The sequence below is a fragment of the Sinohyriopsis cumingii genome, chromosome 6, assembly GCF_028554795.1.
Source record: "Sinohyriopsis cumingii isolate HCF-2022 chromosome 6, ASM2855479v2, whole genome shotgun sequence".
Lineage (NCBI taxonomy): Eukaryota > Metazoa > Mollusca > Bivalvia > Unionida > Unionidae > Sinohyriopsis > Sinohyriopsis cumingii.
Genome location: NC_142966.1, coordinates 149532028 through 149676206, shown reverse-complemented (window position 1 = coordinate 149676206; position 144179 = coordinate 149532028). Strand labels below are relative to the sequence as shown.

Below are 144179 nucleotides of genomic sequence, written 5' to 3'. Positions count from 1 at the left end.
AAACGTTCCACGATGCTGGCTTTGGTTTCGGGATTCTCGGTGGTAAAAAAATGAATGTCACGTTTCTTTAATTCTTTTTGGAAAGCTTGGTTCAGAAATTCGGTGCCTTTGTCCGTTTGCCATCGAAGAGGGTGACGACCGCTTTGTTTCAACACCCGTTGCAGGGCTCGCACTAACTCGCTGCTCGATTTGGAAGTCAAGGGCACGACCCAGGCAAATTTGGAAAAGACGTCGATGACACAAAACAAATATTTGTAGCCACGATTGTAGCTGGCCAAATGAGAGACATCGGCTAAATCGGCTTGCCATTGATGATCGATGCCTTCCACTCGGGTGCGACTTCTGGAAAACTTGCGTCGAATGGGTTTGTGTAAAGTGTAGGTAGCTTGTTCTTGTAACCATCGTTGCACTTGAGGTAAACGGAGACTTTTCAGTCGCGTTTTGGCAGCACGATACAATTTTTGAACTCCTGCGTAACCTGCAGGATGCGAGGGATTGTAGTAAATGCTGGCTAAGACTTTTTCCATTTTTTTTGTGTTGGTTGGTGTGTTAATAAGGCACCCACTCTTGGAAGATGCTACTCTTTTTCTCTTGGGGTATTTTCTTGGATTGCAATGCTTTGCGTGTGCGACCGGCAATAGGTGTTGAAGAGGAGGATGTCTGAGCGGGGGATATCGGTTCTTGTTTCACTTCTGTCTTCACTTCTGTCTTCACTTTCTTTTTCTCTTGTGATGAAGAAGGGGTGGCCATCATCTTTTTAATCCATCCAATTCTGGAGGTAGGTGGTGTTGTTAACTTGCGTATTTTTTCTGGTGGAGTTTGAAACCCTTCTTCTTCTTCTTCTTCTCCTTTTTCTGTCTTGGTCACTGGTAGTGGTGGTACTGGTACTGGTACTGGTACTGGTGATGGTGCTGGACTTTTCATCAAGGTCTTAAAATCTTTCAGAGTGGGTAGAGCTGTTTCGTCTAAAGCTTTCTGGTGAAAGAATTGCAGTCGTTGCAAGAGTTGACCGTACTTTTGCGATTTTTCTGTTTCGGACAAATCTTGGCGATCCATCAAGGACTGCAATTCGTGTTGTAACTGGGACATCTCGCTCAAATTGGGATTGGGAGGTAAATGCGGGGTGCGTTGTTCTTGCCAACGATGGTATTCCATCCATCGTTTGTAAGGCACTAAAGCTAGTTTTCGTCCTTCCATGGGGTTGTCAAGGGTCAATTCTGAGATCTTGGGACTTCCGAGGGCCTTTTTATCTTGCTCCCACTAGTCCTCCCAACATGGTTCCCAAGACTCCTTTCAGTAAGGGACCTAACAAGAGGGGTAAAATGCCTCCACGTTGGACCAACATCTTCTTTTGACGAATGGGAATTTTCTTTTGAACCATTTGTCGAAGAACGTGACGATGTTTGCCTAAGCATTGTTTCTGGTGTTTGGACAAAGGGATCGTGCCTTTCAAGACGTTCAAACAACATTCGCACACGGTATCGACGACCTCTTTGGAGGCTGATTGAATGAGTTTTTTTCGTAGAGGTGGAGAAGCTTTGGACAGGACAGATAACATGTCCCCATGTTTGACTAAACGAGGAGGCAGTCCTTTCCTTTTCTTTCCTTGGGGATGTTTAGAAGAGGGATGTTTTCTAGAGGGTGACATCTTTGAGTCTTCAGGAGCACCAAAAAACACTGATACCCTACTTGGTCACACACACCTTTTTTATACTGGAACGCGTCGCCACTGATTGTCTTTACGTCGTATCAATTTGAGGACAGGCATGACACGTCGTGCAGGGGTACGCAACGGACTAAATCGAGCCAGTTCTTGCTTCTTCTGCACTCCCTCCAGGTTTCAAAATGATTTGTATTTTGGTTTGAGTGTCGATGCGGGGATCGGCCAGTTGGACCAAAGCGACTTTGTTTCGATCGAACAAGCGTTTGGTTTGATGAGGAATCTGAATGATTCCTTGGAGTAATTGACGTGCCGTCACCGTGAACCATCGTAAGACTTCTTTGAGACTAGCTTCTAAGACACGAGCTCGTATTTGTGGATTTTTTTCTCGACTGATGCCATACAAGGCACGAATCAATTTAACGGGAAGATGCGACTGAAGGGACGTCATGTTCACACTGTGTGAGACAGACGAAAAGGGTCTGAGGTTTTTATAGATTTTTTTTTATGTGGAGTGAAATGAAGTCGAGGACGGAGACGTGTACAGGACAGGCCCTCCGTCTTGGCACCAGTGGTGAAACAAGTGGGTACGAAATCGCAAATCCTCGGGGGTCGTAGGTTTCAAATCGACGAGTAAATAGGCATGTGGCGTTTGAGTGGCATCGTCGTACGCCTGAGTCAGCCAAGGCGTTCCTAACTGTTTGGCTAAGACTTGCACTTGCGATTTATCTCGAGGGCTTTTAAACAAGACCACGTAATGCGCATTGAGACTGATGGTGCGATGGGCTTTACTTTGTTGAAACAAGTTTTGGGTGATGTAAACGACACTGGCATTACGGTGATGCCCTTTGCGCGTGAACCACAGTTTAATTTCTTCTTCGTCTTCTCCTAACATGTCGTCAAAAATGACCAAATGGGTTTGACGGGAGTCAGAGACGATTCCGTCGTCTTCTTTATGAATGCCTTCCACAAACACGATGGAATCGCCTTGACTTTCTCACAAGAGGCTGTACGCCGATTGCCACTCTTTGTAACACCACACGATCCGCTGAGGTGGCCGATCGATCAAATGATGTTTATGTTCGATCAAACGTTTGACGAATTCGGTTTGGCTGAACCGCTAGGTCCAGCAATGAGCATGTTAAAGGGATGGCGAAGATACAAAGCCTCCCAACTGGCACGATCTAAATGTTCGTCGATGACTTTGACAGTAGAGGAAGAGGGAGCAGAGACAGCAGAGGTAGGCATTGTGTGAGAAATGTCACTTGTGACACGAAAACAAACAAGACAAGAGTTTATATACTTTTTTCAGAACACGTTTATTGAATGTTTCAAACATGAATACGAAAGACAAAAATACATAAAAGCCAAAGGCTTAAGTACAAGGATAAAAGGCACATGATAACCATGAACGTGGAATAAACACAAGTGTCTGTACAAGAACATGTTTTGGGTAATGTTCTAACCAGTTCTATAGTAGGGGGTAAGGTCACACAAGTGTCCTCCCGAAAGGGTCTTTCAGGTCTGTCCACGACAGTCCCGTCCTGGGTGACGGGTTCTTCTGGCACCGTCACTAACACGGGTTGAAAAGTAACTTTTTTCCTTGAACAACTCTCGTGCATACTTGGCCACTTCTTGGGTCCAAGCCTCAGAATCCCATTCTTTCCAGGCACGGACATCTGTCCAATGGGGATGTAAGTCACAAGCTACACACACATCGTCATACACGTCTTGGGTAGCTAAAAGTTGACGAATCTTTTTTTCCCGTAGAGGTCGAGAAGTATCCAGCTGAAAACGCAAGGCTTTGAGCAAAAGGAGTTTTTCGTGACCATTTAAGGCCATGGGGTGTGGTAAGTACTGATCGTAAAGAGTCCACAAGGAATCGGCTGGTAAACGAAATCCCAGAAAACAAGTCACTAAGACACACACTATGCGTCGTCCCAAATTGAATGGATATAGTTCTTGTAATAGTTGATGGTAATGATCCACGGTTTGAATATGGTCATTGAGTTCCTTCCACGGAATCTGTTCAATCACTTGTGACATAAGCCGTGGCATGGATTCCTGTTTTTGTACTCTCTTTTTCTCGGAAGCAATACACATACATTCTACCCAGACATCTTCGTTCTCCAGAAGGAAATCTAGAATACTGTAACCTACAGTTCAAACTTCGATTAGAAGTTTTCTCTTCCACTAAGTAGATTCTATGTAACATATGTTGGTAATCCTTTAACTTGTCTTCCTCAATGCGTTGCTCTAGGTGAATCTCGAAGTAACCAAAATGATGAACATTTCGTTCATTCACTAACTCACTAACAAGGTCTTACCACTGAAACAATTTCTGACGAATCAGTCCTCTTATACCATTCAGGTACCAGTGGTTAAAGATCTGGTGACGTAACGGATGCAATTGTTCTTTACGTTTGACTTGTATTTTGACCAGCTCTCGGTAAATCCTTTCTCTCAACTCCTCAGGCAAGCCCAAAATGTTCTCTTGTAAAGTATCCATAAGAATATACACTGTTTTTGGAATCCTTGGGTGGTGGCCAATAGCCTCGTTTACCTTCGTACCTAATGTAATATCCACCCATAATCAGTCTTCTTATACTTTGGAACAGAGCATAATTTAAAAACGGTTCAATAACTTTGCGTTTGCGTTTCACTTGTATTTTGATCAGTTCTCGGTAAATGCGTTCTCTCAACTCCACAGGCAAAGCACGAATGTTCTCTAGCAAAGTATCCATGAATAGGTCATACTAAATCCTCTTTGGTCTGACACAAGAAATGTACTCTTTGCACAAACATGGTTTTACTTCAGTGTCGGATTGAAATCGTTTAGTCACTAATTTACACATTACAATTCGTTCAGAAGTTTCCTCTTTCACTAAGTTGACATTTTGTTCAAGATGTTGGTAATTCGTTAACTCTTCCTCTGGAATTCGATGCAGTAAGTTTACAATGATGTAGTAGATAGAATCGTCCATAACAAACCAATCCTTTTTAAAACTAGGGGATCGTTGATCAATGTCTGTCCAATGGAACACTTTCAATTGAATCAGTCCTTGTATAGCCTTCAGGTACCAGTGGTTCAAACACCGGTAACGTAACGGATGCAATTGTTCTTTACGTTTCACTTGCATTTTGACCAGCTCTCGGTAAATGCGTTCTCTCAACTTCACAGGCAAAGCACGAATGTTCTCTTGTAAAGTATCCATAAACAGATTATGGTAAGTTACTTCAATGTCTCGGTCCTACTAAGGGTAAGTAATGACAATTCGGTGACCATCGAGCATGTTCTACGTAGGCCGAATCTTACGGTTCCCAGTAATGAAGTGACACACCGCAACTGAAGCACTTTTTATCTCCTTCGCCCAAGTAGAAAAATCCGGCTCTGGCTAATTCTTCGGGGGTCGGTCCTCCCAGATACTTAGGCCACTTTCCTTTGAACGATTGAAGACGATTTTCAAAGTCGCAGTATTCCGACAAACGCACAGGAAACGAATATTCGTCTTTCACAGGTTCGTTTCGATGAGGGTTGGGTGACATGAACAGGAGTTTGCTCAGGGCTGGATGACATCCGTAGGGGGGTAGACGTGAAGGTGAACATTCCCCTTTAAAACGAAACGCAGTAAAATGTCCAAGAGGACGAGCGGCATCACTTTCGCATCCCTCAGGTTTGACACGCACAGCATCACTTTCCATGATAGGGGTAGTGACACTAAAGTTCCCATGATGCTTTACGGAATCGCTAAGGTCACAGCGTACAGCATCGTACCCATCGCAAGGCTCACAATCGCATTCCACTTCAGAAGCCTCACACTTCAATTGTGCCTTTCTAAACAACTTGTTTTGTGTTTCTCTGAAAGTATTCATCTTGTTCGCTCGGTCTTGGTAGTCCCAATGAACTATCGATCTTGCCTAGGGTTCCTTTTTTATATACAGACCAATACCGACGTGTCCATACGGTAAGGTGAAATGATTGGGAAGTCGCACTCGCTTCTGGTACACGATTTGATAGACTTTTTCCAAGGGCCGACTGACGATGTGGTGAGTGGGTAAACGTACAATCTTGTTCGGTTGATAGGTGGTCACTTTAAAGTTTCCATCCTCTCCCGATTGCAAGGCTTCTTTCAATACCCCAAAGTTGACCACACGACTGGTACGATAATTCAGAGTCAGTCCTTTCACTTTGCACGTCGTGTGCACTTCTCCTTGTGGGTCACGGTATTCGTAGCCGTAATTTTTGGGACCGCCACTGACGAAACTTAGAATCTTGTCGTCGGGATGTTCGTCTGTCCAGGCTCCTAAACGGTCTCCTTCGATGTCAGGGTGCTGTTGACTCGGGTGATGGATGTAAATGCAACTGTCCGTGTCAAAGTACAGGACGCGTTCCCCTAACAGTTCTAAAGCTTCCTACAATTTTAAGCGAGCATGAGCTGTCACGTAAGCCGCAATGATGACATTTCCAAAAGGGTCGTCTTGTACAAAGTCCAGATCTTCTTCGTAATTGACCAAGATCAAATCCTCTCGAACGACGTCCACGTGTTTCATGTATTTGGTTTTGTCGTGAATCATCTGGAAGTAGCGGGAAGGTTCTATCAAATATTCCGTCTTGGGTAAACACGGTCGTTGTGCCATTTTACCCCACAAGCAATTTAACATCACTTTGGCAAACGATCGCCTGCCTTCGTTTTTCTCGATGTGGTCTAAAGTGATGCCTTCTTGTTCATAGTATTTCTCTTTGAATTGTATTTGGTCTTCGGGAGTGTGACACCAGGAAGGATAGCCGCTGGCTTCTTGTTTCAGTTTCAAAAAGGCATCCACGTAGTAGGCGAAAATGCCTTTCTGAGTGGGGTCACCCTTGTGGTATTGTTGTGTCTTGGGAAAGTGGCAAATTTCGTACACTTCTAACAGTTGGTATCCCATGTCCAGAGCTTTGAACAATTCCACGCTGACCCAGGTTCCCGTCAAGGCCCGTTCTTCCTGGGTGTGCTGACAAGGTTGGTCCCGGTTGCACGTTTCGGCACAAGTACGGCACAATGGAAACATCAGTTTGCCTTGACAATGGTGAGGTAACACAGGATGGTACAAGTCCGTGGGCGGCAGAACTTTACACTTGATCAAGCCTTCGTATTGTCGAATGTTTTTCAGGTCGATGTGTTCCGTTAACAATTGCGGGTGCCCTACAGGAAAGCGACAATATTTGCACACGTAGGGATACAGCGAACACACGTCCAAGTATTTGATTTCTTCTCCTTTCTCTTCGTCGGCTTGGTACAGCAAACAGGTGGCATTGGTCCTTCCTCCGTACAAACTATCCCTCGGGTTCAGCGGGTCCATGAACTGGTAACTTTCCACGAGGCGTTTAAACTCGGGATCGGTTTTCATACGGTGATCTTACTCGTGTTCCCACATTTCCAACACTTGGTATCCTTGCTGTTCTAACTTTAGGCGTCGCTGACAAGTGTCCTGGTACAAGTCTTCCATGGTTCGTTGCAAAAACTGATTTTTAGTGCCACGGTCAGGGTAACAGACGGGACATCCGTGAAATAAGCAACCGTTAAACTCGTACACGATCTTTGGGTTTTCTAAGTCCCAGCCATCGACCGAATACGTTCCGATGGTCTTTTCACCCCCTCCGTTGCGGGCATGCTAAATCCACTTGTTTTCCTTGTCGCACAAGTAATGTAACCAACGTAGGGCTTTGACCGAGTATTGACGTTTGACAAAGTTGGTCGTTTGAGGGCTGATGAGAGCCACGGTGTTCTCAGGCATGAATCGTTGTCGATACACTAAGGAACACGCTTTGGCAATGGTGCAAGCTTCTTTCAAAGGATCGACCCCTCCGTGTTCCATGAACAGTTCTCGAAATTTTCCACAGCAACGCCGTAAAATGTCCACGTCGGAACGACAATACTTTAGCATTTCTTCCTGAAAGTCGAAAGGGTCGGAGGCGTGAGTCTGGTACCAAGCGTAGAAATCTTCTCGTTGTTCGGTACGCATGTTGTCGGGGTCGTAATAGTGAGCCTCGGGCAAATGGGGTAGAACGGCGTGTTGATTGGCTTCCGTATTGAAAAAGTGTGGAAAGTACCCTTTAGCCATTTCTATCATTCCAAACGTTTTAGGCATTCCGCTCAAAGGCATGGCCAAATAGCTCATCGAATCTTTAAACTGCACTTGTCCCACTTGCATGAAAATGATTTTGGCTCCGTTCAAAGTCACTTTAGGACGTTCGGTGCCATGTTCCGTATAGTACCTCAAAAGAAACTGTCCATCGTATCCGGAGAAATTGTGAGCCATCACCGTGGCATGACGATGACAATCTCCGTAACGTTCGATGTCCTCTTGGCTCCACGTCTTGTCGATGGGGTCTAAGACCCACTGGGCAAAATCGGCTAACGTGTTCGGTCCCCGAAAGATTTTTTCACGCCCTCCAGGAATCTTGCTGCAGTGAGAGCAATGACTGAAGATAGGTTCTTGAATGCACTTCTCGCACGCTCGATGAGCCACTCAGAAATTAGGAATGTGAATGCCAGTCTCTTGCATGCATTCGAAATCGAAAAAGATGAAATTGCTTTTCTTCTTGTGACCGTCCTCTTTCTCTGGTGGAGGTTGGTATTTTTGCACGTAGCATTGGTGTTCTAAGTCCACGATGTGGTGACAAATGTGACATTTTTTCTTTCCTGGACATACGTGTGCCTTGGCAGCATTGGTACATATACCTTGTCCACACGTAGGGCACAATCTCAGGAGTTGACAAGCACATTTCTGCTGTGAACCTTGCGTCTTCAGATGTTGTTGGTAACAGATAGGACTGACAAACGTGCGCAGACAAGTTGAACAAGGCACTGGTCCTTCGCTCAGACAGGGTGAAGAGGCCAAACATCCTGAGCATTTCAATCCACAATGCCTGTGTTGCTCTCGATTATTATAACCATGGTCACATTTCTCACAGTAATAACTGTATCCCTTGAATCCGGTGATACTGGTAATGGTATCGAAATGTTCATCGTGATAATAGATATGAATGTATTTTCCGTCCTTCAAATCTTGGCCTCGAAACAACAGAGGTCCGCGCACTTCTTGAGGGTGCACTTTCAAGGTGTATCGTGGAGCTAGGGCATCTCAGGAATACCACAGGATGTGTCTTTGGATAGGCCAGCTTGTTGCAACAGGAGTTCTGCTTCGTTTCGCTGTTTGGCTCGGTCCGATTGTTGAATAGTTTTCCAGGCTCTTTTCTATTCTGCCGTGTCGTTCTTGTTGGCATAGGTTCGTCCCACCACGATGGCTCGAGCTAAACACATCTGGTCTTGAGGGTTGTTAATTTGGACAAGGCTACGCTTAATGCTGCGAAGCTCGTTCACCAATAACATCTTTTTGCGTCCAGTCCCTTGAGGAGGAGAGACGTGGGTCATGTCCAGTGTGGCTTTACCATCGGTGATGTCAAACTGATCATTAGATTGTTGTACGTGTTGAATCTTGTCCATGACTTTGGAAGCGGTCAATTCTGCAGGGGTGCTAAACTTGATCGAAACAGGGGATTTCAAACCGTCGTGTTGTATGGAAAGTCTCAAGCGATCGTCTTCTTTGGGTTGACATTGTCGCTTGAGTGCGGTGAGCAAAGAATCCCACACCCCAGTGATAAACACTTCTGCTTTCTCTAACGGCACTTCAGCCTTGAAATCTTTAAACTTCACTGTGTATTTGTAAGCCGTGGTTCTAAATTTTCTAGAGGAGTGCTTTTCCGTCTCTCGAATGAAATAGTATTTTTCAGGGTTGACTAAGGGTGGTGAACTTGGTTTAGAGGGTTCGGATTCTGGTTCACTCATGTCCTCTTCAAAATCACTGGCATGAATTTGTGCCAAGATTTCAGCCCTGGTACGAAGCGATAGATCACGTTTCTGCCTCTTACTTTCTTCTTCTTTCTTCTCAAATGAATAGGATCGTTTCATCTTGAGTGCAAAACGTCAAATGACTCAAGTTTAAACACCATAGACTAATTTATAGTCATGGCAGACCAGCGTATATAAAAGGGTGTGTGTCTCTTGTCCTTTCACTATTCATTTCACTCTCAAGCTGAGCACAACGATGGAAGAGACTACCCAGATGGGACGTTTCATCAGAGCTTTGCGAGGGGTCATTAGAAAATTCTCTTCAGACCAGCCGAGGGGCTACTCTCCTTCCTTTCGAGATAAAAGTCAAGATACTTGCTATATCTGTCAGAAGAAAGGGCATTGGTCTTCAGAATGTCCAGACCGTCAAAAAAGGAAAAAAAAACAGGGGCTAAAAAAGACAAAAGTCAAGATACCTGTTATTGTTGTCAAGAAAAAGGACATTGGTCTCCAGATTGCCCAAAAAAGAAACAAGAAGAGTCAGAAGAAAAGAGGAATTCTTCAGAAGAAGAGAGGGATTCTTCAGAGGAAGAAAGGGATTCTTCAGAGAAAGATAGAAGACAATTCTATTTACAAGAGGCAAAGAAACAGGAGAAGAAAAGAAGAAGGGAGGAAAATGAGGAAAAGACGGTGAAGAAATTAAAAAAACAGAGAGACTAAACAAGGAGAAAGAAGAAGTCAATGAACTTTTAATTAAAGTGTTCTGTTGTGAATTGTGAATTGGATTGTAACAATGGATAAAAGAATAAATTAATTATATAAGGTAAGTGTCTTTGAGTTTTGATTTTAAAATAAGAACGTACACTCACGCACTCATACAAAGACACGTACTATAGGGGGTAAAATGGGTTGGGTTTTTTTTTGTTGAGTTTTTGGCAAATTGAAAGGCTATCTCTTTTCGAGAGACGTGGGTGGCCCTTAAAAGGGCCTTTTTATTTTGGTGCAGGGGTGAGTTCAAGCAATCAACTTTAACTGCCTTAAGCCTTTGCCACGGCCAAGGCTAACTTCTGGACTGCGTAATGTTGATGATGATGATGATTGGGTTGAAATCACTAAGGGTGGTACGGTAGGCTTAGTCACAGGGTTGACGTGTTTAGCTCGGGAAGGTCGTATTCTCTTCGGTCGTAATAAAGAAGTCTGATACATTTGTTTCAGACTTCTTAACTCCACTAAAATGTCCAACAGTACTGTGACCGTTTGATTTTCACCCTCTTGTTTCTTTGCTGCTACTTCTTCTTGCTGTTGTTGCTGTTGTTTTTTTCTTACCTCTTCTTCTTGCTGCTGTTGCTGTAGGAGAAAAGCTTGTTCCGCTTTCTTTTGTCGTTGTATAAATTTCTCCAATTCTTCTTTCTGTCTCTGTCTAAAATTCTCCACTTGCGGTAATGAAGAAGGTAACGAAGGTTCCGGAACAAATTCTTGCGAGGTAAGAAAATCCACAAAATCCCAATTCACCTCTTCTGAAAGTAAGTCCGGGTTTCCTTGGGCGGTCTCCCCTGCTGGTGCATCCCAATGGATCGTTTTCTGAGTTTCCGTCATGTTGAATCACTGTCGCATAGATTGACTGCACACCACAAGCGCTAGCGAATCTATATAGACCACGTGACGTCACAGACTGCTCTCTTCGGATTGGATGCGGGCTGACTGAATTTTGTAACGCGTGTTTGGATTGGTGAATGAACTCAATCCGTTTCAATCCTTCCTCTACCTATAAATAAGCGCAGTTCAGTGCATTGATTCACCTGTTCTCGTCGCTTCAAGATGTGGACCACAGTCGAATCATCCACCCTTGTGTCTTCCATGATGTTTAGGACGGACATGCTCATGTATGTCCGGTCCAAGCGGACCGTTGTCGACAAGTCAGACACCAGTCTGTGGATACGAAGAGTGTACGTAGAAAGACAAGGTTGCCTCAAGAGGACACTGATTTATGGCCCTCGAGTAAGACGCAGCTTGAGGACAAGAAGATGCCGCAGATGCCCTTTATGTTAAGGGTATATTAACATAAACCCAAAGGCCCTTTTCAGGGCCACCCATATTTCTCGAAAAGAGAATGACTTTCAATTGCCTACCCCTTTTTTAAAAAAAAATATTTTAAAAAAAATTAAAAAAATCCCATGTTCAATTCCCCTTGTCCCTAGATAGACCCACACTTTATTCCCTCATGTTCAATTCCCCTTGACGCTAGAGTTGCCCACGATTTTTCTCCATGTTCAATTCCCCTTGACGCTAGAGTTGCCCACGATTCCTCTCCATGTTCAATTCCCTTGACGCTATATTTGCCCACGATTTTTCTCCATGTTAAATTTCCCTTGACGCTATATTTGCCCAGGGGGTGTTTTTAATGCTAAGTCCCATTGACGCTCTAGTGCCCCTATTCACTACTTATGTTCAATCAGGTAATTTTTATGTACAACCAGGTAATTTCTATGTACAATCAGGTAATTTCTATGTTCAATCAGGTAATTTCTATGTTCAGTCAGGTAATTTTTATGTACAACCAGGTAATTTCTATGCTCAGTCAGTTAATTTCTATATACAACCAGGTAATTTATATGTTCAATCAAGTGATTTCTATATTCAATCAGGTGATTTCTATATTCAATTAGGTAATTTCTATATTCAATCAGGTAATTTCTATGTTCAATCAGGTAATTTTTGTATTCAATCAGGTAATTTCTATGTTCAATAAGGTGATTTCTTTATTCAATCAGGTAATTTCTTTGTTCAATGAGGTATTTCCTATATTCATTCAGGTGATTTCTACATTCAATCAGGTAATTTGGGCTCTTCAAAATAACTTTTTGGTCTAGTTCGGGAGACACAGTTCTCTTCTTCACTTCAAACTCGCGAAGATCCATGTGATCATATTGGAAATCTCTCTCTAACTTCGCTAATGTTCTCTTCTTTACATCAAACTCTCAGTGGAGATATATGAAATCATCTTGGAAATCTCTCTCTAAAAGAGTGTCTCGAAGCACTGAAGGAACAATAAACCTGTTATATTGCTCGCAATACGTTTGAAGATATAAACACTTGCAAAGATTAGTTCAGGAAAACGTTTCTGCATTATGCGTGTGCATGTCTGTCTGTCTGTCTTTGTGTGTTTTCTTGACTGTAAGCGGCGTGACGTTGATATCACTTTTCTGAGGGTAATGGCGGTAGCTGTATCAGTAATATTATTTTGTGTCAAAGATTTTGAAAGTTATATATCTCCTACTTCGGTTGACATATTGAAATGAAACTGTACTTTTGTTACAACCTAAAGTGTGAATCCCTATATAACAAGGAGTCAGGTCACTGGTATAAAGGCATCATCGGTGGCATCAACGTTTAGATTCTGTGCTAAAATTTTGCAAATAATAGAATTTTGCTATGACATTATCAAATGCCTAAGGTTTATACTCTGCTTATACAAAGGTTTCCTGTCTCGCATGCTAAAGTAAATACAGTGGTCGGCGAAATGTTTTACTGTTTATCTTGTTATTTGTGTGAAAGATTTCAGGCCACACATAATTGAAGATGTACCAACTAAAGCAATGAGAATGCGGTATTATTGGCCAAACTATTTATCTACTTACTGTAGAAAATAATTAAAACACTTTAGTTTTGTTTTGCTAATTCTTCATATAAGGAGTATATGAATTTCACCTTTACAAGAGAAAGAACGAAACTGGCAATATGATGAGTGTCGGAAGTTTGCTCTTTTATATTAGTCTAGAGCTATGCATCATGCAATTATCAAGGTCTGAAAAGGTTTGCAACGTGACTCAGTACAGAAGAAATCTTCTTTATGTATTCCTCTCAAATGTATTATGAAGACAACCTTTTGCGATGTTCTTATGGATTTTGTTGGGTGGGGTTTGGATGGGTGGGATAGGGTCAGTATCTGGCTCTACCTGTAATGCATCATTAACAAAATAAAATTTGTTCCATTTTATTATTTTTGAATAGATGTGTCACCTGCCAAAAAGTTATTGATTCTACATATTCAACGGTTTTATACTGAACTTAAATCTCACGATACTGGCACATACGTATACAAACGATATTTAACGCTTTTATACTGACACTTAAATCTCACGATACTGGTACATACGTAAATAGTTAGAATGTGTAATATTTTCCCAACAGAAGGTGCAATTTTGAACACGTGCTCTAAAATTACATAAACATAAAAATCAAGCATGGAACTTTTTCTCAGGGTTCATCTTTCTACGTTTACTACAAAAATAAATTAAAACAACATTACCACCATCACCACCAACTATATCAATAATCCATTTCTTTAAGATGAGTATGTATGTATATTCCATCTACATGTAAAGCCCAAGAGCTTTTGGGATTTTAGGAGAAGTATATACTTTGAAAGCCTTCGAGGTTTTGGGGCATATCTAAATTCCGAGAGCTTTTAGAGCTTGCTTATGGTCTGATTCTTCTGGGCTTTGGGGCATATACAAGGTCAGAGACTTTCAAGGCATTTGGGGTATATGCAGGTCCGAGAGCTATTGAGATTTTAGGACGTGTATAGTCCGAGAGCTCTCTGGACCTTGGGACATCTGTAAGTCCGAGAGCTTTAGGTGCTTTGGGACACGTGTAAGCAAGAGAGCTTTTGTGCTTATAAGACATGTATATTCTGCGAGCTTTCGAGGCTTTGGAACATATATGAAGTCGTTGAATCGGAGCTTTGGGACATATGCAAGTCAGAGAGTTTGTTGGGCTTTGCAGTATATATGTCAGGTTTGATTTTATGGCTTCTTTTATTTTTTCTCGGGAGGTTCGAAGGAGACCCTCCTAACGGAAGGTTGTATTTTTTTAATCTTCAAAGAAAGAACAAGTTTAATGTGTTTGTTATTACGTCATCAAAATATATTTACTGGCGGTATGTGACCCGAATCTGTCGATTGCGTGTCTAAAGTCACAAATAAGACATGTTCAAATTTATCTTGATGCCAGATATAATTTTTACGTGAAAAAAATTGTTATGTTTGTAGTTTTATCTGAATATAAATTTATTGATAATAAATGTAGGCCTTTAGATCCTACATTAAATTAAGAGATTCGAACATGAAACTTTTTCTTAGGGCGCATCTCTTTGCTTACCATAAATAACAAACAAAACACTACCAAAACCAACACCACCACCATCAACCAGTTTTCAAAACAATGTATTCTTTTCCACCGAAATGTAAAACCTAAAAGCATTCTTGGCTACATGTTGAGTGTGGGTTTATTACGCCCCATATTTTCACCCGAGAGGTTGACAGAAGACCCTAGTCAGTGAAAGGTTTGTTAACACTTCAGGAAAGAACGATTTTCGTGTGTTTACGACATCAAACATTAACTAGCTGCACTTGACCTCAATCTTTATATTTTATGATTACCGAAAGTGACACGTAACATTGGTTCCAATTTAAAGTCACATACATTTTCATTCGGGTGTTCTCCTGTTCTTGCTATGTTCAAAGCTCTATCCGAATATAACTTTATTCGGAATAAATGTTGACCTTTTAATCTGTTTTCAATATAATATCACGCAATGTATATATAAAGGTTTCAGAGAAACACCAGGGGTGAATATGATGATATTAATAACCAGCATGGAAAAGTACATGAATATTTAAAGAGTGAATGTCTATTGGTGATATACTACAGGGTAAATGTCAAAGTGTTCATATTTACAACCCCCATCCCACCCCCCAACAACCCCCCCCCATGTTCTTGCTTAAGAAAATGGTACGATAAGAATAAGTTACAGTAGTTCGATATATTAAGTCACTGATTTGCAAAGAATTTTAAAATCATATATCTTCGATACGAAAATGTTTGAACTGCTAATACTCTTTATCCAGTGGATGTTCGACTATGAAATGAAATTCATGTCCGACCTCATGAATACGACCTTTTAATCTGTTTTCAATATAATATCACGCAATGTATATAAAAAGGTTTCAGAGAAATACCAGGGGTGAATATAATGATATTAGTAACCAGTATGGAAAAGTATATGAATATATAACGAGTGAATGTCTATTGGTGATATAAACAGCATAGAAAAGTATATGAATATTTAAAGAGTGAATGTCTATTGGTGATATAACCAGCATGGAAAAGTACATGAATATTTAAAGAGTGAATGTCCATTGGTGATATACTAATGGGTAAATGTCAAAGTGTTCATATTTACAAACCCCACCCACCCCCAACAAACAACCCCCACCCCCATGTTCTTGCTTAAGAAAATTGTACGATAAGAATAAGTTACAGTAGTTCGATATATTAAGTCACTGATTTGCAAATAATTTTAAAATCATATATCTTCGATACCAAAAAGTTTGAATTGTTAATACTCTTTATCCAGTGGATGTTTGACTATGAAATGAAATTCACGTTCGACCTCGTGAATACGATTATGAAGACAACATACACAATACCATTCAATGAAATGAAATTCACCTTCGACCTCGTGAATACGATTATGAAGACAACATACACAATACCATTCAATGAAATTAAATTCACGTTCGACCTCGTGAATACGATCATGAAGACAACATACACAATACCATTCAATGAAATTAAATTCACGTTTGACCTCGTAAATAGGATTATGAAGACAACGTACACAATACCATTCTTCTCTCTCAATATTATTTAATATTACTTCTTCTAACAGATAATGCCAAAGTGTATTTTCTAGATAAAGCAACTCTAAATTTAAATGGCATATTTGATACCAAGTAGTTTACTAAGTTCAAGTTTGTTCTCATGATTTATTAAACCTTTAACTTACTAGCATCATTTACCACATGATGATTTATTTTTGAAATTATTACACATTCCTAGCTTTCACAGCTTGAAGGAACATCATCTTAATTTCCACTCCCGCTGTTAGGATTTCATCTCTCACCTCTCTCTGCTGGAAGCATTTCAAGTCCCACCACTTGCTATACGCATTTTATCTCCCCCTCTGCTGTAATCATTTTATCTAACATCCCTTGCTGTAAGCATTTAATCTCCAACACAATGCTGTAAATATTTCATCTCCCACCCACTGTTTAAGCATTTGTATCTCCCACCAGTGCTATAAGCATGTAATCTCCCACCCCTTGCTGTAAACATTTCATTTAACACCCCGTGCTATAAGCATTTCATCTAACACCCGTGCTATAAGCAGTTAATATCTCACCCCTTGCTGTAAGCATTTAATCTCCCACCCCATGCTATAAGCATTTAATCTCCCACCCCTTGCTGTCAGTATAACATCTAACACCCCGTGCTGTAAGCATTTCATCTAACACACAGTGCTATAGGCATTTTATCTAACACCCAGTTTTATAAACATTTCACCTAATTCTGATCTAAATAAAAAATTGTGTGACTTTAAGTTGTCCATTTAGTGCGCCCTAGTTCATCCTATGAGTTCAACATATTATAGCGTAAGTTTGGAATTTGAAATTCATGGATAAAAAAATTGTATTATGTTAGAGATTGGTGGGTTACATTTAATGAAAAAAATTGCATTATGTTAGAGATTGGTGGGTTACATTTAATGAGAAGGTAGTTCCTAGTAACGTAATAACGGGGTTGGTAGGCGAGAGGACGGGACGGTTGCCCCGGGATCCAGTGACCTTGGGAAGCCAAAACAGCTGACAAGTTTTTGTTCGAAAATGACCAGAGTTGTGTGTATGTAAATTTGTTACTCTTGAGTCCCGACTTTTCAGTAAATTACATAATATGCACGCATATAATACATTCATTTCTGCTGCCAGCCTGTAATTCATGAACAAACTGCTCCTCTATCCATTGCCCACCATCCGCTAATCCACTTCGCATCACAGCCAGTGAGAAGGATCCAGACATAGACCTTTGCACAAACTGGTCACAACAGACGTCTATCTTTGAATCCGTCAGACAACCACGATTGATTAGATTGATGGGAAGGAGTATGGGGTCATTATATTTTTGTAAATAAACAGTCCATACATAATTCGATTTTGTTAAAATTTAGGTTTCAGTACATGCTTAATATGTCTGAGGTGAAATGAATGGGCCTACTGTGGATATGACAAGCATGCAAAAATGGTGCTTGATTGACTTGAAGGATAGAATTTAGATGCCAGGAAAAGCAATCAAATGACATTAAATCTCAAGAAAATCGTTTGCGGCCAAGACTCCGTCCAGGGCTCCGCTGAGGGAGCTCACAGCGCTCCTTCAAACCCCTAGGTTTTGGAAGGGGCAGTAGTCCGCTCCCAAGAACCTTCCCCCGGCTTCGGCCCTTTGGGAGTAGTAAATAGGGGCACTAGAGCGACAATGGGAATTAGCATTACAGACCCCCCCTGGGCAAATATAGCGACAATGGAAATTTAACATGGAGAAAAATAGTGGGCAAATATAGCGACAAGGGAAATTGAACATGGAGAAAAAATCGTGGGCAACTCTAGCGACAAGGGGAATTGAACATGGAGAAAAATCGTGGGTCACTTTAGCGACAAGGGGAATTAAATATGGGGGAATAAAGTGTGGGTCTGTCTAGGGACAAGGGGAATTGAACATGGGATTTTTTTTTTTTTTAAAAAAAAAAAAATAAAAAAAAAAAATTAAAAAAAAAGGGGTAGGCAATGGAAAGTCATTCTCTTTTCGAGAAATGTGGGTGGCCCTGAAAAGGGCCTTTGGGTTTATGTTAATATGCCCTTAACATAAAGGGCATCTGCGGCATCTTCTTGTCCTCAAGCTGCGTCTTACTCGAGGGCCATAAATCAGTGTCCTCTTGAGGCAACCTTGTCTTTCTACATACACTCTTCGTATCCACAGACTGGTGTCTGACTTGTCGACAACGGTCCACTTGGACCGGACATACATGAGCATGTCCGTCCTAAACATCATTGAAGACACAAGGGTGGATGATTCGACTGTGGTCCACATCTTGAAGCGATGAGAACAGGTGAATCAATGCAGTGAACTGCGCTTATTTATAGGTAGAGGTAGGATTGAAACGGATTGAGTTCATTCACCAATCCGAACACGCGTTACAAAATTCAGTCAGCCCGCATCCAATCCGAAGAGAGCAGTCTGTGACGTCACGTGGTCTATATAGATTCGCTAGCGCCTGTGTGCAGTCAATCTATGTGACAGTGATTCAACATGACGGAAACTCAGAAAACGATTCATTGGGGTGCACCAGCAGTGGAGACCACCCAAGGGAACCCGGACTTACTTTCAGAAGAGGTAAATTGGGATTTTGTGGATTTTCTTACCTCGCAAGAACTTGTTCCGGAACCTTCGTTACCTTCTTCATTACCGCAAGTGGAGAATTTTAGACAGAGACAGAAAGAAGAATTGGAGAAATTTATACAACGACAAAAGGAAGCGGAACAAGCTTTTCTCCTACAGCAACAGCAGCAAGAAGAAGAGGTAAGAAAAAAACATCAACAAGAAGAAGTAGCAGCAAAGAAACAAGAGGGTGAAAATCAAACGGTCACGGTACTGTTGGACATTTTAGCGGAGTTAAGAAGTCTGAAACAAATGTATCAGACTTCTTTATTACGACCGAAGAGAATACGACCTTCCTGAGCTAAACACGTTAACCCTGTGACTAAGCCTACCGTACCACCCTTAGTGATTTCAACCCAATCATCATCATCAACATTACGCAGTCCAGAAGTAGGCCTTGGCCGTGGCAAAGGCTTAAGGCAGTTAAAGTTGATTGCTTAAACTCACCCCTACACCAAAAAAGGCCCTTTTCAGGGCCACCCACATTTCTCGAAAAGAGATAGCCTTTCAATTTGCCAATAACTCAAAAAAAACCAAAAAAAACCCAACCCATTTTACCCCTATAGTACGTGTCTTTGTATGAGTGCGTGAGTGTACGTTCTTATTTTAAAATCGTAACTCAAAGACACTTACCTTATATAATTAATTTATTCTTTTATCAATTTTTACAATCCAATTCACAATTCACAACAGAATACTTTAATTAAAAGTTCATTTACTTCTTTCTCCTTGTTTAGTCTCTCTGTTTTTTGAATTTCTTCACCCTCTTTTCCTCTTCTTTCTCCTCATTTTCTTCCCTTCTTTTCTTCTCCTGTTTCTTTGCCTCTTGTAAATAAAATTGTCTTCTTTCTTCCTCTTCTTCCTCTGAAGAATCCCTCTCTTCCTCTGAAGAATCCCTCTCTTCTTCTGAAGAATTCCTCTTTTCTTCTGACTCCTCTTGTTTCTTTTTGGGCAATCTGGAGACCAATGTCCTTTTTCTTGACAATAATAATAGGTATCTTGACTTCTGTCTTTTCTAGCCCTTTTTTTTCTTTTTTGACGGTCTGGACACTCTGAAGACCAAATCCCTTTCTTCTGACAGATATAGCAAGTATCTTGACTTTTATCTCGAAAGGAAGGAGAGTAGTCCGTAGGCTGGTCTGAAGAGAATTTTCTAATGACCCCTCGCAAAGCTCTGACGAAACGTTCGATTTTGCCAGTCTCTTACATCGTTGTGCTCGGCTTGAGAGTGAAATGAATAGTGAAAGGACAAGACACACACCCTTTTATATACGCTGGTCTGCCATGACTATAAATTAGTCCATGGTGTTTAAACTTGAGTCATTTGACGTTTTTCACTCAAGATGAAACGATCCTATTCATTCGAGAAGAAAGAAGAAGAAGAAAGTAAGAGGCAGAAACGTGATCTATCGCCTCGTACCAGGGCTGAAATCTTGGCACAAATTCATGCCAGTGATTTTGAAGGGGACATAAGTGAACCAGAATCCGAACCCTCTAAACCAACTTCGTCACCCTTAGTCAACCCTGAAAAATACTATTCCATTCGAGAGACGGAAAAGCGCTCCTCTAGAACATTTACAACCACGGCTTACAAATACACAGTGAAGTTTAAAGATTTCAAGGCTGAAGTACCGTTAGAGAAAGCAGAAGTGTTCATCACTGGGGTGTGGGATTCTTTGCTCACCGCACTCAAGCAACAATGTCAACCCAAAGAAGACGATCGCTTGAGACTTTCCATACAACACGACGGTTTGAAATCCCCTGTTTGGATCGAGTTTAGCAGCCCTGCAGAATTGACCGCTTCCAAAGTCATGGACACGATTCAACACGTGCAACAATCTAATGACCAGTTTGACATCACCGATGGAAAAGCCACATTGGACATGACCCACGTCTCTCCTCCTCAAGGGACCGGACGCAAAAAGATGTTATTGGTGAACGAGCTTCGCAGCATTAAGCGTAGCCTTGTCCAAATTCACAATCCTCAAGACCAGATGTGTTTAGCTCGAGCCATCGTGGTGGGACGAACCTATGTCAACAAGAACGACACGGTAGAATGGAAAAGAGCCTGGAAAACTATTCAACGATCCGATCGAGCCGAACAGCGAAACGAAGCAGAACTCCTGTTACAACAAGCCGGACTGTCCAAAGACACACCCTGTGGCATTCCTGAGATGCAAAAATTGCAAGATGCCCTAGCTCCACGCTACACCTTGAAAGTGCACCCTCAAGAAGTGCGCGGACCTCTGTTGTTTCGAGGCCAAAACTTTAAGGACGGAAAATACATTCATGTCTATTATCACGATGAACATTTCGATACCATTACCAGTATCACCGGATTCCTGGGATACAGTTATTACTGTGAGAAATGTGACCATGGTTATAATAATCGAGAGCAACACAAGCATTGCGGATTGAAATGCTCAGGATGTTTGGCCTCTTCACCCTGTCTGAGCGAAGGACCAGTGCCTTGTTCAACTTGTCTGCGCACGTTTATCAGCCCTACCTGTTACCAACAACATCTGAAGACGCAAGGTTCACAGCAGAAATGTGCTTGTCAACTCCTGAGATTGTGCCCTACGTGTGGACAAGGCATATGTACCAGTGCTGCCAAGGCACACGTATGTCCAGGAAAGAAAAAATGTCACATTTGTCACCACATCGTGGACTTGGAACACCAATGCTATGTGCAAAAATACCAACCCCCACCAGAGAAAGAGGACGGTCACAAGAAGAAAGGCAATTTCATCTTTTTTGATTTCGAATGCATGCAAGAGACCGGTATTCACATTCCTAATTTCTGCGTCGCTCATCGAGCGTGCGAGAAGTGCATTCAAGAACCTATCTTCAGTCATTGCCCTCACCGCAGCAAGATTCCCGGAGGGCGTGAAAAAATCTTTCGGGGACCGAACACGTTAGTCGATTTTGCCCAATGGGTTTTAGACCCCATCGACAAGACGTGGAGCCAAGAGGACATCGAACGTTACGGAGATTGTCATCGTCATGCCACGGTGATGGCTCACAATTTCTCCGGATACGATTGACAGTTTCTTTTGAGATACTATACGGAACAAGGCACCGAACGTCCTAAAGTCACTTAAAGCCAAAATCATTTTCATGCAACAGGGACAAGTACAGTTTAAAGATTCGATGAGTTACTTGGCCATGCCTTTGAGCCGAATGCCTAAAACGTTTGGAATGACAGAAATGGCTAAAGGGTACTTTCCACACTTTTTCAATACGGAAGCCAATCAACACGCCGTTCTACCCCATTTACCTGAGGCTCACTATTACGACCCCGACAACATGCGTACCGAACAACGAGAAGCTTTCTACGCTTGGTACCAGGCTCACGCCTCGGACCCTTTCGACTTTCAGGAAGAAATGCTAAAGTATTGTCGTTCCGACGTGGACATTTTACGGCGTTGCTGTGGAAAATTTCGAGAACTGTTCATGGAACACGGAGGGGTCGATCCTTTGAAAGAAGCTTGCACCATTGCCAAAGCGTGTTCCTTAGTGTATCGACAACGATTCATGCCTGAAAACACCGTGGCTGTCATCAGCCCTCAAACGACCAACTTTGTCAAACGTCAGTACTCGGTCAAAGCCCTACGTTGGTTACATTACTTGTGCGACAAGGAAGACAAGTGGATTTAGCATACCCGCAACGGAGGGGGCGAAAAGACCATCGGAACGTATTCGGTCGATGGCTGGGACTTAGAAAACCCAAAGATCGTGTACGAGTTTAACGGTTGCTTATTTCACGGATGTCCCGACTGTTACCCTGACCGTGGCACTAAAAATCAGTTTTTGCAACGAACCATGGAAGACTTGTACCAGGACACTTGTCAGTGTTGCCTAAAGTTAGAACAGCAAGGATACCAAGTGGTGGAAATGTGGGAACACGAGTAAGATCACCGTATGAAAACCGATACCGAGTTTAAACACCTCGTGGAAAGTTACCAGTTCATGGACCCGCTGAACCCGAGGGATAGTTTGTACGGAGGAAGGACCAATGCCACCTGTTTGCTGTACCAAGCCGACGAAGAGAAAGGAGAAGAAATCAAATACTTGGACGTGTGTTCGCTGTATCCCTACGTGTGCAAATATTGTCGCTTTCCTGTAGGGCACCCGCAATTGTTAACGGAACACATCGACCTGAAAAACATTCGACAATACGAAGGCTTGATCAAGTGTAAAGTTTTGCCTCCCACGAACCTATACCATCCCGTCTTACCTCACCATTGTCAAGGCAAACTGATGTTTCCATTGTGCCGTACTTGTGCCGAAACGTGCAACCAAGATCAGCCTTGTCAGCACACCCAGGAAGAACGTGCCTTGACGGGAACCTGGGTCAGCGTAGAATTGTTCAAAGCTCTGGACATGGGATACCAACTGTTAGAAGTGTACGAAATTTGCCACTTTCCCAAGACACAACAATACCACAAGGGTGATCCCAGTCAGAAAGGCATTTTCGCTGACTACGTGGATGCCTTTTTGAAACTGAACCAAGAAGCCAGCGGCTATCCTTCCTGGTGTCACACTCCCGAAGACCAAATATAATTCAAAGAGAAATACTATGAACAAGAAGGCATCTCTTTAGACCACATCGAGAAAAGCGAAGGCAGGCGATCGTTTGCCAAAGTGATGTTAAATTGCTTGTAGGGTAAAATGGCACAACGACCGTGTTTACCCAAGACGGAGTATTTGACAGAACCTTCCCGTTACTTTCAGATGATTCACGACAAAACCAAATACATGAAACACGTGGACGTCGTTCGCGAGGATTTGATCTTGGTCAATTACGAAGAAGATCTGGACTTTGTACAAGACGACCCTTTTGGAAATGTCATCATTGCGGCTTACGTGACAGCCCATGCTCGCTTAAAATTGTACGAAGCTTTAGAACTGTTAGGGGAACGCGTCCTGTACTTTGACACGGACAGTTGCGTTTACATTCATCACCCGAGCCAACAGCACCCTGACATGGAAGGAGACCGTTTAGGAGCCTGGACAGACGAGCATCCCGACGACAAGATTCTAAGTTTCGCGAGTGGCGGTCCTAAAAATTACGGCTACCAATACCGGGACAAACAAGGAGAAGTGCACACGGAGTGCAAAGTGAAAGGACTGACTCTGAATTATCGTACCAGTCGAGGGGTCAACTTTGGGGTATTGAAAGAAGCCTTGCAATCGGGAGAGGATGGAAACTTTAAAGTGACCACTCACCAACCGAACAAGATTGTACGTTTACCCACTCACCACATCGTCAGTCGGCCCTTGGAAAAAGTCTATCAAATCGTGTACCAGAAGCGAGTGAGACTTCCCAATCATTTCACCTTACCGTATGGACACGTCGGTATTGGTCTGTATATAAAAAGGAACCCTAGGCAAGACCGATAGTTCATTGTGACTACCAAGACCGAGCGAACAAGATGAATACTTTCAGAGAAACACAAAACAAGTTGTTTAGAAAGGCACAATTCAAGTGTGAGGCTTCTGAAGTGGAATGCGATTGTGAGCTTTGCGATGGGTACGATGCTGTACGCTGTGACCTTAGCGATGCCGTAAAGCATCATGGGAACTTTGTTCTCACTACCCCTATCATGGAAAGTGATGCTGTGCGTGTCAAACTTGAGGGATGCGAAAGTGATGAGGCTCGTCCTCTTTTACATTTTACTGGGTTTCGTTTTAAAGGGGAATGTTCACCTTCACGTCTACCTCCCTACGGATGTCATCCAGCCCTGAGCAAACTCCTGTTCCTGTCACCCAACCCTCATCGAAACGAACCTGTGAAAGACGAATATTCGTTTCCTGTGCGTTTGTCGGAATACTGGCCTAAGTATCTGGGAGGACCGACCCCCGAAGAATTAGCCAGAGCCGGATTTTTCTACTTGGGCGAAGGAGATAAAGTCAAGTACTTCAGTTGCGGTGTGTCACTTCACCACTGGGAACCGCAAGATTCGGCCTACGTAGAACATGCTCGATGGTCACCGAATTGTCATTACTTACCCTTAGTGGGACCGAGACATTGAAGTAACTTACCATAATCTGTTCATGGATACTTTACAAGAGAACATTTGTGCTTTGCCTGTGGAGTTGAGAGAACGCATTTACCGAGAACTGATCAAAATACAAGTGAAACGCAAACGCAAAGTTATTCAAACGTTTTTTAATTATGCTCTGTTCCAAAGTACAAGAAGACTAATTATGAGTGGATATTACATTAGGCACAAAGGTAAACGAGGCTATTGGCTACCACCCAAGGATTCTAAAAACAGTGTATATACTTATGGATACTTTACAAGAGAACATTGTGGGCTTGCCTGAGGAGTTGAGAGAAAGGATTTACCGAGAGCTGGTGAAAATACAAGTGAAACGTAAAGAACAATTGCATCCGTTACGTCACCAGATCTTTAACCACTGGTACCTGAATGGTATAAGAGGACTGATTCGTCAGAAATTGTTTCAGTGGTCAGACCTTTTTAGTGAGTTAGTGAATGAACGAAATGTTCATCATTTTGGTTACTTCGAGATTCACCTAGAGCAACGCATTGAGGAAGACGAGTTAAAGGATTACCAACATATGTTACGTGGAATCTACTTAGTGGAAGAGAAAACTTCTAATCGAAGTTTGAACTGTAGGTTACAGTATTCTAGATTTCCTACTGGAGAACGAAGATGTCTGGGTAGAATGTACGTGTATTGCTTCCGAAACAAAGAGAGTACAAAAACAGGAATCCATGCCACGGCTTATGTCACAAGTGATTGAACAGATTCCGTGGAAGGAACTCAATGACCATATTCAAACCGTGGATCATTACCATCGATTATTACAAGAACTGTATCCATTCAATTTGGGTCGACAAGTGGTGTGTGTCTTAGTGACTTGTTTTCTGGGTTTTCGTTTACCAGCCGATTCCTTGTGGACTCTTTCCGAACAGTACTTACCATACCCCCATGGCCTTAAATGGTCACAAAAAACTCCTTTTGCTCAAAGCCTTGCGTTTTCATCTGGATACTTCTCGACCTCAACAGGAAAAAAAGATTCGTCAACTTTTAGCTACCCAAGACGTGTATGACGATGTGTGTGTAGCTTGTGACTTACATCCCCATTGGACAGATGTTGGTGCATGGAAAGAATGGGATTTTGAGGTTTGGACCCAAGAAGTGGCCCAGTATGCACGAGAGTTGTTCAAGGAAAAAAGTTACTTTTCAACCCGTGTTAGTGACGGTACCAGAAGAAGAACCCGTCACCCAGGACGGGACTGTCGTGGACAGGCCTGAAAGACGCTTTCGGGAGGACACTTGTGTGACCTTACCCCCTACTATAGAACTGGTTAGAACATTACCCAAAACATGTTGTACAGACACTTGTGTTTATTCCACGTTAATGGTTATCATGTGCCTTTTATCCTTGTACTTAAGCCTTTGGCTTTTATGTATTTTTGTCTTTCGTATTCATGTTTGAAACATTCAATAAACGTGTTCTGAAAAAAGTATAGAAACTCTTGTCTTGTTTGTTTTCGTGTCACAAGTGACATTTCTCACACAATGGCTACCTCTGCTGTCTCTGCTCCCTCTTCCTCTACTGTCAAAGTCATCGACGAACACTTAGATCGTGCCAGTTGGGAGGCTTTGTATCTTCGCCATCCCTTTAACATGCTCATTGCTGGACCTAGTGGTTCAGGCAAAACCGAATTCGTCAAACGTTTGATCGAACATAAAAATCATTTGATCGATCGGTCACCTCAGCGGATCGTGTGGTGTTACAAAGAGTGGCAATCGGCGTACAGCCTCTTGCGAGAAAGTCAAGGCGATTCCATCGTGTTTGTGGAAGGCATTCCTAAAGAAGACGACGGCATCGTCTCTGACTCCCGTCAAACCCATTTGGTCATTTTCGACGACATGTTAGGAGAAGACGAAGAAGAAATTAAACTGTGGTTCACGCGCAAAGGGCATCACCGTAATGCCAGTGTCGTTTACATCACCCAAAATTTGTTTCAACAAAGTAAAGCCCATCGCACCATCAGTCTCAATGCGCATTACGTGGTCTTGTTTAAAAGCCCTCGAGATAAATCGCAAGTGCAAGTCTTAGCCAAACAGTTAGGAACGCCTTGGCTGACTCAGGCGTACGACGATGCCACTCAAACGCCACACGCCTATTTACTCGTCGATTTGAAACCTACAACCCCCGAGGATTTGCGATTTCGTACCCACTTGTTTCACCACTGGTGCCAAGACGGAGGGCCTGTCCTGTACACGTCTACGTCCTCGACTTAATTTCACTCCACATAAAAAATCTATAAAAACCTCAGACCCTTTTTCGTCTGTCTCACACAACGTCAACATGACGTCCCTTCAGTCGCATCTTCCCGTCAAATTGATTCGTGCCTTGTATGGCATCAGTCGAGAAAAAAATCCACAAATACGAGCTCGTGTCTTAGAAGCTAGTCTCAAAGAAGTCTTACGATGGTTCACGGTGACGGCACATCAAATACTCCAAGGAATCATTCAGATTCCTCATCAAACCAAACGCTTTTTCGATCGAAACAAAGTCGCTTTGGTCCAACTGGCCGATCCCCGCATCGACACTCAAACCAAAAAACAAATCATTTTGAAACCTGGAGGGAGTGGTACTCTAGGAGGGGTCATCATTCGCTCACTCTTAAGATGGGATCCTAATGCCCCCAAAGTTATACCCAAGACAAAAGTCCAACGAAGCCCCAAGAAGAAAAAGACCAGGTCCCCAAGGAGAACTTCTCCAGTGGCAGGACCCTCCTCTTACCAGACACCACCCCGGAAAAAGAAAAGAAGCCCTCAGAAAAAGAAACAGAGAAAAAGTTCCCAGAAAAAGAAAAGCCCACAGAAGAAAACTAGTCGCAAGAGAGGCACTTCGGCCAGGACGCAACCTTACACTCGCAAACCAGTGACTGCGTCTCCGGCATCCTCACGCTCATCCACTTCTCCGTTGATGACACCAAGAACTGAAGAGTACTTGGAGACGTTGATTACACCAAGAACTTCTCCGTTGATGACCCCAAAAAGAACTTCCCCAGTGGCAGGACCCTCCAATTTATCGGCAGTGGCTGCTGTTCACAAAGTACCTTCTCCCAAAATCAAAGTCCAAGAAAGATCGGGCATGTTACAAAGTTTACTGGATTTTCCAAGCAAGAACTGGCTCGATTTAGTCCGTTACGTACCCCTGCACGACGTGTCATGCCTGTCCTCAAACTAATACGACGTAAAGACAATCAGTGGCGACGCGTTCCAGTATAAAAAAGGCCTGTGACCAAGTCGGGGTATCAGTGTTTTTGGTGCTCCTGAAGACTCAAAGATGTCACCCTCCAGAAAACCCCAAGGAAAGAAAAGGAAAGGACTACCACCACGTTTAGTTAAACATGGGGACATGTTATCTGTCCTGTCCAAAGCTTCTCCACCTCTACGAAAAAAACTCATTCAATCGGCCTCCAAAGAGGTCATCGATACCGTGTGCGAATGTTGTTTGAACGTCTTGAAAGGCACGATCCCTTTGTCCAAACACCAGAAACAATGCTTAGGCAAACATCGTCACGTTCTTCGCCAAATGGTTCAAAAGAAAATTCCCATTCGTCAAAAAAAAGAAGATGTTGGTCCAACGTGGAGGTATTTTACCCCTCTTGTTAGGTCCCATACTGAAAGGAGTCTTGGGAACCATGTTGGGAGGACTGGTGGGAGCAAGATAAAAAGGCCCTCGGAAGTCCCAAGATCTCAGAATCGACCCCTGACAACCCCATGGGAGTACGAAAACTGGCTTTAGTGCCTTACAAACGATGGATGGAATACCATCGGTGGCAAGAACAACGCACCCCGCATTTACCTCCCAATCCCAATTTGAGCGAGATGTCCCAGTTACAACACGAATTGCAGTCCTTGATGGATCGCCAAGATTTGTCCGAAACAGAAAAATCGCAAAAGTACGGTCAACTCTTGCAACGACTGCAACTCTTTCACCAGAAAGCTTTAGACGAAACATCTCTACCTACTCTGAAAGATTTTAAGACCTTGATGAAAAGTCCAGCACCATCACCAGTACCACCAGTACCAGTGACCAAGACAGAAAAAGGAGAAGAAGAAGAGGAAGGGTTTCAAACTCCACCAGAAAAAGTACGCAAGTTAACAACACCACCTACCTCCAGAATTGGATGGATTAAAAAGATGATGGCCACCTCTTCTTCATCACAAGAGAAAAAGAAAGTGAAGACAGAAGTGAAACAAGAACCGATATCCACCGCTCAGACATCCTCCTCTTCAACACCTATTGCCGGTCGCACACGCAAAGCATTGCAATCCAAGAAAATACCCCAAGAGAAAAAGAGTAGCATCCTCCAAGAGTGGGTGTCTTATTAACACACCAACCAACACAAAAAATGGAAAAAGTCTTAGCCAGCATTTACTACGATCCCTCGCATCCTGCAGGTTACGCAGGAGTTCAAAAATTGTATCGTGCTGCCAAAACTCGACTGAAAAGTCTCCGTTTACCTCAAGTGCAACGATGGTTACAAGAACAAGCTACCTACACTTTACACAAACCCATTCGACGCAAGTTTTCCAGAAGTCGCACCCGAGTGGAAGGCATCGATCATCAATGGCAAGCCGATTTAGCCGATGTCTCTCATTTGGCCAGTTACAATCGTGGCTACAAATATTTGTTTTGTGTCATCGACGTCTTTTCCAAATTTGCCTGGGTCGTGCCCTTGACTTCCAAATCGAGCAGCGAGTTAGTGCGAGCCCTGCAACGGGTGTTGAAACAAAGCGGTCGTCACCCTCTTCGATGGCAAACGGACAAAGGCACCGAATTTCTGAACCAAGCTTTCCAAAAAGAATTAAAGAAACGTGACATTCATTTTTTTACCACCGAGAATCCAGAAACCAAAGCCAGCATCGTGGAACGTTTTCAACGCACTTTGAAAGAACGCATGTGGAAATATTTTACGCATCACCACACTCTGAAGTACATCGACATCTTACCGCACCTGGTGCAAGCGTACAACCAATCTTACCATCGAAGCATCGGACGTGCCCCGCAAGACGTGACTCCCGAGAACGAAGTGCTGGTGTTTGAGCGCCTATTTGGGACGTCCCCGACGAGGGCTGTCCCCAAGAAAAGTGGAATGTTGGCCGTAGGAGATTGGGTGCGCATTGGCAAAACCAAACGCACTTTCGACAAAGGTTACTTACCTAACTGGACGACCGAATTATTTCGCGTCACTGGACGAGTGCATGGCCGTCATCCTACCGTCTATAAATTGGAAGACATGAACGGAGAAGTGCTCAAAGGAACGCTTTATTTGCCCGAGTTACAACGTGTCACCAAAAAAGAAGACGACGTGTACGACATCGAAAGCATTCTCGAACGCAGAACCCGTAAAGTGGGCAAACGACGTGTCAAAGAAGTCAAAGTACGTTGGAAAGGATATCCACCCAGTTTTGATTCTTGGATCGACGCTTCGCAAGTCATCGACTATAAAAAGAAGTGACCATCATGCCCTTTCACACAGACGCAGCTACGTGGACCACTCCTTCACCTAGTTCTTCTGTGGAAGATTTACAAAAACAACCCTTGTGGGTGTGGTGTGGAGAAAGTGTGCCTAAAACGCAAATCGTCTTTTTCTGCCAAATCCTCGTGGTGTATTGTGTCATCGGGGCAGCCATTGCCAATTTGAGTTTGCAACAAGGAGACAAACAATTGTGGACCATTTTATTGAGCAGTTGCATCGGTTACCTGCTTCCTAATCCCTCCCTGAAATTCTCCTCGAACGGGAACCACGGGAACCTTGTGTCCAGTGCCAGTGCCAGTCACCACTCCAATAACAACCACAACCAGAACCCCATTTTGGGCGGAGACACGCCTCTGACGTCCAGTAACCCCTCGGACAGCCACAGAACTCTGGAATTATGAGTCACCAAAACCAATTTTACTTAACCTTACCCAGTGACAGTTCCATGGAGGTGTTTCCCCACAACACGTTGTGCTGTTACACAGCCAAATTACCTCAGGCCATCCCCTTAGATCACGAAGCCCATTGGGAAGTGACTTTAGTGGAAATCATTCACCCGACCCAAGTCCTCAATGTCCTTCCCAATCAAAATAAATTTGATGTAGAAGTTCATGACGAACAAATGCAACAGTGGTTCGATGGCAATGTCAAATATGACAAGAAAACCCGTTCACAAAATCAAAAGTACACCACCTATCACTTGTTCACTCCCCCAGGCTATTATTTTAGCGGTCAACATTTGGTCAACACCATAGCCACCAGGTTTAATGGCGTGTTTCTGAAAGCTTTGGAGATTGCCCAAAAAAGTGTCACCCTGGAATACCACAAAACAGCTCGTCGCTTCCTGATAAAATTTCCTGATGGGGGTAAAATCATGTCTTTCTTATTTTATCCAGAATTGTTAGACATGTTGGGCGGAGACATGAACATGAGAATGATCATGATCAAGAAAAACGAATTACCCATCGTTTATGACAACGAGTCTTTTAGGAAGTCATTTCGTACCCCAGTAGAACTGAATCAAGGACTGAATTTGATGTTCGTGTATTCCGATGTGGTGGAGTACAACGTGGTGGGACACACCTCCGTGCCGTTACTGCGTGTCATTCCTTTCAAAGTGGATTCTGCCACGAACGCTGACGAGGAAGGTGGAAACACTTACCACGTCCACCGCGAATTTGTACATCCTCACTATTTGCCTGTCAGCAAGTCGTATTTGGACACTGTCAACATTACTATAAAAGGAGATTTGGGACAAAATATTTCATTCACCAAAGGAAAAGTCACGGTGAAACTCCATTTTCGAAAACGGTTCTCTCACGATTCGTAAGTCATGTATCCAGTGTACCGAGGGGTTGCTCGACAGCGAGGACACGGTTTAGGAGATATGCTGAAATCGGCCTTTCATTCGGTGGCCCCGGTGTTGAAACCGATGGTGACACGCGGATTGCACGCCTTGAAAGATGCGGCACTGACACAAGGCAAAGAATTTCTCCAAAATGTCATCATCGACAAGCAAAACCCTAAAGAAGCTTTCATGAGGGCAGGCAAAAATGTCTTGCTGCAAACAGGCAAAGACATTTTAGGCCGACGAGACACACCTATAAATGCCCTGCACGCTACCGAGTCAGGCATTCAGCAAGGACAAGGCAGAAAGAGACGACGAAGAAAACACCCTTTCACCAGATTTCAAGCTTTAAAGGCCAAGAAAAGAAGAACCGTTCGAGACTTAGACGTTTTCGATTATTGAGAAAGAGAAAAAAATGATGCACCGAGAATCTTGCGCCTGTTCCAAGTCGGAACTGGATCTGTTTGCCATGCCACCCACCATGATGACCATGCAAGAATCCCAATGGGTGGAATTTCATCCCGTCCCCTCATTGACCGATTCCGCTCCCATCGAGTTTGAAATTAAAGGACAGCCCGAAGATTACATCGATCTGAATAGCAGTTGCTTGTACCTGAAAGTCAAAGTTCAAGATAAGGATGGAAATGCTATAGACGATGAAGCAGTAGCTCCCGTGAACAATTTCATGCATTCCTTGTTCAGTGGAGTGGACTTGTACTTGAATAACAAACTAGTCAGTAGCAGCATGGATACTTACCCTTATCGTGCCTACCTGGAAAATCTCTTGACGTACGGAATAGACGCCAAGAACACTCATGTCAATGCCTGTGTGGTATGGGAAGCTGACGATGCAAACCAGTTTGAAGAATTCGAAATTAATATAACCAAAGACCACAATGCGGGATTTGTAGAACGAAGAGACAGAATCAAAGACGGACAGAGTTTAGAACTGATGGATCGTTTGCATTTGGACATGTGGTTGCAAGAAAAGTATTTGCTGAACGGGGTGGATGTCCGCCTGAGACTGAATCGGAGCAGTACCGCTTTCCATTTATTGGCTAATGCTGACAACTACAAAACCAAAATCCAAGAAGCCAGACTCTACGTACGCAGTGTGGAAGTGTTACCTAAAGTGGGAAACGACATCAGTCAGACGTTGAGCAGAACGACCGCCAAGTGTCCGATCCGACGCGTGGAAGTGAAAACCTTCACCATTCCCAAGGGACAGCGATCCATGATCCAAGATCATCTGTTCCAAGGACAGCTACCCAAACGTTTAATCCTTGGTATGGTCGCGAATGAAGCCTTCAACGGAGCTATCGCTAAAAATCCTTTCAACTTTCGAAACTTCAACGTGTCCAAGATTGAAGTCAGTCGCGATGGCAAGACCTTGTGTACCCGACCTTTTGAGCCTGACTTTGAGAAGAAGAATTACTTGAGATCTTACTTGTCCCTGTACGAAGCCACTGGACAGTTAGGAACCAACACCAGTCACGGCATTACGTACGAAGATTACGCAGGAGGCTATGCTTTTTTGGCTTTCGATTTCACTCCAGACCAAGGCAGCGACGAGGGACATTTCCACCCTATAAAATCCGGCCAGATTCGTGTGGAAATTCAGTTTGGAAACCGAATCGGTGATGATGATGTAACGTTGAACGTCATCCTTTATGCCGAATTCGATAATACCATAGAAATCAACAGTTTGAGAGAAGTTATTCTAGATTACTAGAAACCATGGAAGACTTATCCCTCTTTACCTAGTGGAGAAACTTTGGACATGGAATGTGAGGAGACCGTGGAAAAAGAAGAATCCCAAGACAAAGACGAAGAAGTTATCATGATGAAGTCAAGATGGCCAGAACAAGAAGCCCATTTAGTCTCCTGTTTTGCCAAACACTTGGCCGAAAAAATGACGGAATTGATCAAAAAAGAGTGTTATGGATGTCAAAACGATCATCCCAGTCAAATTCAACACGATAAATGCCTAATGCTGAGTCAAGAAGAAAAATTGGACGAGTATCTGGACGAAGCTTGGAGTCTCATCTCGGACGAAGTCGTGTTGCATCAGTGGTATAAAGACGTGCGTGAACATTCTTGTCCACGATTAACCACTCAAGAGATCCATCGTATCGAAGCTCTCCTAAATCAAAGTGAGGAGACGAAACGAAGAAACGGTTATTTGTCAGACATTTTCAAGCAAAAAGTCAGGATCGAATTGACGACTTATTATTACCTGTGAAGAAAAAAAAAACAACACACAAAACATGGATACCTGGGAAATTTATTACCTTTTGAACCACAGTTCGTATACGGCTTCTTGGAATCCTGTCGTCTGTGCTAAAGATGAACTCCCTCATCGCAAACCTCAAGACCATCTAGCTTACGTGATCAACACGGACGACAGTCATCTCCCAGGAACCCACTGGGTAGCCGTCTACTTTCCTCAAGAAGGATGTGTGGAATATTTCGATTCGTATGGATTGTCCCCTTTGGAAGACGATATCATCGACTTTATGAGAAGAAATGCTCAGGCCACCCGATTCAATAATGTGAAATTACAAGGCACAGATTCCTTGGTGTGTGGACAATATTGTGTGTATTTTCTGCATCATCGCAGCCTGGGCTATTCCTTAGAACATTTAGTGACTCATTTTGATCCTCGTTCTTCTTCAAGAAACGATGTGAAAGTAGATCGATGGTTTTGTGACCATTATGCTTATCTTTTGTCTCAAGCTAGGAAACGTAGTGTCCATCAATGGCCTAATGACTTCCAACAGTGGAAATCACAATTTCATTCACAACGTTGTCAGCCCTGTTTAAAGTAGACTGTAAATTGAAAAAAATGTTGTGTTTTGAAAAATAATGTTTGATGTTATAGGGTTGGATTATTGTTAAAAAATGTTAGAGTTGTTGTTGGTTAGTGTTAAGTGATTTTTGAATAAAAATGTTGTGTTTTGAAAAAATGTTTGATGTTATAGGGTTGGATTATTGTTAAAAAATGTTAGAGTTGTTGTTGGTTAGTGTTAAGTGATTTTTGAATAAAAAAATGTTGTGTTTTGAAAAAAATGCCTTTGTCCTTTGTTGAACTATAAGAATGTTTGATTCATGCTCTTTAATTTCTTACTATCCCTCTCATGACACTCATTGAACGTTCCGGCTCGAAAACCGTGGATGGATGTTTTCCTTCACGTCCGCGCTTTGACTTTAAGAACCGGGTTGTTTCCAGTCTAACCATCCATTGTCGACTCATCCTCCTACGAAGATGTGCTCCAAACTAGCTAAGCTAAACGAAGCCTACGTGAATTTGCATAGGGTCAGACACAGTCTGATACCGAAGCCAGAAGAGATAGAGAATGTGAGAATGTTAAAAGTCACTGAAGACCTGATAGAAGAGCTGTTCAGAGAAGAAGTAAACAGGGAGAAAGAAGAATGGACAGAGAAGTACAGACTTCAGAGACAGCAGCAACAGCAACAGCAACAACAACAACAGCAGCAACAACCTGAACCTGACAGAGGCTTTGTCGATTGTCGTATCGACACCAAAGAGTTCTTCTTCTCTTTCCGAAGAAGCAGACCTATCGCCAGAAAGTCTATCCTCAGAGGACATCGCATTCTTAGAAAGTAAAAGATTGCCATAGCAAACAAAAAAAACAGCCCTTTTCAGGGCTACCCCCAATACTCTAGAAAAGAAATAACCATCAATTTGCCAATGTGTGTAGATAGAGTAGTGTGAATATAAACACTAACTCTTTTTTATAGTGTGAGGGTATGTGTTTGTGTATAGGATTGTGTGTTTGTAAGTGCTCACGTACGTTGGTGTGGATAGTAGATTAAGATCATGTCTTTTTTTTTTTTGGTGTTTGAGGTGTGGGGAGAGTAGATTTAAGATTAGATTACTTTGCGTATGTGGATAGTATATTGAAGTGATTAATGAAAATTTTTTACAATAGTGATATGTAGCATAAAAAGTGAGAAGTTTTTCTTTTAGGTCCGCGCGTTGTTTTTTTTTTGGTCATGATCTAGGTAAGATCAATTTCATGTTTTTAGGGGCATGTTTTCCTTCACGTCCGCACATTTACTATAAATTGAAACTCGTTCGGCAGTCCAGCTACCCTTGTTGATTGATCAACACCAATAATGAACACTAGACTAGCGAAACTGTTGGAACTTCATGTGCATCTGGAATATGCCAGGCGCCTGTTGAACGAACTGGCCGCGGAAGCCATTGTGGAAGAGGGGAGGATAAGAGAGGAGGAGGAAAGAAGAAACAAAGAAGAGGAGGAGAGAAGATACAAAGAAGAGGCGGAGAGAAGATACAAAGAAGAGGTGGAGGAGAGAAGAAACAAAGAAGAGGAGGAAAAGGAGAGAAGAAATTTCAGAATCCCAGAGACCGAAAATTGGGATTCTGAAGCTATTTATCCTGCCTCTGCTCTCTCCCCCAAAAAAGTGAAAAGCAACTGGGGAACAAGATGTGTATGTGGCGCCAGGCCTGGAAGGTGCCACCATTAACCAGGTGTCCATGAAGTTAAAAAAAAAAAAACAACCCTTTTCAGGGCTACCCAATACTCTAGAAAAGAAATAACCATCACTTTGCCAGTGTGTGTAGGTAGAGTAGTGTGAATATAAACACTGACTCTTTTTTCATAGTGTGAGTGTATGTGTGTTTGTGTTTGTAACTGCTCACGTAAGTTTGTGTGAATAGTAGATTATGGATTTGTTTATTGTTTCTTAGCGTATGTGGAGAGTATAGTTTGGGTTTTGTAACCGCTCACGTACGATTGTGTGGATAGTAGATTATGGAGTTGGTTTTAATGATTTGCGTGTGTAAATAGTAGATTTGGGGTTTGTTAAATGATGCTTCACTTATGTGGATAGTAGATTATATGAAATGAGAAAAGTAGGGGTGGATGTTTTCCTTCACGTCCGCGCGATGTTTGGTCATGATCTAGGTAAGATCAATTTTATGTTTTGGGGGATGTTTTCCATCACGTCCGCGCTTTCACTATAAGAACTCACAAGGTTTGATGTTGGAACCATTCTACGGAATAAAGACAAGGAAGATGGTAGCTGTAACAGAATTGTTTAACCAGTTGAATTACATTTGGTATTGGATGGTGGATGGAGCTTATGCAGTGGAAAGGATTGAACGAGAATGGAAGCATGAAGTTACCCGAGATTTTGTCATAAGACAAGTGACCAACCTGAAATTAGCTATGGATCTGGTGAAAGAGATGATAGAAGAAGTAAAAAGACTAAGAGGCTTTATAGATCCAGAGTATGTAAAGATTGGTCACTTAAAGGAAGCCATGGATAATGTGATAGAAGTAAGGTGCTTTTTGGAAGACGTAATGGAATGGACAGAGTGGTCCTTTGTCAAAAAAGGCCTAGACCAGCTTAAGAAATCGGAAGAACTTATGAGAAAAGTAATGGAGGAAGAAGTAAAGAAGATCAAAGACAAGTGGAATAAAGAACGAAAGGATAAGGAAAACTTAAAGAAAAAAGAGGCCTTTGACAAACTCAGCAACAATTGGATCATAATACAGGAGAAATTCCGAGCAATAGGTCATCCAGACTGGATGCCAGAGAAGGAGAAGAAGAAGAAAGGAATACTGGTAAAAGTGAGGACTTGGTGGAAGAAGTGGAGGAGTTAGAAGAAGAAGAAGAAACCCAAAGGCCCTTTTCAGGGCCACCCACATTTCTCGAAAAGAGATAGCCTTTCGATTGCCTACCCCTTTTTTAATTTTTTTTAATAAAAAAAATCCCATGTTCAATTCCCCTTGTCCCTAAAGTAGTTTTTTTTTCTAACATGTTCAATTCCCCTTTGTCCCTAGACAGACCCAAACTCTATTCCCCATGTTCAATTGCCTTTGTCCTTAGAATCGATATTTTTTTCCATTGTTCGAATGCCTTTGTCGCTAAAATCAATATTTCCTTTCTTTTCCTTTCTCCAATGTTAAATTCCATTGTCGCTAATCTTACCCAGGGTTTTTTGCCCATGTTAAATTTCCATTGTCGCTAATCTTACCCAGGGTGGTTAATGTTAAATTTCCATTGTCGCTAATCTTACCCAGTGGGTGTTTTTAATGCTAATTCCCATTGTCGCTAATCTCACCCCATTCACTACTTGTGTTTGTGTTTGTAAGCGCTCACGTACGTTTGTGTGGATAGTAGATTATTGGGTTTAGTAAGAGCTTAAGTTGGTTTGTGTGGATAGTAGATTTGGGTTTCATTTTAATTCTTTGCGTGTGGGAATAGTATATTATGGGCTTGTTTATTGCTGCTTCCCGTATGTGAATAGTAGATAATATGAGATGAGAAAAGTAGGGGATATTTTCCTTCACGTTCGCGCGTTGTTTGGTCATGATCTAGGTAATATGACTTTTGTCAACCGGAATATGGGACTGGGAAAGGCAATTGATGGTATCAAAAAAGCGGGCCACTTCGTCAATGCCACAAGACCGGGTGTCCTAATGTGACGTCATCGCTGCCGACCAATCGTGGCGGGAGTCACATACTGCTTGGTTTGACACCTGGGGCATTTCAATCCAACTAAGAAACACGAGTGTGTGGTGTGACTATTCCCACTCATGTCTATTATCCTTTCAGTCAGGCTGTTAAGGACTAGTTAGTCCTACACCTGAGTGGCTAAATTAAAAAGTACTCTTTGAGTACATAAAAGCCTGGGGGATGAGGCTCCTTTTCCTTCCCCCAGGAGTAATTAAAAATCACGCAGTGCGTGAATAAAAAAGTGGTACATGTTCAAAAGAACGAAAACCACTATAATCCAACTAACTAACTAACTAATGACTTTTGTCTTAGGGGATGTTTTCCTTCACGTCCGCGCTTTTCGTAAAAGAACCCACAGTGTTCGTCGTTCGCACCATTCTAAGGAATAAACAAATAAGATGGAGGTGACAAAATTATTTAATGATTTGAGACATAGCTATTTTTGGATCATGGATGGGACTTATGTAGTAGAAACATTGAATAAAGAAGGAAGATTTGAAGGTAGCCTGAACAATGTGAAGAGTCTTGGAGTAACAAAAGATCTAATAGGGGGAATGATTGAGGAAGAAGTAGAAAGAATCAGAGGATTCATTGACCCACCTTACGTGAGAGTAGGTACTTTAAAGGAAGCCTTGGATCATGTCATAGAAGTCAGGAGCTTCCTAGAAAATAGCTTTTATTGGACTGACTGGTGGTACGTAAAGTGGGGTTTTAACCAGTTGATAAAAGCAGAAGAACTAATTAGAGAGGTAATGAAAGTAGAAGTGATGAAGATAAAAGAAAAATGGAGCAAAGAGAGAAAGAAAGAAGGGAATAAGAAGAAGAAATTAGAGTTTGAAAGATTGAATAACAACTGGATGAAGATCCAACAGAAATTCAGAGATATGGGTCATCCTGACTGGATAAAAGAAGCTGAAAAGAGGAAGAAGAAAGGAATGATGGAAAAAGTGAGGACTTGGTGGAAGAAGTGGAGGAGTTAGAAGAAGAAGAAGAAGAAGAAGAAGAAGAAACCCAAAGGCCCTTTTCAGGGCCACTCCAATCTCTCGAAAAGAGATAGACTTTCAATTGCCTACCCCATTTTTTATTATTTAAAAAAAAAAATTGAGACCCCTCCCTGTTTCAATTTCCCATGTTAATTTCCCTTGTCCCTAGATAGGCCCAAACCCTATTCCCCTGTTCAATTCCCCTTGTCCCTCGACAGCCCCACAATTTATTCCCTATGTTAAATTCCCTTTGAGGCTAAACAGGCCCAAACTTTTTTCCCATGTTAAATTCCCTTGAGGCTAAACAGGCCCAGGTGTTTCTCCCATGTTAAATTTCCATTGAGGCTAAACAGGCCCAGGTGTTTCTCCCATGTTAAATTTCCATTGAGGCTAAGCAGACCCAGGGGTGTTTTTAATGCTAATTCCCATTGAGGCTAAACAGCCCCACTTCACTACTCTTGCAGCCTCTTGATGCCATCACAGAAAAATGCAGATATGTATTTACTTAGGCAGCTGGAACTGAACTGAACTGGTGGGCTAAAGGCCTCTGTATTTATACTGCTATAAATATTACTGGAAAGTTCTAGAAGTTTCTCCACGTTTACTCAGCACTGAATCTATCTGAAATGTTCTGGAAAATAGGTAAATGGTCACAAAATCAAAGTTTGTGGGGAATACTAGCTATTTTCTATACTTTTGAGGCAGAAGCAATTAGTAAATAAAACTTACTACTTAGGAACAAAAATAAATTGTTACACGGTGTTATCCATTCAGCGCGAATTAGCTTGATTAATAAGGTTGCAAGGTTGGTTTATACATTACACTGATTGTCACCATTAAGATCTTCAATTTACGTGATAACATCTTCAATTTACGTGATGGCCTGATTGACATATTTAGCATGCATATGTAACAGGATAATATTTCACCAAGAACATGCGCAGAAAGAATCAAGTTATGGTCACACATGGCTGGATGCTATTCACAAACAACCTTTCCCAAGTAGTATTTGCTGTCCAACAGAGATGGAAATATTTGCATCAATAATATTGACAATAACTAATGCATTGTGACTTAGACGTTGCTATAAAATATATTTTACCTTCGCCTTGATTAAAATAAGGGAACTTAATATATGAATTTTGTTAAACCCCCAAACATTTAAATTAAAACTCAAGTAAAATGCATACGATTTTAATGTGGAATGAAAACTAGAACGATACTACGTATTGCTTTAATAAGGTCAATTTTTATCATTATAAACTAGAACAATACTATGTATTGCTTTAATAAGGTCAATTTTTATCATTATAAACTAGAACAATTCTATGTATTGCTTTAATAAGGTCAATTTTTATCATTATAAACTAGAACAATTCTATGTATTGCTTTAATAAGGTCAATTTTTATCATTATAAACTAGAACAATTCTATGTATTGCTTTAATAAGGTCAATTTTTATCATTATAAACTAGAACAATTCTATGTATTGCTTTAATAAGGTCAATTTTTATCACTATAAACTAGAACAATACTATGTATTGCTTTAATAAGGTCAATTTTTATCATTATAAACTAGAACAATACTATGTATTGCTTTAATAAGGTAAATTTTTATCATTATAAACTAGAACAATTCTATGTATTGCTTTAATAAGGTCAATTTTTATCATTATAAACTAGAACAATTCTATGTATTGCTTTAATAAGGTCAATTTTTATCATTATAAACTAGAACAATTCTATGTATTGCTTTAATAAGGTCAATTTTTATCACTATAAACTAGAACAATACTATGTATTGCTTTAATAAGGTCAATTTTTATCATTATAAACTAGAACAATACTATGTATTGCTTTAATAAGGTAAATTTTTATCATTATAAACTAGAACAATTCTATGTATTGCTTTAATAAGGTCAATTTTTATCATTATAAACTAGAACAATACTATGTATTGCTTTAATAAGGTCAATTTTTATCATTATAAACTAGAACAATACTATGTATTGCTTTAATAAGGTCAATTTTTATCATTATAAACTAGAACAATACTATGTATTGCTTTAATAAGGTCAATTTTTATCATTATAAACTAGAACAATACTATGTATTGCTTTAATAAGGTCAATTTTTATCATTATAAACTAGAACAATACTATGTATTGCTTTAATAAGGTCAATTTTTATCATTATAAACTAGAACAATTCTATGTATTGCTTTAATAAGGTCAATTTTTATCACTGAAAACTAAAACTAGAACAATTCTATGTATTGCTTTAATAAGGTAAATTTTTATCACCGAAAACTAAAACTAGAACAATACTATGTATTGCTTTAATAAGGTCAATTTTTATCATTATAAACTAGAACAATTCTATGTATTGCTTTAATAAGGTCAATTTTTATCATTATAAACTAGAACAATACTATGTATTGCTTTAATAAGGTCAATTTTTATCATTATAAACTAGAACAATACTATGTATTGCTTTAATAAGGTCAATTTTTATCATTATAAACTAGAACAATTCTATGTATTGCTTTAATAAGGTCAATTTTTATCATTATAAACTAGAACAATACTATGTATTGCTTTAATAAGGTCAATTTTTATCACTGAAAACTAAAACTAGAACAATTCTATGTATTGCTTTAATAAGGTCAATTTTTATCACTGAAAACTAGAACAATACTATGTATTGCTTTAATAAGGTAAATTTTTATCATTATAAACTAGAACAATTCTATGTATTGCTTTAATAATTTTTTGTTATACCACAGACAAGGTCACTCTTTATCACTGAAAACTAGAACAATACTATGTCTTGCTTTATTATTTTTTATTATTCCTGTTCTTTGTAATATGCTTGACTTGTAAAACTCATTAAAACTAACTCCAAATAGAACAGATTAAAACTAAGTTTTTAAGCAACTTTGAGCCATGATCAAGTATCAGATAGTATAAACTTGAAGGTATATGAATGCTAATGGTAAAATAGAGTGAAACAATTATAACTCAAACGTGCTATTAGTGACTTTTTTTTTTCGAGAAACATCCATCTTATCAGAGGCAGATATTTGTGAAAATTAGTGATCATCACCATTTTATCATAAGGTGGAGTAAATTTAAGTTTGTTACAAGATATATGATTGGCATAGATTCAAGAACTTTCTTTTACAACACCATACATCACTGGATCTTATTACCCAGCTTTATAATAATAATAATAATAATAAAACAATTTAGTTTTAGGTTATATAAATTCAGCCTCGTTACATCAAAACAAATCAATAACATAATTCAATAATATTTTGCATGTTTGAATTTAATTTTTAGTGGTATGTTTATTTTTTAAATAGGACTTTAAATTGTAATGTTTGAAAAAAAACTTGATAATTTTATTTAATCAATTATAGTTTTATATTTGAAGAATGTACTCTGCTCCAAATATTTACTCCTCTGAATATAATATTTATAAACCTGTATGGATCACTCTTGGTTTACCATCATATTTTGTAATCGGTATGTATTCTAATCATTTTACAAATAATGGTTTTGGTTTGTTTGTTAGAAAGATTGATTATTTTAGACCAAAAAGTTGGTAAAATGTGGACTCCAGTCTAGATAAATTTAAACATATTGTGTTATTTTGTTCTATTATGGCGTCGGTGTTATATTGTGATTGTGATGTGCAGCTTTTGTGTTACGTATTTTTGTCAGTTTGTATTATAGTCATTTTATGTACATGATGTGTCACACGTTATGTTAGTTATTTAAATTTGCAATCTCCCAGCTTTATCTATTATCTCAATTTACGACCCGTGTAATCCCCATGCAAAGTGGGTGACTTGCATGTTTCCTGTGTTATGGTGGTCTCTGCTCCCGAATGGATCGTTTTTGTTTTGAGGGTTAAATAATTTTCATTCAGAACTGAATAGGTTGGTAAAACCTAGTCAGCTACCAGTTTTTTCAGATGTAGAATTTACTATAAAACTTAAACTAAGTAGTTTACCACATACTCTAGTAAAGTCATTTTGTAAACAACTTTATGCATGTTATATCAAATGAATATAAAACTATTTCAATACAATTGTCAATTTTGTGGCCTGCATCAACAAATCTTATTCCAGCGTCATTCGTCATGCCTAAATTTTTACTTTCCTCCTTGCTGTCCCCAACCTAATTACAAAATTTTAATTTAATAATCTTCTTGCTTACATGCATGGTACCTAGAGTTCCTGCTATCCTCTCATGCACACTTCGTCATAAAACGATTAGCGCTAGAGCAAGAATATTTATGATGAGGGGTGAAAAGGTCTTGTTGGGCGCTGTAAACAAGGCAATACAGACCCTCTGGGGGCCAACCAGACCCATGAATGGGGCCACGTGACTATTTCAGCTAATGGGATATAGCTTTATGGTGTACGAATATATGGGTCGTTGTTTTTGCAAAAGATTTGTTGGAAATACGGGTTTTATATTTAGTACTCATATTTTTACATTTTCCTCTACTGCTCCACCAACCGCCTTTGTGTATAGTTTCCTATCATAAATAATGTGTATGGAGCTCAAGTCGCTCTTTGCTAGATGTAATGGTTAGGTTAGGTTCTATGGGAAACAACAATGCATATTAATTTATCAAAAGTAACATTGCATGATAAAGGTATTCACCTCCGTACTACAAAACGTATTCAAGTGTAAAATTTCTCTGTATCCCATGTTGTTGCATACAATTTATTAAATGTCATGATATCTTATGTTACTTGTGTATTATGGCTATTTCAGGTTCCAAATGGATTGCTTCCGGTTTGATGGGTTAAGTAAAAGTTACATTCAGAATTAGAATTTACTATGAAATTTCAACTAAATAGTTTACCACATACTCTAGTAAAGTCATTTTGTAAACAACTTTATGCGTTTTATATCATATGAACATAATATTATTTACAATACAATTGTCACCTCAAAGGCCTACGTCTACAAATCGTTTTCCAGAGTTATTCTACATGCTAAGATTCTTACTTACCTACTTGCTGTCCTCAGCTTAAATTTAAAAAAAAAAAATATTAATTTTGTAATCTAATTTCTCACATACATTGTACCTAGATTTTTTTTTATCCTCTCATACACACTTCATCATAAATAGGACATTAATTGTATTGCCTTTTATCTCTCGTGGACAGTCTTAATCACTGTAGGCATGGTGTGCACAACCACTCGAAGGCCGCAGACACTAATTTCTTTAATATAATAACTGTTCACGGGCCAGATTTCCGGGTTGTTTTCATTGGCCCTGAGGGCCGGACAGAACATGTTCGCGGGCCTGGGGTCGTGTATCAGACAACTTTCTCTTTACATTCGGTCGTGAGAAAAAAATATTCAACTCAGTCGCGATTTCCTGTTATTTCAAGTGCATCGTTCTAGTCTGCGTTTTAGTAAAACCGAATGACATTATGGAAGGCTTTATCAAATCTTCAAATGCAGTAAGAGAGTCGACTGCAAGCACAACACTTTTTACCAGATGCAGCTTTACTTTAATCTGAAACTCTTAATTCCTAATTGTGGCGATACAGTTGCAAAATACCTAATTCCTGAACTTTTCTCCAGAAACATTGACCAAGGTGGTGAAAGAGATAGCCGATAAAACGTGTATCCGTATAAACGTGCTGTATGTCACGCTGCGTACCTTTTCAAAATCAGACATAACTCTTGCTGGCTGCAACCTTGGTTTAAGCTCTAAGTTTTCGTCTGTGTGTTGTTCTGCTTTGTCTAGTATGAGAGAGTAAATCAAGGCAAGTCATTGTTATTAATCAAAGCATGAATTGTAAACTCCGGATAAAAACGAATTGGACACAATTTGAATGTCCCATCCACAAATCAGCATATGGCGATCCAATAGATCTAAATTCTCATGGGTTCTGAGCAATAAACTACTGTTGTCATCAACTGGTCCTGAATAAAAGAGGAGGAAGGTATCCCCACCCCCACCACCCGCCGTGGTCGTCGTTTGAAGACGAAGAGGTACCTGGATATCTCCGTCTGTGTGTGGATTATGACACAGTAGCTGCTTCCGTTTCCTTTGGCGTTCGACTGAGTTGTGATGCCCGGTATGCGGATAAATGACCGACAGTTTCCAACGATGTGTATCTTGTGTTATCTGCCTCGGGTTTTCGACTTCTCTGCTGCTCGACCCCGTATTGCCCATATGGCTTTCGACGCTATACCTTTTCCGTTGGATCAGGAAGGTGATTGTGTTCGGATGTTGACAGGACATCACCATTCAGTATCTTCGAGCTTCAACTGTTGTATTAATATTAGTAACTCTACTTTGTGGACTGGGTACTAACATGAGACTATGTGTATCAACGGAGGGGCGCTTTTTCAGGATATTATTTAAAAATTCGAAGATGTTCCTTACATACACTGAAAGAAATTAAATAGTCCTTTTATTTAATACCATAATTCCTGCATATAATTGTAGAAATACGTGCAAAAAACCATCTACCTTTTCTATCATTCATATCCGTTTAGATGTCCGTCATTTTAGTTCAACTCCGTTTTCAGCCGCGATTTTTTCACGTGCCATATTAGAACATTGCAGCCTTATTTGGAAGGGTAAACAGATAGCAGTATATAGTTAATATGGTATAACGTCTCGTAGAAAATCCAAATAGGGCAAACATTTTTTGGAAAACAAATTACTGCTAGAATCTCGTGTTATCTGTCACGGTTTGCAAAGTACGGTTAGCCTAAACATACCAATAATTTTCCTAATATAAACTTCATAATGTTATCATCAACCAAACATCCTGAAAACATGATTCTACTTAGGTAGTAACTACAGTCATCATTTTGTCTTTGACAACACTATTATTTACTCCTTTGTAAGGTATAGGATAAAATCGTTGCCTCAACCACGTTGAGGCTGCGACATCGTAGCTAGCTTCCACGGCATCTCTCTTTTAGCTTCTCCAGGACTTACTCCCAACAACATTTGTTATGTCCTTTCGATATCTGTAACCGTCGCCCAACAAGAACGCCTTGCCTTTCTGTGAATCGATCTTTCTCCATGTTTAATTTGTTTTCAGGTAACGGAGGTTTTATAGCTAAAAAATCTATAGATTTCACGATCGCTAATTACTAATAATTAATAGGTGTCATATAAGATGCAACCTCGTTTGTTCATATTTCATATGACATGTTAACATTATCTAAATAGTCTAATAGTTTAGGTTCCACATGCGCTGTGCTCTTTTGTCGGGGTGAAATTGACTCCTCTCCTTTGTTTACGCTCTTTTGTCTGTACACCCATATTAATGTGCGTATCTCATAATGCACACTTAACGACAAAAAGTTCATTTCATCAATGTCACTTTTGCCTGCCCGCGATTACGTAAGTCAGGATCAAAGGAATGGGTTAGCGCCATGAGTATGTCGACCCTGCACTGTCGTGGTGATTCGCGTTTGTACAAGAACCGCTCCATTAGGTATTAAAACTCACATGTAGACGTTGGAAGCTTTGTGCTAGAACAAAGGACCCTTGTTGCTGTTGTAAATCTCCCCGCTTTGACGGATGGCCTGAGGCTCGTCTGTTAACAGAACCGACTGGGGTAGAATTGATATCCAATCGGAACTGAGGAAGGGTGTGGCCATCAATTCGAACCAGAATTTAACAGTCATTTGGGCTGGGAACGAATTAGTCATTGAGAAGCATCGTGCTGACAAGTTGTAGCAATAACTCCGGGAGCCACTCGTGATTTGGCGGGAAAACCCTTGGTACATTCAAGGACAGCAAGCTTCGTAAAGGAAGTTTTTGGGGACAGAACTACCGGGTAGTCAAGTCCCGAGTCTCAGAGAGACAGGACAGAAGTAGGCGGAGGACAAGCCTCGTTGCTGGAGAAAGAGAGAGAGAGAGAAGGAGGAGGAGAAAAGGAGACAAAAGGGGAAGAGGATAGGAAGAATCGGAGTACGGAGAACGCCGGAAGGAGGAAAGGAATTGGCGGAGTAATCACAGAAAGCCAACTCACACTATAATCACGTGATGAAATAGGTTGTTATTCTTTTGAATTTCACCTGTGTGTTCTTAATAATTTAATTGTCGGTATTGCTGACTGGGGGCTCGGAGCTTTACATCTCTCTATCACTAATTTCACTTCCTACAAAACGAGCCAGGGTGGGAATTCCATAGTAATTCAAATAAATATTGGGAGCACCCAACCCCAACGCATCACAGTGGGTCACATAGAACTTCACAATCAATAAATCGCATAAGGAATTTTTACCTGCCGATGTCAGGATAAAAACATGTCTTACTGCAAAACATAAGTAAAAGAGTTATATTGAGTGTTAAGTATAATATGGTTTTCATTTAGTGAAAATTAAATAACATTAAATTTATATAAAATGTACAAACCATACTATAATGAATTCTAGAATAATTTAAATGCAGTATAATTATAATTACTGATACGCAATAAATTATTGTACGAACTCTTCTGCTGCGCAAAGTATACAAATTGAATTTGGTTGCATACTGGGTTTAACTTTTTCCTATTTCCTTCTTAATTCCCGTAAATTGGACAACAAGGAAAATATATATTCATTTTTGACAGTTTTTATATTACACCTATAATACAGCCTCCCGTTCGTTAATACTTCCTCATAACGACTCTTTTCTATATACAATTGATGAGATATTTCCTTGGTACTCCCTCATTAGGACCCATTTCTGTATTCAATTTATGAGATTCTTTCCTTGGTACTTCCTTATAACGACCATTTTCAATGGTCAAGTTATGCGATACGTTTATTGGTACTCCTTAATAAAGATCATTTTCTATAGTCAAGTTCTGCGATTCATTCCTTGGTACTCACTCATAATGACCAATTTCTATATTTAATTTATGAAATTTATTCCTTGGTACTTCCTCATAACGACCATATTCTATATTCAATTTATTGTCTATAGTCAAGTTATGCGATTCGTTCTTTGGTATTCCCTCATAACGACCTATTTCTATATTCAATTTATGCGATAATGCTTTAAATATAGCAAGTGCATTACTTCATTCATCATACTCGGAAAATGTGTGTCTTTGCCTAACTGTTTATCATATTTATCAACACACACACACACACACACACACACACACACACACACACACACACACACACTGATGGGAGTGGGTTCCGGGTGACCAGGATGGTCTAAGCGCTCGCCTTTACCGATCACTCTACCAGCTCGCCTGCGTCAGCATAGGTTCGAGTCTCGGCTCGGCCAGTGTCTGTATGTGAGAAAGCTTGCCAGTGGGTCAGTGGTTCTTACCATGGATTTCCCGGGTTCTTCCTGCAACAGTTATACTGGCCGCCATCTAAAGCCTATTGTGCGCTGAAAAACGGCGTTAAACACATAACAACGACAACAACAATCCAACTGTATTAAAAAATATATGTAGGACTAACCTTTTGTCGCACTCTTTGGGACCCCTCTGGAGGAAGAGAATGATAATAACGCTCCTGAACATGGCTAGCAGATACACAAATACCAATGTCTTGTTTGGTGCAAAAAAAAAAAAAAAAGGACTGACAGTTAAACGGTTTCGCGTTGTCTTAAGCATAGGAATAATAAGTAAAGAGGGATTTCACCAGCAATGGTATCAATAGAAAACATTTAAGAGTTTTTCTGTTCTCTAAATCATTCTGTAATTGATTTTTCTTTGAAAACAGGTTTTTGGTTAAACACTGAAACGCGTATATGTCACCAAGTGCATATAATGTCTTTTTGAAAAGATTCACAGGGCCCAATACCGTCTATACTCTCTAATAAGCCGTGTTTAACTGCACACTGAATATACCCAAATCTCTCGTCATTTAATGCGCTCGCAGATCTAGGCCTCTGCAGTTTTTTAAATTAAAAAAAAAAACAGTCAGTAAAACAAACAAGAGAGATTCTGATAAGTCGGTGAATTATGCCACGGAATATCAGGGTAAGTTTTGTTAGCAGCTGGAGGAGACTTACGAGATAGTAACTACGGTAAAGGTCCGTACTCGAATCAAGTGTATGACAGGGCCAGAATTTTTGTATGACCAGTTACTTCCTGATCTATATTATTCGCACAGAGCTGGATTCTGTATAATAGATGTGGCATATCAAGAGAACAGTACACAATGAAAATACGTGTGATAATTTTCTTGGTTTACACAGCTATCCTTCAGACAGGAATTACAGGTATGTATTGTGATGCAATCCTACTTTTACACTAAACAAACTGGAAACTGTCAAGAAGAAACTGCATTACTACTTTAATAGTTATAATCTAGTGATCCTATAATCATATTGCATACTGTAAAGGCAAAATATATATATATATATATATATATATATATATATATATATATATATATATATATATATATATATATATATATATATATATATATATATATATATATATATATGAGACGATCTATATGGCTGGGTGGTGGTGGTCCCATTATTTTATTTTATTTATTATAGAAGTCACACCCAGACTATATTTTGTTGGAAGTCAATTTTAGTGAAAGATAGTTGTAAAGCTCCAAGCCCCAGTCAGTAAAGCTGACGGTTAGATGGTTAAATATACAAAAAAAGTTGAAATTCAATGAATAACAATTTAATAACAATTCTATAATCAAATGACTAAATTTCCAATTACACTTTTTCCGCTCGACCCTTTAATAAACATATTGCATCACTTGATTAGCAGTGTGAGATTTATTTCCACCTGTCCTTGTATTTCTGTATTTCTATTCATCTTTTGTATCCTTTCTCTCTTTTATTTCTCCCAATTCCTTCTCCTCTTCCTCCCGACCTTTCTCCAAATTACTTCTCCTCCTCCTCCTCCTGGAATTTCTCTTGACTCCTTCTCCTCATCCTCCACTTTCTCCCCCACCACTACACTTCTGTCGACTTAAACTGCCTCGACTACAGTTTCAAACCATATTATAATGAATTCAGTTCTAATTGGAATGCAGTATAATCATAATTACTGATACACAATAAATTGTTGTACGACCTTTTCTGCTGCACAAGGTATAAGATCTATAAAATGAATTTAGAATTCTTTATGAATTTTGGTTGCATATTGGGTTTAACATTCTCTTATATCATGGTAAATATTTCCTTTTTAATTCCTGTAAAATAGACAAACAAGGAAAACTATATTCATCTTTGACGGTTGTTATATTACACCTAATATACAGCCGCCCGTAACTTAGTACTTCCTCATAACGACATCTATTCTATATTCAAATTGTGCAATTATGTCCTTGGCACTCCCTCATTAAGACCATTTTCTATATTCAAGTTATGCGATTTTTTCCTTGGTACACCCTCATTAGGACCATTTTCTATAGATAAGTAAGCGATTCTTTTCTTGGTACTCCCGCATAAGGACCATTTTATATAGTCAAGTTATGCTATTCGTTCCTTGGTACTCCCTCGTAACGACCTATTTATAAATTCAATTTATGCGATAATGTCCTAAATCTAGTAAGTGCAATACTTCCCTCATCACACTTGGAAAATGCGGTCTTTGCCTAACTGTTCATCGTCTGTCTGTTCTATATGTCTGTCTCTCTGTCCCTGTCTATGTCTATCTTGGACTCTTTTTCAAGGTTTGCCCTTGTATTTACGTCTTTAGCCTAACCACACAAACATATACACAAGTAGAGGAATCATAAGGTTGACAACGCATACGTATCACATTAAGGAAACATGCAGTTTTCTTTTGCTTTATAATGCTTCTAAATTCGCATAAGATATCTTATAATTTTATTATTTATACGTGCTAAACAATTACAGATATATTATTGTAGAATCTATTTCGCAAATAAAAAAGTTCTCTCTATCTCTCTCTCTCTCTCACACACACACACACACACACACACACACACACACACACACACACAATGAGGGGAGTGGGTCCCGGGTGACCAGAATGGTTTAAAGCGCTTGCCTTTCCCGATCACTGCCAGCTCACTTCCGTCAAAGTGGATTCGAGTCTCAGGCTCGGCCACTGTCAGTTTGTGGGAAAGCTTGCCAGTAGCTTCCCGTGGGTCGATGGTTCTTACCGGGAATTTCCCGGGTTCTTCCTCCACCAGTTTTACTAGTCACCATGTATAGCAGCATATTGTGTGCTGAAAAATGGCGTTAAGCACACAACAACGACAACAACAATGCAACTGTATTAAAATATGTATGTAGGTCTAAAATTTTGTCTCACACACGCAGAGAGCCCTCTGGAGAAAGCTAAAGATCATATTTCTACTCAACATGGCTAGCAGGTACACAAGTACCAATGCCATGTTTGAAGATCATATTACTACTTAACATGGGTAGCAGGTACACAAGTACCAAACTACTCAACATGGCTAGCAGGTAAGGTACACAAGTACCAATGCCATGTTTGAAGATCATATTACTACTCAACATGGCTAGCAGGTACACAAGTACCAAACTACTCAACATGGCTAGCAGGTACACAAGTACCAATGCCATGGTTGGTGCGAAGGAGGGACTGAGAAGATAAACCGCGTCCCGTTGTCTTGAGCATGGGAATAACACGTAAAGAGTGATTTCACCAGCATTGGAAAAAAACATAAAAAGAAGGTTTTTTTTGTGTTATAAATCTTTGAAAAACGGTTTTTGGTAAGGGTGAGTTTTGTTTGCAACTGGATGAGACTTATAAGCGAGTACGAATGGTAAAGATCCCTACTCGAATCAAGTGTAAGACAGGACCTGAATTTTATATGAGCATACTTCCTGGTCTGGAGCCTGTAGAATAGACGTGGCATATCAAGAGAACAGTACACAATGAAAATACGTGTGATGATTCTCTTGTCTTATACAGCTATCCTTCAGACAGGAATTACAGGTATGTTTTGTTAAGCATGCTTACATTTTCATTTAACTCAATTACATCAAACCAATTGGAACCTGTTAATAAGAAGCTGAATTACTAATTGAATAGTGGAAGTCGTAAGAAAAATCACAATCATCCATAATTACAAAATAGAAAACTGTATTTTGTATGTGCTTCAATTCCTCAATCAAATATTTTTTAGTTGCAAACGTCCAGGTGTTTGTTAAAGAAAATCAGAAATTTTTGGCACAAATTTCTTTCAGACACCAATTCACTTGCAATTGACTTTAACGATTTCTGGAGTTTATAGAATCATGGTAAATAATAACATAAGCGTAGGTTGTTTAGGGAGTCACAAATGACACAATTACAACTACATAGGTTGTTTAGGAAGTCACAAATGACAAAATTACACTCAAGCAGGTTATTTTAGAGGCCACATGTGAATGACCCGATTGCAATTAAACATGTTATTTAGGAAGCAAATGCCATAATTACAATTAAACACGTTATTTAGGAAGAAAATTATACAATTACAATCAAACAGGTTATTTAGGATCTCACAAATAACACAATTACAGTCAAAGATATTATTTAATGGGTAACACATGACACAATTAGTACCAAAACGGTAATTTAGAAAGTCACAAATGACACAATTACATTTAAATCGGTTTTTAAGGGGATCACACATGACACAATTACAACTAAACAGGTTATTTAGGAAGTCATAAATGACCAACTATGTTGTTTAGGAAGTCGCATTCAATACAAGAACAATTAAACAGGTTATTTAAGTGGTCACAAATGAAACAATTATAACCAAACGGGTTATTTAGGAAGTCAGAAATGACATTGGCAAAACAGAGATAGTCAGTCGCGTAGCACACACACACACACATATATATATATATATATATATATATATATATATATATATATATATATATATATATATATATATATATATATATATATATATATATATATATATATAAAATCTCTATTTTATGCTGACACTTAATCCATATCAAGTAGTGTCTTATTGTTTTAGTGCAAAAATGAAAAAAGATGGTTATAAAATGTTTCAATTAAGACGATTTGAATTTGCATATGATATATTATGACAGTTGAGTAGATGATGGACATAAGGTCAGAATGGCCGATATTTAACAGTGAGCATGTAAATAACACGGAAGTGAACACCTCTGCAAGTGGTAGTAGTGGTCGGCGATCCAGAGGTATCGGAATGTTAAGGTTTGAGTGATATATGATGATTCATTCATTATACGTAGAAACTTAATCTGCGCCTCAAGTAAGGACGCTTCTTCTGCCCCAGCGCTCCCATCTACTCGAATGTGTGCTTATAACCAAAGTATGAATGTAACAACGTCAAAGAAACATACTTGAGTGCACAAAAAAAGCAACTTGCTAGTCAGGCAGAAAGTAACAATCAGTTAAATTTACAAATCAGCTAGCTCTCTTTTAGAAATGGAAACTATACACGATATACTATGATTACAATGTAACACCTCCATACCAACAGAGAGAAAAGTAATATATATATATATATATATATATATATATATATATATATATATATATATATATATATATATATATATATATATATATATATACATATACATATATATATATATATATATATATATATATATATATATATATATATATATATATATATATATATATATATATATAGATAGATAGATAGATAGATAGATAGAGAGAGAGATAGAGAGAGAGAGTTGTTGTTGTAGTTGTTGTAGTGTTTAACGCCATTTTTCAGCACACGATAGGCTATACATGGCGGCCAGTATTAATGGTGGAGGAAGAACCCTGAAAAACCCAGGGAAGAACCACCGACCCACGAGAAGCTACTGGCAGGCTTTCCCACGTACCCACGCTAGCCGAGCCTTGGACTCGAACCCACGCAGACAGATAGATAGATAGATAGATAGAGAGAGAGATAGAGAGAGAGAGAGAGGCATGATTATACAAAATAATTTTATATGGAATGACACAGCATGAGATCAAGCAGGTTAGAGAATACAATATGTTCTAAGCAGGAGTAGAAACTCAACGAAGAGAAATGGCACCGATCGATTAGCTCTTATGTACTTGGGCTACAATCCTCTCGTCAAGACGTTAACCTCCCACTGCCCCTTCCCTCCAAAAATAAAACAAAGAAAACAATGAAACCCTTCCCTTCAACAAACAAACTGTCGAACAAAATAAAGAATGGAACATTGTTCATAAGAAAATGGATGTTGGTGGTAATCGATTCTCAGTGTAAATGCCATTCACCTAAATGCACAAACACACTTTATTTTTTTTAGATATACATATTATGAACATGAAATTATAATTATAACTGAACACCTATACTGGTTTGTGTCTTCTTGAAATACGTGTTAATTTTTGCTTGCTTGATGTTTTCATTAAAAAATTTGGGTTTATTCAACAGTTGTAGCAGGAAGAATTGCAATGTTCGAACTTTTCCTCATCTTTAGTAGCCTCTTGTGCAAAATACGGCCCAAACATCGGCCTCTTTTTGAGTGTTAAATTATGACAGTGGCTCCTTCTAGTGAAATACCCACCTCCTCCATTTCACACGAAAACAGAGTTTCCATAATGGGGTCGATAATTTGATGCACTGGAATATCCACGCTGTGATAAAATACAAGTGTTTCAACGATGATTATTTACCAAGAAATATAATTGTCAGCTTGCATGCTTATATGGCCTTATATGTCCGGGACTAGTTGTTCCAATTTTATCAGTTCATTCAAAGTAGCTTCTGTTTACCTTCATCGACAATGCATACTATTTTAGTCTTTGCGAATTTCCATAGCCTTGTGATTCGAAAGAAGAGACGAACTTTTGCAGAAGATTAGTGGCATTTATTCGAACAAAGGCGTTTTATTACGATTGTAAGAGTTTGGGTTGTTTGTGGATGTTCTTAATGAAGTTTTTACAACGCTTAGAAAATCAATACATGACCAATGCCGAGCTTTTTCAAAAAATCATTAAAGAAATTGAAAATGCTTTCTTACACAAAATAGTGTTTCAGAGTTATAGGTAAGCAAATGGCTTATCCCCAGAAAGAGTAGCAGTAAGTATATTCATGGCAGCAAAGGATTATCTTTAGATTACGACATAAAATAGTATATACATTTTGAACGCATTCTTATTCAACATTATCAAGTATATTATCTAGAAAGTTTCAGAAATTCGCAAAAATGTCTCGCAATCTAGCAATGTCATAATTATAAGTATATACAGTAATCTTTATTATTATAATCAGATTTGAAATTAATAAAGATAAATAACTCCTCACATCTTATGTTCTCCTTTCTTAAATGGATATAAAAAAACATAAACTGAAAACTTATATGCCAGATCTAAATATATTGCTTTCCGCAATGGGGTCTCATATCTGGATAATCAAACATCTGCTTGAGCATTGCTTTATGTTCTTTAATTTCCTTTATTTCTAAGGACTTCAAGACAACGGTTTTTGTCAACTGAAAGGTTCTTGAACTTGCAAATACTGAAGTAATTGTTCTTTGATTACCTAATGACCACACATTACGAACCTTTAATTTCAAATTGGCATAGTTTTCCCTTCTTTCACATTGGTATGACTTATTAGAAAGATTTTCAAAGCCGAATGCTAGTACTTCACACCATGCAATACAAAATGCGAGAAAAAACACCAAAAAACAAAGAATTGTTCCTATCTCAAACTAGTAAACACGTATACGAAAGTATCCAGAGAATTCCCTATCGTAAGATATTAAGGAAGGCGATTTTATGAAACGAATCCTTGCTGTGACACGGTCTCTTAAATACTATGCATTATGATGTCTGCTGCTAGAAATTGGCTAATTACTCTGGTTGAGAAATATCTTCCACAAACAGGATCCCCATTATCTAAGAAATAATCACTAAATGTAACAAAATTATATACGGATACGTAAATAGAAATAGCACATACCCTTGATTTATTAAAAAATGCACATATGTGTATTATGCATCCGAGAAAGTCTACAATGTGATGCATCAATTTAAAATCTTGATATTTTATTTTGTAACAAGAATAACAAGAATAACAGATACATACAAAACACGCGCGATGTTTGATAATACTTGTGCAGAATCGGGTACTCGTGGTTGACAGAATGAAAGTATGTGAGCAAAAGTAATACATCTCTCACCATCGTACAAAATTTGCACCAGTAACAATGACAGTCAATCATCTGATAGGTGAGTAGAATAAACCAGCCATATATGAGTAAAAAATCGGTACAGCAATTCTTCTGAGAAGTATGATTTGATTGCACAAATAAATCGTAATCAACGACCAGTAGCTAAATTCTTGTAATTCTTTTGCATTTTCACAAGTTCGCAAGGGAAATTAAATACTTAAAACGTTAATTATTTTAAGTTTCTATTCTAAGTATTGACAGAGATTATTTTCTTTCTACAGTAAACGTACTTTGGAAAAGTGTCAGTAGAACAATTGTTCCTGTGGAGATCTTATTTGTGTGATCTTACACGCTGTCTGATACATACTGTCTACAGCCACCACGCGTTTTAGAAAACCTGTATCGTGCTATTATTAAGTACACTGGTATTACAAAATTCGAAAAATCTTTCACCTATTTTGTTTAATAAATCCGAGATGAAGCAGTTTTGCTGACAGTCTAAGATCAGTATCGGATTACTACTTAGAGAGTGATAGTTTCCATGGTGATCATTAAGAAACTCAGTTCAGATTTCGAATCCCTATATGTCACACACAACATGAAATGCTAGAAACATTTAATTGTTACACAAGCCATGTTTGAGAAATTAACCTATACTTCAAAAGCCAAATACCGCCGGTGCTGCCAATTTTAAACAAACACTTTTCCTCTTTATATTTTCTTTTCCTTTTACTTGAGGCGCAGTTCTCTAATTTCATGGGTTATATTTTTGACCCATTATTCCAAAATTTTTTGTTGTTGGTACAGATATACCTGATTTTAGTTTGATAAGTTCATTAACTTGAAAGCAGCAAGAGCACTGCATCCACGACGCAATACAAAACTTTTAATCTGCTCTGTTGTATAAAACTATTAAAACATTTGACCTTGAACTGTTGCAGCTTGAGATGCGTATCTTTCTTGAACTGCACATTCTTATTACTCTATATTCTGTGCAAATGTTTCGCACATCTCGAGCGATTTTCCGCCGTTAGTATTGTAACGGGGTTTATTATAAGTGACATAACAATACACAATATGTTTTGCTTGCTAATTCATTTGTGTATTTCGGACGATTCATGTATGCATCAGTTCATCCCTCAGTTCAACTAATTATACATTTTAATATCCATCCATTCAATTTAATCGATGATCTAATGAATTAATATTTATAGATTCTACATGTCCTCTTGGCGGCTACAAAAATGAACAACCTCAATTCGGACCCCGATGTATGTACAAATGTAACTGTAAGGACAGTTCCGAACAATGTGAAGAGGTGAGCGGACAATGTACAAGTGGTTGTGCAGACGGCTGGATGGGACCTGGATGCCAATACGGTGTGTGAATACATGATAAGTTAGCTTCCGAGTATTAACTGGAAAAAATTAACAAGTATATTTTCATTGTTTATTTGCTATCTCCGTGTCTAATCACTTGAAAGTTAAAAAAAAATAAATGAGAATCTGTTCATTATCATATGATGCAAATTTCATATATATATATATATATATATATATATATATATATATATATATATATATATATATATATATATATATATATATATATATATATATATATATATATATATATATATATATATATATATATATATATTTATATATGTGAAATTTGTATCATATGGTAATAAACATATTCGCTATCTAAAATCATCTCTGAAGATTTCGTTTACAAAACTGGTATCGAATTTTTCAAATGGTAGGAGATTTTCTTGCTCAGTATTGCTGTAAGTTTAGGATCATTTCATTTTCATAACTTCTCGTTTTAGTCTAATGTTGAACATTGCATTTGTAAAGGGTATAGTGTATGATACAATGCAGAATCTTATTTCAGGTAGACATTGTTGAAATTTATGTATAACCTCATCTATTTTAATTGGGTGGGGATCAGATCACTCCTTGCTATCAACATAATTAAATATGTGTATTATATACTGTGCATATAATATATACAACATTTTCGAGAAGTATTTTGGTTACAATGGTATTTTCCATGATTCATTAACTATGCAAGCCTAAATTTAGACATGTTTCTTTTTTCTATTCATCCATAACTGGACCGTTGGTGTTTTTTTTTTTTGTGCCCCATGAGAATTTGTAAATATTATAGAACGTGCTAAATAACTATTTTGAGCAACTAGAATCGAACAATACATTCTTACTGAGAAATATCAATGCTCTCACCATCTTAAACTCTATTTTACTTTTATCTATCCTTAACTTTCTGATATTATGTTGTTATGTTAATCGATGTTATTTCCTTGGATCTGATAATAAGAACAGTTTCAGTTGCACGTGGTACCATTACAGACAGGTCAAAGGATTCCACTGCTACGATGATGGAAGGCAAACATTAAATGCAAATTATTATTATGTAGCCTAGAATAAATTTGGGTTATACAACATCCTCATTGATATGTATATGTTTTCTGATACTGATTCATCTGCGAATGTAATCATTTGTGGGGTTGGGGGTTGGGGTTTGATCTTCTCTGAAAAAGCAAAAAGGAAATGAGGTTCTTACTATAGTTGTAGTTGGCGGTGAAGTCGAAACAGGTTATGTTTAGCGTTGACATTACGAAAATTCTATAGAATTTTAGGGGCAAGGATTCTTGATTTGACAAGATGTTTCGCGGAAGCCGTTCGATTGGTACAAAATGGATCAAAAATACAATAGTTTCTACAACATGGTTGCCAATTTCTTTACTGATACAACCTGGCGTCTGAGTGATAAAATATATTTCAAATCTCAAGGTATTTTTGCCCTGGATCGTGTTACCCAACCATTCCATTATATAGGTTGATGATATAGGCACAACAGTTAAACTCAAGTATCACTCAGACCATATATAGGAATATTCTTCTCATCTGCAGGGGGCGTTGCATTCAGGAAACCAGCGACCCAGTCATCTTCTGGAGATCCTCAAATGAGCAACAATTCTTCTTTAGTAGTTGACGGAAACTACAACACGTGTAGTAATGTTACCAATGGAACCAAGGGCATGTGGTGGGAAGTAAACCTTGGAAAGACTTATACAATTACCGGATTAGTCATAACAATGCACGAAATATGTAAGCGGTTTTAAACTTATTGTTACTGTAGACTGTAGAAGAAATGAAAAAAAGAGACAAATTAAGAGAAATATGACTTGCAAGAATAAATATTAATAATTATGCTGGATCCTTTAAAAGCTAATATTTTGATCATATTGATTTTGCCTATAGAATATTAAAAAAGTGCACAGTTCCGGTGGCCTAAGTATTTAGCGCACCCGCCTCGGATGCGGGAGGTCGCAGGTTCGAACCCCGGCCGAGTCATACTAAAGACTTGGCGCTCAGTATTAAGAGATTAGTGTCAGAACTATCTACAATCTATCTTCGCAGCCTGAGAAGAAAGCAATAAAAGATTCAACCGTCTGCGGTTTGGTTAGATTAAGTGGATACGATCTTGTGTCATCCTTTGATATCACGGAGATTATAACATCATAGCAAAGATGCTAGGCTTGTAAAAACTAAAATGATCGTACGGCAATCTTCATGACTGATATAAATTCTATTTTTTTTTAACCCATAAGCGCTGGTTTGACTGTCCGTTGTGTAGCGATGAAAGCCGATAAGTATCGGGTAACCCAAGCTACACTGTATCTGCTTTGTTATTTTTTTTTTGTTTATGTGCCGCCTTGCTACCTTTGATCTGTGTAGATCGAAGCCATTTTGACTTGAATTCAGGGCTAATATAGAGAAGAAAATATTGTAAACTCTGCTTTTGAATCATATGCATTGTCTACAAATTACTCACACGATTAACAATTGCAATAACAAACAAAGAAATGTAAAATCAGACATATTTTTAATAAGCAAAATATATTCAAAATTTAATTTTCATTTCATTTAAAACAAGAGAAATGCGCAATGTGGTGCTAGAATGAGAAAAGAAAAGGTTGAAGAACAAGGCGCTTGTGGCAAAAACTGCGTCAAGATATGTAATAATCTTAGTCGATAATAGGTAAAATATTTAAAATGTGTGAAATGCATTATAGGTAATATATGTAAAATAAGTAGTCTAACTTTCAACAGATTTATCAAAGATCTTCGAAAGTTCTATGTTTCACATAAGCTTTTCAAGAACAAGCTAAATCAAGAATATTTTGAGAAGAATTGCAAATGAATTTTATCTATTGACAGATTACAACCAATTATTTCAAGTCAAAGTAACGAACAGTTCAGTCAGCAGTGGTCGATACTGTGTTAGAGATGGTGGATTCACTTCCACCAACCGTCAAATCTCATGTACAGAGGGCATATATGGGTCCATTGTCATGATATCATCAATAGGTAGTCTGACATGGATGATGATATGTGACCTGCGAATATTCGGAGGTGAATACTATTTTTATACATTTCGTAACTAAATTTTTAAGCAAGTAAATGACTACTTCTGATCCGAATCTTGCATAAGAAAGCAAAATTCAAAGTGTTAGATGGTACTTCATTGTCTACTCATCGTCATGAAAAATAACCCGGTAGCTACCTTTTTCTCGGAAGCAAACGTTTATTATATGGTCTTTTATTGTCATTAATTAATTCGTCTACACTATATGTAATGGAGATCAATAATAACACAAAGAATGGGTACAGGTATGAGAATATATATATATAAATCACCAACACATACACAGAGAAACGAGAATACACATTTTTACATTTAATTGGCATAACGCTGTGGGTTGTATTATTCCAGCTGTACACGACGAGGGATAGTTACAGCTACGGTCGGTATAGTCTCCGTTTTGTGGCATATGAATTTCTAAACATTAACCAGATCTACAAAGTATTCAAATGTAATCATGCATAATAATTATGTTATATCACCTGTCGATGAGTAATTTCAACAAATAATCTGTATCACTTCACTTGTTGAACTGATATTGCACCTTACTCTAGTCACTGAGGAAAGATCATTAATCAGTTTTCACTGAATTTATTGGAGATTTGATAACGAGTGAATAATTTACTTGCATTCAACACAATCCAACATTGAAGCCTCAAGCAGAAATTACAACCTAACGTGTTCAGCCACGTGGCTTTAGAACAGACGATCAGATTAGGCTTTGCCCTTTCCGTCGACATTTGGAAAAACACCTTAGAAATACTACATTATCATACCTCGTATACATATTTTGGAATACCACTGAATAAGCTAAATTATGCGGAGACCATATAAATTCGGTATACTGCCTTGGTCAGTTCGTATTCAGCCATATTAGATTTTGCCAAGCTGAAAATGGTCTCTTTTTCAATCTTTATAACTGAACACGTCCTTGTGTCAACCCGATTCTTATAGATATTGAAAATGCCCAAAAGCCTAGTATTTTGACGCTTTATCAATGTGCATAATTATTTAGTGTTTCTTATTAATGTGGACCATGCTTTTCAAAACCATAGCTACTTAATAGTATCTTGCTGAACGTGCATTATCGAGTTCGTTTGTTGCGAATTTTATCAAAAAATACTTCTTTAATCATTCTAATTACCAAAAGGTCGTAACTTGGCGTATCGACGTAACAGCACCCAATCTTCAACAAGATATTCAAAAGGAGACAAAACAGATGGCTGGGCTGAATTGGGAGTGGATGGTGGAACCGATACGGACTTTTTCAAGGGATCATGTATTCACAGTAACAAAACTATTGATCATTCACCTTGGTGGAGAGTAGATCTAGGTCATGAGTTTTCCATAAATCAAATTCATATTGTGAACAGATTTACGGCACAAGGTAATTTAATCACAACGCTGTATACTCTTAGGAAGAATTAAATATTTATAGGAGGCCGGGAATTGGGGATGGGGGGTAATTGCAAAGCCTATTATATAGTAATTCTTCCATTCTCGTAACGTTATTTCACCGAATATTATGCTTTATAATGAACCGTTTAATTGTATTCTATCTTGACTTTACGTAAAACTCATAGTCTACCAACAAACTGCCCCACCCTACCCCAGCCTTTCCCCCGGATAAGTATTTACCACTATAAAAGTGCTTATGACAAAATATAATACACTTAGAGGAGTTGTTTAGAACAAAATAATCATTTATCGGTGATTGTTCATACTTTCATTTTATATACTCCTCCACCGTAAAAATAAAAATACAAACTTTATATAGTACAAAACAGCAAACAATTTTTCCACTTCTCACAATATTCCTTCATTCCAGATATAACCTTCGTGAGTCATCCATGTATACATTGTTTACAAATATTCTCTAAACAGAGCAGATTAATCTAAAATTCACTTAGTCCATATTTGAACATCGTATTTATTTTCCCCGCCACATTTTATTATTTAAATGATACATGCCAAGATATAAAAGATTCTGCACATTATTTTGAGAGAAATAATATATATATATATATATATATATATATATATATATATATATATATATATATATATATATATATATATATATATATATATATATGTGTGTGTGTGTGTGTGTGTGTGTGTAGAGAGAGAGAAAGATAAACTTGAACTATAAATTTAAAGAAACAAAATGAACAACGATAAATTAACTTGCATTTATTTGCATCAGAATTTGTTCAAAAGTTGAAACTCACGATGGACATGTAATGGAAATATATACAAATCATGCACGTAGGATTCAATGACATCTCGGTATTATTGTATGCAATCATAGTTGCAGTATACTCTCAAGGCACTTAACTATTGATCTCGTCACTAGTTTTTGAATTATATTGTTTATCTCTTGTTAAAGAGGATTATAATCGATTTATTTGCTTAAATATCCAGTATAACGTATGTATTCCCCAATTGTCAAAATGACAGTGAAGTTGAATAGCTTTTGTTATTGTTTAATAAAAAATATCATGTCTTTATATTGTTACCCTGTTCTCAGTATTGCCTTATGTACGCATGTTTAAATTATACTAAGTTGTTGACTAGTGAATACTGTCTATTATTAATTATTACTATATCATTACATACACTAAACTGTCACATCTAACTCTAAAGACCGACCATGACTTTTCATGGTTACAAATGACAGTAAATTTGTATCGTCTGTCCACTGTATCAAGCTAAGTGTCCTACGTTTCTTAAATATATTTGTCTCAAATTAGTAAAATCCAAAGCAACTAAAATGGAGAAAGAAAATGTTGCTTAATAACACCTAAGATTGCGATGATATAACTTCGAAGACAGAGTAAATGAATTGGAAAAAGAGAAAAAAGAGAAACTGAGGGGTCTTGATTCCAGTAATAATACATAAATGTACCACTTCCCTACGATCATTCCAAGAGTTACGCCTTATTCTACTAAGATGGTCGATACTACTGTAACGTTGATACAAATTGACAGTGACTGTCCATCCATCTTTGAACGTACGACATCTCAGCAAATTAAATTTTATTTTGACGATTTTTAAGCAATATAAAATTAAACTGAAATATGATAAATCGGTAGAAATACATTCACTGAACCTGTACTTTAAAGTTACGTTGATTAGAGGCACGCAACATGTGAGATGTACAAATGCATACATATATTTTGTGTCATCTAAATCGCTTTGCTGGATTTTAATTTGATGAAAAAATATCGATTTTACTGCAGGAGAATTGTCAAACTTTAAAGTCAAGTTTTGGGCCAGATCTACAGGGACGATTGTATATAATGCTCCAAATGGTAACCCAGGATTATACATAAACGTTACAGACTTTTCATCATCACTGGGGGAATCGATTTCTATAGAACTGAATGGTACTAAAAGAGAACCAAGAATCTTGCATCTATGTGAAGTATTTGTATTTGGAGGTATGAGTTCATATTTTACAGAAGAACCTTTTAATTGACTTCTGTATTTTATTGTTTCTGATCTGTTTCAAATTTAACCTGATCCTTAATACCGCTTTTTGCTCATCAGAAGCAACGTTATTTTCACTCCTTGTTTGTATCAAGTTGTAATATTTGGATCGCATATATAATTACGATTAGATAATCAAATGTTATTTGTTTTCCTTTTTTTCCTATGAACCAACTGATTCATCCTTCTTATGTTAATTTATCTCAATGGCTGTTTAATATGAACCATAGTACACTGTAAATACTTGAGTCACCAATCATTCCATGTTTGTTTTATCAGACTGCCTGGCATATCAATGTGGATGGGAATGTGAGAAGTCATGTTACTGTAAATCAGCCATCGTGGGATCGGACAAAATCGAGGGAATATGTCCTGATGAAGATTGTGTGGGCAGTTGGACCGGAACAAATAATCGATGTGATTGTACGTAGTCTTTTCTATGTTATAATGAGGAGGAATTCATCAGGTAGAACATAAATGTGGCCATTGACTCCTTGAAAGCTTAACTAACATGTAAGTCTATTAAAAAATTATATCGATTTGAGCGAAGCATTAATGTTAGGCTTCTTACAGAGCATCAAATATACAAGCGATAATGATAACGATTCCTGATACATAACTGAACCTGAAAAAATAAGGTCTTTAATAGAGAAAATTGCAAAGGCCTAATTGTCAAACACTGCAACATGCAAAGCTTTTGTCAGAAAAATTTGAGAATTAAAAAAATCTGAGTGATTTCGAGAATATTGATTGAACAAGCCTGATTCTGAGGCCATAATTTCACTTATTTCTTATTACTGTACCTTTATGTTTCTGCCTATATATAGCACTCATCTTACTTTGTTTTTAAGACTGCCTACTTGATGGTCAGGGGAAATGCCCACAGAAATGTAATAAGTGTGAGAATGGATCGTACTGTTTCCCCGAAACTGCCACTTGCTTACAGATTTGTGATGAGAACCACTGGGGACTCAACTGTTCTAGATCGTGTGGGAACTGCATTAGCGGAGACAAATGCAATCAGATAACAGGAAGATGTCCCGGACAATGTCAGGTTGGATGGTGGGACAAAAACTGTTCTTCACTGTGCTCTTTTTGCAAGAATGGCACAAACTGTGACAAAGACTCTGGCAAATGTGAGATTTGTGAAAATGGCAAATGGGGCGTTAAATGCGACAAAACTTGTGGAAACTGCGTTAGTAGAACATGTAACATAACAGCTGGTATCTGTGAAAATGGGTGTATGAACGGTTGGTGGGATGGATTCTGTAATCAGTCGTGTGATTACTGTGAGAGTGATACGAAATGTGACAAAGATTCTGGGAAATGTGAGATTTGCGAAGATGGCAAATGGGGTGCTACATGCAACAAAACTTGTGGAAACTGCATTAAAAGGAAATGTAACATAACAGATGGCGTCTGTGAAGATGGGTGTATGAACGGTTGGTTTGATGGATTTTGTAATCAGTCGTGTGATTACTGTGAGAGTGATACGAAATGTGACAAAGATTCTGGGAAATGTGAGATTTGCGAAGATGGCAAATGGGGTGCTAAATGCAACAAAACTTGTGGAAACTGCGTTAAAAGGAAATGTAACATAACAGATGGCGTCTGTGAAGATGGGTGTATGAACGGTTGGTGGGATGGGTTTTGTAATCAGTCGTGTGATTACTGTGAGAGTGATACGAAATGTGACAAAGATTCTGGAAAATGTGAGATTTGCGAAGATGGCAAATGGGGTGTTAAATGCAACAAAACGTGTGGAAACTGCATTAATAGGAAATGTAATATAACAGATGGCGTCTGTGAAGATGTTTGTATGAACGGTTGGTGGGATGGATTTTGTAATCAGTTGTGTGATTACTGTGAGAATGGTACAAAATGTGACCAAGAAAGTGGAAATTGTATGCAATGCCCGGCTGGAAAATGGGACAGGAAATGTAGCCAGAAGTGTACCTATTGTGCACAAGATACCGAATGCAATATTGAGAGTGGAGAATGTAAGCGGTGTCCCAACGGAAGATGGGGTAGCACATGTAGCCATAGCTGTGAATATTGTGCACAAGGCACAGAGTGCGATATAAGAAATGGACATTGTCTGAAATGCGAAGCGGGTAGCTGGTCATCGAATTGTTCACTGAAGTGTGGACAATGTTTTGGTGATGGTGTCTGTGATATTAAGACTGCAAAGTGTATTCATGGATGCACTGACAGCTGGCAAGGCGCTCACTGCACTATAGGTATTAATGTTTCTATTTTATACTTTATTTGGTAATTTTTTTATCTTATGAATCAAAATATACATATATTATACAGAAGTACAAATCTTAATGAGATAATATGAAAAGACTCCATTGTACTAACCTTGAAAAGAAGGGACAGTAGTTGAATCAACTCCTTTATTGCATTAAGGGAGTTGATACGTGTGATAATATATTACAGTAGCAGGTTCACACACACCCATATATATATATATATATATATATATATATATATATATATATATATATATATATATATATATATATATATATATATATATATATATATATATATATATATATATATATATATATATATATATATATATATATATATATATATATATATATATATATATATATTACGTCACTAACGAAATATAATACGCTTTAATTTTAATAAATATTTAAGTGTGCTCTAAGGAAATTAAAAACTGCTAGACTAAAACCCTGTCTGTTAATTACACACAATGTTTAGATGCTTGGGAAGGATCTGGACGTGTCTGCAGACGTCTCGACACTGTCGTGCAACTGGCCTGGACGAGTGAGTCAGACAGGCTTGGACGAGTGAGTTAGGGCGACTGCGCAATTTTCCCTTACTTAAATCCAATTCACGCTCAAGTCCTGACACTACTCCCCTCCCCACTAGACACTTTCAAGTCCTGTCGGGATGGGCGAGTGGCAAAGCAGCAGGTGTGGATACACTGGGAGCTGTAGCGGCATATCTGCCCACAGGAGGCTCAGAATAGAATTGTGTTATTTTAAACTGCAAGGCCCAAAACCATAAAATAGTTTGTTTTTTTAAAATATTAAAATACCGAAATTGTAGAATAATGTTATTTGAAATTAAAATACCAAAATAGAATAATACGATTTTAAATTAAATTGTTTCGATAATTGTCAGACTTAGATCCATGATATGGGTTTATACAGACGTTCTCAGGGTTTTAACTAACACACATTAGTTAGAAAGTAGTAGATTTCACATCAGACTAAAACTGGTAAAAGTCTATTGGGACTAAGGGGAATTTTATTTTAAATTTACGTTCAAAGGAAAGAGTGGGGTCGGGTAGGGGCTGCTGCCTTTTAAATCTGCAAAGATAGTGATTGTTTACAACTGATATTAGTTACAGTTTATTTAAACTACATACCTTGAAAATGCTTTGAGAGCTAAACTGTGTATATGTCTAAGCATGATTTAACAAATGTTATTGCTTAAACAGAATTAGATCAAATTGGTTTGGTGCAAAAGAAGATAACATATATTTTACAACAAACATTTAGATAAAACCAATTTCTATGAGATATTTATCGTTTGTTTTGTTGTTTATATTAATCATTTTTGTAAGGATATTTGGAAATAGGTTTAATAATAAAAATGCTAATTTTTGTTTATCAACAACATATGTACATATGCCATGATACTATTCAGACTTTCTAACACCAATCTCCACTTACAAGTCAATATAAATAATATTCACCGAGCAGTGACATCCTCGTTTTGATTTTTAGCGATCGATATTAGGGACGGAATTCATCCGAAACGCGTAATGTGAAATGGAAAATGGTTCGAACCGTTCACAATACAGTTGATGATATGTAATAATTATCGGCCGACAAAACCATCTCCAAATTACATTGATTTTGCAATAATAATAATAATAATAATAATAATTATTATTATTATTATTATTGTTATTGTTGTTATTATTATTATTATTATTATTATTATACAGTAGATGAGAAAATGACACAGGCAGAGACCGAAAAAGGAGTGGTGATAGGTGTATCCATAGGGACCGTCCTTACCTTGTGCTTGGTGGTAGTGATAGTTCTGTTTCTGGTGATTCGAAAAAGGTTAGATTTAAATACTAAACACACGAGTCTGCTCGCAATAAAGACTAAATACACAATCACTATGTTACACTTCGAATTTTCCCACAAAATTTGTAGCATTCGTATCAAATTTTCAGTTCAGAAGAGACAGGATCTGATATGGTCCACATAAAAACTAACAATGAAAAAATAAACGTTAAGAAGAGCGTCATCCATTCAGGAGCATTAATTTTCACTAATTTATTGGGCAAATATTTATATTACTTGTTCAGTTCGTAAACAGAGTTTTTGACGTAGTACCTATTGAGTTATGTCACTGTTTCTATCATTTATTGCATGTTACAGACGTGAAAATATATTGAAGTGCAAAATGAAGGAAAGGTCGATACAACAGTCGGAAGAGAGCAACAGCGTTGTCTATGCCAATATTGTTGGGAGCCATGAAAAACGTAAGGAACCTTATCTTTTTCCGACAAAGAATATAGTTACGTTTATCAGTCTAACGTTGATTTTTAGCATTTTTCATCGGACATAATGTGTAATCGGTACGAAAGAAACGGATGGAATTGGCAAGTAAATGTTATGTTTTGACAGGATACAGAAGTATCGTTCTTATGGTTTTGATAAGAAACTAGTACAAACTCCATAAGTTGTAAAACGAAGCCACGTTTGATTTGTAAAATAGAAACAAATACTATGGATTTATATTTCTTGTATGAATGGTTGGATTTAAATAGAATTACATCAAGATTATGTTACTATATGCCAAACGTAGTTAAAAAAGAAACCAACGTTTTAATTTGTACATGCTCATTCAAATGCAATTGTTGATCTGATATGCGATTCTGAGAATAGTTTGTATGGTTTGGATTTATATACAAATTGAAGCGATACATGATAACTGCTTTTATCTAGGAATCAGTTAAAACTATGAAGATGTCTTTTTAATCTTTTTCGAAGTGTGGCTTATGATAGTCACATAATATATTCTCACACAAACATATCACACACACACGCACGCACGCACACACACACACACACACACACACACACCTAAAGCCAATCAGTTAATCAGAGGGATATATCGGTTGTTACATTCCGAAAGAAAATTTGTTCGACCCCACCAGAAAGGTCAAATACAAATCCTGAAGTCTTCATTAACTCAGTTGAAAAGGACATTTCAAAATACACCAGTCATGCTAGCATATATCAAACTTGAACATAGAAGAGAAAGATGCCATACCATCATTGAAAGACAACATTCATCATAATCAAATATGTGAACCATCCTGCGCTGTGATCGATATAAATAGGTAAGAGTAGATAAAAGAAGGAAATAGACAATTAAACGAAGCCTGGTTCTGCCAATGACTACATCGCGATCCAAACTGGCCTATGAAAAAACACATTACAAGTATTATTAATGAAGCCTTCCGAATTGGACACATATACCAGCAAACGAAAGACTAGTTAAGCCCAGAAAACTCTAGAGCTGGATGATTTTATTTTAGACCTAACATCCACAACAAGGAAACACACGAAGTCCTATTGATACAACTCTATGGTCTTAAACTATATAACAGTAAAGAGCGAAAACCAACGAGTTTTGTAAAATTTAACAAATCATTTATTTCCCTAGAATACAAAGCTAAAATTAAAAAACTTTCAGTATTGTTCATTAAATCCCAAATAGCCATACAAGTGCAAATATATAGAGTTCTGAATGAATTCCAGTGGTGTTCCTAATAATTCCAATATTGAACGTGCTGATGTGTCAATAGCCTCGAAGTGTTAATGTGCTAACAGTATTGCTGTATTACGATGATATAATCCAAAGAGTCCTTGAATGAATTCACAATAATCCTAAAAGAGTGATTTAGTCCAAGAAGTATTAATAAACACTTTGTAGTTACAGTGAATAGTTTAAATAAATAAATCCTCTTCAAGAACTGAACGCAACAAAAGGAGTTATTTCACTTCTGATGTTAAGGTAGGAATGCGCAATCCTGTTGTTGTTTTGCGATTAACATCATTCCTTAGCGCAATATAGGTTGCACATGGCGGCCAGTATAACCGGTGGAGGAAGAAACCAGAAAAATCCCGGTAAGAACCACCAATCCACGGGAAGCTACTGGCAAGCTTTCTTGCATACCCGAGATTCGAACCCAGTTGGACAGAAGTGAGATGGCAGTGATCGGTAAAGGTTAGCGTTTTAGACCTCCCGGCTACTCGTAGCCGAAGGAATGAGAATCCCGAAGTTATTAACTGTATGTAACCCTACCCTTAACCTAGGTCGCAATTACTGTTTTCTGAAAATACTCCGATATCTTAATGGATAAATTATTTCTGGAACTTTCTAAGGCTAGAATCAACACTGTATCTGTAACACAAACAGAAGAAAAAACATGTTTACAATTAGTAAGTATCTTGTTACATAACTTACAATGATGGACAAATATTAGCTATGCATTATGTTTTTTACAAAATAACTGCTACTAGTCAGGTAGGCCTATAAAATCCATTATCATGAAGAAAAATATTAAACACGCAATACAAATTAAATACTAATAACACTATTATCTCCAGTAACGTGCATTTACATACATGATATAAGAAAATCTGGATCATTTCCTGAGACCGCATGTTCAGAAATTACCATCCTGTCTTCTGGACACGACATATTACCTCATAAAAAGCAAAGCAAGCGAACCATTACTGTCAGATACGATTCTTGCTTCGTTAGACATTATATTCCGGTATAGTATTTTACGGCACAGAGAAGGATAAAAGCCGGTAGGAAAACACGGGAAACAAGAACCCACTTATTTCCTTTTTCCTTTTCTAGAGCTAGTCTTAAAACTCAATATGTTTTGTAGTCAATGAAGAAAACTCGGGCAAATCAATGTAACTGCACTGTGTACATAAATGGCCCCCTAGAATGCTAATAAATTCATTGGGAAGGCTGTATGATCAACTTTTAAGCATGAGTGAAATTTACACCATATCAGTATAAACGATGATAAAGAATTGAAGTGGTAACACGGAATAGAAAAAAGATGACTTCATATAAAAAAGTAAACATCTTCAATCAATTAATAAAATTCAAGACAAAAGCTTCCAGCTCAAACCAAGTTCATCGGCATTCAGCAATCCGACTGGTAAGAAACAAACTCCACACAGACATCTATTAAAACCAACTGATAAACGTCAGTATCTTATCCCATCCATCTACCATCCAAATCATTGCACCCGGAACATCCCGTATAGCCGGGCACTGAGGATACGAAATTTTTCTTCCACGATGAAACATTCCAAAATGCGTCTGAATAGTTCGCTGAATATTTAATAAACTGAGGCTACGAGAAAGACTTGATAGTCGAGGCAACACCAAGGACAAAACAAACTACGCTGACCTACCTAATATAGAGAAAACAAAAATGTTAATCGGATACCATTTATCTTAACATCCATATAAACCTAAACCATGTAAAATCATCTAGCAACATCATGTACTCTTATGCCATACTAAGTTAATCTTTCCGAACAAACCAGTAGGTGCCTAGGACAGAGGAAAATAAACTCAGAGATATCATATTCAGAGTGAACATAGCACCAATCACAAGGCATGGCCATCCTGGTAAATCTGGTCCCGTATTGATAAAAGGTTCAAGACCTGTGAGCGTATGACAAACACCAGAGCATCCTCTAGCACAGTGATATATGACAAATTAAAGATACATGGTGCAAACCGAACGTACAAAAACAGAAATTGTAATTTATCTCATCTCGGCATATATTCTTAATCTAATAGCGTACACGTTGTTACCCAAACATGTATGTGTTATTTTCAAATTAATGGTTATGAATTCATAACTGAATTTGGGGAGAGGTGACATTGCAAGAACAAGGTATGGTTTGGATCTATTTTAACAAAAAGTTACCATAAGTTACCATATCGCTGCACGTCGAATTGGTCTGAAAATATAATATCACAAAATAATACAAAATTGTGAAAAAATGAATGAAATGATTATTTACATTAAAATTTTGAAATGCTGACAGTAGCAGCACCTTTCCCGCGTCTGTACACCAATGTACGCATATGAAAAATAATGTGAGAATACCTAATGATATTGCTGTTCAAGCCTTACTACTAAATTAATTACAGTGTGAATAACTCTTTTTAACAGCTCACTAGTACACTAGTACGCTCATTTCAATCAAAATAACATCGACACAAAAATACACTTTTTTACAAAAGTAGCATCGACTCTAGAAACACTCATTTTTTCGATTCCCGAGGATACTCATTTTATAAACAAGATAAATAACAGAATTTCCATGATACTATATACTAGTAAAGCCTTACTACTGTAATATATGCTATAACTGTGGTACAGCAAAATATTTTGATTTTTCTGTCTAATTTCCACATCGATATATGTGTCTGTGTGCCAGATCAGGACGATCAACCAATACCTGACTAATTATGTGAAGAAATTACATAAAGCTCAAAGACTATTATTCTAAGCTATTATGTGTGCTTCTCGTCAGTGATATATTTGTGCCAGGTCAGGTAATATACAGAAACACTAAACATAACAGATACTACAACACATAATGCATTGCATATTACACTGAGAGGTTAACAATAGAACTGTTTAATACAGACAGGCAACGATAACACAACCTATCGTCACATGGACTACGATTAGTGGTAGTAAATTAGTGTTATAGCTCAGTTGATATAAGAGTTGAATTTCTGAACTAAAGGTTGGAGATTTGAGTCTTTCGTCCCCTTAAATCATTTAGCTCACATGTGCTCTAGTTGATTCCAAAAAATAATGTATGACCTGGATTGGCCTCATTGGTCCTGAGCTGAGGTGCCAAGGATATGAACTGACAATATTTGAGATTGCAAGGTTTCTCAGCAACACCTCTGCCTATTTGAAGTAAAAAGCCAAGACAACTACCATTCCCACCACCATAAGAAAATATTGATAGCTGTTCCAAATATGTCAGTGGATTAAGTTGCTCGTCCTGAACCTAACTTGCATAATATCAAATCGGCAAAACGGATGTGAGCTGACATTATTCTTGTATTATACAGCAGCAGCGGAGTTGACCTAAGAACTCCAAACATGCGGAAACAAAGTAACCAACGCAAAAGAAGTTCCATATAAAAATTCGATACGTCATAACAGTTTTGACTGTAAATTGGGTTAATTGGTTATGAACTGAGCTGAGGTATTTATGATGATAATTCGGTGCCACTGTTACGAGTTGACATGGGGTGATTTAGTTAAGTAAGAAAGCCAAGGCAAAACCCTTCTCAATTCAACGTAAGAAACGGCATGAACCAATCACCCCGTATTGCTTAATTCACTCAAATTCCACAGATTCATACGCACAGGGATTGCATGGTCAGACAGTACAGGAGGTGATCTTACTAATTTTTTCTTTTTACAGAAGTTTAAGGATAACTTGTTGCAGATATTTAAAAGAATTTGCTTCATGCATTTTTAGAAAGAAAAAAAATGATAGTTAAATAGATCAACGATGAAAAGAGTTGAATACTTGATTTACCGATTTAAAAAAGTTATTAAAAAATGAAGGCTCGGTTAATACGTCTATTACACGAAAACAAACAACTCGAGACGTATCAATAAGGAACCATCAAGCAGATTTATCATCCAAATTTTTAGAGATTCGTTCAAGAAAAATTTTTAAAGAGGAGAGACTTCACCTGGTTTTTTGGGATCAGTGACATTGAAAAGCACTTAAAGAATATATTGATTATAAAGAATAGACATTTTGATTTGACATTACGATCAGAAATTTGAAGGGACCCAAATAAGATGGGGAGAAAGTAGAGTACAGAGATTCTGACCATATAATAATAATGAATATAATACGCAGAGATAACCTCTATATCGACATTGAACGTTATTTTGGTATTTTACTTTATCTCAGTTTTGGACAGGAAAAAGGCCAAAACACTAAGAATATGTTTGACAAGACTGAATATTTAACATCTCACGAAGACAGGTATGAGGAACGCAAAGGAAGTAGATATATAGATTTGCCTAAATGGGCTTTGGCAAAGGGTTGCAGAAAAGGGACACACACACACACACACACACACACACACACACACACACATATATATATATATATATATATATATATATATATATATATATATATATATATATATATATATATATATATATATATATATATATATATATATATATTACTGTTGAATCTGTGATAAATCATCATAGACTATCACAATTACAGCTCATCACCAAAACTGAGAGACAATTTGATATTGCTGGAAACGTGTTTGATATAGTTGGAAACGTATACACCAGGTCAGTTAGAATGACAGAAAAAGTGAAAGTTATGAATACTGAGAGGCTAATTTTATTTGACGGAATTGATAAATAATATGTTTACGTACAAGATTTAGCAAAAGTGGTGCCATCACAAATGAGGTAATATGATTGGAAGAAATGTATGTGCAATACATGCTTAAGTTTTTCTCAATACGATAGAAAAGTTATGTCACAAAAGAGTGTATTACAGTGTCGACAATCACCAGCCATTTAAACACTCTTATGTTGTTTATCGTAATGGTGAAAGTGTAATGGTTAACGACATGTATCAACATCTTCGTAATCCTTGACGATATCGGCACAATCCTTGACGATATCGGCACAATCCTTGACGATATCGGCACAATCCTTGAAGATTATTTGGATAATAACAAGGCTTACAAAAAAGGTGCAAATAAAATGAAAGAGCTAAACACATTCCATCAGGGTGTTATTTGTACCTCTAGTAAATTCATAAATGTTACAGGCAAATAGATTACAGTGATGTTTGAATTTATGTATTTTACAACTGTTTGAGTACGATAATACGACTAGTGCTCAGCGAAGTGAAAATAAAAACCGATGGCATTCACAGATGAAGGTGGAAAGCAACAAATAAATCCCATACTTGTGAGAGAGAAACATCTGAAAAGAACGCCAGAGACCATCATCACGTTACAGGCAATTACAAAGTTCTGCTTATAGAGATTGTACATTCAAATGCTGAAAAGATATTCCGCTATTCATTCGTTACATGCTAAGTCTGACAGTCAGCTAATCATCGATACGCTTGTGAGAGATGATACTGGTAAAATCACTCATAATTTTGACAAACCCGTATTTTGTTCAGCAAGGACATCATAGTCGATAAGTTCAGTAAAGATGACAAGAAAATAAGAGTTAGAAAGAACCGTTTTTTACATTGTTGTTATTCATTTGCAATATCTAAGAAATTTATTTTCGATGTATGGGCAATCTCATGGGCAGTTGATAAAAAAATTAAATAACGGATAGTTCATTGAAATAATCAAGTATGTTGGCTACATGAAATTATAAATTTTGTTTAAACATATTTTATCTCATAAATTTGTTATTGGAGACTACAAGAGGTAAACTATAAAAGGTAAAGGACTAGAACGAACGGCTATGGATTATAATGTTCTTTTCCTATATATATGAAGAAAGACATATAACGATATGAATTTTTATATAGTTCGAGTGATTCAATGAAACAGATATTCCCGGAAAAGTATGTGTGATTCAGACATATCAGAGGACGCTCACCATTACGTGCACGATGTGATGAGACATTCCAATTGCACACATTCGGTGTCCTTTAAAAGACTATTACGCCCAAAAGGACATACTAATGGTATTTTTTAGGAATTTAGTAATGCATATATGACACATTACAAAACTGAATTGGCACATGATAACAGTGCACCATGACTAGCTATTGATGCGAGTGGAAGACAAACTATGATATGTTTTTGATGATCAAACGTGGAACTCGTGGTGGAATTAGCATGATCCCACATAAATCAAATAACGAATTCTATGCCAAAGAAGACATCGTTCCTCTGACGGAAGGCCTTGTTGAATCTGTCGTATTCTCTTCAGGAGAAGTCTTGCCGCGGAGCGACAATACCAACAACGAAGTAAGGACAAAGGCAGATGGAAGGATACAAATTATGTCAAACGCAAAGAGACAAAAGCAGAATCATATGTCTTATACACTCACTCATACTTTATATGACTAAAACATGAGCCAAAAGATACATGCCAATAATTTTAGATGAGCGAATACGAACACATTACACGGTAAAAGAGAAGCACTTGCAAAACATCCCCCAGTCAATGATAAGGTAGGAATTTGGAAGTGGATTTGCAGATACCAACGCATCTGCACAACTTTTTTAAGGACTATCCTCTTGCACCAAAAAAACAATAACTTTTACCACGTGAAAATTATTTACTCACACTGCCAACGAAATGATTGCAGGATTTCGAGAACATCTGTATCAGTGGCATAGACTGACAAAGATTTATCTTTGATATATTACATGTATTATAAGCTATATTTTTAAATTTGGTCCGAAAACTGAGAAAGGTACACCGTATTAACTTGTTTGAACAACAACCTTGGCTAAAGAAATACATTAAAATATATATACCCGTGTGACAACAATTTACAGAAATGTTGAAAAGAACTTCTTCAAACTGATGAACAATGGAACATTCGGTGCTCAAATACATTTTTCAGGTGAAAAATGAGAAGTCATTAGCCACAAGACCCAGTATTGACGATGACTTGTGGTATCCATTATCGGAAACTAAAGGATCCAACTAATCGAACCCATTTAGGGCGGTTTTACGGTGTTAGAGTTATTGAAATGAATGATTGAAATTATTAAAAACTGTTAAATGACAAATACAGTGACAGAATAAGACTACCTATGGTTGAAACAGATTCTTTGTGCATTAATTTTGGGACATGCAACATTTAAAGGGACATGAAGGATGACATTAAGTTCTACGAAACCAGTGACTATCCCAAACAACAACAATGTCTTAACGTAACACATATGAATACAAAGATTCCTTTAATTTTCAAGAATTGGTTAAATGGAACACCAATTACAGAGTTCTGTGGGTTAAAGTCAAAACAATATTCATTTAGGACTGATAAAAAATGAAAAGAAAATGTGTGAGAAATAATGTCAAGAAATTACAGTTTTCGAACGTAGATAATGTTATCAGGATGTGAATTTACTAAAGTGATGCAATCATACAAATGTACATCATCACAACAAATAAACGTGATTTATCTTTGTATCATGACAATATTTACAAGGGGCCCCGAGTGGCCGAGTGGTCTAAAGCGCTTTCCGTTACGGATCACTGTCATATCACCACTATCTGCGCCGGTTCGTGTCTCAGATTCAGCCAATGTGGGTATGTGAGAAAGCTTGCCAGTAGCTTCTCGTGGGTTGGTGGTTCTTTCCAGGTCTTTCCCGGGTTCTTCCTCCACTTAATACTAGCCACCATGTATAGCATATCGTGTACTGAAAAATGGCGTTAAGCCCAACAACAACAACAACAACAATAATTACTTGATTTTCCTTTCGAGATGAAGACAAGGTATTTACATTAACTATATATATATATATATATATATATATATATATATATATATATATATATATATATATATATATATTACTACCATACAGGTTAGAGAATTTTTAATTTGTAGTTTGCGGAGATTCGAACCAAGTACTTTCTATTTCAAAATAAAAATTAAGTCTCATCAAAGGTTTCGTTCTTTCTTCTCCGTTTATTTCCTCTGGTAATAAGTGATTTACTTCAAACCGCGTTTTTATTATATTCCTATCACTGCATTAAAAGAATCAGAAAGCGTATAATCTCCTCGAAATCTTTGATTACAGAGCTGTAGTTGTGACACTTCAGCCACACTGATATTTTTAATGTCTGTCACTGAAAGGTAGAAATAAATATACATTTTATTACCTTTTATATAAATCATCATCCATTTTGTTTAACTACTAAGTCATAAAACCTTGCTCTCTTAATCATTCATACCAGTAGCCAATGAAATATTTAGTATTGGGAGAGAAAACAGTATTCTTCAGTTGTGTCTAAATCGTTCATAGTCAGCCCCATTAGAATAAAATATTTTAGACAGATCACTTCCTGTAAATGCTAGACTCTTAGCTGTTCCTCGTCGAACCGCTTCTGCATCAATTCTCGTATATATGTTTAACAAACTTTTCAAATTTTCTCAGCTCAAATTTACATTCAGTGCTGACCAATATCACGTGTAGCGATTTTTCAATTATTGCGACAATAAATCCGACCCCCTCCCACTTGGTATCACACTGTCATCACTCTGTACTTAATACGTATATATTTCATGGTTAATATAGGCATCAAATTGTTTCAGGGACGACAGCGAATAGAGCACAGGAGTATGCCAACATCATTCACACCAACTGCGATTATGACGCGAATAGTGGTGGGAAACAGGGAAATAAATATGAAGTCGACACCGATCATAAAAACAATCAAATGACCCCATCCAACTGTCCAGAAAAAGATGTTTACTACAATGGAGTGGGGGTGAACAAAGGCCAGGTCCTGCTATCAAACCTTCCAGATTATATCAGAAGCAAGGCATACGATTCAAACGAGCTTGAAGCTGAATTTGAGGTATTTTTATTCTTAAAATAAGAAAAGATTTTCCCGATAGTACTCTTTGGGACAGTTTGAAAGAGGAAAGCATTAATCTATCAGTTTTATTTATTCAACAATTACGGTAGAAATGCCATATTAGTTTCAGCATTGATCCAGTTTCCGTTATATATTCTTATTATATATACCTATGAACTCTAACACGTACACTTTCTTTATTTTTAGAAATTGCCCAAGAACCCCCAATCTAGTATGGCTATTGCACAGATGCCGGTAAATGCCAAGAAGAACCGTTACAAGGGACTATATGCTTGTAAATATGTCTCATCTCGTTATCACTATCACTGTTAAATATAAAACAGGTATATCAATGGTTATTTGTTTGAATAAATTAATAATGTTTGGTCGCATGAAACCACCAAAACCGATTACATGAATGCAGGCAGTTAAAGTTCGCATTCACATCTTCAAAAGATCATGCTAATAGTCATGGAACAAGTCTATTCTTTTAAATGTAAACAGGTGACACCGTGCAAATCGATCAGTTTGGGCCTTTGTGTGTGTATAGCGATTACCTAGGAGGCGATGCGTATTACGAACGAACTACACATGGTCCAGAACTGAGGGTATTGTAATGGTTGTAATATGTTTACTGTTTAAGAACCGCCGTATTGACATATAGCTTAGTAAACCGGTAAGATTTACAAATAATACTCGCCATGTACATTTACTTACAGATGACAACACCAGGGTAGAATTACCTCTGACAGCAGATATATCGGGCTCTGATTATATCAATGCGTGCTTTATTAAGGTACGTTTAAATAGTGTATAGTTTTACGTTTTCCCGACTTTTTGTTCTTTCTGCATTTGTCATGTGGCAGATATTATTGATAGTTTCTTTATTCGTTCGTTGATTTTCAGTCTGGTATTTCGTTTTTTAAAAGTGCATATCGGGTTTCCTCATCTATTACCCTCACAAAATCAATAAATAAACAAAGGAAGGAATCAATCAAGCAATAAGTAAATAAATATACACATTTCTGAAACAATCAATAGTCGATATGTTATGTAGTTTTTACAAGTTTACATGCCATAAGTAAGTTAAAGTTTCCTGGATGATCAAATAACAACCGAATATTTGAAATTTCGCAGAAGAGACAAATATAAAACGTGATCATAAAAAGTTAGGTTTTCCAATTGGCTGAAGCATGTTCAATATATTCTGAACCTAAGAATAGGATAATGCAAATTATGCGTGCATTACTTTATTTATCATATTAACAGGTATCAAGCTGAGCTTCCATACTCGCATATAATAGTATTCTGCTTAGGCCGCGTAAATGATATTTAAATACTATTTTCTTTTCACTTTTGAGATCGCTGACTTCGACTGTTAAAACATAATTCAACCTTTCTACATATCTTTGATGTATCGCGATCTTGGCAAGAAACACGTTCCAATGTTCAAAAGTTAACAATAACTTCTCATTCATGCATAGCCTACATATCCTATGGAATTTATTATAACTTTGCAGTGAGGTACCATGTCACCTGTCTCAGTTCGTAACATAGTGAAGAAGGCAGGGTACCAGACTGCTAAGGCATACTTACATAACGATCGTACAAGGTCTGCCTAATTGTCAGTATACACTACAGCTAGAAGTGTGCATCTAGAAACGATATTATCGATATTTTATTCATAGTGTGACAATAGAAACTCGAATAACCATATTTAAGAAGTAATTCAAAAGAATAAACCCAATAAACCCAAATGATAGGGATATTGAAAGTGTTTATATTTAAGGTCAGTGATTTGTATTTGATATATATATATATATATATATATATATATATATATATATAAGCTGGCAAATACTATTTGATGATTGTATTGAATTTCTGCGTGAAATAAATACGCTATGCAAACACAAGACTATGTAACAAATGAATCATCATATTTTAATATAAACAGCAACACATCTCACGTTAAAGGACAAAGATAACTTCCCTTATCGATGCAGATTCTCAGAATGATCCTGTGTTCATATCTCAAGCATCTTTGCATGGACTAACACGAATAATTAGATCGTATGAAATTACATCATAACTTAAACGAAGTCTGTTAGGAAAGTGATACGATCGATATTTATGGCACTTTACGGAAATTAGAAGATATTCTCCTACTTTGTATTTTATAGTGTATAAGGTTGATGTGAATTCGGAAAGGTAAATGATGAATGGTAAAGAATGACAAATCACCGATATCATTAAATCCTTGTCTCTCTTTCCTTACTTCAGGGCTTCGAAAAAGATAGAGCCTACATCGCGTCACAAGGTAACGAACCATAATCAGCTTGTCAGAATTATCCTTTGAAATTTAAATATAGCTTATCCTATCGTATTCTGATATTTCGAAGACACCTTGAAGATTCCTGACGTAATCATTTTTAAATATGATCATGCCATTCGACAAAATCATAACAATATAGGTTGCTTTGGGCAGATGCCATTAATTTTGCTATCGAATGAATATTTCGGTTTTAAGCATCCGCAGAGAGGAATGAATCTATTGATACAAACTAATACTATAATCAATTATATTGATACTGTGTAGGTCTAGAAAAGATATTATTTTATTTTAATTGACTCAGAAATTATTAATGTTAAACCAATCACTGGAACCCCCGATAATTGATCTCGGTCTTTAAAATGTACACTTCTATCAGAGAATCTAAAGACATGATTGTTTTCAATTAATAAATAATTACACGGTAAACTCCTCTTACGTAGGCCCAACAGACGCAATTGTGGACGATTTCTGGCGAATGATCTGGCATTGCAAAGTGGACAAGATTGTAATGCTTACGGAACTGGTCGAGGAAGGGAAAGTAAGAAATAGACTATGTTACATAAATGCTCATATCAGATGAAATTTATGAAACGGTTCGAATAATTTCTTTGTTTTGTGAACCTTGGCGGGCATAATATTAACATTATTCAACTAATTTCATAAGTTTCTGTTTTAAATGAGCACAAATATAAGTTTTTATTTCTGAAATGATGGAAAATACCCATTTCATTTAAAGAAACAACAACATATATAGTGAAGTGACTATAAAACACTTGGATATCTCCGTTATTAAACCACTGCTTAGAATTATATAATGACGTATTTTGTGGCATCATGATGGTTTATTATACGTCAAAATCACGATACGTGTATATAACGCTAAGTAACCCAACGGTCATGTGAAAATTTATGTATGCTTTTCTGAGATTGTTTTGGCACGTTCTTGTTCACTGTACACTCACACAAGAATGCTTGAATAAGTGCGCCAACAGACAATTCATTTTCGGGTAGGTAAAATATCTTCATGAATCAAGTATTTTGGATTCTCAATCAAAACCGCAGTTAAGAAAAAATATATCAGGCATTATTATATGCTCATATTTTCTCTATTACCTTTATATTGTCAGAATTGTGCAGTATACTTTTCATACTGCACTGCTTCACACTGTACGACACGTGTATCTAAAAATAGTATTGTGTGCTAGGAACTACTTTTGCTCATGAACAAACAACATACCCTCGTTTAGCAGACGCAGGAGCTTTTAATTTATTAGATTTGCCTGTGGCTGAAGATAACAGAGACGATAACAATGACGATGTGGATGAGTTCATTGTGTCACAAAATAAACTTTCAATCAAGCAAATGACTGAACGTTATATCTGAAATGTCCACAACAAACATGAGTCAATTAAAAGACTTTCCCCACCTTATGATGATTCCAAACAATCAATGACAGGACAAAATACAAGTGCAGCGGTATCATATCCATTCCCACCAGGCACATGTCCATCTTAACGAATTGACCCAGCTAATAAATCCAGTCCATCAATTTTAGAAAAGCAGAATTTAGTTGAATCTACAGAAAAACAAAATCCTTTCATTCCAGACCAACTGGACAAATTATTTCAAAGCACAGTAATTTACAATATAACTTTAAATTAAAAATGTAAGGAGACCAAAACAATATTTATTTTTTAAAACGAATGACTGAGCGCGTATTACGATACTAAGCTCAAAGGTCGCTGGGCGGCTCTATGTGCACATGAATACTGTTACTGTTTATTGCTGAACCTACGATTGTGTACTTGCTTTGGAATCCAGCAGAAATTCAAATACTTTGTTCCTTGTAGTGTGTTCTTTTTATCATTCGGTCTTGTGTAGGAAAACAAAATGAGTATATAATAATATAATAAAATGGTTACTTCACTTATCTGAGAAAATACGAACTCATTTTTTTCTGAGTAATACATCACTCCTAACGTCTTGCAACATTGCTTAGAAAAACTTGTTCATATTTTCTCATACCAATGCAGTAACCTATAAAAACTATTGTATTAATAGACGAAAGCAAGTAATATTTTATAGAGTAAATTAACGAAGAATTGCTTTAATTTGTCTTGATATAATAGATTAATGTATTCTTACAGGTGAAGTGCATACAGTATTGGCCATCAGAGGGGAAGTGTATCTATGGGTCAACGGAGGTTGAATATTTAACAGAGGACGTATTTGCTGATTACACGATCAGAAAATTCAAGATACATCAGGTATGATATATGATATAATGTTGAATACTACGAAGAGTTAGTGAAGTACACTTTTTCTCCTTTGGCGGTATAAATCCTCCTGAATCTTAGGACTTACTTTTGATGTGTAAAACATATATTCTAGATTTCTCTTTTTTGCGCATAATTTATTAACAACTTAATGCATTTCGCCTCAGGAGTGTATATAATTTGCGCTTAAAATCCTTTCATTCATACATAATCAAATTGTTAGAACTCCTTCGCCACATACCAATTTCTGATGCTAACAATGCTAAATCATCCGAACGGAACGTGCGGATTGAAGCCAAGTTTTTATTCTTAGAAATGTCCTTTTTTATAAGTAGAATATATTTATTAGTAAGAGAAGAAATAATGCAAGACTTTTCAAAGGTCAAAAACTATTTACTAAGTTCAGATATTTCCCATTGCATCTACAAAAGAATTTGATCTTATGGGCTCAAATGCGTATTTCCTTCTTTGGCTTATGTTTGAAAATAGCACACGATGCATGATTCTTGCATTCCCACCATGTTTCAAAATACAGCTTATTTCATTCACTAGGTAGGTAATTATGTAGATAGATAGATAGATAGATAGATAGATATACAAATATATAAATAGATCGATAGACAAACAGACAGGTAGAAAACATATATTAGGTTTTTAAAATGAATGAATAGGAACCAAAGTGTATGCGAATATAATTTAAAAGGCACATATATTTAGGTGTCATATCATATATCTGATAGTATTGCGACAGTAGTCAGGTAAATTGTCGATAAGACAAATAAAACCCTGCTTCTTCATTGCTCATACTTAAGGTTACCTGTCAAGAATGGATACAGCAGAGAAAAAAAGAAAGAAAAAACCCACAATGACAATGAAAAATCGCAGGTTAACCAAAGCTATAATATGACACAAAATGTGAAACTGAAACCAAGAAAAAACTGATATGAAAAAAATCGTTTCACACATTTCAGGCAGGCGAAAAGTGCAGGATTGTGACTAAATTCCATTTTACTGCCTGGCCTGATAGAGGTGTCCCAGAAACGCCATCTTCTTTGGTACAGTTATGGAGCAAGGTCAGAAACACAGAGGGAAAACCTGATATGCCAATTCTTGTGCATTGCAGGTACACACATGTGTAGAGTTCCATTTATTGTTTTGGATAAATATTCAGCGCCAATGGCTTCAGGCAATATTTTAAATCATTTCAGTTCCACTTGTCCTGTTAACAGGTACGCTACGAAAGCATCAACTGCGGCTTTAAAATCAGTAAGAAAATCTTCTAATAATCAGATATATGTTTAGTTTGACATTTGGCAAACATTAGATGAATGCTGGACAGTTGTAACAAAAAGGAAAACATAAAAGGTAATATCATCTATTATTTAGTATATTACAAACTTGTATGGGAATTCAACAATGTAATGTACTTGTCCAGGTCATTAACACATTAGCAAAAGTTTGAATTTGACGTATTAAACACAACTGATATATATATATATATATATATATATATATATATATATATATATATATATATATATAATGCAAAATGTATTGTGTTACACTGTTTTGTTAGTCAGATGTACCTGATCAAAAATGAATTATAAATTAAAGCATTTTCAAGCAAAGTGTTTTGTAAAGTAAAACATCTAGGCATAGAGTATAGGGTGCTTACGTTATAGATACATGCATGCATGCTTTTGTATACTTTACAGCAATATCAGCAAAGGTTAGACCTGTATTACACTTCTCGAGATATGTTATACATCATGCAATGTATTACGTCATGACTGTTTTGCAGTAATCAGCAAAGGTTAGACCTATATTACACTTCTCGAGATATGTTATACATCATGCAATGTATTACGTCTTGACTGTTTTGCAGTAATCAGCAAAGGTTAGACCTATATTACACTTCTCGAGATATGTTATACATCATGCAATGTATTACGTCTTGACTGTTTTGCAGTAATCAGCAAAGGTTAGACCTATATTACACTTCTCGAGATATGTTATACATCATGCAATGTATTACGTCTTGACTGTTTTGCAGTAATCAGCAAAGGTTAGACCTATATTACACTTCTCGAGATATGTTATACATCATGCAATGTATTACGTCTTGACTGTTTTGCAGTAATCAGCAAAGGTTAGACCTATATTACACTTCTCGAGATATGTTATACATCATGCCATGTATTACGTCTTGACTGTTTTTGTAGTAATCAGCAACGGTTAGACCTATATTACACTTCTCGAGATATGTTATACATCATGCAATGTATTACGTCTTGACTGTTTTGCAGTAATCAGCAAAGGTTAGACCTGTATTACACTTCTCGAGATATGTTATACATCATGCAATGTATTACGTCTTGACTGTTTTTGTAGTAATCAGCGAAGGTCAAACCTGTATTACACTTCTTGAGATATGTTATACGTCATGCAATGTATTACGTCTTGACTGTTTTTGCAGTAATCAGCAAAGTGTGTTTTCAGTGCCATAGTCTAACACAATGGCTTTAATAAACATTCAATACCCTGAATATGTTTTTTTTTATAAAAGAAAGTAAATGATCAAAATTATCAAGCATCTTTGTAGTGCCGGTGTGGGACGAACTGGGACATTTATTGCATTAGACTATCTCTACGATGAAGGGAAGCACACAGGATCAGTGAACGTCTTTGCATGTATCTACGAGTTGAGGCAGCAAAGAGTGAACATGGTCCAAACAAAGGTATTTGGATAGGCTTTCCGTATATTTGCTGTACGGTACATATAATTTATATCTCGCTTCTTGCTGTGTCTTGATATACAATCATTACTATTTTTATACAAAATCAACAATACATGTGTTTTGAAGGAGAGCTTACAATATTTATATGAAGATACTATAATGCATTTCTCATTATGTATTGCGCCAAATGAAATACTGGAAAGTTCAAAATAGTTCTAAAAAGTTCATTATATATATATATATATATATATATATATATATATATATATATATATATATATATATATATATATATATATATATATATATGCGCGCGTGTATTTGTTATGGTAACAGACATTTTAAAATTATCACGAACAGGAGCAGTATGTGTACCTACATGAAGCTGTTGTCGAGGCTTTGATGCCAGTCATGGCTTGTGTGCCTTCAGTCACGTTCTACGAAAAATACACAAATCTTTTAAGGCCTGACAGAAGAACTGGAAAATGTCAACTGCACACTGAATTCGAAGTAAGTTTTCCCAATACAGTTGTTTATTAAAGAGAAAATATTATTAATTATTCATTATTTTTTACGTGTTATTTTACTGGTGGATACAATTTATTTTCAGAGTTCTAATGATAATAATAATAATAATAATAATAATAATAATAATAACGATAAAGGTGTGGTGTTGTGGTGACATTACTATTGCTCTCTTACACAGCGATTTAAACTGTTCCTGTGGCCTAAGTGGTTAGAGCGTCCGCCCCGGATGCGGGAAGTCGTGAGTTCTATCCCCGGCCGAGTAATACCAAAAATTTATTTAAAAAATGGTATTAACAGCCGCCTTGCTTGTCGCTTAGCATTAAGAGGTTAGTGTTAGGACTGGTCGACCTGATGTCAGGATAATGTGACTGGGTGGGACTTGATACTACTTGCCTGCGCCATGATGCCCCAGTGATAGACATCGCTATAAACTGTCACACTGCAGACATCGCAGCGATATGACTGGAAAATTGTTAAATTCAAATCACACACTTATGGAGTATTACTCCAACGATACTATGCTATGCCTACCCTACTGTACAGTGGCATTTGATAAATTTGGATATTGAAATCCTACAACGTTTTGACCTTCCTGGAAAAACAACTTTCTCTGTCCTGTGGTCGTACCACATGTTTGTGAAATCAAGTCCATAATCCTTCCATAGCTGCTAGAGTTCAACGTGGCTAGTTTGCTGCAGTGGGTTTGCTTACTTCACTTACTGTTCAGATCGCTACTTCCGCATATTCTGTACAGCGTTATTTCACCCTGATGACTTAAGTGTCAGATCATGCGGAACCATCACTAAGCATTTTGTTTCGTTCTTTTGTTATCACAGCTGGAGCCATCTCTCAGTGCACTCGCTAATTTAGCGTTCTTTGCACTCACTTGGGAAGTTCATGAGAAAAGTTGTCAACAGAAATCATTTGCGAGCAAATGACGTAAGAAATCATAAAGAAAACAATGTTGCCCTTTTTTAAATCTCGAGGGTCAAATTCATATTGTGAAGTCAAACATAAGGCCCTCATTTGGTAATGATGACCCTTGAAAGGTGTGACACTTAAAAATAATGAATAGATATGGGTCTGGTATATAATTCAGACGGAGGGTCGAGTTACAGTATTTAATTGGTAACCCTAGTTTGGTAATAAAGAAATGGTCTAATTGTTGGCATCAGAATGCATTGCAATGAGAACGTTTTCAGACTGATTCGCATTGACTTCGCACTTCCCAGTTTGAAATATAGTAGGTCTGTTACAGATTCCAGAATAATGTTTTGTTCTAGCTTTAGTTTCTATCAAGGCATTCGAATTCATTTTTAACCATCCCGCTATTCCAGCTATGTAGCTGATTAGGGAGTCTGCCCTGGTCCTGATGGCTGTAAATGTGTTAGGTTCATTTAGCTTCGACCTTTTAGCCTTTCAAAAATATTTTTTGAATGAATTTATTTTTCATTTATTATTATTATTATTATTATTATTATTATTAAGATGCTAAAGGAGGATGTAAGTCTGCGACAAAGACATGACAAGTTGGAATACCAAGAAAAAGAACCAGAATATGATTTAACCTATACTTCCGAGAACAGAAAGAAAAACCGATACGATGATATTGTGCCTGGTAATTGAATAGATGAAACAGTGTATTGTATTGCCTGACTTTTAATATTTAGGATTTGATAATTTACCTTATATTTTATTTAAAGAACATTTAAAAGAAATTTTACATCTTTAGCTTTTATCTTTTTCTTCTAGTAAATAATGCTTTCTTTTATGTTGAAGGGTTTATCTTCGTAATGATTTAATGGACTTCATCATGTTTATAGTTTTTAAATTTTTGCATTAAATTAGTACCTAATAGACATTAATTTGGCGACTTGCCGTCAAACAATAGTACGTGTCTGCATACATACATACATAGATACATAGATACATACATACATACATACATACATACATACACACATACATACATACGGTTAGGTATAACTATATTTTGTTTTTAAACTTTTGGTGCATGAATGCTGATTTCAGTGAGCTATAAATAGGTATTATTTAGCTCAGTTTTAATAATGAACCTGTTTACATGTTTTGGGATGAATTCCCATTGGCTGATTAAGTAAGTTGGTTTCTGTTGCGACGTGGGTATGTATTGTGAAATATGTTACGTGGTAGGTATTGCGACATAGATCAAGTAGGGTGTATATAAAGTCGAAGAGGTGGACGATAGCATCTTTCCTGTTTCCTATGTTTTAGTTTTAAAATCAATTTGCAGATTAATTTAAAGTTGTGTTTAGATATAATTTAAGAGGACTAAATTTTTTTATTTTTTTTGAGGGAGTGGGGTTCATAACAATTACAAAGTGTTCGTTGAATCTGGACCAAAATATTATTCTTGGATTATTGCGAATTCATTCAAAGAAGTTTTCGACAATCCCATTCTGATACGTCAAGGCCGTTGACACTTCAGCATATGTAAAGCTATTGACACAACAGTACGTTCGAGATCTGGAATTCCTTCGGAGCACTCTATTCTTTTGGACTTGTCGTAAACATTTGTTAGGATTATGCTTTGACTTAATACACAATACTGTAAGTTCCTCTTAATTTTTTTCCTATAAATTAAAAAATTAAATTGCTTTTTGTTACGTTTTACAAAGTGTGTTGGTTTCACTTTGTTTTTCTTTTTTTTCTGTTACTTAGTTTAAGACCATAGAATCTTAACAATACATACATATACATACATACATACATACATACATACATACATACATACATACATGCAGTTGTTGGCATACTCAGAGCATAAAGCTCATTTTTATTATTTTCTTTCTATTGGGATTTCACACTCATTGATAAATCAAAGTTATGCATATATTGGATTTGTTATATTTTCATTCATACTAAATTATGGTTTATGGAAAGGTTGTGCAACCTATAGCTAGCTGAATGCGTCCGGCCTATTTACCTGGTTTTATCCTACCCGCGACGAGTTCTCCAAATATCATCTAATCCGTACGGCGAACCACTCACAATTGATCGTCTTTTTCGCTTTAAATTTACGGATAAATCCTGTTAGATTTATTTTAATTATTATAGATTTAAATTCCTGTTACGCGGTTTGTATCTATTCTCACGTCACCTTCCCTCCTGAATAAGTAGTCTGAGCAGCAGTCTATTCTCTCATAACTGTCACTTTAGAACCGAGGCACATTGGTATATTTGTAGCTTGTTCAGCTTCACAGAGGTGACATCATTCAAGAAGAGGAAAGAAGAAAGAGGGGGCCGTGCACTTCAAGAGAATCCCAGTGGTGATTCAATTTTTATCATGCAGAAGGTGGTCCTTATTTGATTTGTTCCTAAATAGTTTTCATTTCGAAATAATATAACTGGAAAAGGCTTTATTATTCCAAAAACGACTGCTATGTCTATTTTAAATCTAGGAAAAAATGATAATTTACAAAATTTGACGAAACGGTAGATTGGCTAAAAAATGCTTTTCTCACAAAATAATTACACAGATAACATTGCTTGGGAAAGTTCTATTGTTTGTTAAAAAAGTTGTGAAGTACTTGAAACCATGATCAGAAGGTAGCGTCGCCAGGTTGCTTATTTGCCAAGTTATGTTAAAAGGGTTAGACTATAATTTTTCAAAACATTACACGAGCCCTCTCGCAAATAATCATCTAAATTACTTTATTAGTTGACTAACATTTGATATTTACTAATACATCATAAAAGGATATAAATTAGAATAATCAAAGTTCTGTTAACCTAAGGTTGCACTTCCATTCCCATTTTCAGAAATACTATTATGTTTGTTCTGTTGACTTCAGTTTCGGTTCCTTCTTCTTTATTTTTGGTTGCAGTTTGTTTACTTTTGGCTCAATTTAATTAATTTCACGTAAGCGTTCTTTGATTTTCTCCCATTTTCTTTTGTCTTCGGTGAGTAGACGTGCGCTTCTTCAGCTATACACTTTTGTGAGTCTCCCTCTCCCACATGGTCTAACTGTCTTTGCAAGATATTTGGGTAAAATTTAACGTTTGTGTCATAATCTTTTTTCACGGTAGAAAGAATTTATCTTTCTTAAATATCGACTTTAATTATTGGGGAATAATTTCTAATTAGTAAAGTTTCTGATGTAATGCTTTCAATTTCAGTTCGTTAATTTTCGCCAATTGTTATATTTGTGTCTCAAAACTAAATTAAGAGGTGTTCAAATTGTCCATGGATAACTATTGTAACAGATTCGCTGTGATCAAAGGCAATTTTAAGACAATTTTGATGTTTAGCCATGTTATTCACAGCATTGTTGAGCCTTCCAGTGAAATCTATTTATCTTAGAAAAAAATCAAAATAACGTTAAGAGAACCAATGGATTTCATATAGATGATCTATTTTTCAAATAGTTATTGGTCTACACTGTTTCATGTCTTCTAATAAATTTTAAAGCGTTTCTTAAACTGTCCCGCAGTAACCATGCCAACAACATTGCTGAAAATCTGATGTGAATGAGAGAAAAAACACTAACAATAGAGCGCTCCCATACGTTTACTCCATACCCTAACCACATGATCAATATAATGCTGGCATCGATATAACGACATGACCAGTTTCGTACAACTTTGCATATAATTTTTTCATAGAGACCAAAGTTACAGGTGGCAGAATTTTTATTTGGATTCAGAGGATAACTCAAATAAAAGGCGAATTAGAGGTGGTCGAAGGAAAACTCTCTAATGATTACATCCTGCCTGTTATAACTCCTAGATTTAAATGGCTGCTTTTAAGTTGTATCAGAGTATTATATCCCAGTGCAAAGTATAGTGTCATCTTCATTTGAAACTTTGGTCAGACCAATCGGAATATCTATTTATACTGTACATGGTTAACTGGGTCTCATGATATCTAAAAATGAATTAAGAATGATAATTTACGTCATTCAATAAAAGTAATTTTTTCCAAATTAGATTCGTTTCTGTTCGTTAATTTAGTTTGGAATGCCCAGGAATTTAAATTACTCTGATTATACAGTCGTGCAATGCAATCAATACTCCAGTACGTTTTTATGAAGAAGTGTCAAAGCAGTAATTGCTATTGTTGTCAATTCATATGGTCCTAAGGCAGTTGCATGTGCTATGTTGGTAAATCCGTATGGTCCTAAGGTTATTGCATGTGCTATGTTGGTCAATTAGTATGGTCCTAAGGCAATTGCATGTGCTATGTTGGTAAATCCGTATGGTCCTAAGGTTATTGCATGTGCTATGTTGGTAAATCCGTATGGTCCTAAGGTTATTGCATGTGCTATGTTGGTAAATCCGTATGGTCCTAAGGTTATTGCATGTGCTATGTTGGTAAATCCGTATGGTCCTAAGGCAATTGCATGTGCTATGTTGGTAAATCCGTATGGTCCTAAGGCAATTGCATGTGCTATGTTGGTAAATCCGTATGGTCCTAAGGTTATTGCATGTGCTATGTTGGTAAATCCGTATGGTCCTAAGGCAATTGCATGTGCTATGTTGGTCAATTCGTATGGTCCTAAGGTTATTGCATGTGCTATGTTGGTAAATCCGTATGGTCCTAAGGCAATTGCATGTGCTATGTTGGTAAATCCGTATGGTCCTAAGGTTATTGCATGCGCTATTTATGTCAGTCAATTATTATGGCCCTAAGGCTATTGCACGTTCTTGTTTCTTTTGTGTGAGGTTGTAATGGTTTAAAGAATTAATATAAATGCAATAATGTAAATGGAGAACATTGATATCTTTAATTATGAGAACATTCTATATCAGTGAAGTTTGAATGGATTTAAGAATGCTTGATATCTTAGAATGCGACAGTGTTAATTACGTCATATGAACATGTACAGTGTACATGCATAGGCATTCAGGGAAAGGTAATCTTTCTTTTACACGTGCCAGATTTCACAAAATTTTAATTGATAAATGGATCTCATGAATTAGGTGCCTGTTGTTAAAACCAAATAATTCCTTAAGATCAATAAATGAAACAAAGCAACATCTCTGACAATGATTTCATTTCAGCTTCAAGATATCGTCCTGTACTAGTGAAGTATAAAGCAAGCGATACCGACTACATCAATGCCGTCATTGTGCCGGTAATAGTTCTAAAATCTGTCAGAACACGTTTTGAATTGCTTCCTATTTTAATTTGTAATCCCCACGACGACAAACACAAAATCGATTCTTGCTTTACCAGCCTGGTGGTGAAAATAAGACAAAGACACGATTTGACAAGTTGACATAACAGTAAGACAAAGACACATTTTGAAAAGTTGACATAACAGTAAGACAAAGACACATTTTGACAAGCTGACATAACAGTAAGACAAAGACACATTTTGACAAGTTGACATAACAGTACAACTCGTAACCCACTCTTAGTACCTCAGAATTGATTACAAATATGTATCTTGTGGTGCGTTTTAAAAATGGAAGTTTGAGGGAAGTATATTTTTCATCTCGACGATATAGATGATGTTGTTTCGGACCTTATTTTAACATCTTTCTTATGTTGACTATAAGAGACAAACAAGTTTAATATTCTTTCAAAACAGTGTTAAAATATATTACTGAAAATTTGGTTTTGGCATAACTCAAATCGCTAAAATGGCTCAAGAAAAATAGTTCCAATTATTCTTCTACATATTTTCTTTTTTTTAAAGATATTTTATGTTGAACAGATCCCGTGGAAAGTTAACACAACATATACCCGTTTGACTGGCTTATTTATTCATGCTTTCTTGCTTCTCATTTTCCAACAGTCCCACAAAAGAAAGAACGCTTTCTTGTTGACACAGACACCATTACCAAATACCGTGGAGGACTTCTTGAGACTCATTATTGACAACCATGTGCACACCGTAGTTATGTTAGACAACGAAATAACAACAGAAGAAAAAGTAAGTTTCTTTTACGAAACAAAATTATTCGAAGCAATCTTGAAAATGTTAGCGTCTTATACTGGTTGTACAAATGCTTTATGAAGTCCTGATTATCAGTGATAGAGTTCAAAATTAATAATTCTAAAAAGAACACACACACACACACACACACACATATATATATATATATATATATATATATATATATATATATATATATATATATATATATATATATATATATATATATATATATATATATATGAGCTAGCTAGTGTTCCATCTGAGAAGCTTTCAAGTTTGAATAAATATTTCACACAGATTTAATAGTTTCATAATTGTGAGCTCTATGCATGCACATTTCCACGCATTCTTTAACATTTTCCCTACAATACACTGATGGACAATGGTCTCTTGAATCTTTGTTCCTTTGCTAGGTATCTGTATTTCAGGTGGGGATGTATTGGCCAGTGACAGGTGATCACGTTACCTATGGACAAGTTGAAGTCGATTTAGAATCTACAGGTCATACCGACACACATAAATACCGACTACTAAATCTGACCCATTTACACACGGTAGGTTTGATAACACACACACACACACACACACACACACACACACACATATATATATATATATATATATATATATATATATATATATATATATATATAATTGCTAAATGCACCATCAATTTGTCTTTAAAATAAAATCGAGTTAAACAACTTATCAAATGACGAGACTTCGTATCTACTATGTAAACTATTGTTCACATTAGGTCATGGACGCATTTCAAGTTTGTACATCGTGAGATCAGGTACCTTATAACTGTATTCGGTGACAATGAGCGTTGCGTGTCTTGCTCTGTATGTATCACGCTAGCTGTGTTGGGTGATTATAATAATAATAATAATACTATGATTATACTCCTACTCCTACTATGTCATGGCAATCAAAAGGCCAGTCACTGTTCCCAGATGACGATTATCACGTGGTAATATGTCAACAGGATTAATAGCTACTAAAATTAGTATTTTGAAATCATTTAATTATTTTTATAGGGTGAAGTGTTAACAGTCAAGCAATTTATTTGTACGTTCTGGAAACAAAGTGACAACACACCTCCAAACTGTGCCCTATTTTTGATGTTTTTGGAGGAAATAGAAAACTGGCAGCAGAAAAATAAGTCTGCACCCACCGTTGTGCATTGTCTGTAAGCATTAATCTACATATATTTATCACACTACATTCACATTTATTAAATGTTAGCTTAATATTATACATTTATTTTTCACGCTGTTTCATAACAATAAGGCCACACATCAGCATAGTCAACTGACGAGGAGCCTATATGATGTTTTGATTTGAAAATTTAGAAACTAAGAATTCGAAGGTGGTGAATAAACTTCATATTTATTAAATGTTCATGTGAGATTTTCTATTTATATTATTTTAATCAATAACTGTCTCGTCGTAGATAATTACTTTTATGCAATCAACTAAAATTGTCCAAAACACTAGAATCCATGATCATCTAAGCAGCTTTTATTCAAAAAGTGCAGCCAATGCAGTGATACTGTTGGATTTTATTTATATGATGCTAACTCCGTTATAAGGCGACTTCGCCTATATCACTGTATACTTTTAAGGCTTACATGAACTGTTTTATTGCGAGGGACCACTACATCTATTCATGTATTGCTGATTTACAGTTGGTCTGGAACATATAATTATTTTCCGTCTTAGTTGTCATTGTGTTGAAATTGTTTTAAATTCCAAGTCTACGGATGCGCTCTAAATAATTGTAACATGTTTACACACCAAAAATTATATACGATCACCTAAGGTCACGGTAAACACAGATTTGTATAATATTCCACTTTTACAACTGCCAAGCCAGTGCTATAATTGGTCATATGTTCTGAAATACGAAACAATCATTATTACCTTGCATTAATTATATTTTGCCGAGGAATTTTAAAAGAGAAATTTGAAACAATTATAACTGTGTTTCTGTTAAGCAATGGGGCAGAACGAAGTGGACTGTTTTGTGTCGTGTCAACGATCCTTGAACGACTAAAACTCGACAGCGAAGTTGCTGTCTCCTCTGTGCTCAGACAGATGCGGATACGAAGGCCTCAGATTGTACCAAACTACGTAAGGCATCACATTTACTCCGAATATTACTTTACGTTTAAATATGCGTTGAATAAAATGAAATAATGAAGTTTTATAGGTTTATGACATTAGTTCCAGTCTTGCGAACACTTTGCATATTGCTCTCATTTAAACGTTTTTAAGTAGTGTAACAAAGTAATAATTTTTACAAACAGCTTACCGGAAAACTTCGTCAGTTTTGGAAAAAAAATTTAAATGTATCGCTTAATTCTTTTCATAATCGGCGTCATTGTTTGCACCATATGCAGTAAGTAACGTTATTGTTTTGAACCCACAGAAAATACCGCATATATATATATATATATATATATATATATATATATATATATATATATATATATTAACAATCGCAGAGGAAGAAGAAGCAAATCCAACCAACACCAGACGCCCAACCAACACCAGACGCAACATATATATATATATATATATATATATATATATATATATATATATATATATATATATATATATATATATATATATATATATATATATATCGTTCATTGCTACTGCTACATAACACGAGAAATAGTAATAATAATAATAATAATAATAATAACATATAAACTGAAAGGTATTATAACCTTATTTGTATGATTTCAGGAACAATTCAAGTTCTGTCACGATGTCGTTGCCGAGTTCCTCAGTAACTTCGAAACTTATTCCAATTTTAAGCAAATTTGAATGAACAGACACCTCTAAGAATGGATTTATTATTGCTTACTGGAATGGTTACAGCGATGGGAAAACATGTACAATTAAATTCATTTACTTTGGAGATTTCGAGGACAAATAATATGGACGAAAATAATAGCTGCATTTTTTGATGAAATGTGTGACATATTAAGCAAGTTTGGCGAAGATAACTTTATAATTTATGTGTGGCTTTAATAAAATGTGCTTATTCTCTTTTAATATTTTTGAAATTATGTAAAGGCTACGGTTTCCTCGTCCGGAGAAAATAATATGACGTGTGTGTGTGTGTGTGTGTGTGTGATATCGCTCCGATGTCTGCAGTGTGGCAGTTTATAGTGATGTCCACAACTAGGGCATCATGCCACAGACATGTAGCACAATGTTCCACCCAGTCGCATTATCCTGACACCAGGCCGAATAGTCCTAACACTAACCTCTTAATGCTGATCGCTTAGCGAAGCGTTTGTTAGTACCATTTTTATACGTCTTAAGTATAACTCGGCCGGGGTTATAACCCGCGACCTTCTTCATCCGAGCTTTACGCTCTAACCACTTTGCCACCGGATCGGTCGGGACATAAGTTCTATCTTGGAAGTAAGTGTAAAGCAAGTTGTGACTTATCGAGGAGGGTGCTATATAAACGTTTCTAAGGATAAGGCAATTTCGCAGTGCAAGCGAGGATTCACACCTTTACACGTGTTATCTCTACAATCCTTTTAAACTAAGGACACAGAACTGCCGATCAAAACATGGAAACAGCTTGGACTCCCATTATCTTGCATAATAAAAATAAAGTGAATAATCAAACCGTACATGAATGGTTCATATTCGAGCTTAAGTGCACTAAGACGTAATTGTGGTTCGCTTTTTCATGCCACACAAATTCTGAAGATTGGCTTGTTAAGCCTGCCATATGCTTTCTTCGGCAAAAGGGGTAAATGTTCTAGTGCAGGAAGGTCTGTGCAATTACATTACTTTAACTTCTAATGGATAATTTTAATATGGGATTGACCATTTTGAGTGGGTTGGGTGGCGAAATGTTGTAGTTATTGTTATGCTGTAAGGTATGCTGTTGGCATATATAAAACTTCACATAAAATGACCTGGAAACAGGGATCGCTAATTTTGACACAAAAATCCAAACGCATCCTTTCACACCGATGTTCTGTAACGTACTTTACACGAAAGACAATAATAACTTTTAAAACCTTATAAAGACAGCGGGCCATGAGACCTCGTGAGCGAGGAGGAAATATTTGTACAAGTGAAATGAACGATGAATGAAGCTGCTGATGCACGTGTCTATTAACAAAACAGCGACAGTGGACATCATGGACAACGATGACATATTTACACAGACAGAGTAAATTATCAACAGAAACTAAAGAAACACACACTTGTTTAGAAACAAACACGGAGACTGTGGACATTGGTACATGATGGACAAAGAGGACATGTTTGCACATCTGCGTTCGACTATAATACAAACTAAGGACGTATACTATTAACAAACACATGACGACCGTATACATTAGCACAACATGGGCAACGAGGGCATGTTTACACATTTTGTCTCAATTATCAATACAAACTAAGGATTCATTCTATTAAGAAAACCATTTAGACTCTGAACAATGATGCACACGGACAATGATGACATGTATTTAGGTATAGCAGGAACTATCAACACAAATTAAGGACACATTATTAAGAAAAGCATGGGGACATTGGTTGATCACGGACAATGATGACATGTCTACAGGTATAGCTGGAACTATCAACACAAATTAAGGACACACTATTAACAAAAGCATGGGGACATTGGTTGATCACGGACAATGATGCCATGTCTACATGTATAGCTGGAACTATCAATACAAATTAAGGACACACTATTAACAAAAGCATGTGTTCATTGGTTAATCACGGACAATGATGCCATGTCTACAGGTATAGCTAGAACTATCAACACAAATTAAGGACACACTATTAACAAAAGCAAGGGGACGTTAGTTGATGATGAACAATAAGGACATGATACACCTCTAGTCGGAACTATCAAAACAAACTAAGGACGTTCGCTATTGAGAACATTACGGAGACCGTAGATAAAGTTGCTTCATTGACCGATGACGTCGCAGTAACTTGTATTAACGAAAATAATGGTCCAGATTCAGATTATTAATGCAAGCAGATGTAACAGTGGTTAGTTCTTTATTCCTAGACCCTTTCCAGAAAGAAAAGATGATGATCACGTCCCTAAGCGAAATATTAATTCTTAATTGGTAATTAATACAGCAATGTTGATGTGTGATGGTTCCATACTTTTAATATCTGCAGTGCTTGAATAAGCTCACGCGATATTTAATGTATAACGTACGCTGTAACATATTCCACAAAAGTTATATTAATTTAGATCGCATTAATATTTTTATCATATTTGTTAAAAGAAATGCTTTTTTTGCTAAATCTTAGATGATTATTGAATGCATACGTACACTGATGGTGTATGGTATTATAAAGACCGAGAGACGCACTCAGTAATTTACGAAAATATGGAAACTGTAAACAATGGTGAATTACGGGTAATCAGGTTACATTTACATAAAATAGTCTCTTGAACGAGCTGATGCTGTACGATACATGATTTTGTACGAATTTGGAGGAGTTTATGTCGATATTGATATTGTAAGTCTACGTCCTCTTGATCCAATCTTGAGAAAATACTCTTGTATACATCCCATCTTCTACAGCAATATTTCCGGTTTGGCATGTAATGCATTAATGGCCTATCGCCGTCATCACCCCATTCAAGAAGATCTTGGCAGACAATCTTCCTTCGTTTTCTGTGGCTGTAGAGATTTTGGACTCCACAGGTCCAAGATGTGTTACAATAGTATACAGAAACTACATAGTCGACACTCCTCACGTCAACAAAATAGATATTGAGGGTGTTTATTTAGCGCCACCGGAATACTTCATGATGTCTTCAGACCCAACCCAAGACAGAACTTATTGATTTACAGAAATGGTTATGTGAAAGGTTCGAAAGACATGGCTTGGGGGTCCCACAAATTACACTTTACTGACCACAAGTAGGCTCATTTAACCATGTCTTCAAAACCAAACAAAAGAAAAAAAAATCTTTTAGCATCACACAGATTATCCCTGATATGACATGTTATATGCACAAAGCATCCAAACAAGATAAGATTAATGCAAATAAAACTCCGGATTCATGAAGAAATATTATATATACCATCAATTTATTTCTAGAATTTTCCAAAGCAAAATCATGCTCCTTATGTTGAACCATGCATATGAGTTCATCCGTGGAAACTTATTAAAATTTATGTTTATTCCACTAGCTACACTAACTTATGTTACATGATCGAGTTTTATTCTCCATTTACGTAATTGATTCTACAATATATCTTAAAAAAGGAAAATGCATAGATTTTGTAATTCATCATATTGCAACCACAGGTGAGAACTGCAATGTTAAATCTTTTTTGAAGTCTTCTTAATGGGGCTCTGAGTTACTCTCGAATTGATTAAAACTATTTCCACGAGCTCTCCATATTTGACCAGACACAACGAATTATGTTTTAAAACAGATTGATGTAAACTGTGGCTTTGGTATTTAGATTTGCATGAAACAAAGCGAAAACAAGGTTATCTAATTCATGTCACTGTAACTTCGCAATCCAGCAAATGGGAAACTGAAAATTAAATCTATTTATTTGAATTGATTAAAGCGACACAAAGTTACTCTCACACTGATCCAAGATATTTGTACGAGTTCCCCATAGTTAGACCGATACATCGAAAGCTCTTTTGAGGAAAAATTTATTTTGCCATTCATTATGCTCTGCTGTGAAATGCATTGAATTCGATTCTGCAATCAAATTTAAACGACGAGTTCGATTGGTCAATTCATATTCATAGAACTCCGAATTTCAACGACTGCGCCAATCAATATTAGACCTATTTTTAGGGGCTATCTGAGGGGACACTGACTTACTCTCCTGCTTATCCAAGATTGTGGATCTACAAACGTCGAAGCATTTTAAGTTCCAAATAATTTAACACCGTTTGTGTTAGTTTAGTACGTATATAGCTGAAGCTGATCATATTCTTATTTCCGACTTAATCGTTAAAGCTTAAGTCTTTGATAAACAATGCTGAATATTTCATATTTATAATAACGTCCGAGAGTCAGACGATTGTTCCGCCCATTAGACAATTTGTTTTTACTCTCTTGCTTTGAAAGGAAATTATTATTTAAAGATGACGTGTTTGCTTAGCGTAATCGGACAGAGACGATTATGATGACAGCGTCCAATAACTCCAATTGTCCGACTGTGGGTCTGAGTTTCAAGGACACAGACTATACTGTACCCCACCCCCACCCAATGGCTTGCTATTAGAGTGATATTAAGAATATAATAGGCCATATTTGTCTTTTTGTGGCCTTGAGCTTCAGTTTGGTGCAAACGAAAACATTGGGTGACGATGCGGTATGAGGTTCTTCCTCCACCATTAATACTGGCGGCCATGTATAGCCTATTGTGTGCTGAAAAATGGCGTTTAACCCTACAACAACAACAACAACCAGTTCTGTGTCATCTCCTTGAGCGATCGAATTTCACGACATCTAATTAGTTTGGATGATCATCTTTAGACAGATCTTCTACAGTGATGCCCACCTGACTTAGAATGTCATCTACTCTTTCATTTAAAGCATCTATCAACCACAGGAACTGGATGCAACTCCCACAAAATAGCTACAAACAATATATTGATTTTATTAGCAGACACTCTTGAGAAATAAACTTTTATCAGACATTTATTGAATTTCTTGGCAGAAACACTTGACAAATAAACTATTATCAGATATTTTGTTCGTAGCTGTAAGTCACTAAACCAAGATAAAATTCATTGACGGTCGACATTTTTGAAGCCTGAAGTGAAAGTTTGCGTTCCTTCTCAGGGTAGTTCCTTGTAAAAGAAAGATCGCAATATCTGATTTGTAACACTTTAAAACACCTTAGACGAAACTTTCCCTTCGCTAATTTCGCTAAGTCAAGGGCATAAACGTCAACTATGATTGAACTGAAATTTCAGCTGTGTGTACAAATCTGGTACCTTTCTCCAGAGCATATATGAAGTTGTTATTTCCTAAACGTTTCGGCCAACGCAGACTTTCCAAGGCCTTGAATAGGAGGATATTGCTTGCTAAATTAGGTGTTCGCGAGGTCGAACCGGAGCAATTCAAAACAAGGCAAGTGACCTATTTGGATTAACCAGCTGGCACGTGTGCATATATGTTGAAACTTTCATCAGATGGTAAAACTTACTGGTTTATCATTTTTCCTTTCCTGATGATCATATGTATTTATATAGAAATATGTTGTTTGAAAATTGCATTACGTAGATATATGAGCTTCTGGTATCAATGATAATAACATAAATTGTTTCTTACATGTACGTTCAACGTCATCAACATGATCAAGTACCTCAATTTCAGAAAAACAAAGATACAAATTTGAATAGTCTGATAAGCGTAATAAACAACTGCTCTCTCTCTCTCTCTCTCTCTCTCTCTCTCTCTCTCTCTATATATATATATATATATATATATATATATATATATATATATATATATATATATATATATATATATATATATATATATATATATATATATATATATCAGTGGAAAGGACAGTTTAAATAGTGCAACCACTATTGTGTAAATGTTGTTATTGATGATGTATCAATGTTAAGTTTTTAATTTCCTTCACATTAAATATTTTTTAACAAAAATTAACATAGGGCAAGAAATTCATGAAAATAAATATTTTAAATACGGCAATACTTTATTCAAAACCAAAACGTAGCACCATCTGATGCTTATTTTGAATTGGTAATAAAATAAATGTAAGCACCCCCCTCGCTGATACATACACAAAAACGATCTTCACAATTATACACGGTAGTAACATACGGCTATTACTAATGTACGAACAATTTCTCCACGGCTTCTGTGTGAATAATTATGATTAAGAAATGTATCAATGTTTTGGTATGGCGATTCGGGAACGATTTTGGCACGCAAGTCAGTTCTAAATATAAACGCAAGTTCACGTTTTAAATGGAAACGAAAATCGTCGCGAGAGGTAATCTGCCATACTTATAATAAGTATACGCATGATGTAAACACTATTGCTATCCCAAACCAGAATTATGCATAATATCATTCAGTATTACGCATATTGTATTTAAATGATATATAATTATCAGTTGAAGGTGGTTTATGAGCCTTAATCTATATCATCCACGAAAATAGGTACCATAACTAACATTCGCTGGTTTTTTAATGGTCGATTTTCTTTATTAAAAGTGATCCCGAATAAGAATGAATTACATATTTATAGACGAGAGAGACCTCTTTAATCCGTAAAAGTCTCATCTGAATCTAATTAGGGGCCAAAATCTCCCCTTACCGAAACCTTGTCCTTTAGCGTTAGTCAGACCTGGCAAAGAGACTTTATAACGGAAACCGTGACCATATAAGCCTGTTTTGGGGAGAGATCTTCGCAGTGATGAATTTATGGTATACGTGGAAATCATGTTATTTGTAATACATAAAACAGTAAATGTTTTATGACAGAAGTAAGAGAGCCATCCTAAAGCTCGATCCTGAAAGCGCGCGCCTGTGTGTGTGTGTGTGTCTGTCTGTGCGTGTGTGTCTGTGTGTGTGTGTCTTTAGATACTTAACGTAGCTTTAGTTATATGGGTACGATGTCGGCAGTGTGACAGTTAAGAGTGATGTCTAGCACTGGTGCATCATGCCGCAGACATGTCCCACTAAGTCACATTACCCTGTTACCAGGCCTACCAGTCTTGACTCTAACCTCTTAACGCTGAGCATCCATCAATTGATAGTACCATTTTTATTATTCTTTGGTATGACTCGGCCGAGGTCGAACCTGCGACCTTTCGCATCCGGGGTTCTAACCACTTATGTCACCGGAGCGGTCGATCCTAAACGTAATAAATCTAGCTTGTATACGTGGCAAATAATAGGACAGTTTAATTTGTGGAATTTTTTACATTGCGATTTGTTGAATTATCGGCAGCATTTTACACTCTTTCTGATATCAAACGACAGAGCATTTTACACTTTCATTCTGATATCACGAAATATAGCGAAGACAATTATCCAGATTTATATTTTAATTTTATGAAACCGAGCTTTCAATGATACAGTTTTAAAATTTAAAGTAAGAAATATGCCCCATCTTTCTAGCAAATATGCCAATTATTTGTAAGATTAAACAAACTGGTATACAGTGTTATCTGAATTCTTTTAATTTAATTTTTTAGGGCAAATATTATCAACTACAGAATACAAATGGAGTTTTTGATAATTCACCCAAAAAAACACCCGATAAATCTTTTTTTTTTAAAAATAAAAATACTTTCTTATAACCTACCGTGTTCAAGATATTACGTGAATTTTGCAACAAAGTCAAAAATAAAATCAATATTTTCAGCATAAAATCGTTAAAAAAATAACGTATTATTATTACCAAAGCCTAGTACAAATGTTAACCACATTACAATCCTACATCAACCAGGAAATTTTAACCTGAAACTTAACAAAATGATTTATAAAGGTTTGTCTTCTAGTATTACAAAAAATGTTTTAACAAATCTTACTAGGATACGTCCTAGTACTTTACTTCCCTACTCTGATTCATTAATTAATTTCCTGCATAAACTGCAGGACTAAAAGGTCATAGAGGTTACGTGTCAGTAAGTACTTTCATCATACGTTTTAATATCTGCTCTACCAGGTTCTTACGGTGAAAGAATATTGGTAAAGAACAAATGTACTATCATGCTTTATACATATTAAGAGCAGACTCTGACTCACTCAATAATCCATTAATTCCTTTCTAATTCTTTATTTTTTCGTCCTTTGTTTTACCTTCATTCTCTACATGTCTCTTCTCCCTCTATAGTTAATCATAAAAAGAAATAAATAAACTACTAAATTTTATATACTACACTATACACTAACTGATACAATTTAAATCAAACTTTTTTATTTACGTGGGACTCTTAGTCACAGTTCGTTGATATATGCACCATATTTCACAAACAATATAAAATATTGCCTCAGCATTTGTATTTCTAAACCTAAATGGTAAACAAAGATCGATTCCAGTACACTATAGAACATCATGAACTGGTCAGCATTGTGTGAAGGAGTTTACGTTTGCCCTCGGCTTTGACTATGAGTTGCTTCCTCAACAAGTTAGAGATGTTAGCACTATAACAAATATAGGCTATGTGCTATTTGTATTTATATCTCCGTTTATAGCTTTGTTAGTTTTTAACGATTGTTTGTTCAAACAATTAGCCATTTCCGAAGAGCACATATCAAAAGGTTCAGCATTCCAGAGACTTTACGGCAGCGTTGATTAGTTTCCTATACTACACACTCCCTAATTTCTTAACAAATGGAATCATCTGGATATTTTAAGATATAGGTGTCTATTAATGGGAATCTGGAATACTCCTTTGTATTGGGTGTTTCGGTCGTATTCTGTATTGCATAGCGTGAGATACTAATATTAGTCTTAAAAAAGGCGTACGGGTGAGACGTACAACAGTGAAATAAGGAAACATGTAGAGATAGGGAAATACTGACTGTCGGTGTGTTCCAATGACATAGGTAGAATCTACATTCTATTAGAAGAACTCGCATGCACCTTTAAAATGACTAGGGGTTTTTCATGTCGTAAACTTGTTGTTTGCTAAATAATCGTCCACAAATTAAAATTTCAAGTCAAAGCAACCTAACCTGAATGAAATACACAAGTAGCATTTTTTTTATTCGTTCTCATTTTTAGTGTCTCTTCCACCCAACACTTAGTCAATGTTATTTGACTGCTTTTGTGCCGATGTTTCCAAAATGATTCTTTGTGCTCTGTGCGTGCCGTTCGTGAGGTCAACATATCCAGAAAGACAAATCAATCCGCAATGGCTGATCAAAAGCTAAGTTGCAGAGACCGTGTATGGTGTCTTTGATATTAGTCTTCAGGTCCTTGCTGCCAATCTTATTTTGGTCTGTAAGTGATATCAAACGTGTACGTACCTAGAGAAACCAATCTCGATGGCAAATTGAATTATATTCGGCTGATGTAAAAATATAGCGGAAGGGGTTGTTGTCAGTGTATACATTGAAGCACCGTCCACAAAGGTAGTCAGTTAATTTTGTCCGTGAGTACCCACGCTAAAGCTAAAAGCTCCAGTCGATGAACTCAGTAGTTTTGAGCACTATTTGCTAACCTCCTGCTGCAAAATTGATCGTTCTCTTCCTACCATTCCATAATTAATGGAACTGTACCGAGACTAGTCTGGACTGTATCTGTGCAGCTCAAATTGTTGCTCATTGTCAACATATTCTAGAACAAGTGGTGAAGAGAGATCTTCGCTGAGTCGCGGAAAATATTATCATGTGCTTGTCTCCGCTTCTCACTTTCATTGCCTGGGTTCAATCTTCTTTCAAACATTTTATCGCATGTTAATGCGCGATTAGAATCAATTACAATAAGTGTCTGAAAATTTTCAAGACTTTCTACAAAACACTTTAATAGCCAACCAATCCAAGGAACTGGCTGGTTTAGCAGATCATGTGGAGCTGGCGAGTTCAGGATCTTTTGCAACTTTGAATGGGTTCGCCTCATGACCTGGATCTTATAGAACAAGACTTACATAATTGACCCTTTTCTTGCAGAATCTGCACATAGATCTTCAGAGATGACACCAAATCCATCATAATGTCAGATAAATAGGTCTGTTGCAAACCTAGGTGAATCTCTGGTATGTGTATGGTACATTAAACAGTCCTCTTGGTAGTCTCTCGAGCTGGTAGAATCGTAGTGGACCCACTGTAAATGCCATTTTCTCTTAACTGGATTCACTACTTCAAACTAATAATAACTTGACTTTACATCTATTACCGTAAACTATTTCGATCCAGCCAATCAATCAAAGATATCTTCAATCGTGGGCAAGGCATGGGAATCAATGATTCTCGTCCTATGCTACTAGCTAAAATCAAGGCACATGCAAAGTTTTCAATCCTTCTTCCTCAATATGATGAAATCACTTGCCCAAGGTCAATGCAAGGAACACTCTGCCAGCAAGTTGGTGGCTCCGACGGTCTTTCATCTCACTGTACACTGAATGAGATATACCACAGGAACTTTCTTTAAAAAATGTGTTTTTTGATTGAATGTGCGCGGTGACCTTTAACTCCTGTGAAAACCAGACCTGTATCATATGCTCAAAAGAGTTATTTTCTTGAGGAGATCTAATCATATTTGGTGGTCATCTTTGGACATAGCTTCTGACGGCATCTGACACAGAATGTCATCAACCTATGTCCTGGAAGACACACAAATATCTATCCTGAAATTAGCTTTAAGTAACCAAACGAAAGGCAATGTCTAAAGTTTCATTAACGGTTGACAGTTCTGAAGCTGGAAGCAAAGTACGAGTTGCTTCATAACGTGCTTCGTTATGAAAGAGAGCTAGAAATCTCACATTGATATTGCTTTCAATGATAACATCATCTGATCTGAAACACTTTAAAACGCCACCGAGACAAAGTTTTTTTTCGATAATCTCGCTAAGTCAAGCATCTAAATTTCAAATACCATTGACTTGAAAGTTTAGCTGTCGGTGGAAATCTGGTACTCTTCTCGACTTTGCATTTCTCCAGAGTATTCATGAAGTAGCTTTTTGTAAGCAATACTGGAATACAGACACAACTAACACCATGCAAGTTTGCCCTTTAATATATCACATAATTGTACTGGCATTTGCAACGTCTTCTAATTTCTTGCCATTAACACATGCAATGTTTACAAGGTTTGTGATTGGTTTCTTCAGGCAGGATATTGCTCAAATACTTGTCATAACTAGTTTAGGTAACTGCCATTACAGTTGGCTGGCCATAACTCAAAGCATCTATTCCGATACTATTGATGACAAGATCAATCTCTTTAACTAGTCCTCCCAGATATATCGTGTCAATTCCATTATATTTCTTTCTTTTTTTGGGGGGGGGGGGGGAGGGCAACTTATACAATAGCCTATTAACTGCCCCCCACTAAAAAGCCGCTTGGGGTTTAAATCCGCTTTCAGTGATCTAATCAGACACTTTATCCAACATTAGTGTTTGCTATTTGTTAGCACAAGCATACTGGGTACTCCGCTTCATCATTATAGTCTGCATTTGTGGATGGAGACCATATAATTCTGCTAGTTGTTGGTTGAGCGACATGCTGCAGACTCTTGACGTACATGCACTTTACTTAGGTCTTGCTGGGAGAGATCGTTCAATTAACTCCTTGCCATAGGATGCGGTGGAAGTGGATGCCATATTAACATGTCTAGGACATCTTCTCATTGTCCATGTTCCAAACGACCATGAGCTACTTTCAATTCTCTGATTAAATTAAACGTGCAGTCCTGTCCAGAACATATCCCTTTAGTTTGTTTGTTTAACAAAGCCGTCTTAAATTGCGTTGTTTAATACATTTACAAGCCTTCAACTCGATGTAGAAATGTACTCGTCATCTTTCTATCGAACACTTCAGACATCGGCTAATAAAATCTCTTTTAAATCTACATTGCTACACACATTGACTTTGGACAGTAATCCTTAAAGGATGCTGTTGTGCTTTATCTCATGGAAATCAGTCATGCTAACCCCTTCAATTAGTGAACGTTGGATAGCTCGAATACATGTCCATAGAGATACAAGTTTGTTTGGTAAATATGCAACTTCATATCTCAGTAAATCATGCGATGATTCAGTCTCTTTCAGCTCAAGAACACATATATCCTCGGTTAATATGGTTCAGTGATAGATGTGGGACCACAGTCCAAGGGAACCGTTCCATGGGATTTTGTTAGTGCGTCCTTTATAGGCGATGCGCCCAATAAAGAGGCAAAGTCAATCATTGACTTCGTGGAATCTTCAAGCTTGATTTAATATACCTTAAAAATATCTCCTATATTTTGAACTACTTAAATTTCTCCAAATTAAAACGTATTTGAAACTAAAATATATTAGGCGCAAATGTGCTTGAAGCTTGATTCTTTTCAATATGAAGTTCAACAATTCAAGAAGCTGTAAGAAAATAGAAAAAGATGGGAAAAAGGGCCAGTTATGTAACATATATGTTCAGGCGGTCACACAATACGAGCTTGTTTTCAAAGAGGAGATTTTAATATAGCCTGAACATGCGATCTAATGAGAATATTATATAGTACAATCTACTGAGGCAGTACAATATTCAAGATTTCTAAGGATATATCATGCATCTTGCAAGATGCTGGAAAATCATGACTTCCCAATAGTATAGGAACTGAATGTAATCGGCTAGGTCAATAGAAGGCATAGGAGGCAAATTCCAATAATATTAACATGTGATATAACAACTCACAATTTATTTATGTGATGAATAGAAAAAAAATCATAAAGTGTTGTTATTAGTGACATTAATACATTTGAATATAAATTAAAATGTAATTAAATTAAATAAATATTATTTCGTGCAACACAGAATGAATGTGACTGTCAAAGTCTCAAAGTTCAACTGATGAATTAAATGTCACTGAAAAGTATCACAAAGCCGTTTCTTAAAGTATTTGGTTTGTAGGTCAACATATAGGGCAGTTCCTGTTGTTATGGATGTCAGATATAGCTGGCGACTACTTATTTCAAAGTGAGATAACCAATCTGCTGGTGGTGAACAAAATATCGAGTGCTGAAAGTTTTGAAATATCCCTATTGGGTAGTTATTTTATTTAATTTGTTTCCCATATTAATTTCATAAAGTTAAATCACTGTACTATGGTTAACGGCAAACATTTTACGTTATAATATATACATTTTGTCTTTGCGCAGTAAGAAAACAGTGGCAGAATCTTGTTTTGTTTTCATATGGTTGATGACTCATTTCATATTCATTTCTGTTTATGTAACTCCTCTGTATAATGACATGGAAGGTTCTAAAATGAACTCTTTTGAGGTGTCAGCACATTTGTTTCAGATCCAACAAAATTCCCAATAAATCCCTCAGGCAGAAAGCAAACTGCTGGCGAACGGACAGCTCAATGTATGCAGTTATTATAAATTCTGCCAACGTTTTCAATAGGTGTTTTAATTAATGGTGAATTTCATTGTTTCCATTCTCTCATCCCCTTTAAATAATATACTATTGGCTTTGCGAAAATTATAATCGCCCCTTGCGTTTTCATGGAAAGTCTCCATCACTCTCAAGAAGAGGAAACCTTTAGGTTGAGAATGCAGGGTTTATTTACCCTGGTACACTGCATATTTGAGCAGTTTCAAATTTTCAAAAGTTAAGAAATCTGTGAAACAACGTGTTTCAGAGATATATTCTCATGTTGTCTTTAATCCAGGCAAAAGGAAAAATGTCCTATCAGCTCATATCATTTTTATGTATCTTCTGTTACACTATGCACTGAAAATACATCCCCATATAGAAAAAATATAAATGTAACACCATGTATTAAATTTCTATTCTTGTTTTTGTAGAATAATAATATCATCATTTGACCCATGGGTATGTCATTAGTTTAGCCGTCATAACTTTGAATAGCTAATTTCAGTACATGGCACAACAAATAATTCATAGACGCAGTCTACATGTGTAATTTTAAGTGAGTGTGTGTGTGTGTGTGATTTAAATTTTAACGTAGCTTTAACAAGTTTCCAGTCATATCGCTGCGATGTCTGCAGTGTGGCAGTTTAAAGTGATGTATAGCACTGGGGCATCATGCCGCAGACATGTAACATGATGTCACACACAGTCACATTATCATGACACCAGGCCGACAAGTCATAACACTAACCTCTTAATGCTGAGTACCTAGCGAGGCAGATGTTAGTACCATTTTTATACGTCTTTGGTATGACTCGGCCGGGGTTCAAACCCACAACCTCATCCGGGGAGGACGCTCTAACCATTAGGCCACCGGAGCGGTCCTGTGCTTTTAAGCATTAAAAGTCTTCATACGTAAACTCTTGAATAATGTTCTGCTGATCATCCTCTGCCAGAAGCACAAGGTCTGCAGTCAATTGTATCCACTTTATTATACTTCATTTCCCTGCATACTGGAGAATGTAAATAGGTCTGATTTGCCCTTTTTTTTGTTGTAAGGACAATAATGGAAGCAGAAACCACGGTGTATCAGTGATTAGCATGCTAGACTCGCGATCTAGAATGCGCCGGTGTGAAGCCAATCATTGGGTTAGCAATAGTATGCTTTATTTGTTTTTCCTCGAACAGAGCCATTTAAGTCAATTTCCTCCGTACCAAATAACACCCTTGTGTTACTCTGCACTAAAACTGCAACCCGATGTTATGGTTTATTATATCTTGAACGCAAGAAACTCGTTGACTACAAGTTTGTTGCCTGATGTTAGTGGCTCTTCGTCTACTCGCTTGTCGCCGGATGTAAGTGACTCGGCAGCAACCGGAACAAGATCTCCCAAGCCAGCCAGAGCTTCCTCAGCCGAACTGTTGTGAACAGGAGAAGCTGCAATAACTGAAGTGAAAGGAATTAATTTCGAAATAATTATGAAATTTAATATAATATTTTACGTATCGCTTGTGAATTCGGTTAGTAGTCAATGATGTAGAATTTGCCCATAACTATAACCAATAATTAGTACTTTCATAAACATTAACCCACAGTATGTAGAATAATAAACTATACCTTTGCGCTTCACTTTGCAAATAATGAACAGGTTTCATAATATAGAGTGATGAGGGTACAAAGGTTGGTTTTTACAACTAAGTGCAATATACATGTTGATGTCATGTAAGTTAGTTTCTATATCCAGCATATGTAAAATATTTTGACGAGTTTAAACTAATTTGACTATCAAGCAAATCAATTTTCGAGCAGGTTTTGATTATATTCATATAGTTTACATTTATGCAAACCATCTCTCTCTCCACGAATATTGTTAGTAGGAGAATCAGTTGCTACTTACAAAATGTTGGTTTTTCCATGACTGATAGTGCTACTGCATCTTGCCCATTTTTAAATCTAGGGCAGCATTATTTCCACCATTCGTTTCCCTCTTTCGTTAGAGTTGGGATCTTATTTGAGTTGTTATGTCAATGGAGTGCATCTACAAGGACCCGGTAACAGCTGAAATACATTGAACAATGTTTAAAATTGTGAGATTTTCAATATTTTTATTTATAACAATTTCTTGTCTGATAAGATAACCTACATAAGCCTCTTGCATCACAGAGAATAATTTAAGCAATTTGTTTTGTTTTCGAGCACAGTAATTTTGTTGAATTTTACGAAATTTAATAGGTGTATCACCGAGTTGTTAGATTGATAGATAACCTTTTGATGTTGATGTCCATTTTATTGTTCCTTCGTCATAAGAGCGTTAAAATATTCATTCAAAATATTTTTTAGAATCTCTTGGATATTGACAAATTGAAAAATTGTCGCATTAATTTAACGTTTTTAGATACTTGTAAAATCCTCCTAATGACATGAATTGATTATGTACATCTAAATTACTGCATATATTTAACATCCAATCCTTAGGGTTTGATCTGTATGGTTATTTGAGCTTGCAGTAGAGAACAAAGAATGATTAGGCGAAAAACGCACCGAGAAAAATCTATAAGTTGTTTCTTAGAACTTGACTTCCCTAACAGTGAAAATAATGAAACAGCAAGACAAAATTATGACTCTGATTTAAAATTAATAAAAAGTACGAACGATGGCATATGCATCTGCAAACAATTTAATTCCAAATAAATATGTTTGTTGTTTAATATCAATTTTACATGCATCTATCACAACTTTTTGTTTCTGTGGGTCCCGAGTGGCCGAGTAGTCTAAAGCGCTCACAGTTACGGATCACTGCCATTTCACCTCTGTCTGTTCGAGTCTCGGGCTTGGCAAATGTGGGTATGTGAGAAAGCTTGCCAGTTGCTCGTCATGGATCGGTGGTTCTTTCTGGGATTTTCTCGTGTTATTCCTCCACCATTTATACTGACTGCCATTTATAGCCTATCTTGTGCTGAAAAATGGTGTTTAACCCTACAACAAAAACTTTGTTTCTGCACGAGGAACAGCTGGTGAGATTAGTAACCATGTGCTGGGTGTCGGTGAATCGGTGTAATTGTTAGGGACATCCCAACTATAGTTAGTTACACGCAATGACTATTAACTGTGTATAAGCTAGTCACATGACTTTTACACTACTAAATCTCCTGAGGAGCACCTGTGTCACTTCAACCATACTGTTTACAAGTTTAGCTATTGATTTATTAGGCAAAACTTTAAAACAAACCTTTAGACAGTATCTGAAAAGACATTTCGGGCGATAGTCCCGGCATAACTCAAAAATAGCGTGGCCCACAATTGTATGCAAATTAAGTTTTTTAAGAAAGGAAATTGTATAACCATACTAATGACTTTAAATAACCTTAAATAGATTCAATGTCCACACCCTTTTTCCCAACACAGAGGATTTAACTAGTCGAATATACATTAGTGCATGTAACTTCTACAACAGAAAGATGGAACGGCTCACGCATGATCAGATTCCAGTTATTCGTAGGGATAAAGCGGTAATGAAATTGTATAATCGAATGAAGATATCTTGCGGTTATCTTGTGTTAATATCCTATTTCCCGTTGAGACACGCAATCTTTAGAAAAACTAAATATCGTATTTCTGGCGTCACTCTAAGTCAACTGAAAACGCCCTTCTTCTTTATTACCTTCCTAAATGCGAGCTGATACTTTCTAAACGCTTTCTACAGATTGAAAAAATGTATCTGAAAACAAATCCGTGCCATAATAGTAGTGAATGGGGGCGATTCAGCGTCAAGTGGACTTACCATTAAAAACATGGTCCCGGCACTTTGGCGTCTATGTAAATTTAACATGGGGAAAACTAGCCCGGCACTTTGGCGTCAAGGAGAATTAACATAGGAGATACAGGCCCGGCACTTTGGCGTCAAGGGGAGTTGAACATGGGAATATATTTTGGGTCTGTTTAGCGTCAAGAGGAATTGGACATGGTGGGCCTGTATAGCGTCAAGGGAAATAGAACAGGGTCGGGACCCGATTTTAATATGGTCTCGACCTTATGGATCTATGGAAATTGAACATGGGAAATGAAATTTAAACAGGGAGGGGTCTCTATTTAAAAAAGGGGTAGGCATGAAAGTCAAGGTCTTTTCGAGGCATATGAAGGGGCCCTGAAAAGGGCCTTTGGTTTTCTTCTTCTTCTTCTAATTTTTTCTATTTCTCCACCAGCTTCTTATTTTCTCTCCTACACTTTTTCTCTTCTTTTCTTTCTTTTCTTCCTCCTTTTTCTTCTTTTTCTCTTCTTTCTGCTTCTCCTCCTCTTCTTTCTTCCTCTTCTCATTTTCTTCTTCCTTTTCAATGTTTTCGTTCCACGCTCTCATCCTTATCCTTTCCTCTTCATCCTCCTTCTCCTCCTTTATTTCTTTCAACAGATCACTGATGATTTCCTTTAGTTTTCTTAGGTTGTTGATCTCCATCTTTATTTTATGTGGACTATAAGAATAGCGATCCTCGTCCAGTCTTACTAACATCTGCTCCATTATTCCTAAATTGTCCAAAACGTCTTGCAATTTTTTCATTTTGTCAAGGTGGTTCGAAGCCATCTTCTTTTTTTATTCTTTGTAGAATGGTGCGAACGACGAACCTTGTGGGTTCTTATATAAAAAGCGCGGACGTGAAGGAAAACATCCCCCTAAGACCCAAAACTTATATTACCTAGATCATCACTTAAAACGCGCGGACGTGAAGGAAAACATCCCTTACTTTTCTCTTCTCATATTATCTACTATTCACACAGTAATGACTAGACAAATAACATAACCATAATCTACTATCCACACACACGCAAAGCAGCCAAATCAAACCCAAACTATACTACTCACACACGCCAAGCATTAAAATCAAACCTAAATCTACTATCCACACAAACGTACGTGAGTCATTACAAAACCCAATAATCTACTATCCACACAAACCTACTTCAGCGCTTACAAACACACAATCATATACATAAACACATATAATCTTAACAGGAAAAGAGTGAGTGTTTATATTCAGACTACTCTACATACACACATTGGCAAATGGATTACTATCTCTTTTCAAGTTTTTTGGAAAGCCCTGAAAAGGGCTGTTTGTTTTGAACTCCAGGGCACCTGGTTAATGGTTACACCTCCCTGGCCTGGCACCGCAGACACATCTAAACCTCCAATCTTTCTCCCAGTTTACTCTTTTGACTGGGAGCGCAGAGGGAGGATAATTGGCTTCAGCACCCCAATCCTCTGTCTCTGGAATATTGTAGGTCATCCTCTCTCCTATTTTCTTTTCCTCCTCTTCTTTTTTCCTTTTTTGCTCCTCTTCCTCTTTTATTCTCCCTTCTTCAACAATGGCCACCGCGGCCAGTTCATTCAGAAGGCGCCTGGCATATTCCAGGTGCATCTGGAGTTCTACAGTTTAGTTAGTCTTGCATTCATTGTCTTGCTGTTAACAGGTTAACGATGGGTAGCCCGACTACCGAGCTATTTTCAATTTATACGAAAAGCGCGGACGTGAAGGAAAACATCCCCTAAGACAAAACTTATATTACCTAGATCATGACCAAACAACGCGCGGACCTAAAAGAAGCACTCACTCATTTTTTATTCTACCCATTACTAATTTAAAATTTTAATTAATGACTTAAATAAATAATATACTATCCACATACTCAAAGCAGTCAAATCAAACCCCAAATCTACTATCCACTCACGTCAAACATAAAAAACATTATCATAATCTACTATCCTCACAAACCTACGTGAGCGCTTACAATCACACACATAAACATATACAATCACACCAGAAAAGAGTGAGTGTTTATTTTTACACTACTCTACATTTACACATTGGCAAATTCATAATTATTTCTTTTCTAGAGTTTGGGGTAGCCATGAAAAGGGCTGTTTTGTTTTTGTTTGTGTGTGAACTTGAAGCTATGGCAATCTTTTAGGTTCTAAGATTGCGACCTCCTCTGACGATAGGCTTTTTCCCAGGATAAGGTCTGCTTCTTCGGAAAAAGAAGAAGAACTCTTTCGTATCGATACGACAGTCGACAAAGCCTCTGTCAGGTTCAGGTTGCTGCTGCTGCTGTTGCTGTTGCTGCTCTCTCTCCTGTTTCTGAAGTCTGTACTTCTCCGTCCATTCTTCTTTCTCCCTGTTAATTTCTTCTCTGAAGAGCTCTTCTCTCAGGTCTTCAGTGACTTTTAACATTCTCACATTCTCTATCTCTTCTGGCTTCGGTATCAGACTGTGTATGACCCTATGCAAATTCACGTAGGCTTCGTTTAGCTTAGCTAGTCTGGAGCACATCTTCGTAGGAGGATGAGTCGACAATGGATGGTTAGAATGGAGATTTACCCCGGTTTTAAAGTCAAAGCGCGGACGTGAAGGAAAACATCCCTACACGGTTTTCGAGTCGGAACGTTCAATAAGTGTTATGGGAGGGATAGAGAGAAGTCAAAGAGCATGAATCAGGATACCTATAGCAAAACTAAAGACAAAGGCATTTTTTTCTTCAAAACAACATTTTTATTCAAAATCACTTAACACTAACAAACAACTATAACATTTTTAACAATAACCATTTGATATAACATGAAACATTTTTTAAAAAAAAAGCAAACATTTTTTTCTCCAATAACACTACTTTAAACAAGGCTGACAACGTTGTGAATGAAATTGTGATTTCCACTGTTGGAAGTCATTAGGCCATTGATGGACACTACGTTTCCTAGCTTGAGACAAAAGATAAGTATAATGGTCACAGAACCATCGATCTACTTTCACATCGTTTCTAGAAGAAGAACGAGGATCAAAATGAGTCACTAAATGTTCTAAAGAATAGCCCAGGCTGCGATGATGCAGAAAATACACACAATATTGTCCACACACCAAGGAATCTGTGCCTTGTAATTTCACATTATTGAATCGTGTGGTCTGAGCATTTTTTCTCATAAAGTCAATGATATCGTCTTCCAAAGGAGACAATCCATAGGAATCAAAATATTCCACACATCCTTCTTGAGGAAAGTAGACGGCTACCCAGTGGGTTCCTGGGAGATGACTGTCGTCCGTGTTGATCACGTAAGCTTGATGGTCTTGAGGCTTGCGATGAGGGAGTTCATCTTTAGCACAGACGACAGGATTCCAAGAAGCAGTATACGAACTGTGGTTCAAAAGATAATAAAGTTCCCAGGCATCCATTTATTTGTGTGGTTTTCTTCTTCTTCTTCACAGGTAATGATAAGTGATCAATTCGATCCTGACTTTTTGCTTGAAAATGTCTGACAAGTGAAAGGCGTTTAGCTCCGACTTCTTACTCTTGTCAAAGAGAGATTCGATGCGACGGCACTCCAAAGACGTTAATGGAGGAGAAGAATGTTTATCCAAGCCTTTATACCACTCATTCAACACGAATTCTATCTCTATGAGACCCCAAGCTTTGTCCAGATATTCGTCCAATTTTTCTTCTTGACTCAACGTCAGACATTTGTCGTGTTGAATTTGACTGGGATGATCGTTGTGACATCCATAGCACTCTTCCTTGATCAATTCCTTCATTTATCTGCCAGGACTGTAGCAAAACAGGAGACTAAATGGGTTTCTTGTTCTGGACATCGGGACTTCATCATGATGACTTCTTCGTCTTTGTCTTGGGATTCTTCTTCTTCTTCCACAGTCTCCTCACATTCCATGTCCAACGTTTCTCCACTAGGTAAAGAGGGATAACAGTCTTCCATAGCTTCTAATAATCTAGAATGACTTCTCTCAAACTGTTGATTTCTATCGTATTATCAAATTCTGCATACAGGATGACGTTTACTGTCTTTGGCAGAGCTTCTGCAAACTGAAGTTCCACACGAATCTGGCCGGATTTTATCGGGTGGAAATGTCCCTCGTCGCTTCTCTGGTTAGGGGTGAAATCAAAAGCCCACAAAGCATAGCCTCCTGCGTAATCTTCGTACGTAATGCCGTGACTGGTGTTGGTTCCTAACTGGCCGGTGGCTTCGCACAAGGACAAGTACGATCTCAAGTAATTCTTCTTGTCAAAGTCAGGTTCGAAAGGTCTGGTACACAAGGTCTTGCCATCGCGACTGACTTCGATTTTCTTCACCTTAAAGTGTTGAAAGTTGAAAGGAGTTTCACTGAAGGCTCCGTTGAAGGGTGAATTCTCGACCATACCAAGGATTAAACGCTTGGGTAACTGTCCTTGAAACAGATGATCTTCGATCATGGAATGATGGCTAGCGGGAATGATGAACGTTTTCACTTCCACACGTCGTATTGGATACTTGGCGGTCGTTCTGCTCAAAGTGTTACTGATGTCATTTCCCACTTTAGGTAACACTTCCACGCGTCGTACGTAGAGTTTGGCCTCCTCGATTTTGCTTTTGGGATTGACGGCAGCACTATCAGCCAACAAATGGAAAGCGGTACTGCTTCGATTCAGTCTCAAGCGGACGTTTACACCGTTCAGCAAATATTTCTCTTGCAACCACATCTTCAAATGCAAACGATCCATCAGTTCTAGACTCTGTCCATTTAATATTTTCTCTTTTCGTTCTACAAATCCCTCATTGTGTTTTGCGGATGAATCCGTTTCTTTTTCGTTAAACTCGCCCGCATCATCAGGTTCCCATAACACGCAGGCATTGAGATGGGTGTTCTTGGCGTCTATTCCGTACGTCAAGAGATTTTCCAGGTAGGCACAATAAGGGTAAGTATCCATGCTGATACTGACTAGTTTGTTATTCAAGTACAAATCCACTGAGCTGAACAAGGCATGCATGAAATTGTTGACGGGAGCTACTTTCTCGTCTACTATAGTATCTCCTCCCTTATCTAGAGTTTTGACTTCCAAGTACAAGTAACTGCTAATCAGATCGATGTAATCTTCGGGCTGTCCTTTGATTTCAAACTCGATGGGAGCGGAATCTTCAATGAGAAGACGGGATGAAATTCCACCCATTGGGATTCTTGCATCGTTATCATGGTAGGTGGCATGGCAAACAGATCCAGTTCCGACTTGGAACAGGCACATGGCTCTCGGTGCATCATTTTTGCTGTTTCTCAATAATTTAATAATCAAAAAACGTCTAAGTCTCGAACAGTTCTTCTTTTCTTAGTCTTTCTAGCTTTAGACGTGTGAAGTCTTGTAAAAGGGTGTTTCCTTCGTCGTCTCTTTCTGCCTTGTCCTTGCTGTGGCTTCAGGGAAGCGAGAATGCTTGACTCGGTAGCGTGCAGGGCATTTATAGGTGTTTCTCGTCGGCCTAAAATGTCTTTACCCGTTTGCAACAAGACATTTTTGCTTGCCCTCAAGAAGGCTTCTTTGGGGTTTTGTTTGTCGATGATGACATTTTGGAGAAATTCTTTGCCTTCGGTCAGTGCGGCATCTTTCAAGGCATGCAATCCGCGTGTCACCATCGGTTTCAACACCGGAGCCACCGAACGAAAGGCCGATTTCAACATATCTCCTAAACCGTGTCCTCGCTGTCCAGCAACGCCTCGGTACACCGGATACATGACATACGAGTCGTTAGAGAACCGTTTTCGAAAATGGAGTTTCACCGTGACTTTTCCTTTGGTGAATGGAATATTTTGTCCCAAATCTCCTTTTATAGCAATGTCGACCGTGTCCAAATAAGACTTGCTGACGGGTAAATAATGAGGATGTACAAATTCGCGGTGAACGTGATAGGTGTTTTCATCTTCCTCGTCATTGGTCGTGGCAAGATTCACTTTGAAAGGAATGACACGCAGTCACGGCACGGAGGTGTGTCCCACCACGTTGTACTCCACCACATCGGAGTACACGAAGATCAAATTCAGTCCCTGGTTCAGTTCTACCGGGAAACGAAAATACCTCGCAAAATGCCCGTTGTTGTCAATGTCTGTGATGTGAATCCTTTTGGTCTGCTTATCCGTGACCATATTGAGGTCTCCACCCAAAATGTCATACAATTCAGGCAAAATTTAATACGTATACTTTTTCCTCACTTTCAAATTTAATTAGTAGACGATGAGACAGCTTATGGTACTCAATGGTGACACGTTTTTTTAGTGTGGTCAGAACTTTGTCAAATGCTGCATGGAATTTGTCAGCGATTGCCTCCACCAGATGTTGACCACTAAAATAATGGCCTGAGTTAATTTTAAAGTGATAAATGGAAAAAGGAGGAGAAGTGTCACTGCTGCGTGGTACTGTGTCCTTCGGAAGTGATTTATGTTGATTAGTGGTAATCATGGCTTGCTGCACTGTTTGGTCTAGAATTTCAACGTCAAAAGTGTTTTGAGTTTCAGTGATGTTTTTTATTTGTGTTGGGTAAATCATTTCTACCAAAGCCACTTACCAATGGGCTTCGTGATCTAATTGGATGCCGTGAGGTAATTTGGCCGTGTAACAGCACAAAGTGTTGTTGGGAAACACCTCCATAGAAGTGTCACTGGGTAAGGTTAAGTAAAATTGTTTAGGGTGACTCATCATTCCAGAGTTATGTGGCTGTCCGAGGGGTTACTGGAAGTCAGAGGAGTGTCTCCGCCCCAAATGAGGTTGTTGTTGGAGTGGTGAATGACACTGGCACTGGATACAAGGTTCCCGTTGTTCTCGTTCGAAGAGAATTTCACGGAGGGATTGGGAAGCAGGAAACCGATGCAACTGCTCAATAAAATGGTCCACAATTGTTTGTCTCCTTGTTGCAAACTCAAATTGGCGATGGTTGCACCGATGACACAATACACCACAAAGATATGGCAAAAAAAAGACGATTTGCGTTTTAGGCACACATTCTCCACACCACACCCACAAGGGTTGTTTCTGTAAATCTTGCAGAGAAGAACTGGGTGATGGAGTGGTCGACGTAGCTGAGTCTGTGTGAAAGGGTATGATGGTCACTTCTTTTTATAGTCGATGACTTGCGAAGCGTCGATCCAAGAATCAAAACTGGGTGGATATCCTTTCCACCTTACTTTGACTTCTTTGACACGTCGTTTGCCCACTTTACGGGTTCTGCATTCGACAATGCTTTCGATGTCGTACACGTCGTCTTCTTTTTTGGTCACACGTTGTAACTTAACTCGGGCAAATAAAACGTTCCTTTGAGCACTTCTCCGTTCATTTCTTCCAATTTATAGACGGCAGGATGACGGCCATGCACTCGTCCAGTGACACGAAACAATTCGGTGGTCCAGTTAGGTAAGTAACCTTTGTCGAAAGTGCGTTTGGTTTTGCGAACGCGTACCCAATCTCCTACGGCCAACACTCCACTTTTCTTGGGGACAGCCCTCGTCGGGGACGTACCAAACAGGCAATCAGACACCAGAACTTCGTTCTCGGGAGTCACCTCTTGTGGGGCACGTCCAATGCTTCGATGGTAAGATTGGATGTACGCTTGCACGAGGTGCGGTAAGATGTCGATGTTCTTCAGAGTGTGGTGATGTGTAAAATATTTCCACATGCGTTCTTTCAAAGTGCGTTGAAAACGTTCCACGATGCTGGCTTTGGTTTCAGGATTCTCGATGGTAAAAAAAAATGAATGTCACGTTTCTTTAATTCTTTTTGGAAAGCTTGGTTCAGAAATTCGGTACCTTTGTCCGTTTGCCATCGAAGAGGGTGACGACCACTTTGTTTCAACACTCGTTGCAGGGCTCGCACTCACTCACTGCTCGATTTGGAAGTCAAGGGCACAACCCAGGCAAATTTTGGAAAAGACGTCGATGACACAAAACAAATATTTGTAGCCGCGATTGTAGCTGGCCAAATGAGAGACATCGGCTAAATCGGTTTGCCATTGATGATCGATGCCTTCCACTCGGGTGCGACTTCAGGAAAACTTGCGTGGAATGGGTTTGTGTAAAGTGTAAGTAGCTTGTTCTTGTAACCATCGTTGCACTTGAGGTAAACGGAGACTTTTCAGTCGCGTTTTGGCAGCACGATATAATTTTTGAACTCCTGCGTAACCTGCAGGATGGGAGGGATCGTAGTAAATGCTGGCTAACACTTTTTCCATTTTTTGTTTGTTTGTTAATAAGGCACCCACTCTTGGAGGATGCTACTCTTTTTCTCTTGGGGTATTTTCTTGGATTGCAATGCTTTGCGTGTGCGATCGGCAATAGGTGTCACAGAGGAGGATGTCTGAACAGGAGATATCTTTTCTTGTTTCACTTCTGTCTTCACCTTCTTTTTCTCTTCTGATGAAGAAGGGGTGGTCATCATCTTTTTAATCCATCCAATTCTGGAGGTAGGTGGTGTTGTTAACTTGTGTACTTTTTCTGGCGGAGTTTGAAACCCTTCTTCTTCTTCTTCTCCTTTTCTGTCTTTGTCACTGGTAGTGGTGGTGGTAGTAGTAATGGTGGTGGACTTTTCGTCAAGGTCTTAAAATCTTTCAGAGTGGGAAGAGCTGTTTCGTATGAGGCTTTCTGGTGAAAGAGTTACAGTCGTTGCAAGAGTTGACCGTACTTTTGCGATTTTTCTGTTTCGGACAAATCTTGGCGATCCATTAAAGACTGCAGTTCGTGTTGTAACTGGGACGTCTCGCTCAAATTGGGATTGGGAGGTAAATGCGGGTACGTTGTTCTTGCCAAAGATGGTATTCCATCCATCGTTTGTAAGGCACTAAAGCTAGTTTTCGTCCTTCCATGGGATGTCAGGGGTCGATTCTGAGATCCTGGGACTCCAGAGGGCCTTTTTATCTTCCTCCCACCAGTCCTCCCAATACGGTTCCCAAGACTCCTTTCAGTAATGGGTCTAGCAAGAGGGGTAAAATTCCTCCACGTTGGACCAACATCTTCTTCTTTTGACGAATGGGAATTTTTTTTTTGAACCATTTGGCGAAGAACGTGACGATGTATGCCTAAGCATTGTTTCTGGTGTTGGACAAAGGGATGGTGCCTTTCAAGACGTTCAAACAACATTCGCACACGGTATCGATGACCTCTTTGGAGGCCGTTTGAATGAGTTTTTTTTCGCAAGGGCGGAGAAGCTTCGGACAGGACAGATAACATGTCCCCATGTTTGACTAAACGTGGAGGCAGTCCTTTCCTTTTCTTTCCTTGGGGTTTAGAAGAGGAATGTTTTCTGGAGGGTGACATCTTTGCTTGTGGGTTCCGGGACATTCACCAAACATACACTAACGTCGATGACTTAACTTTTATCTTTTTTTTGGGGACTATGGCTTTGTCATAAAGGTGACAATGTTTTTTCCAAAATCGCCAAGGAATCCTCCCCTTTGTTGACGCCTCTTTTTCTTTGAATGACTGTATCTTTTCTTAGGGTAACGTCGATGCTTGGCTAAGCGCTTTGTCGCATGACGAGTCTGCCTTTGTCTCTTTCTTTTTTGACGATAGTGACGATAGTGACGGTGTGCACTTCTTTGAGGTTGCGTCCTGGCCGAAGTGCCTCTCTTGCGACTAGTTTTTTGTGGGCTTTTCTTTTTCTGGGGACTTTTTCTCTGCTTCTTTTTCTGGGGACTTTTCTTTTTCCGGGGTGGTGACTGGTAAGAGGAGGGTCCCGCCACTGGAGAAGTTCTTGGAGACACGGGTCTCCTTGGGGACCTGATCTTGACACCGTGGCTCTTTTTCTTCTTCTTGGAGCTTCGTTTGACTTTTTTCTTCGGGACAACGTTGGGAGCATTATGATCTCATCTTAAGAGAGAGCGAATGATAACCCCTCCTAGAGTACCGCTTCTTCCAGGTTTCAAAATGATTTGTTTTTGATTTGAGTGTCGATGCAGGGATCGGCCAGTTGGGTCAAAGCGACTTTGTTTCGATCAAAAAAGCGTTTGGTTTGATGAGGAATCTGAATGATTCTTTGTAGTAATTGACGTGCTGTCACCGTGAACCATCGTAAGACTTCTTTGAGACTAGCTTCTAAGACACGAGCACGTATTTGTGGATTTTTTTCTCGACTGATGCCATACAAGACACGAATCAATTTGACGGGAAGATGCGACGGAAGGGACGTCATGTTCAAACTGTGTGAGACAGACGAAAAGTGTCTGAGGTTTTTATAGATTTTTTTGAGTGAAATTAAGTCGAGGACGGAGACGTGTACAGGACAGACCCTCCGTCTTGGCACCAGTGGTGAAACAATTGGGTACGAAATCGCAAATCATCGGGGATAGTAGGTTTCAAATCGACGAGTAAATAGGCGTGTGGAGTTTGAGTGGCATCGTCGTACGCCTGAGTCAGCCTAACTGTTTAGCTAAGACTTTTAAACAAGACCACGTAATGCGCATTGAGACTGATGGTGCGATGGGCTTTACTTTTTTGAAACAAATTTTGGGTGATGTAAATGACACTGGCATTACGATGATGCCCTTTGTGCGTGAACCAAAGTTTAATTTCTTCTTCGTCTTCTCCTAACATGTCGTCGAAAATGACCAAATGGGTTTGACGGGAGTCAGAGACGATGCCATCGTCTTCTTTAGGAATGCCTTCCACAAACACGATGGAATCGCCTTGACTTTCTCGCACGAGGCTGTACGCCGATTGCCGCTCTTTGTAACACCACACGATGCGTTGAGGTGGACGATCGATCAAATGATGTTTATGTTCGATCAAACGTTTGACGAATTCGGTTTTGCCTGAACCGCTAGGTCCAGCAATGAGCATGTTAAAGGGATGGCGAAGATACAAAGCCTCCCAACTGGCACGATTTAAGTGCTCGTCGATGACTTTGACAGTGGAGGAAGAGGGAGCAGAGACAGCAGAGGTAGCCATAGTGTTAGGAATGTCACTTGTGACACGAAAACAAACAAGACAAGAGTTTCTATACTTCTTTTAGAACACTTTTATTCAATGTTTTAAACATGAACACGAAAGACAAAAATACATAAAAGCCAAAGGCTTAAGTACAACGATAAAAGGCACATGAAAACCATCAACGTGGAATAGAAACAAGTGTCTGTACAACATGTTTTGGGTAATGTTCTGACCAGTTCAACAGGGGGTAAGGTCACACAAGTGTCCTCCCGAAAGGGTCTTTCAGGAATGTCCACGACAGTCTTGTCCTGAGTGACAAGTTCTTCTTCTGGTACTGTCTCTAACACAGGTTGAAAAGTAACTTATTTCCTTGAACAACTCTCGTGCATACTGGGCCACTTCTTGGGTCCAAGCCTCAAATCCCCCTTTTTTCCAGGTACGTACATCTGTCCAGTGGGGGTGTAAGTCACAAGCTACACACACATCGTCATACACGTCTTCGGTAGCTAAAAGTTGACGAATCTTTTTTTCCTGTAGAGGTCGAGAATGATCCAGATGAAAACGCAAGGCTTTGAGCACAACGAGTCTTTCGTGACCATTTAAGCCATTTGGGTGGTAAGTACTGTTCGTAAAGAGTCCACAAGGAATCGGCTGGTAAACGAAATCCCAGAAAACAAGTCACTAAGACACACACTATGCGTCGTCCCAAATTGAATGGATACAGTTCTTGTAATAATTGATGGTAATGATCCACGGTTTGAATATGGTCATTGAGTTCCTTCCACGGAATCTGTTCAATCACATGTGACAAAAGCCTTGGCATGGCAGCCTGTTTTTATACTCTTTTTTCGGATGCAATAAATGTACTTTCTGCCTAGAAATATTCGTTTTCCAGTAGGGAATCTAAATACTCCATGTGCTAACCTACACTCCAACGTTCGTTCTACATTTCGTTCAGAAGTTTCCTCTTTCTCTAAACAGATGTTACATAAAATATGTTTGTAATTCTTGAACTTTTCATCCTCAATTCGTTGCAGTAGGTCTATCTCGAGGTAACGAAAATGATGAACATTTCGATCATTCACTAACTCAAAGTGTTGAACAAGGTATGACCACTGAAACAATTTCTGACGAATCAGTTCTCTTATAGCATTCAGGTACCAGTGGTTAAACATCTGGTGACGTAACGGATGCAATTGTTTTTTACGTTTGACTTGTATTTTGACCAGTTCTCGGTAAATGCGTTCTCTCAACTCCACAGGCAAGCCCAAAATGTTCTCTTGTGAAGTATCCATAAGTATATACACTGTTTTTGGAATCACTGGGTGGTGGCCAATAGCCTCCTTTACCCTTGTGACTGGGGTAATATCCACTCATAATCAGTCTTCTTATACTTTGGAAAAGAGCATAATTTAAAAACGGATGAATAACTTTGCGTTTGCGTTTCACTTGAATTTTGACCAGTTCTCGGTAAATCCTTTCTCTCAACTCCACAGGTAAGCCACGAATGTTCTCTAGCAAGGTATCCATGAATAGGTCAGTCCGTACAATTTACAATCTTCTCCTAGAGCAAAAGTAATTCACATAGTGAGTAATTTCTGACCACTGCCATTCAGGGTAACGTCCAAGAATGTCACTGAAATCTTTTGATGTAAACGGTCTAAAGTGATATAATAGGATGAATTCACACTTGACCCAGAGAAAACTAACACACTGGTTGACTTTATTCACCTTCTTCTTGTGAATTTCTCTACACAAAAATTCTACAGTTACCCATCGAGATTTCACTCTGGCAAGTCCCTGCCAAACTTTCTTGTAAATCTTCTCTTGCAGTTCTTTAGGTAATGATTCAATATCATTTTTGAAATGAAGTTTAAATACTGGTCTCGGTGATGTCCAACATTTGACTCCTAGCCAATCTGGTTTCTTCTTCAACGACATGGCAAGTTACTTCAATGTCTCGGTCCCACTAAGGGTAAGTAATGACAATTCGGTGACCATCGAGCATGTTCTAGATAGGCCCAATCTTGTGGTTCCCAGTGGTGAAGTGACACACCGCAACTGAAGCACTTTATTCGCCCAAGTAAAATAATCCGGCTCTGGCTAATTCTTCGGGGGGTCGGTGCTCCCAGATACTTAGGCCATTTTCCTTTGAACGATTGAAGACGATTTTCAAAGTCGCAGTATTCCGACAAACGTACAGGGAACGAATATTCGTCTTTCACAGGTTCGTTTCGATGAGGGAAGGGTGACATGGACAAGAGTTTGCTCAGGGCTGGATGATATCCGTAGGGTGGTAGATGTAAAGGTTGACATCCATATTGACCATGAAACCCAATAAAGTGTCCACGATGACCAGGGACATCGATTTTGCATCCCTCAGGTTTGACACTCACAGCATCACTTTCCATGATAGGGGTAGTGAGAACAAAGTTTCCATGATGCTTTACGGCATCGCTAAGGTCACAACGTACAGCATGGTTCCCATCGCAAGGCTCACAATCGCACTCGTCTGCAAACTCCGTTACGCAATTACAATGGTAACCGCATGGACACTTGTAGTTTCCTTACGGACATTTTCCGTCGCAATGCATGGGTCTTATCCATCCAATATTAGTCACACTAGGGGAAGATAAAACTTTTTTGCACTCCGCAAACTGAAATGTTGTCTCTTTCAAAGGATTCATCTTGTTCGTTTGGTCTTGGTAGTCACAATGAACTATCGATCTTGGACATTGTCCCTTTTTATACACAGACCAATACCAACATGTCCATACGGCAACGTAAAGTGATTGGGAAGTCGCACTCGCTTCTGGTACACGATTTGATAGACTTTTTCCAAGGGTCGACTGACGATGTGGTGAGTGGGTAAACTTACAATCTTGTTGGGTTGATAGGTGGTCACTTTAAAATGGTCATCTTTCCTAGGCTTCTTTCAATACGCCAAAGTTTACCACTCGACTGGTACGATAATTCAGAGTCAATCCTTTCACTTTACACGTCGTGTGCACTTCTTGTTTGTCCCGGTATTCTTCCCGTAATTCTTAGGACCGCCACTTGCGAAACTTAGAATCTTGTCGTCGGGGTGCTCGTCTGTCCAAGCTCCTAAACGGTCTCCTTCGATGTCAGGGTGCTGTTGACTCGGGTGTTCGATGTAAATGCAACTGTCCGTGTCAAAGTACAGGACACGTTCCCCTAACAGTTCTAAAGCTTCGTACAGTTTTAAGCGAGCATGAGCTGTCACGTAAGCCGCAATGATGACATTTCCAAAGTGGTCGGCTTCTACAAAGTCCAGATCTTCTTTGTAATTGACTAACATCAAATCCTCGCGAACGACGTCCACGTGTTTCATAAATTTGGTTTTGTCGTGAATCATCTGAAAGTAGAGGGAAGGTCCTGTCAAATACTCCGTCTTGGGTAAACACGGTCGTTGTGCCATTTTACCCCACAAGCAGTTTAACATCACTTTGGCAAACGATCGCCTGCCTTCGTTTTTCTCGATGTGATCTAAAGTAATGCCTTCTTGTGCCCAGTATTTCTCTTTGAATTTAATTTGGTCTTCGGGAGTTTGACACCAGGAAGGATAGCCACTGGCTTCTTGCTTCAGTTTCAAAAAGGCCTCCACGTAGTCGGCGAAAATGCCTTTCTGCGTGGGGTCATCATTGTGGTATTGTTGTGTCTTGGGAAAGTGGCAAATTTCGTACACTTCTAACAATTGGTATCCCATGTCCATAGCTTTGAACAATTCTACGCTGACCCAGGTTCCCGTCAAGGCGCGTTCTTCCTGGGTGTGCTGTCAAGGCTGGTCTTGGTTGCACGTTTCGGCACAAGTACGGCACAAAGGAAACATCAGTTTGTCTTGGCAATGGTAAGGTAAGGCAGGATGGTACAAGTCGGTGGGAGGCAAAACTTTGCATTTGATCAAGCCTTCGTATTGTCGAATGTTTTTCAGGTCGATGTGTTCCGTTAACAATTGTGGGTACCCTACAGGAAAGCGACAATATTTGCACACGTAGGGATACAGCGAACACACATCCATGTATTTGATTTCTTCTCCTTTCTCTTCGTCGGCTTCGTACAGCAAACAGGTGGCATTGGTCCTTCCTCCGTACAAACTATCCCTCGGATTCAGGGGTTCCATGAACTGGTAACTTTCCACGAGGCGTTTAAACTCGGGATCGGTTTTCAAACGGTGATCGTATTCGTGCTCCCACATTTCCACCACTTGGTATCCTTGCTGTTCTAACTTTAGGCGTCGCTGACAAGTGGCCTGGTACAAGTCTTCCATGGCTCGTTGTAAAAACTGATTTTTAGTGCCACGGTCAGGGTAACAGACGGGACATCCGTGAAATAAGCAACCGTTAAACTCGTACACAGTCTTGGGGTTTTCTAAATCCCAGCCATCGACCGAATGCGTTCCGATGGTCTTTTAGCCTCCTCCGTTGCGGACATGCTGCATCCATTTGTCTTTCTTGTCGCACAAGTAATGTAACCAGCGTAGGGCTTTGACCGAGTATTGACGTTTGACATAGTTGGTCGTTTGAGGACTGATGACAGCCACTGTGTATTCAGGCATGAATCGTTGGCGGTACACTAAGGAACACGCTTTGGCAATGGTGCAAGCTTCTTTCAAAGGATCGACCCCTCCGTGTTCCATGAACAGTTCTCGAAATTGTCCACAGCAACGCCGTAAAATGTCCACGTCGGAACGACACTACTTTAGCATTTCTTCCTGAAAGTCAAAAGGGTTCTTAAGCGTGAGCCTGGTACCAAGCGTAGAAAGCTTCTCGTTGTTCGGTACGCATGTTGTCGGGGTCGTAATAGTGAGCCTCAGGCAAATGGGGTAGAACGGCGTGTTGGTTGGCTTCCGTATTGAAAAAGTGTGGAAAATACCCTTTAGCCATTTCTGTCATTCCAAACGTTTTAGGCATTCGACTCAAAGGCATGGCCAAGTAACTCATCGAATCTCTAAACTGAACTTGTCCCACTTGCATGGAAATGATTTTGGCTCCATTCAAAGTGACTTTAGGACGCTCGGTGCCTTGCTCTGTATAGTATCTGAGAAGAAACTGTCCATCGTATCCGGAGAAATTGTGGGCCATGACTGTGGCATGGCAATGACAATCTCCGTAACGTTCGATGTCTTTTGGCTCGATGTTTCGTCGATGGGGTTTACGATCCATTGAGCGAAATCGGCTAGCGTGTTCGGTCCTCGAAAGATTTTTTCACGCCCTCCAGTAATCTTACTGCAGTGAGAGCAATGACTAAAGATAGGTTCTTGAATGCACTTCTCACACGCTCGATGAGCCACACAGAAATTAGGAATGTGAGTGCCAGTCTCTTGCATGCATTCGAAATCGAAAAAGATGGAATTGCCTTTCTTCTTGTGACCATCCTCTTTCTCTGGTTGGGGTTGGTATTTTTGCACGTAGCATTGGTGTTCCAAGTCCACGATGTGGTGACAAATGTGACATTTTTTCTTTCCTCGACATACGTGTGTCTTGGCAGTATTGGTACGTAAGCTTTGTCCACACGTGGGGTACAATTTCAGCAGTTGACAAGCACATTTCTGCTGTGAACGTTGCGTCTTCAAATGTTGTTGGTAACAGGTAGGGCTGACAAACGTGCGCAGACAAGCAGGACAATGCACTCGTTCTTGTCCTTTGTCCAGACAGGGTTGAGAGGCCAAACATCCTGAGCATTTCGATCCACAATGTTTGTGTTGTTCTCGATTTTTATAGCCATAGTCACATTTCTCACAGTAATAACTGTATCCCAGGAATGCAGTGATACTGGTAATGGCATCGAAATGTTCATCGTGATGATAAAGGTGAATGTATTTTCCATCCTTAAAATCTTGGCCTCGAAACAACAGAGGTCCGCGCACTTCTTGAGGGTGCCCTTTCAAGGTGTAGAGTGGAGCTAGGATATCTTGCAATTTTTGCATCTCAGGAATGCCGCAGGGTGTGTCTTTGGACAGTCGGACTTGTTGTAACAGGAGTTCTGCTTCATTTCGTTGTTTGGCTCGGTCGGATTGTTGAATAGTTTTCCAGGCTCTTTTCCATTCTACCGTGTCGTTCTTGTTGGCATAGGTTCATCCCACCACGATGGCTCGGGCTATGCACATCGGGTCTTGAGGGTTGTTAATTTGGACGAGATTCTTTTTGGTGCTGAGAAGACCGTTCACCAATAAGACCTTTTCGCGCTGTCCGGTCCCTTGAGGCGGAGAAACGTGGGTCATGTCCAGTGTGGCTTTTCCATCGGTGATGTCAAACTGGTCATTTGATTGTTGTACGTGTTGAATCTTGTCCATGGCTTTGGAAGCGGTCAATTCTGCAGGGCTGCTTAACTCGATCCAAACAGGGGATTTCAAGCCGTCGTGTTGTATGGAAAGTTTCAAGCGATCGTCTTCTTTGGGTTGACATTGTCGCTTGAGTGTGGTGAGCAAAGAATCCCACATCTCGGTGATGAACCCTTTTGCTTTCTCTAACGGTACTTCGGATTTGAAATCTTTAAACTTCACTGTGTAGGGGTAAGCCGTGGTTCTAAATTTTCTAGAGGGACGCTTTTCCGTCTCTTGAATGGAATAGTACTTTTCAGGGTTGACTAAGGGTGGTGAACTTTGTTTAGAGAAAAACTCTCTAGGTTTGGATTCTGGTTCACTAATGTCCTCTTCAAAATCACTGGCATGAATTTGTGCCAAGACTTCAACCCTGGTACGAGGCGATATATCGCGTTTCTGCCTCTTAATTTCTTCTTCTTCTTTCTTCTTGAATGAATTGGATCGTTTCATCTTGATAGCTGTAACAAGATAACCGGGTGGGATATTTCGGATTAACAACAGAACACGTTTTGACGACACAGATATATGGTTTAATGTGGCGATTTATATGAGTAGTGGATTATGAAGATGTGTGCGTATTTATAATCCAAATATTGGATCTATTTAACATAAAAAACGCACAGTTTCAAAGATGGAAAAAATATACAAATAAATTTAGCTCAGTAACCCTAAAACACAGGATAAATGATTTCACAAATGATTCAATAATGGAAAGATGAATATAGTTCACTCAAATAGTAAACGATGTAAGTCTTTACACATAGTAAAAAATGTATTCGCTCAGGTAGCGAAATTATGTCACTAAACAAGAACGGATATACAATCTATCCTTCCAGTCCTGAATAATACACTGGGTCTTACTAACCCAAAATTAGCATACAGCTAAAAATACATGTGTGGAGATGCACTCCGTCACCCGTGCACCATATCCGCTCCACAGCTCCTCCGAATTAATTTCACAACCAATATAGACTCCGGACCCTCGGAATACTATGATCACTTGAAACATTAGACCCTCCGGACACTTGAAATATTAGACCCTCCGGACCCCCTGTCCTTTGACGGCTCTACAGCTGGGTCACCTTAGTCACTCTTGACATTCCGGACGCTAGACATTAGACGCTCCGGCACCTTAAACGCTCCGGACACACGGACGTTTCTACACTCTGACAACACCGGACACCCCGGATATTCCTACCATCAAAAACTCAGCCCTACAGCTGGAGTTGTGCGAATCCTTTAAGCAGGCCGCTTGCTGACAAAACCATTAGTATTGTAAAGGTCCTTTACATGTAGTAACGTATTTATACCTTTAGAATTTTCGTTATTCTTTATCGAAGGCACCTTGCACGTGTGGCACAGGACGAATCGTACTCACGATTTCGAAATACAATAGACCCTGATATAATCACCCTTGGGCATCGTTGTACAGCGAAAAGAAACGAAACCCGAGTACATGTATTTAATTAACAACCTTTACACCATTCCGTGACAATAGCAAAATGTCAAATGACTAAAATTTAAACACCATAGGCTACTTTATAGTCATGGCATGCCAACATTTATAAAGGGTATGTGTCTTGTCCTTTCACTATTCATTTCACTCTCAAACCGAGCACAACGATGGAAGAGACTACACAAATCGAACGTTTCATCAGAACGTTGCGAGTAGTCATTAGAAAATTTTCTTCAGACCAGTCGTCGGACTACTCTCCTTCCTTTCGAGATAAAAGTCAAGATACTTGCTATATCTGTTAGAAGAAAGGGCATTGTCTTCAGAGTGTCCAGACCGTCAAAAAAGCAAAACAGGAGCTAAAAGAGACAAAAGTCAAGATACCTGTTATTATTGTCAAGAAAAATTACATTGGTCTCCAGATTGCCCTAAGAAACAGCAGGAGCAAAAAGAAGAGGGGAGTGATGGAGAGGAAGAAGAGGAGGAAGAAAGCAGACAGGTGAAGAAAAAGAAACAGGAGAAGAAAATAAGAAGGGAAGAAAGTGAGGATGAAGAGGAGAAAAAGACTGACGGTGAAGAAATTCAAAAAACAGAGAGAGTGAACAAAGAGACAGAAGAAGTCTATGAACTTTTTAAAGTGCTATGTTGAGAATTGTGAATTGGATTGTAAATATCTATAAAAGAATAAATTAGGTGTAAAAGGTAAGTGTCTTTGGGTTTTGATTTTAAAATAAGAACCTACACTCAAACACTCCATCATTCACACGTACTATAGGGGTAAAAGGTTTTTTTTTAGTTTGAATGGATGTTGGCAATTGAAAGACTATCTCTTTTCGAGAGACATGGGTGGCTCTGAAAAGGGCCTTTTTTTTTGGTGTATGGGTGAGTTAAAACAATCAACTTTAACTGCCTTAAGCCTTTGCCACGGCCAAGGCCTACTTCTGGACTGCGTAATGTTGATGATGATAATGATGATGATTTGGTTGAAATCACTAAGGGTGGTACGGTAGGCTTAGTCACAGCGTTGGAGTGTTTAGCTCGGGAAGGTCGTATTCTCTTCGGTCGTAATAAAGAAGTCTGATACATTTGTTTCAGACTTCTTAACTCCGCTAAAATGTCCAACAGTACCGTGACCGTTTGACTTTCACACCCTTGTTTCTTTGCTGCTGCTTCTTCTTCTCGTTTTTTTTCTTACCTCTTCTTGTTGTTGTTGCTGTAGGAGAAAAGCTTGTTCTGCTTCCTTTTGCTGTTGTATAAATTTCTCCAATTCTTCTTTCTGTCTCTGTTTAAAATTCTCCACGTGTGGTAATGAAGGAGAAGGTGGCGAAGGTTCCGGAACAAATTCTCGCGAAAGAAAATCTACAAAATCCGAATTCACCTCTTCTGAAAGTAAGTCCGGGTTCCCTTGGGTAGTCTCCACGGCTGTTGCACCCCAATTTATCGTTTTCTGAGTTTCCGTCATGCTGAAAAATCTGTCGCATGCATTGACTGCACACAGATGCTAGCGAATCTATATAGGACATGTGACGTCACAGACTGCTCTCTTCGGATTGGACGTGGGCTGACTTAATTTTGTAACGCGTGTTTGGATTGGTCAATGAACCCAATCTGTTTCAATCCTTCTTCTCCCTATAAATAAGCGCAGTTCACTGCATTCCTTCACCTGTTCTCGGCACCCCCAACATGTGGACCACAGTGGAATCATCAACTCTTGTCTCTTCCATGATGTACGGACATACCGATGTATGTCCGATCCAAGTGGACTATTGTCCATAGGACAGAAACAAGCCTATGGAAACGAGGGATTTACGTGCAGAGGCAAGAATGCCTAAAGAGGGTTCTCATTTACGGCCCTGAAATCAGACGTAGTTTGAGGACATGAAGAAGACCAATGCGGTGCCCTCTGTGTTAACAATATGGTATGTTAACATAAACCCAAAGGCCCTTTTCAGGGCCACTCATAGGTCTCGAAAAGACATTACCTTTCAGGCCTACCCCTTTTTAAAAAAAATGTCTGTTGTCTATTGTGTGTGTGTGTGTGTGTGTGTGTGTGTGTGTGTGTGTGTGTATGTGTGTGTGTGTGTGTGTGTGTGTGTGTATTATATCCCTCTCCCTGTTCAATTTCCCTTGACGCTATACAGGCCCACCATGTTCAATTCCCTTTGACGCTAAACAGATCCAAAATATATTCCCATGTTCAATTCCCCTTGACGCCAAAGTGCCGGGCCTGTATCTGCCATGTTCAATTCCCCTTGACGCCAAAGTGCCGGGCCTGTATCTCCCATGTTAATTCCCCTTGACGCCAAAGTGCCGGGCTAGTTTTCCCCATGTTAAATTTACATAGACGCCAAAGTGCCGGGACCATGTTTTTAATGGTAAGTCCCCTGGACACTGAATCGCCCCCATTCACTACTCTTAATATCTCTCTCTCTCTCTCTCTCTCTCTCTCTCTCTCTCTCTGGTACACACATAATTAACTTAGGAATACAATGTAACATCCCGTTTCAATAACTACTACCCCTTTGAATATTTTTAATTTAGTCAGTCGGGAAGGTTTTACACTATTGCGACGCTCAAGTTGCATGATCCAGAAAATATTTAACATGCATATGTATGATATTTATATTTTCCACCTTAGAAATCTAATAGACGAAAAACACAAACAACAAGTATCTGATTATTAATTACATTATATTATCAATGCAATTTGTATGTATTCATTCTGCTTCTGTAGAAACTCTGTATTTAGGTAGATATGCGTGTATAAGATAATTATATATGTTGCTATTAAACAATTTGATATACCAATACTATTGATATATTAAACTGTGATCGCATGGTACCGCATTGGTACGCGTATATAAACTTTGTTTCAACAGTAGGCTATCGCTTTTATACTTTGTAGATCAGTGATGAATTTCCACTGATTAATAATTAGCAACGTAAGAAAATAACGAGAAAAATATTAATAATCCAAGTCTTCTATGTGGATTCTCAGTATCAGGATCCTCGGATTTGTATTTAAAAAATCTCCTGATTTAAGGTTCCCAAAGTGTGAAAAATTATTCAGGCGTAGGTTACACATTACATTCGTTATCAAACTTGTGAGCGCTGAGCCGAAAGCAGGAAGCAAAATCATAGCATGTGTTTATGATAATAAATTTGATTCGATTAACTTATTTTCATGAACCTATAAATATCCAAGATAGATATTTGGATGCGCTTTTGTATATCCGGTGCACACAATCGGATATTTGATTTTATTACTGACAGTGGAAACAACAACTAGTTATGACTGAGCCATGGACACAACGTGAGAGAGAAAGTGAAGAGAAAGACTTACTTTTCTTTGGTGAATAATATTGATGTCAAAATTTCAATTATTAGATTTTATAGTTGAAGGCAAGCAAAATTAACCATATCAAAACGTAACGGTTAACTTGCATGGTAGGAGGACATGTCGTGTCCATCTCAGGACAGTTCATCCACCTTTTCTTCCCACCTGGCACTCAGCTCTCACCTGTGGCTCCAGGAAGCTGTTATCATGCGACAGCATCAACACCCCGGCAAACCGCTTCGACAGGCGGGCTAAACCAGGTGAGGGTATCCGATGGGTTCTTAACCCCTCGTCGAGGTAGGATTTGTTTACCTAAGCATGAAAACATCAGCTGGTTCAACGGGCACAAATGTGAACACAGCAACGCGTCGTGGAGCGTGAAGAGTATGACAATACAATGAGGACGCCATGGTAATCCAATGAATCCAGACTTATCTCCAGTCGTCTCGACTTTGTCTTCCTATTTGATCCAGATAGGCTGACTCTCCCTCACTTTAATTCAAGTCAAGTGCAAGTCACAGCATCAAATGCATACCACACAAGTCCAAGTTATATGGCAATGGGGATATGACAACGAAGAATATGTGTGGGGATGATTGTTGGGAGGACCACAATCTTCACATCCAGAGCCAGAGACCTCCCGAACGACAGAAGACTGTAAAGAGACGAAAAGTATAGAAGATGAAAAATACTTCAATCGCGGAAAACCTCACGAGGATCCTGGATAGAAAACTAAACGACCTGCCGATTGGCCAGGCAAATGGAGAAGAGCAATGGGCCTCCTTTAGACACTGTCTACTCCGCCGCTGCCCTCTTACATCTGGGAAAGACGGAACACAAGAACCTGAAGTGGTTAAATAGAATATCAGGAGATAAAGACATTGCTCGCAAAAAGTACCACCTACGTGGAACCCTTCTGAACGACGATTCATCGACCTCAGGACAGTTCACTCTTAGTTTGGCAGGATGCAAGACTCCTGGCTCAGCAGTAAAGCAGATGAAATTCAGGCATAAACAGACAGAAACGACTGAAAGCGCTTCTACGAAGCCCTGAAAGCTGCCTATGGCCCCAGTCATCTAAGTCCTCTCCTATCCTAAGTGCAGATAGGACAACAATGCTTATTGACAAAGCTCAAATTCTGGAGCGATGGGTCGAGCACTTCATTAACGTCTTCAACCGTCCATCATCCATCAACGATGAATCCACAAAGCTTGACTCAAGTGGAAACTAAGGCTGAGTTGAACGCTCTGCTCAGAGTGCAAGAGGTAAGAAAGCAAACTGTCAGCTGTCCTGTGGAAAAGCCCGATGATCAAATGCTATACCTGCCGAGATGTACAAAGCTGGAGGTTCTGTACTGTTGTAGAAGTTCACGAACCTCTTCAAGAAATATGGAATGAAGGATTGCTCCATCGGGAAATTGAAGACGCTATATAGTCCACCTCTTCAAACGAAAGGGAAACCGTCAGGGCTGCAGTAACAACAGAGGAATCTCCAATCCTGTCAATCGCTGGCAAGGTACTTTTTCGCATCCTGCTCAGTCTCCTCAATCGCCATCTTGAGGAGGGTCTACTGCCAGAAAGCTAGTGTTATTTCCACTCATGCCTGAAGAAGACATACAGACCAGAATGGACAAGTTCGCTGAGGAATGCGACAACTATGGCCTCACATTCAGCACCAAAATGACACAAGTCATCTACCATCCTGACCATCGTGCCCCTGGAAAGTCATATTGCGAACCAGAACCCTAGGCTGTCGACACTTGCACCTATCTGGGCAGCAACCTCTCAAGAACAGTCAACATTGACACTGAAGTCAATAGCAGAATTGCCAAAGCCAGGTCAGCATTCGGAAGACTAATATGGAATATGTGGGATCACAGAGGAATCAGTCCTACCACCAAGCTGAAAGTGTCTCGTACTGCAGTGCTCACCACCCTCATGTATGCCAACGAGACGTGGAGTGTTTAAAGAGACATTCTCGACAACTCCATAAATTCTATATGAGCTGTCTCACAAAGGTTATGCAGATAAGGTAGCAGGACACAATTCCTGATACTGAGGCTCTCAAGAGGGCCGGAAACCCATCTCTCTTAACGTTGCTTCAGAGGGCCCAAGTTAGTTGGGCAGGAGACATTGTCCATATGCCCGAGGAGAGGATTCCAAAAGAGCTGCTCTATCGCGAACTCTGCGAGAGAAACCGTGCTGTTGGAGGACAAAAGGAGTATTTCAAGGACTCACTGAAGGTGTCCTTGAAAACCTTGCATAACAACAGTGCTTCATAGGAGACTCTTGCGCAAAACCGTCCCTCCTGACGCAGCAAGATAAGATCTGGCACCCATACAGCAGAACAGTAGAAGGTTGCTCAGACGCAGCGAAACTTTGCTACTCGAAAGGCCAGAGCTACCAACACATCTACCTCTCTACCAACCCTTGTGTGTGCTGCACATACGGGGTAGACTTCCGTGACCAAATTTCAAAATTGACTTAATTATTCATATCCATACACACCGCTTGAGAACTGACAACAGAAAACTGACGTGTGGTCGTCATCAAAACGGATAGAAGAACGTTATATATATGTATGTATGCATAGTATTGGTATATATTAAATCGTGATTTGCCCATGGCGTATGAATACGCATAATATCATGTTTTTATAGCTATTATAGTCTCTAAACATGGATATTAATTTCTTGGAATATTACATTTAAAAAGGAGAAAATAACAAGAAAATGATTTTCATGTAAACTAAATTTATAGAAACTAGATATTCTATACAACAAACACAAAAAAACAACCGTACTCAATCCAGGAAATAAATATTATCGAGCTCCACCCTGTGTCGTCTACTGTCATCTTTGTCAAAACTGCTGTTTGCAGTCTCTTCCTCTGGCAAACATCAAGGACTGCCACTCTGTGGAAAAAATGAAACAATGATATCAGATAAGGAGCAAAATGATGAAATAACATTTAATCTGCTAAACTGTGAGTTAATTGGAGAGTTTGATAGAGACATGGCTGAGCCGAAAATACCTAATTCAGAAGTTAAGAGAGCAAAATATTCCCCCCAACTGATATCATGCACATTTCAGGCCACAAAAATGTACATTCTATAAACACCTACTCAAACATTAGTGACAAACAACAACAGACGTATTCCAACACCGGCCACCCAAGTAATGATGTTGTCAACCCGAACTCCCACAACAAAGAAATTTCAAACTGCACAGAAACAGACTGTAGTATATCAAGTTCACAAATGTGTAATGTTCAAAAGAATCAGATTATTAGTAACCCATTTTACGGATCAAACATCACCGTACAAAATATGTTTGTTACGAACCTCCCGCAAAACGTGAACGAGATCCATATCTGTGTCAACGTCTTTCAACAGGCGAATTCTCAAACAGGACTCGCACAGTGGAAACGTAGGAGAATTATTGAAAGTGACACTGACAGTAGGAATAGAGAAATATGGATAGAAAGTATATCAATGAAATGTAGTTAGGGTTAATGTTTTAATTACCTCTTGTTCCTTCATTATTTTGATGTTTCTGGCTCGAATCTTTGTGTTGACAATTCAATGTTTTCATGCACATTATTAACAAAATTTGGAATGTTTACTATCAGGCTTGTGTATTCATTTCATTTAATATTTCAGGAAAAACGTATAGCAATAAATATGAATGAAGTCTACAGGAAATTATGAATCACTACAGAACTTATTGTTTGAGCGTACATACATGCAAGGGATTTTGAAGTACGTGTGGCCGTCAGTTTTATCTCCCATATAAAATGAAAACTTTTATGTGGTATAAATATATGTATAGTATGTAAGCTGTATCAATGATATACCACTCGTTGTATAAATTTTTCATTAAAAGGAAATTCGGCAAGCCTCGTTTCCATTTAATGAAAGCTTTATACATCTAAGTGGTATATAATTGATACAGAGTACATACTATATATATATATATATATATATATATATATATATATATATATATATATATATATATATATATATATATATATATATATATATATATATATATATATATATATATATATATATATATATATATATATATATATATATATATATATATATCTTTTAAAGTCCTATTGTTATAGCAAATTGTGATCTGCCCGTGGCGCAATAATAAATACGCATCTATTAACATGCTTGTAACTGTGTGCTGTCAGTTCAGGCCTATAGACCATTGATAAAATTTCATTCATGAGTTATTAGTGACGTATGAAATTCTGATAAAATGTATTGATAATCCAGTTTTCTAAATGAACTTAATATGGTACACAATTTCATCGCAATAGGGGTTGATTGCTTTTCTTCGAGGGGTACGGATTAGTGCCGTTTCTACCAGCGTTTTAACGCACACATAGTGTGTTAATTGATTTTTCCCTTTTCGGGACATTAATGTCCACGGAACATGTGGTGAGTGGAAATAGACCCACATGCACTCAAACAGGTACAAAATATCCGGCAGTGGAAAGGAAGGTCGGACCTTATTGGAGAAAGGTGCTGAACATCCGAAATCTTTTCTTTTCAGCTCCCCTTTTTTCTAAAGGTAAATGATTTCGTCTTGCCGTATTTATAATTTTGGAAAGCATTATTTGTGCTGTGTGTAGTATAAAGGATTGCACAGTGGCTTTACCTGAATTATTTGATTGGAAGTTTATTTAATGAGTTAATACTTCGGGAAACATATTTCAAATTTAATTTTTTCTGAATTGTTCGGGGACCTGATAGCTGGGTTTAGCCACCTTATAAATGTAAATTTGGGTTTTATATCCTAATTAATTAATAAAGCTAATTTGGGGTCTTACGCTATACTCAGCAAGTTAGTCTAATCATTGCCGTGTTGTTCAGCTGGTCCTGTTGGCTGAGATTTAAGCCACCTTATAAAAACTAGGTTTAGTGGGCCAGTTTTGTTTGCTTATGTTTTAAATGATCCACTGTGTCACGAGGTGTAGAAGAGAGAAAGAAGTAATTGCTGGTATACAAGAACGTATCTTAGGAGAAATAAGAGTGTATTTGCTGCCTACCACTTAAGGATACCTGCAGTCGTATTGCAGTGCCTAACAAAACCGACGTTTAACGCCGCCTGCAGTGTAGTAGTAGGTGTATGTGTAGCATCGGCCCGCGCACAGGCTGGTACCACACCTACTTGTTGTTGTTGTTATAGGGTTTAACGACATTTTTCAGCACAAGATAGGCTATACATAGCGACCAGTATTAATGGCGGAATAAGAACCCGGGAAAACCGCGGTAAGAACCACCGACCCACAAGAAGCTACCGGCAAGCTTTCTCACATACCGACATTGGCTGAGCCAAGACTCGAACCCACGCAGACAGAGGTGAGATGGCAGTGATCAGTAACGCTGAGCGCTTTAGACGACTCCGCCACTCCGGGTCCCTCCACTTCTACTTGGGTGATGAAACGTATGACACCTCCGCACCCACTTCCCCACCACCGAAAAGTTTATAAAGACGTCAAGTAAATTCATAATCGCGGCCTGTGTGTACGCAGCATCATATATATGATGCGTTTGGGTAGGAGTTTTGTTTCAATTTTGAGTTATTATTGAAACGAACACCCTGTGAGATGGTGATAGAGGTAAAGAAAGTATAATATATATATATAATTTATATCTATAAAGTTGTATCATTAATTAGATGGTATTAGATTTTTCCAATTTCATCAATTTCCTTGAGGAAGATTAGTATGGATGTGTTAGTTAACTTTGGGGTTGGGTTGTTCTGATATAGTAATTCGGGATAGGAGTAGGGAGAGCAAATGTTCTAAGAGAACTGATCAGCTTTCCCCTTGTATTTTGTATCTAGGGTATCTAGGGTAAATATCGAATACGTGTTGCAGATCCTCAGTGTTGGGGCAATAGGGGCAATTGGTTCATCTCTCTTTCTTAAGTTTGACGCATTTCCCCATACTGCCAGCTAGCAAAGTCTTGCCAGTTTTAATCCTTTCTATGACTCGTTGATCATGCTTAATGATTGTTATTGAGGCTTTGGTTTTGCGACTTACTATTTTTTGTACTGAGTACAGCGTACGACCTTTGGTGCATGAATCTCACTCAGTTTGACATTTTGATGTGATTGTCTGCTGTATATCTCTGGGCGGGGTTTGGGTCATTAAGTTTGGTTTTTGCCGCCGAGTCACCTTTGGCATTGCCTGGAATGGTAATATGGGATGGCACCCACACGAATTCCACAAATTGATCTTGTTTCATCATGCTTTCAAGAAGCAATTTTGTTTCTTTTAGGAGATTTTCTCGCCCTTTTGAGTGTCCAGTATCTAGAGATTTTAAAACGCTAAGTGATTCGCTCATTATTATCATTGTGTGTAATGTTTGGTTGTTTGACAATTGTATTGCTTCAAATATGGCCCAAACGTCTGCCTTGTATATAAAACAATTATACGGGAGTACATTTCATACTTCCTTATCTAATTCCGGGATAGTTAGGGCCACATTAGTTCTATCTTAAAAAAATTATTTCGATATATCTGTGTAGATTTTAACAAATTCCTTATAGGAGTCAGTTATTGTTAGGATTTTGGATCTTAATATCAAGTGGTGGGTTTTGTTTAGAGACAAAGGTTGTTGCTAGAAAGTTTATACTTTGATTTGCGCACCCTAATTAGGGCCATGTAGAGCGTTACGAGTGTGTCTTGGTCGGCTCCTCATTTTTAACCCTTTGATGTTTTGGAGGCGGTTTAGGTCGATATTGCATTTATGTACTAGTAATACTAGAAAACAAAATGCTGATCGACTAGATATTCAAGAACGTATGATATTTGACAACCTTGCAGTTAGTGAAGTTTCTTTACGAATAAATTGACAGCAGGAACCATCTGAAGATATAATTTTTAATTTTGGAAATAACTATGTAGCACGTGCATATCATCGATTAATGACATTTATGGGACGTGATCAAAATATAGATACCGGTTTACAAATATCGCAGTTAGATTGGATATATGTGTATACAATCTATTACTTTTCTCCTGATCACCTGGATTTATTTAAACAATCTTTTGCTGATATTCATTTTCGAGCTTGTGTGAACCCAGATGCTGGTGTTAATTATAGAGCAATTGCAGTTATACTTAGCGATAAATCAATGTTACTTGAACGCGTGGGTAGACACATGAGAGTTTTTGATGCCCCAGTGGAAAATATGTAATATTAAATCACTCATGATATTTATAATATCATATCATCATGTTAGTGTTACTCTGACTCCTGGTCAGATTAAGAAGATTCAATCAAATTCAGGAAAGATCTGCGGAATGAAAATATGACCAAAGCGAGATCAAATCACAGGTGGTCAAAATCGAATAACACAGTCAGAAGGTCAGACATTTCAATAGCACCAAACAATCAAAAGCAGGCGTAGGCGTTAAACTTAGTTTCTCTGCGGGTGTGATTAAAGACTCAATTAAAACAGGTAGTATATTTCCACTTCTTGCAGCTATACCAATATTAATAGCCGCTGAAGCTCCATCTATTATAAAAGCAGCCGCTCTTGGTGCTGTTGGAACCGCTGCTGTAATGGCATTGAACAAAGCAACAGGAAAAGGATTATTAAAAAGAGGGAAAGATCTACCAGGCACCACTTATCGTTACAGAAAAGACCTGAGACTTCCAGGAACACTTCGTTAATCTTTCCAATGTCAACCAACTTCTTTCAAATTACCATCTCCTCCCCTTGTACATCTTAACGGCATTGCTCTTACATATGTGAACAGTTATACCTATTTGGGTCATATTTTGAAATCCAATCGGTCGGATAATGAACATATGATGAGACATTAACGAGTTTTGTGTACTCGAACAAACATGCTTCTACGTAAATTTAAGAATTGTTCACTGAATATCAAAATTAGATTATTCAAATATTATTGCTACACTATGTATTTTGCTGCTCTGTGGACAAACTTTAGTGACTGTATGAAAAGAAAACTAGTTCGTTTTATATTAGGTCTTCCTATGTGGAACAGTGCCTCCAACATGTTTATAAATTATAATGTATTCAATTTTGATGACGTAATGAGAAAGTATGTTTTCTCAATGATGACAAGAATATCTAATAGTAAGAACTGTATATTGAAATCTCGTTGGAACTATGACATTCATTTAAATTATTAGTAGATGGAACAATAACTCTTTAAATGTGCCACTTAATTTCATTCTTAACAATGCATTGTCACAATAAATTGTTGTAGATGTATCTGTATACTTTTTTATGTTTACAGTATTTTTACTTTATAATTATATTTTAATTTAGAGGTATGGACTTTGTAGTCTGAAAGAAAGAATTCTTATCTTATCTTATCTTATAATGATGATGTAAAAGAACAGATCATTGAAACAATACAGCATCTAAATCAGCTTAGATCAGATCTGGGATTGGTTAATGAAAA

At 38.0% G+C, this 144179-nt stretch overlaps 1 protein-coding gene across 2 annotated transcripts; it reads left to right on the top strand.

The window, feature by feature from the left end:
• The first annotated feature begins 49355 nt into the window (after positions 1 to 49355).
• On the top strand, positions 49356 to 96864 carry LOC149798250 (uncharacterized). Of its 2 annotated transcripts, none has more exons than XM_089963379.1 (26): positions 49356 to 49436; positions 57557 to 57721; positions 59279 to 59476; positions 60590 to 60784; positions 61945 to 62181; positions 64038 to 64238; positions 64567 to 64710; positions 65139 to 66527; positions 68285 to 68405; positions 68730 to 68833; positions 78729 to 78994; positions 79202 to 79289; positions 79714 to 79790; positions 81278 to 81314; positions 81770 to 81867; positions 83478 to 83597; positions 84578 to 84729; positions 86209 to 86344; positions 86705 to 86854; positions 88361 to 88490; positions 92915 to 92988; positions 93655 to 93792; positions 94227 to 94352; positions 94839 to 94990; positions 95799 to 95934; positions 96559 to 96864. In XM_089963379.1, the coding sequence occupies exons 1-26, from the start codon at positions 49376 to 49378 to the stop codon at positions 96637 to 96639; spliced, it is 4776 nt and encodes a 1591-aa protein (XP_089819505.1). In that variant the 5' UTR covers positions 49356 to 49375; the 3' UTR covers positions 96640 to 96864. The 2 variants fall into 2 exon arrangements, with proteins under 2 accessions (XP_089819505.1, XP_089819504.1); XM_089963378.1 differs by having other exon boundaries at positions 94212 to 94352.
• The last annotated feature ends 47315 nt before the right edge of the window (positions 96865 to 144179 follow it).

Excerpts from the sequence above, each read along its gene's own strand:
- LOC149798250 (XM_089963378.1), top strand. The coding sequence starts at position 49,376 with ATGAAAATACGTGTGATAATTTTCTTGGTTTACACAGCTATCCTTCAG. Across the intron at positions 49,437-57,556 it reads CCTTCAGACAGGAATTACAG|ATTCTACATGTCCTCTTGGC; the intron begins GTATGTATTGTG and ends TAATATTTATAG. Across the intron at positions 78,995-79,201 it reads AGCTTGAAGCTGAATTTGAG|AAATTGCCCAAGAACCCCCA; the intron begins GTATTTTTATTC and ends CTTTATTTTTAG.